The sequence below is a fragment of the Myodes glareolus genome, chromosome 6 (genome assembly GCF_982192425.1).
Source record: "Myodes glareolus chromosome 6, mMyoGla1.1, whole genome shotgun sequence".
Lineage (NCBI taxonomy): Eukaryota > Metazoa > Chordata > Mammalia > Rodentia > Cricetidae > Myodes > Myodes glareolus.
In genome coordinates this window covers 104,158,950-104,303,128 of record NC_142031.1, presented here as the reverse complement: position 1 = coordinate 104,303,128, position 144,179 = coordinate 104,158,950, and the positions used below count along the sequence as shown (strand labels likewise).

General features: G+C 40.8%; 3 protein-coding genes and 1 non-coding gene across 8 annotated transcripts; 1 reads left to right on the top strand and 3 right to left on the bottom strand.

Annotated features, from left to right (window-relative positions):
- Positions 1-26,652: 26,652 nt before the first annotated feature.
- On the bottom strand, positions 26,653-29,611 carry Lsm5 (LSM5 homolog, U6 small nuclear RNA and mRNA degradation associated). Its single transcript, XM_048440414.3, has 5 exons — positions 29,477-29,611; positions 28,453-28,548; positions 28,143-28,170; positions 27,225-27,297; positions 26,653-26,873 (listed from the first exon to the last, which is right to left on the bottom strand). The coding sequence occupies exons 1-5, from the start codon at positions 29,520-29,522 to the stop codon at positions 26,841-26,843; spliced, it is 276 nt and encodes a 91-aa protein (XP_048296371.3). The 5' UTR covers positions 29,523-29,611; the 3' UTR covers positions 26,653-26,840.
- Positions 29,612-37,313: 7,702 nt separating this feature from the next.
- Positions 37,314-96,077, top strand: Avl9 (AVL9 cell migration associated). Of its 3 annotated transcripts, XM_048440416.3 has the most exons (17): positions 37,316-37,620; positions 44,740-44,860; positions 45,966-46,051; positions 47,171-47,242; positions 50,677-50,766; positions 51,701-51,767; positions 52,814-52,854; positions 53,755-53,793; positions 58,440-58,509; positions 60,296-60,831; positions 71,547-71,681; positions 73,492-73,711; positions 77,696-77,813; positions 80,397-80,450; positions 80,886-80,974; positions 85,313-85,462; positions 95,265-96,077. In XM_048440416.3, the coding sequence occupies exons 1-16, from the start codon at positions 37,528-37,530 to the stop codon at positions 85,426-85,428; spliced, it is 1,947 nt and encodes a 648-aa protein (XP_048296373.3). In that variant the 5' UTR covers positions 37,316-37,527; the 3' UTR covers positions 85,429-85,462; positions 95,265-96,077. The 3 variants fall into 3 exon arrangements, with proteins under 3 accessions (XP_048296374.3, XP_048296373.3, XP_048296372.3); XM_048440415.3 differs by lacking the exon at positions 95,265-96,077 and having other exon boundaries at positions 85,313-90,050; XM_048440417.3 differs by lacking the exons at positions 71,547-71,681; positions 95,265-96,077 and having other exon boundaries at positions 37,314-37,620; positions 85,313-90,050.
- On the bottom strand, positions 57,302-57,408 carry LOC125404497 (U6 spliceosomal RNA). The gene has a single exon (XR_007233296.1). It is a non-coding gene; the product is annotated as a U6 spliceosomal RNA (small nuclear RNA).
- Positions 96,078-113,465: 17,388 nt separating the features above from the next.
- On the bottom strand, positions 113,466-138,793 carry Kbtbd2 (kelch repeat and BTB domain containing 2). Of its 3 annotated transcripts, none has more exons than XM_085691042.2 (4): positions 138,656-138,793; positions 126,166-126,648; positions 118,036-118,201; positions 113,466-116,151 (listed from the first exon to the last, which is right to left on the bottom strand). In XM_085691042.2, the coding sequence occupies exons 2-4, from the start codon at positions 126,333-126,335 to the stop codon at positions 114,616-114,618; spliced, it is 1,872 nt and encodes a 623-aa protein (XP_085547168.1). In that variant the 5' UTR covers positions 126,336-126,648; positions 138,656-138,793; the 3' UTR covers positions 113,466-114,615. The 3 variants fall into 3 exon arrangements, with proteins under 3 accessions (XP_085547168.1, XP_085547167.1, XP_048296375.1); XM_085691041.2 differs by having other exon boundaries at positions 138,632-138,762; XM_048440418.3 differs by lacking the exon at positions 138,656-138,793 and adding an exon at positions 137,906-138,073.
- Positions 138,794-144,179: the final 5,386 nt, after the last annotated feature.

Below are 144,179 nucleotides of genomic sequence, written 5' to 3'. Positions count from 1 at the left end.
ATCATATTTTAATAAAACGCTGATTGGCCAGGCAGGCAGTATAGGCGGGAAAGCCAGACAGGAAGTAGAGGTGGAGCAAAGAGACTGGGAGTATTCTGGGAAGCAGGAAGCTCCCTCCCCAGTTCTGCCCAGACCACCAGAGAGGAAAGATGTAAGCTGCCCTGCTGGAAAAGGTACTGAGCCATGTGCTAATGTAGATAAGGATAATGGGGTAACATAAGTTATAAGAGCTAATAAGTAGCCTGACCTAATGGGCCAATCAGTTTATAACCAAATGTAGACTCTGTTATTTCTTTGGGACTTGCCAGCTGTGGGGTACCAGGTGGGACAGAAACCCCAACAAGCCGGCCCTCATGTTACAATAGGGACCTTGGGGGAGGGTTGAAGCGGGGAGGGGAGAGGCAGGGAGGGGAGTAGAGAAAAATGTAGAGCTCAATAAAAATCAATTTAAAAAAAAGAAAAAAAGATTACTAAAACAACAACAACAACAAAAAAAAACAACATTGTGCTGTCTTAAAATCCCCTCAGTCAAGTTAACCTATCACTTTTCAATCCAGCCTCATGCAAATTTTTTATAGCATGCACAAAATGTAGCCTCTGTCTATAGACCAATTCAGATTTCCTCTGTAACTTCACGAGCACAGTTTTTACTGTCCATCTTTCTATCAGACTTCTTGGTTTGGGAAGTTCTCCAAGAACAGTCCGTTCAGTTCTGCTTACTCGGTCTAGGGTTTATCTTGCCTGTTGCTCCAAACTCTTCCATAGCCCTTTGACACAGCAGTTATCTTCTGTGTGTACATACTTTCTGGGACCACTTAGAATGAACTGACAGCCCAAAGGTAAAATTATTTTTCAGGGCATTCTACGAAAAATTAAGTGTTACTTTAACATTACTTTTATCATTTTTTGCTGATGCTCTTTCACTGGGCCTTTCTGGATATAGAAATGTGGGTATATAGTCCTGCAAGTGCGCTATCTTACCTCGTTCCCATGAGACCCTAAAGTGCACATCATCAGCCCACTTTACAGACAAGGATATTAAGGCATAGAAATATTAAATAATTTCCAAAGTCACAGCACTGATAAGAGAAAGAGTAAGAAGTGAAAGTCAGAGGCACACTCCAGCCCTTCCTTCCTAGGCCCTCTTTTCTCTAGCATTCTATCCAAGCTAACCTCTCCTCCTGCTCCCCCTCCCCATACATTTTGGCTTCAATGCATCAACTTTCCTTCAAGGCCAGGAGCTTATATCTGGAAAAGCCATCACTCCAAGGAGAGATGCACCAGCTGAGAAGAGATGGCTTTTCAGAATAGACTGTAAGTGCATCTCCATAGAGAAGAATAATTGCTCCAAGACACAAGTGGATTCAGTCAATTGCTGGAAACGAAGAGATCATTTTCTCCAGGGCCACTACCAATCATATGGCCATTACCAGGAGATGCTCTCCAGACTGCTCAACCATAGAGACAGTGTCACAGAGAAGGTTCCAATGACTTCCTCAATGGTCCAGTACAACCCATGAATTCCTTCAGTAAGTCAAAGGCCGCTCCCTGGGCTCTCGTCCCTAAAGCAAGACACTGGATTTCAAGCTGTGGTGGGATCCCTTCTACTCACCACACCTTTCTCTTTGCTCCAGAAGCCATAGATCCCATGTGTTGTGCTTGGTCCTGGCCGTCAACCAGTTTAAAAGACATCTAGCAATGGTGGGACATAGGTTCAGTGTGTCTGTGAGGACACTGCAAGAAAGACTTGTCTGTGGGACAGCAAAAGGGGAGTAGGGACCCACTCTGACAGTGGGTGCCTCTTTCACCAGGCTGACCAGCCAATGAAAAGACATGAAAGCAAAGTAGCCTGAACATTCCTGAAAGCCACTCTCTCTTCTCAGTGAGTGTGTCTGTCACTGTGCCATCCTTCAGGGATGCCAAACACTAGCTTCTTCGGTCTTTCAGCATGCTCTCAATATTGTCGATTCTCTGGGGAACCTCCAGGTCTACATGGAGTGCTGGAGCAGGACTGTTGAGGAATTCACCTTCTTGGAGTTGGCAGTTATCTGGCTCTTTGTTTCACCAGCATACAGACAGCCGTTGTTAGATTACCTAACTCCTATTATGTAAGCAAATCTGGCAAATGCTTTTTAATAATACACTCATATGTTCTATTGGTTCTGTGATTCTAGATAACCCAGAACAAATGGCATAATCCTCAGGCCCTACTCACCAGAATACCAAACACCAGGCTTCTGTGAGCAAGGTCCTCTCAGGACTTACCAACTTCCCCGGTTGTTGTGGGATATTTTGATTGTGTTCTGACAATCAAAGCTTGCTTGGAGTCAGAGGGTAGAGCTAGTCACTACCTGGTCAAAATTAACCATAGAGGTTTGGAGGACTGTAGACAGGAGACAGGAAGTAGTAAGGCGGGACTGAGAGGGCATCTCATCCCTTTTGGAGGAAGGAAGCAAAGAGGTAGGAGGTGACTGGTGGCTACTCCCCTGCTTCTCTTATCTTCCAGGCTCTTACCCTAGTATCTGACTCCCCAACTTTTTACTGATAAAGAATAATTAGTTAAAGCTTCACCAGCTATCAAGTGTACAGAAGAAAGTGTATGTCTCTGGGGGCTTTCTTCACAGCGGAGCCCCCTTCTGCTTCTATAGGCACTACCTTGATAATGTGCACAGTCATTCTGGGTCTACAAGATACCTAGCCAAACTATATTGTTGAGCCCTTTCGCACTCTGTTGGTGACACAGGATGCCTCTTGCCTGACTCAACGTTCTCTTCTAATTAAATATCACACTTCCAACTGCAATTACCAAGAGAAACTCTCCAGGCAGTTCTCTAGAAGAATAAATAAGGCCCTTCCCATTTCTCACTGCCCTCATGAGATGCTGACCGCGAAGCTAGTTAAAACCAATGACAAATCACGGTGTTTTTAAAAGGAAGCATTAATGAGCCTGTGAAATCCAGATTGGCCCTGGATTCATTATGTAGCTCAGGCTGGTCTGAACTCTGATGATACTCCCACTACGAGTATGACAGAAATGAAGATATTCTAAAGAGACGCTCATGTCTCTCAACCAGACTATTAGAGCAATGGACCTCTCACAAATGGGAATTTCCATGGGAATCTCATGCTGGAAGAAGGAAAGGGTACAAGCCAGAGAGAGAACTTGTCTCCATGAAAGACATTTCCCACGTGTCTAACAACTTAGCAGACTGCCTCATAGGATAAAACTGAAGCTCAAACAACGATGGGTCAACAGTTCGAGGACCACAGCTTGGCTGAGACTGCATATATATCTGTGTGTGTGTGTGTGTGTGTGTGTGTGTGTGTGTCCTTGACACTCTATTTAAACTTTGATCTTACCTCAGGATAGACTTGGGGGCGGGGGGGGGTCCTCTACATCTATTTGTCCCTCTTTTCCATGTGGCCACATCGAATAAATGCTCTTTCAGCTTTTAATTTGGTTCTTTAAATTGGCTTGTTGAACTACCCCTGTCCCTGCAGAGATACACAGGTGACCTGAATGTGTCACTGCCTCAGGGAGGGCCTCTGTTTCTCAGGAACTGAAAGGCACAGAGTGCCCCAGCAGGCAGGGACGCTAAGCTGAAAAACCTAAGATGCAGTCCTCACCTCTGGAGACAGCGAGACCAGGCCAGTCCCATGATCCCCTGCAGGTAGCTATGCTGACCTTCCCATCAGGACCATCCCAGACCCTAACTTGCCGGTTGGTATGTCAACTTTTCTCACCTGACGTTTTTGCCATTAGCCATTTAGCCATGATATTAGGCCAAGGTGTTGCAGTTATAATGAGGTAGCCCCAGCTTCAAGATCTATCCTGACACTATTCCCCACAAACACCACCCCCTCCTTGGGCTTTCCCCACTGCCAGGACTTCACCTACTCTTCCTCATTTTCTTCCTTCTCCGCATTCCTGCTAACTTTGTTCCACACCCACTGACTGCCATTCTGGTCACATAGATCATCTTACCTTTCCTGCTCTCACGGGCTTCCTTTTCATTTACTGAGATAGTTCCATCCCTAAGAATATGGTCTGTAGTAGCATTTCATTTGTACTTTAATAAATAAAGCTTGCCTGAAAAAAAAAGTACGACAGCCACACTGACTAGGCAGCAATGACATACATCTTTAATCCCAATAGCCACACTAGTTAGCCATAGAAACCAGGCGGTAGTGGTGCACACCCTTAATCCCAGAACTAGAAAGGATTATAAAATGGTGGGTGGTGGGGGTGGGGAGGAGGATGCAACTGTCTCATTCTGGGGTTTCCTAGAGGCAGGATTGCCATTTCGGACTGAGGTCATGGTAAGAGTCAGTGGCTGGCTGCTTTGCTTTTCTAGGCTTCAGGTTGAACCCCAATTTCTGTCTCTGAGTTTTTATTAATTGTGCTTCGATGGATATTTTTCTACCAAGTAATAAGGTACAATAATCTTCCCATTAGCATTTTAAATCCAGAATACAGTATAGAAAGTGACAGGAACAGTTAATATAATCTCTCTCTCTCTCTCTCTCTCTCTCTCTCTCTCTCTCTCTCTCTTTCTTACAAAACCTAACAGGACCTTTTTATAGTCTCTAAGGAGAGATTCCTCTTTCTACTAAAGTAAAAAGAAAAGAGTTTCAGAGATGCCCATAGTATGGTCTCGTATTCCAGTGTTGCCAGACTTGGTCCCCAGAGAGACAGCACAAGCAATTAGCTCAAACCTAGAAGGGTTAAGATCTCGTTTCAGTGTTTCTAATACTCCTTCCTATAGATGACAATTGGTTCACCAAGGACATCTGAGTGTGACAGAATTTGGAGAATCCCACACCTGTAAGGTCTTTTTGAGGACTCTGTACATGGACAAGAGGTACACCTCCCTGCCTCAGAGATCCTCCATGCCTCATCTTTCTCCCAGGAAATTCAGTTCCCTCGGGCTCTCTACGACAATGCAACAAGAATGTGAATAAATTTTATCCAGACTAAAGAATGGCTGACATGTTACTATGACGCTGTCTGGCTCTAATACAGACTTGATGAAGACAACTTTGGCCACGGGATGGAAGGATTCACACTTGGCCCTACTTCTTACCCCTGTAAGAAGAAACAGGGACTTTTGGAGAAAGCTAGATCTATAGTTGAACTTTTTCCCCAAAATACTATTGGTGGTCCAACTGGATCACTGCTTGGAATTATGACATCCCACCAAGAGCCCATAGATAGGGGCTGGTGGCAGAGAGCCACTTAACAGAGATGGAAAACCTATATGAAGAAACCTGTTAATTATAGCATCAAAGAGGTTACTTAAATCCTGCTTTATTTCTCAGAAAATCATAGGAAGTCTTTAGAAAATTAAGGTTCTCTCAGCTGATCTCCCTCTACTGTTTCTCTTAAACAGAAAAAGCCATCGCCTTAAATCAAGCAATATTTTTTTAACCTTTCTAGGTCTTTGAGATTGAAGTATTCTACTTTGCCTTTTTTTTTCTTTCTCTCTCTCTTTCCTTTTTAAAATAGAATCTCAAGTAACTCAAGTCAGCCTCAAACTTTCTATGTAGCCAAGGATGACCTGATCCTCCTGTCTTTACATCCAGAATGCTGTAAGTACAGGTGCATACCCACCACACACAGTTTTGATTTTAAGTGTGTGTGTGTGTGTGTGTGTGTGTGTGTGTGTGTGTGTGTGTGTGTTGGTGTGTTGGCATAAGCATGTCATGGTGCACGTGTACAGGTCAAAGGACAGCTTTCAGTTTTCACCTTCCACCTTGTCAAGGCAGGTTCTCTTTTTCTGCTGCTGTGCAGCATGTTCCAAACTAGCTGTCCGCTGAGCTTCTCCTTTATCCACTTGGCATCTTGCTTTAAGAGTACTTAGATTACATGTATATCCCTTCTCATCAGGGTTTTTATATGAGCCTTAGGGATCAAACTCAGGTTGTCAGGTTTTCCGAGCAGCCATTCTTCCAAAGTGAGCCATGTATCTGGCTTATGCTCAGCTTTAAACAGTGCTGTTTTCTCTTCCCAGATGGCCCTATCTTTTGTTGAGTTGATAAAAGACTAACCATTTCAGTTTCTCTTTGTCAGTTTGATACACAAACACATTGCTATTAAACTATAATCTTTCTTTTCTTATTTGTCCCCAAGATTTGTCCCCAAGATATTAATGTCACAATATTAAACAGTGTAGCATTAAAAGTTCCATATTCTTTTTTAAAAGGCAAACATTTTAAAATTCGGTCTACTAATAATATCCAACATCTTTTAAAAGCTCAACTGTGGGTTCTTAAGAAATTAAAGATAAGTTGTAAAATTTGTTGAGATAAAGTCTCAGTGTGTAGCCCTGGCTGGCCTGGAACTCACTATTAGAACAAACCAGTCTCAAACTCATAGAGATCCTCCTGCCTCTGTCACCTGAGTGGTGGAATTAGCCATGTACAGTACCATGTCCAACAGGTTGCATACTTCTAATTTCAAGAAGGAAGAGACAGAGTATAGCTATAATCAGGTCAAAGCAAAATAAACACCTAACAGTGTAAATCAAACTATGTATCTCAGTGTCTGAGCTCTGGGACTCATCAGGAGCTCTTCTGAGCTCCAATGGGCTTGGGCAGTTTCATATCTCATGTTCTGATAGCTACAGCACACATAACTTGTCTCGTAGACTCAGGCCAGACCCACCCCACATCTATCACTGTCCTAGGTGGTCATCCCTGGTACTGGCATCTCCTTTATGCTGGAGTATTCACTGCAACTGAGACTACACTCTCACTAACAGCCTCTGGGTCTTTGTATTCAGGGACTCTAACCCTGCCACAAAGGGCCAAGCCTCAGCTTCTATGATCCCTTAGGTCTGGGGTTTCCACTGAAACTGAGGCTGAACATTCACACCTTCAGAATCCATACCACCTGGGAGACTCTTATACATTGCCAAGTTCAGCCGCTAGCACAACGTACAGCCTTGCCCCTCTCTGGACCACAGCTTCTGCATGCTGACACTGTGAAATCATTTCCCAGGAGATTTTGCCTCCATGATGCTGGTTTCTTTTCTCATCACAGCTGATTTTTCAGCCCCAGCTAACTAGCATCGATTGCTTCAGTGAAACCAAGATTTCACTTCAGTAGCATTGGCTTCATTACTCACAGCTGATTCTTCAGTCATAGACAACGAGAAACCACAAAAATTCAAGTATATCACATGAGCATCACTGATAGAGTCTGTAGTTCCCACTGAAACTGTTTCTATCATCCGCATTTTTCTCAGCACTTATTTTCCAAGCTTCCACAGAACACCACATTAAGCTTGAAGCATTCAGTGATGTTTTCAGCCCATGTTTCAAATATTTCCACAATCTTCCCCAAAACAACACAATCTCCTCCACAAAACTCTCTGGCAACAATTTCTGTATTAATTGGGTTTCTATTGTTTTGATAAATACCATGACCAAAAGCAAGTTGGAGAAAAAAACGATTTATTTGGCTTACAGTTACAATACATCATCGAGGGAAGTTGGGGAAGAAAACCAAGGCAGGAACCTGGTGGTAGGAACTTAAGCAGAGTTGTCCAAAATAATCAATAATAAAACAAATAATCTTGCAGTACACGCCAAGTCTCTAGAAAAAAAGAAACCCAATCCAAATGCATGGGATGGCAAGAAATTAAAGATTAGGGAGAAACTGATGAAACAGGCATCAAAATATATAAAACCACCAATTACTAAGTGGGTAATGAACTGAACAATCAGTCTAAAAATGTTTATTTTTTATAAATTTTTAATGCTTAACACCTGTAACTATCATGAAAATGTAAATTGAAAGTACTTTGGCTCAACCAGGAGCAGTAGCTGGAGTGGAAAGAAGACAGTCAAGAGCCGAGGAGAGGCACCACCACTTCAAAGAACAAATATTGAGGGAGAGGTAGGAAAGAAGGAAAAACAGAGTGACTTGTGCTTGTGGAAAGATGTGGGACTGGAGACCTGCTGGCGATGGCAGGTGAGGGACAGCTGAGATCTACCGGCTGGTGGTGTGGTGTGGTGTGGTGTGGTGTGGTGTGGTGTGGTGTGGTGTGGTGTGGGATGGTGTGGGATGGTGTGGGATGGTGTGGTGTGGTGTGGTGTGGTGTGGGATGGTGTGGTGTGGTGTGGTGTGGTGTGGTGTGGTGTGGTGTGGTGTGGTGTGGTGTGGGATGGTGTGGGATGGTGTGCAATAGCCTGGAGCTTAAGCAGACACAGACTCTCCCCCAAACCTGCCACCTGACCACAGGATGCCCCTGGCTCTGTGTAACATGAGGGCTGGCTTGTTGGGGTATCTGTCCCGCCCGGTACCCCACAACCGGCATATCCCAAAGAAAAATCACACACAGGACTCCATAAGGTTATAAACTGATTGGCCCATTAGGTCAGGCTACTTATTAGCTCTTATAACTTAATGTTACCCCACTATCCTTATCTACATTAGCACATGACTCCGTACCTTTCTCAGCTGGGCAAGTTACAATGCTGCCTCTTCAGTGGTCTGCACAGGAGTGCCGAGGGAGCTTCCTGTTTTCCCAGAATACTCCCAGTCTCTTTGCTCCACCTCTACTTCCTGTCTGGCTTTCCTGCCTATACTGCCTGCCTGGCCAATCAGCGTTTTATTAAAATACAATTGACAGATTACAGACAATTCTCCCGCACCAGCTCTGGGCAACGACAGAGGCCGCCAATGGGGAAAGGTTCGTTTCTGGATTGGGCCTCCTTGGGGACCACTGTGGCCCTTGCAGGTGCCACCAGAGACCACGCTGGTAACAGTAGTCCATGCTGTTGCTTCAGGCTGTGATGAAACCTGAGAGTCATGTGGACGTAGCGCAGTCTGTTCTGCTGCCTTGGTGTTGTCCTTGGGCTGCTTGCTGCCTCAGGGTGCCATGCTGAAGTGAGTGACATGTGTCACTGAGGCCATGTCCAGGTTGTGGCCCTTGGAGCCCCTGAGGGTCATGAGTAGGTCAGTTGTCCTGAGACAACCAAGGGCAGTGTTGATGTCTACGACCCGTGCTTTCACCAAAGCCTGTGATCTGGACTGCTGCCTGAAGTCATGTTAATGTCAGTGTGTGCAGGACAGCTGGACCTGTCCCTTGAGGAAGAGATGCCCCGCCTCTCAGTGGCAGTTCAGGGCAGTGACCGACAGTGGACAGTGCCAAGGGTGCAGAGCCCGCCTGCCACTCAGCTACCCACAGCATGGTGGAGGTGACTCAGGCTGTGGCTCGGGTGCGGAAGAGCTGCCTCTGGCCACCACACTGCTCTCAGTGTTGATGACTTCAGGCAGAGAAAGACTCATCCTCCCTTAGGGGACTGGCCACTAGGAATCTGATCATGCTCCAGTAAATATATGAACAACACAAAATTAATTGTTTTTTCCTTGGTGGGAGGTTACGGGAAGTGGGGGCAGATGTGGGAAGACTGGGAGGTTAACACAATCGGGGTGCATGATGTGAGATTCCTAAATAATCAATTAAAAAATTTAAAAAAAAACACTTTGAGGGGTTGGGAGATGGCTCAGAGGGTAAGAGCACTTGTTGAGCAAACAACGAAGACCTAAGCCCAAATCCCCTACATCCATACAGAAAGTCAAACTTAAGCATGTGTGCCTGTAACTCCAACACTAAGTAGGTAAAAGCTGAAGGACTGCTGGGACTTGGGGCCACCAGCCTAGCTTCAGGATCAGAGAGAGACCCTGCCATAAAGGGAGATGGAAAATGGTACAGCAGGACACCTGACAGTCTCTTCTGGCTTCCTACACACACACACACACACACACACACACACGCACGCACGCACGCGCACACACACACTAGATAGATAGATAGATAGATAGATAGATAGATAGATAGATAGATAGATAGATAGACAGACAGACAGACAGATGCTGCTGAGGTTGTGGGGATTGAGGAAGCCTTACCTAATCCCTGCTGGTAAGTGTTAATTGGTGTGGCCACTATGCAAATCAGTGAGGAGATTTTTCAAGAAAACTATAAATAGAATTGTCATATTACCCACCTACACCATTTCTGGATGTGCACCTAAAGGACTCTGCATCCTCCCAGAGACACTTGCTCATCCGTGTTTATTGCTGCCCTACACAATACCAAGTTGAAGGGATTGGCCTACATGTCCTCAGAATGGAAATGTGGCATGTATACACACCGGAATTATTTTCACCCATAAGGAAAAAGGAGATCTGTAGGGAAATGGATGCCGGTGGAAATTATTAATAGCTATCAAAGGTACAGGAAACCAGGTGCTGCATGTCTTCTCTCACAGGCAGATCTGAGCTTCTAGTTTCTCTACATGTGGTGGCTCAGCCAGTGAAGGCGCTTGCCCTTCACTAAGCCTGACCACCCGAGTTCTATCCCGGGGACTGGGCAGGCTGGAAGGAATTGACTCCTACCTGCCCACACACACAAATAAATACCGGAACACATGCATTTATGTGAGAATGAGTGTGGGCAGAGGTCACAAAACCAGAAAAGGACCCATGAAAAGGGGAAAGGAGGCTTTAAAGGAGCCAGTGGAGAGGGCAATAGAACGCATGTTGTTATAGATCACTCGAGAAGGTTATAGACTACCATGCTTATTAAACCAATTAGGGAGGTAGAGGGTCCTTTGTTCAGAAAAGCTGGTGACTGGGAGCAGGCTTCTGCCACAAAGAACGCTTGGCCACTAAACCAGGCAGGGGAGGGCTTTAAAGACAAAGGCTGTACTCATATCACACCAGGTGCAGTCGGGGAGAGGGGGTTAATCACATAGTCAAATTTATTTCAAGGCCTATGGAAACATTCAGACTAATCAAATTAGTACTATACTTGTTTGCAATACATTGGCAATGCAGTTTTTGAACTCTAAGCAATTAACTAATCCCTAAACCCACACAACATGTATTTATAAAAGCAATGACTGTTTAACAAAATGTCTGAGCTTTCATACATTTAATGACAACATAGTTAACAGCAAGCTATCCCACTGAACAAACACAAATTTATTTTTGTACTTGGCATTTTTTTTAAGTTGCTTTATAAATCCACCGATATTTAAGACTTCTTTGAAGTCTGGGACTTCCAACACCAAAAAAATATATTATCAAGACTAGGAATGTAGCTCAGAGGTGTTGTACAGAGCTGCCTGTTCACGTCTGGATGCCCAGACCTGAAATAACCACAGAGAAAATGTATTAATTAAATCACTGCTTGACCTATTAGCACTAGCTTCTTATTGGCTCGGTCTTACATTCTCATCTAGCCCATCTCCATTAATCTGTTTATCACCGTGTGGCTGTGGCTTACCGGGTAAAGTTCCATCCCCAACGTCTGTCTCCAGTGGGGCTACATGGCATCTCTTTGACTCCGCCTTCTCTCTCTCTCTCTCTCTCTCTCTCTCTCTCTCTCTCTCTTTCTCTCTCTCTCTCTCTCTCTCTTCCTCTTTCTCGACATACAACTGACAACTGACAAAGGTTAAGACAGGAGACCTGGCTGGGCATGGTGGTACATGCCTTTAATCCCAGCACTCAGGAGGCAGAGGCAGAGGCAGGTGGATCTCTGTGAGTTCAAGGCCAGCCTGGTCTACAAAGAGAGTTCCAGGGTAGACAGGGATACTAACTCAGAGAAACCCTGCCTCAAAAAAAAAAAAAAGAAAGAAAGAAAGAAAGAAAGAAAGAAAGAAACTGAGTGACCTGGGTGAGCAGAGCCTACAGCTCGTGTTTATATTCACATTACTTTCAGGCTAGAGCAGGGGCATGGATTGAAAGTTCAAGATTATCTTGGGATACAAAGTGAGTTCAAGGCCAACCTATATAACTTAGTGATATCTTGCCCCTAAATTTAAAAACATGAAATATAATTCAGTGGTAGAGCACTTACCTAGCAGACATGAGGCATAGTCCTGGTAAAACACACAATTCTACAGAAAATATAAATACACGAATGAAAAATGGATTTCCTTTTTATAAAAAAGTGTGTTCAGGACACAGTGGTGAGTGCTTTTAACGCCATAACCCCGGAAGACAGAACTCTTTCAGTTCAAAGTCAACCTGGTCTACATAGTAAGTTCCAGGTCAGTTAGGGCTACATAGAGAGGCCCTGTCCAGAAAAAAGTGTGAAACAACAGCATGAGTTAAAACTTTCACTGACCTTGTTTTGTGGTCCTGTAGTAAGTACTGCAGAGTGGGTACCGGGAAATCCAGTTTCGGCTCCAAAACCTAACAATCTAGTCCCACAGTGCCCTCTGGTGTTCACTTGGTATCATGACTGGTTTTGTTTCGTATTGTTTTGACTTTTGAGATATTCGCTCACCCCAGGCTGCCCTGGAACTCACTGTGTAAAATTCACACAGTCTTGTCTTAATCTTCTTAGTGCTGGAATAGAGGTAGGAGTCACCATCGCTGTGCTTGGCTTCGTAAATTTTTCTTAAATTTGAAAACAAAGTTTTGATAATCAGATTCAGTCGGTTTCACCCTTGTTTAAGTAGATTTCATCTGCTCTCCAACCATCTTGTTCCAACAAATGTTGGCTGCTCCCACAGACTGGGTTCACAAGGTATGAGCTGGGGCATCAGGCTGCCCTGAGATCACTAGTTAGAGACATCAAGTGTTGTCTTCCTAAAGGGGGATCCACAGAGCACAGGGTTCCTCCAAGCTTCGTTCTCTGAACTCCTGAACTTCAATTCATCCCAGAAGCATAATCCTGATAAAAGGGCCTCACTGGACTGGCGGTCAGTCAACCATGCCAGCAAGCTTGCAAGTACTGGTGATGTTAAAAGCATCTTAAACTCTGATTTCTTTCTTTCTTTCTTTCTTTCTTTCTTTCTTTCTTTCTTTCTTTCTTTCTCTCTCTCTCTCTCTCTCTCTCTCTCTCTCTCTCTCTCTCTCTTTCTTTCTTGACTCTGGGGACATCAGTTTGGAGTTTGGATTTCTTTTTTTTATTGATTTTATTGAGCTATACATTTTCTCTGCTCCCCTCCCTTCCTCTCCCCTCCCCTTCAACCTCTCCCATGGTCCCAATGCTCCCAATTTACTCAGGATATTTTGTCTTTTTCTACTTCCCATGTAAATTAGATCCATGTATGTCTCTCTTCAGGTCCTCATTGTTGTCTAGGTTCTCTGGGATTATGATTTGTAGTCTGGTTTTCTTTGCTTTATGTCTAAAAGCCACTTATGAGTGAGTACATATGATATTTGTCTTTCTGGGACTGGGTTATCTCACTCAAAGTGATGTTTTCTAGATCCATCCATTTGCCTGCAAATTTCAAGATATCATTATCTTTTTCTGCTGTGTAGTACTTCACTGTGTAAATGTACCACGTTTTATTTATCCATTCTTCAGTCGAGGGGCTAAATTCTGATATCTAACCTGCTATCTCCCTTGAAACCAGAATGTTGCATGGCATGCACGGTGAATGCTACTTTTCCAGCAGTGAACGGCCATACAAGATTGAGAAAGCCTTTAAAGTCTCTATGACCCATTCATAGGCAGGGCTGGTAGGGGATCTTGAAGGACTTCCTGGAGGAGGGAATGCTATAGCCAGTTATAAATAGAACAAGACCATTCCCCCAGAGGCTCAACATGCATTTAAGTCAAAATCCAAATCTGGGGAACAAGCCAGGGAGCACTGTTAATATGTCCACAGGTCCTGAAATCCTGTTTTGAAGGATTTGAAAGCCAAAGTTACATGCCTGTGCTCTGCGTTTTGGACAAATCACTCACGTGGCTGAGGGCTATGGAAGACATGTATGTGATAAGGTAAAGAAACAGCCAGGAGCTAGAGAAGGCTGTTGTACCAACGGAGCAGATGGGGACTATCAGAGTCTTAAGGGAGCACATAGGCTTGCTGGCTTCCATCTTGTGATTAACATCTTCATATAAAATTACTCAGATTTGCCCAATCTCATATTTCTTGTATAGAAGCAGATAGCCATAAAACAGCAAAAAGCAGAGCAGAATCCATATCCCTCCAGCAACTCAATCCCAGGGGGAAATGAAGTAAGTCCGTATTTAGTTAAATTCATCTCTGAAAGCAGAGAACCCAGGTGTGTCAACTAATCTTCCAGCACACAAAAGAAAACAGGAGAAGTGGCAAAGCCACGTTCCTCCCTGACGCTCTCGGTCTTTTTGTTCTTTTGACCTGCTGGGCTTAACCACTAACGATACACAGGACAGAGTGCAATCTGCCATGAATCACTCCGGAATACCAGCTACTGTTCACTGAGTTTTCAAGGGGGATCCCTGGAAGAAGTACAGATTTTGTCTCCAGGAGCTTTAAAAGTGCTCAAAATAATACAAGAATTAAAATAACGTTCAGGCTTCCATAATCCCAAGCTAAAATTTCACTTCATTTCCCATCGTGGGTTATGCCCAGCTAGCAACATGATCTAAATTGGCACATCTGAGGATTCAGACCCATTAATATGCCCAACCTAGAAAATATTCTCTCAAAATCAAGTTCATAGGGAGAAATTTCAAAACTGAATCTTGAAAAGCAAAATCCAAAAAATGTTAAATTTAACAGAATTAAAAATCTAAGTGATATTCCCTTTTCTTTCTTTTTCTATTTTTTATTTTTATTTTTATTATTTAGTTATTTATTTTTGGTTTTTCAAGACAGAGTTTCTCTCTGTAGCTTTGAAGCCTGTCCTGGAACTAGCTCTTGTAGACCAGGCTGGCCTCTAACTCACAGAGATCCACCTGCCTCAACCTCCCGAGTGCTGGGATAAAAGGTGTGTGCCACCACCGCCCGGCTTTTCTTTTCCTTTCTTTTTTCTTTTTTTATTTTTTGACATTCTCTTTTCTTAATGAGTTAAAAGTCCAACATTCTCCTTGGTGTGGTGGCTTGTGACTGTAATCCTCTAGAGGTAACAGAAGACAGATCTCTATGGTTCGAGGCTATTGTCTACGTAGAAAATTCCAGGGTCAAATAGTGAGGCCCTATCCATTTCCACCTCACGAAAAAGCCCAACATTCTTAGGCTAATGACCAAAACCAATATTCCATGAATTCTTATTCTGTTCCAGCTTAATCGGAAGGGGCCTTTATAAACTATTTACTTGTTTGTTCATGTGCCTAATCAGTTATTGTGTACATGGGTTAGAATGTGTAGGACAGAGGACAACTTATTAAAGTTGGTTTTTCCTTCTCACGACGGAAATCAAACGCAGCTAAGGCTTGGCAGCCAGTGCCTTTACCCACTGAGCCATCTTGCCTAGGGACTTTGATATTCAGAAAAAAAGTCAGGCTCCTTGCAATCGCGAAAAAAAATTATTTTAAGGTATCATGAAGTCAAAGATTTCACACCTTCCCTGAGTTTCAAAGCTGAGATATGATTTGCATATCAAAATCACCTGAATACAGTGAGTTTTCATGTATTTGCCAAATTCAGTAGCGTCACCAGATACTCCACATTTGCACTACCCAAAAACACGGCCCCTTTTAACAGTCACTTTCCTTTCCTCTACCTGGCCTTGGAGACCAACTGCTATGCTCCTGCTATGGGTTTGCGAGCTCTGGAAACTTCATACGGGTGCAATCAGCTTCTCAGGATGAGTAGTTGCATGGCACTCCTTCATTTTCACAGTTGATGCTGGTATGAGTGTTGTTCAAACTTGGGGTTTTTTTTTAATAATTAGTGCTGCTTTGGACATCTGTGGAGCTGTCTTGTCAGTTCTGGTGAATGTGTAGCCTGGCAGTGGGACTCTATGCCATGTACTCACTGTTTAACTCCATTGACTTGTCCAATTGTTTTCCGCAGTGGCTGCCTCGTTTTACCTTAGCAATGTACTAGAGGCCCGTTTCTTTCGTTCCTCAGTAATACAGGTTTCTGCTTTTCTGTTTTATTATAGCATGTGCAAAGTAGTAGTATCTCATGTGGCTTCAATCCACATTTCTGTAAGGGCAACACTGACAAACATTGTTTTGTTTATTGGTCACGTGGTGTGCTGCCTTGTTTTATGTCAATTTGTCATAAACTAGAGTCCTTTGGAAAAAGGAAACCTCAATTGAGAAAATGTCCCAAAAGATTTCCCTGTGGACAATTCTATGGTGTGTTTTTTAAATCAGTAATTTATATAGAAGTACCTATCCTATTGTGGGTGATACTACCCATAGGCAATTGGTTCTAGGTTCTTTTTTTTTTCACTTTTTTTTTCACTTTTTTTTAATTGATATATATTGAGCTCTACATTTTTCTCTGCTCCCCTCCCTGCCTCTCCTCTTCCCCTTTCAATCCTCCCCCAAGGTCCCCATGCTCCCAATTTATTCAGGAGATCTTATCTTTTTTCTACTTTCTACTTCCCATGTAGATTATATTTATGTAAGTCTCTCTTAGTGTCCGCATTGTTGTCTAAGTTCTCTGGGATTGTGGTTCATAAGCTGGCTTTCTTTGCTTTATGTTTAAAAACCACCTATGAGTGAGTACAAGTAATAAATGTCTTTCTGTGTCTGGGTTACCTCACTCAAAATAATGTTTTCTAGCTCCATCCATTTTCCTGCAAAATTCAAGCCGTTGTTATTTTTTTTCTGCTGTGTAGTACTCCATTGTGTAAATGTGCCACATTTTCCTTATCCATTCTTCAGTCAAGGGGCACTTAGGTTGTTTCCAGGTTCTGGCTTTGACAAACAGTGCTGCTATGAATATAGCTGAGCACATGTCCTTGTGGCACAATTGAGCATCCTTTGGATATATACCCAAAAGTAGTATTATTGGGTCTTGTGGAAGGTTGTTTCCTAATTTTCTGAGAAATTGCCACATTGACATCCAAAGGGATTGTACAAGTTTACATTCCCACCAGCAATGCAGAAGTGTTCCCTTTACCCCACAGCCTCTCCAGCATAAGTTTTCATCAGTGTTTTTGATCTTGGCCATTCTTACAGGAGTAAGATGGAATCTCAGGGTTGTTTTGATTTACATTTCTCTGATGACTAAGGATGTTGAACATTTTCTTAAGTGTCTTTCAGCCATTTTAGATTTCTCTGTTGAGAGTTTAGGTCTGTACTCCAATTTTTTATTGGATTATGTGTTCTTTTGGTGACCAATTTCTTGAGTTCTTTGTATATTTTGGAGATCAGACAACTGTCTGATGTGGGGTTAATGAAGAACTTTGTCCATTCCATAAGCTGTCATTTTGTCTTGTTGACCGTGTTCTTTGTTTTACAGAAGCTTTTCAGTTTCAGGAGGCCTCATTTATTAATTGTTTCTCTCAGTGTCTGTTCTGTTGGGATTATATTTAGGAAGTGGTTCCCCGTGCCAATGCGTTCAAGTATACTTCCCACTTTCTCTTCTATAAGGTTCAGTGTGGCTGGCTTTATGTTGAGGTCTTTGATCCATTTGAACTTGAGTTTTATACATAGTGATAGATATGGGTCTATTTTCATTCTTCTATATGTTGATATCCAGTTATACCAGAACCACTTGTTAAATATGCTTTCTTTTTTCCATTTGATTTTTTTTCTTCTTTATCAAAGATCAGGTGTTCGAAGATGTGTGGATTGATATCTGGGTCTTCTATTTGGTTCCATTGGTCCTCCTGTCTGTTCTTATGCCAATACCAGGCTGTTTTCAGTATTGTAGCTCTGCAGTAGAGTTTGAAGTCAGGGATCTGGATGATGCCTCCAGAAATTCTTTTATTGTACAAGATTGTTTTGGCTCTCATGGGTTTTTTGCTTTTCCATATGAAGTTTAGTACCATTCTTTCAAGGTCTTTGAAGAGTTTTTCTGGGATTTTGATGGGCATTGCATTGAATCTGTAGATTGTTTTTGGTAAGATTGCCATTTTTACTATATTACCAAGAGCATGGGATATTTTTCCACTTTCTGGTGTCTTCTTCAATTTCTTTCTTCAAGGATTTAAAGTTCTTGGCATACAAGTCTTCCACTTGTTTGGTTAGAGTTCCTCTGAGATATTTTGTGCTATTTGTGGCTATTGTGAATGATGTTGATTATGTGATTTCTTCCCCAGCCTTATTATCATCTGTATCCAGGAGGGCTACTGGTTTTTTTTAGTTAATCTTGTATCCTGCTACATTGCTGAAAGTGTTTATGAGTTGTAGAAGTTCCTTGGTAGAATTTTTGGGATCACTAATGTAAACTATCATATCATCAGCAAACAGTGAGAGTTTGACTTCTTCTTTTCCAATTTGTATCCCCTTGATCTCCCTTTGGTGTCTTATTGCTCTAGCTAGGACCTCAAGAACTATATTGAATATATTGAATGGAGAGAGTGGACAACCTTGTCTTGTTCCTGATTTCAGTGGAATCTCTGGGAGTTTCTCTCTATTTTGTTTGTTGCTGACTGTTGGCTTGATGTATATTGCCTTAATAAGGTTTATTTATGTTTCTTGTATCCCTGCTCTCTCCAAGACCTTTATAATAAAGGGATGTTGTACTTTTTAAATGTTTTTTCAGCATATAATGAGATGATCATGTGGTTTTTATTTTTCAGCTTGTTTATATGGTGGATTACGTTGACAGATTTCCACATGTTGAACCACCCTGCATCTGTGAGATGAAGCTGACTTGGTCATGGTGGATGATGGTTCTGATGTGTTCTTGGATTCGATTTGCCAGTATGTTATTTAGTAATTTTGCATTATTGTTCATGAGTGAGATTGGTCTGTAACTGTCTTTCTGTGGTTTGGGTATCAGGGTAATCGTAGCCTCATAAAAAGAGTTTGGCAATGTTCCTTCTGTTTCTATTGTGTGGAATAATTTGAGGAGTATTGGTATTAGTTTTTCTGAGCTGAAACCATCTCGTCCTGGGCTTCTTTTTTTTTTTTTTTTTTTTGGTTGGGAGACTTTTGATGACTGTTTCTATTTCTTCAGCAGTTATGGGTCTGTTTAATTTGCTTATCTGGTCTTGATTTAATTTTGGTAAGTGATATTTATCCAGAAAAATGTCCATTTCCTTTAAGTTTTCCAATTTTGTAGAGTACAGGTTTTTATAATATGACCTGATGATCCTTTGTATTTACTCAGTGTCTGTTGCTATGTCCCCCTTTTCATTTCTGATTTTGTTAATTTGGATATTCTCTCTCTGCCTTTTGGTTAGTTTGGATAAAGGTTTGTCTATTTTTGTTGATTTTTCGAAGAACCAACTCTTTGCATCATTGATTCTTTGTATTGTTTTCTTTGTTTCTATTTTGTGGATTTCAGCTCTCAATTTGATTATTTCCTGCCCACCTGCCGACTAGTTCTTTTAGATGAGTTTGCTTCTTTTAGTTCTAAAGTTTTCAAATGTTTTGTTAATTCACTAGTGTGAGATTTTTCCAGCTTCTTTATATAAGCGTTTAGTGCTATGAACTTGCCTCTTAACACTGCTTCTATTTTGTCCCATAAATTTGGGTATGTTGCATGGTCATTTTCATTGAATTTTAGGAAGTCTTTAATTTCCCCCTTTATTTCTTCCTTGACCCATTAATGATTCAGGTGAGCATTGTTTAAATCCCATGTGTTGGTGGATTTTCTGGAATTAGTATTGCTGTTGGTTTCTAGTTTTAAACTATGGTGATCTGATAAGGTACGTTGGGTTATTCCAATTTTTTTGTATGTGTTGAGGTTTGTTTTGTTACTGAGTATGTGGTCGGTTTTTGAGAAGGTTCCATGAGGTGCTGAGAAGAAGGTACATTCTTTTCTGTCTGGATGGAATATTCTGTAGAAGTCTGCTAGTCCATTTGAGTCATAACATCTGTTAGTTTCCTTATTTCTCTGTTCATTTTTTGTCTGGCTGACCTTTAGTGGTGAGAGGGGAGTGCTGAAGTCTCTCACTATTAGTGTGTGGGGTTTAACGTTTGACTTAAACTTTACAAGTGTTTCTTTTACACATGGGGGTGCCCTTGTATTTGGAGCATAGATATTCAGTATTGAAATTTCCTCTTGATGGATTTTTCCTGTGACTAATAAGAAATGACCTTCTTCGTCTCTATTGACTGATTTTAGTTTATAGTCTATTTTGTTAGATATTAGGATAGCTACACCCGTTTGTTTCTTAGGTCCATTTGATTGGTATTTTTTCCCCAACCATTTACTCTGAGACGATGTCTGTCTTTGAGGTTGAGATGCATTTCTTGTATGCAGAAGAAGATAGATTCTGTTTTCGTGTACAGTCTATTAGCCTGTGCCATTTTGTAGGTGAGTTGAGTCCATATTAAAGACCAGTGGTTTCTATCTCCTGTTAATTTAGTTTTCATCAATGGTGATGTTAATTTGTGCATATTTTTGTCTTCTTTGGGATTTGCTGTAATGAGATCATCAATTGTTTTTGTTGGTATAGTCATCTTCCTTGGGTTGGAGTTTTCCTACTAGTACTTTGTGTAGGACTGGGTTTGTGGCTAGGTATTAGTGAAATCTAGATTTATTATGGAATATCTTGTTTTGTTTTTCTATGGTGATTGACAGTTTTGGTGGGTATAGTAGTCTGGGCTGGCATCCATGGTCTCTTAATGTCTGCATAATGCTTGACCATGATCTTCTGGCTTTCATTGTCTCCAATGTGAAGTCAGGTGTAATTCTGATAGGTCTACCCTTATATGTTACTTGGCCTTTTTTCTTTGCAGCTCTTAATATTCGTCCTTTACTTTGTATGTTTAGTGTCTTAATTATTTTGTGGTGAGATGACCTTTTTTGGATCCAGTCTATTTGGTGATCTGTAAGCTTCTTGTATCTTCATAGGCATATCTTTCTTTAGGTAGGGAAAGTTTTCTTCTATGATTTTGTTAAATAAATTTTCTGTGCCTTTGAGTTGAACTTCTTCTTTTATGCCTATTATTCTAAGATTTGGTCTTCTCATGGTGTCCCATATTTCCTGGATATTTTGGGTTAAGCTTTTGTTAGAGTTAATGTTTTCTTTAACTGATGAGTCTATTTCCTCTATTGTATCTTCAGCACTTGAGATTCTCTCTTCCGTTTCTTGTATTCTGCTGTTCATTCTTGCATTTGTGGTTCCTGATCTTTTTCTCATGATTTCTGTTTCTACAATTCCTTTGGCTTGTGTTTTCTTTATTGTTTCTATTACAGTTTTCAAGTCCTGGATAGTTTCTTTTATATGTTTGATTTCTTTTTCTTGGTTTTCTTTAAGTGATTTGCTGATATCTTCCAATTTTTTGTTTTTTTCCTCCATTTCTTTAAGGGAATTTCTCATTTCATTTTTAAGAATTTCAAACATTATCTTGAGGTTATTTTTTAGATCATTTTCTTCTGGTTCATCCATATTTGGTTGTTCAGGTCTTGCTGTTGTAGGGTCTTTAGGTTTTACTGGTATTGTGTTGCTCTTTGTGGTGTAGCGTGTGATCTTACCTTTTCTACTCATCTTTTCCTCTAATAGGTGTGGTTGTGGATGTCTGAGATTCTGTTGAATAATCTTCTAGGCACCACTGAATCCAAAGCTCACATGGTTGATTCATGGTACAGTCAGTGTCACAGTTCTAGTTACCCCAGTGGTTATTCCTGTTTCTGGAGTTAGCTCAGTGCTCCTGTGCTTTGCTCTGCTCCCTTGGAGTTTGCTGTCTCAGGCCTACTTTGGACTAGGCTGCTGGATTTTGGCTCTAGGTTCTATAAGAAAGCAAGAACAAGCCTTGGAGAGCAAGTCAGAACAGAGTTGTTCCATTCCTCTAGGGCCATGACTGATATATAAGACTACATATTTTGATATTGATACCACAAGTAGAGTACGGTGGTTTGAATGAGAATAACCCTCATAGGTTTATATTATTTGATTGCTTGGTTCCCAGTTGGGGAGGATTAGGAGGTGTGGTCTTGTTAGAGTAGGTGTGGCCTTGTTGGACAAAGTGTATCACTGAAGGTGGGCTTTGAGATCTCAAAAGCCCATACAGGCCCAGTGTCACTCTCTCTGCCCGCCCGCCTGCCTGCCTGCCTGCCTGCCTGCCTGACAGCCTGTGGATCAAGATGTAAGCTCTTAGCCCCATGCCTGCCCACTGCCTGCTGCCATGCTTTCTGTCATGATGACAATGGACTAACCCTCTGAAACTGTAAGCAAGCCACCCCTCCCCCCAAATTAAATGCTTTGCTTTTCTAAGAGTTGTCTAAGTCATGGTATCTCTTCACAGAACAATGAAGGCATGAGGTATTGCTGTGTCAGACCTGATCATGTTGTTTTGAGGAGGCTCATGGAGTCACTTTGGAACCTTAGGCTTGAAAAGTCATTGCATATCCGAAGCTGGGTGGGTTTTTTGTGGGAGCTTGGAAAAGAAAAGTGCTGAGGAAAATGCAGATAATGACTTGTGAAGTTCCAGAGGGAAGTTTGAGCACCACTTAAAGCCTCTCTTGGGGCTGTTGCTTATTTTGAATAAGAATCTGTGGTTCTGGTTAGCTGAGGCTTAAGAATCAGCTGTGGTTAACAAGAGACCAGAATCACTACAGTGAAAGCTTTGCTTTGCCGGGATAAATGATGCTGGTTAGTGGAAGCTGAGAAATTAGCAGTGATTAAGAAGAGACCAACATCGTTGAAGTAAAATCTTCTGGAAGGTGTTTCCTCAATGTTAAGACACACAAATTGTGTTCCAGAAGTGCCCAAGATTGTACCTCATGCTGGCAACTGAACTTGATAGTCTAAGTCACCTGGGTGGCGCTGGTTTTGAAGCTACAAAGGGGTCATGAAAAAGTTGAAGCTTGGCACTGTGTGACAAGACTGGAGTCGCTAAAGAGAGCCTAAGTGAGGCTATTGGTGAAAGAGCGGCCCTGTTGCAGCAAAAGACCTCAGCATTTTGGAGATTCCAGAACCATGGAGAGGAAGCAGACTGACCTTAGGAGACAATCTGACTACAGAATATGGAGCTGGAGCAGTGACTCAGGCCCTTCAGAGGAGGCCAGGAGACCATGAGCGGATCCCCGACACTGGATACTGAGTTGTTTACACTGCTGGAATTTGACTTTGCTTTGCTCAGATTGTTACTGTGCCCTGGTTCTTCCCTCGTGACATAAAGTGTTTAATGTTTATTTTACAGAGCCCACAATTGAGTTTATGTAGACTTTGGATTAAAAAAAAAAAACCACTGAATACTTTAAGATAATGTCTTTTTGTGTGGGTTTTTTGTTTGTTTGTTTGTTGACTTTTCAAGACAGGGTTTCTCTGGAACTCGCTCTGTAGATCAGGCTGGCCTTGAACTCATAGAGATCCTCCTGCCTCTGCCTCCCAAGTGCTGGGATTGATAATAAATTTTTTTAAGTGTTTGAACTTTCAAAGACTGTGAAACTTTCACATTGTGGAGTGTTTACATTCTAAGTGAGGTAATCCAGACCCAGAAAGACAAACACAGTATGTATGTACTCAATTGTAAGTGGATATTAGACATAAAGCAAAGGATAACTGGTCTACAATTCACAACTCAGAAAAGGTAGGTAAAAAAGAGGACCCTAAAAGGGACAAACAAATGGAGGGTCCCAGGAAGGGAAAATAGTTAAAAAAATCTCCTGGATAAACTGGGGGGGGGGGGGGTAAAAAGGGAGAGAAATGGAATTGAGGTCAATTTGGGGGAGGGACAGAGGGAGAGCAATGAAAGAGACATCTTGATAGAGAGAGCCATTGTGGGGTTAGGGGGAAACCTAGTGCTAGAGAAATTCCCAGGAATCCACATGGATGACCCCAGCTAAGACTCCTAGCAATAATGGAGAGCGTTTCTGAACCAGCCTTCCCCTTTAACCAGATGAGTGACTACCCTAATTGTCATAGAAACCTCATCCAGTAACTGATGGAAGCAGATGCAGTGATCCACAGCCAAGCACTGGGCTGAGCTCCTGGAGTTTAGTTGAAGAAAGGGAAGAGGGATAATATGGATAAGGGGGTTCAAACTAGAGACAGCTGACTCTAGATCAACAGCTGGGGAACCTACATGGGACCAAACTATATCATCTGAATGTGGGTGACAGTTATGTGACTTGAGCTGTTGGGAGATGAGGACCAGTACCTAACTTGGTTGCTTGAACTGACTTTTGGGAGCCCATTCCCTATGGTGGGATACCTTGCTCAGCTTTGATATGGGGGGAGGGGCTTGGTCCTGCCTCAATTTGGTATGCCAGAATTTGTTGACTCCCCAAGGAAGGCCTTACTCCCACTGAAGTGGATAGGGGGTGGGAAGGGGCGAGGTGAGGAGGGAATGGGAAGAGGAGAGGGAGGGGAAATGGGGTTGGTATGTAAAAGGAAAGAAAATTTTAAATAAAAAAAAACAAAACAGTGATCGCAGTCTTTTATATTAATATATTTATTTTATATTTTAACGTTTATATTACAATGTTGATATTAATGAATGCTCATGGGAATGAACAAGAAAGGAAAGATTATGGCTTAACAGTGATATATCTGTGTTTTTTATCAACTTGACATAGGTTAGTCATTTGACAGGGAACGTCAGTTGAGAAAATGCTTTCATAAGATCAGGCTGTAGGCAGGCCTGTGGGCATTTTCTTAGTGATTGATGAGGGACCCAGCCCATTAAGGATGGTGCCACTCTTGGGCTTGTGCTACTGAAATCTATAAGTAGGCTCAGCAAGCCATCAGAACCACTCCTACCCCCATGACCTCTGCATCAGCTCCTGCCTCAGGTTCCCACACAGATTCTGAGCTCCTGCCTTGGCTTTCCTCAATGGACTGTGAGTTGAGATTTAAGACAAACAAACCCTGTCTTTCCCGTGTTGCGTTTGTTATGGTGTTTAGTTACAGCGACAGCAACCCTGAGTAAGACATGGAGTGAGAAAGCATTTAACTTGTTTTTCATTTTACAGGAGTCCACAGTGAAGAAACCAGAATTTATGGAAGTTTTAGAATTCCTAGAGAAACTTTGGATATTTTAGAGAAAGTCTGAAAGACTTTGAATGTTTTAGAAAGACTGAACTTTTGGAGTGTTTGAACTTTTAGGAAATGTAGAACTTCATTTCGGCCCAATGGATTTGATGACAATGATTCACCAGAAAGCTGTGGGCCAACTGGAGGATTATTTAATACAGATGGCAGACTCGTATTTTGACACTGAGAGAATTGAAAATGTATCTGGTCACAAAATGTCCAGTACTGTGGCTATTAAAATGCCAGGCTATAGCCAATAGCATAACTATTTTTAATTTTTTTTCATTAGACCCGGATACTTTAAGAAAACACACACTTCGTGTTTTTATTTTCTTGAAATACAAAATACATCATGAAAAAAAAAACCTACCTCTTAAACTTCCATATGTATTTATGGTTAGACGTGCTTGACCAAAAGTGCTGAGAGGAAAAAAAAGTGTACCTAAAAAGTGTAACTAAGCTGCATTAAATTTGATAGAAGACTTAAATGGTGCATTTTCAGTTTTATTGAACAAAAATAATCCATTTAGTATTCTTTATAACAGAATTGATGTGCACGCCTTTAATTCCAGCACTTGGAAAACAGGAGCAAGTGGATCTCTGTAAGTGTGAGGCCAGCCTGGTCTACAGAGCAAGTTCCAGAACAGCCAAGGCTACATAGAGAAACCCTGTCTTGCAAAACGAAAAAAAGGGGGGGGAGAAATGTGGAACTTTTAAAGTTATTGGTTTTGTATTGTAAAATTAACATATCTTGAGTATGAACAAAAAACGAAAAGTTAAGGTTTAACAGTAATGTGTTTGTATGTCAAGTTAATAAGAAGTCAGTTGTGCTGTTAGCTTTGTCAACCTGCCACAAGCTAGTCATCCGAAAAGAGAACTTCAGGTGGGAAAATGTCCCCATTAAAATTGGCCAGTGACCAGAAAGCCTGTGGTGCATTCTCTTAGTGATTGATGTGGGAAAGACCAGCCAATCTGACCACAATTCATGTTCCCTGGGGGCAGGTGCCCTATGGAGCAAGCCAGCAAGCAGCACTCCTCCATGGCCTCTTCATCAATTACCTGCCCTGACTTCCCTGGATAACAGACTACAAACTGTAAGATTAAATAAACCCTTTCTTCATCAAATTGTTTTTGGTCATGATATATTATCACAGCAACAGAACCCCTAAGACTCTTGTGTTATCTTTTGATAATCTACCCATTTTCTAGCTGTCTTATTATTGAGTTCAGTTCTTAATACAGTTTACATATAAGTCTCTCATAAGCAATTTGACTCACAAATAATTTTTACTCTGTGGTTTATCTTTTCACTTCTTGAGTTGTTTGAAACAAAAAAGCTGTTTGGTTTGTCTCATAGCCCAGGCTGGCCTTGTCCTTCCTCACTACCTTTACGAGCAGCAAACTTTCTGCTACGGCACAAGTGTTAAGATTACAGATACATACCATTACTCCTAAACATCCAATTAATTTGTTATTGCTTGTATTTGCTTCATTTTATTTTTATAGATTATTTTTATCTACACACGAGTGTCTGTGATGTGTGCGTAGTTGTTAATGGAGAGCAAAAGAGAACTCATACCTCGAAGATGGAGTTACAGGAAGTTGAGTTACCTGCTGTGGATGCCGGGAACCAAAGTAGGGTCTTCCGAAAGAGCAGCAAATGCTTTTAATTGCTGAGCCATACATCGGCTCAGATAGACCCCTTCCACCCTTCCCCACCCTCAAGTCTCTGAATAAAATGGCTTGCCCAACCCAAATCAAATAAAGGAGGAAGAAAATAAACAGAAATCAATATGAAACCAAGTATAAAAATTACTATATTTGTTACACTAGATATTTCAACATAATAAATAAAATCGCAATTAACCAAAAACATTTTTATTTTTTTAAGTCTTTAAAAAAACAAAACTATTCCTTTCCCAAAATAACCATGATTAGTTTAGAAAAATGGGTGTATATCTTCAAAGTATTTCCTTTCAACGGAAACTTCATTTTATAGAATCTAAACAATAAAGGTTTTTAAAAGCCAGAATAAGTCAAGGAAATCCACTCATACTTCAGGCCCTTCTCCTCCAGGAACCAGCTGCATTAGAGAAAAGGAGTTTATTAATAACACCATCATACCACCTAAAAACCCCCACGTGTTCCTCATGGACCAAAGTCACCTTTGTCTCTCCCCATCCTTCAGTTTCCATTTTCTCCCAGTCACCAATATCTGTTAGTAATCCCAACATTAACTCATGTTTAAGAGGTTCAAAAATGATTCCTGATGAACTAAAATATTAGGCCAATAAATCTTAAGAACCAATGCTCTTTCAATAGCTGCTTCGGGGCACCCACAGCTCCCTTCCCATCCTCAGCAGTTAGTCTGTTCTGCAAACCCTGCTCCATAAGAGTACACTGATTTCAAAATAAAACAGTTTTAAAGTCTTACCATCGTTATATTATTTCCATTTAGTAAAATCTGATCTAATTTTGTAATCCTTCTTCCTTCTGGTGTAATTTCACTAAATAAACAGAATAGAGTCAGGATAAACGAGTATTCAAAGGCAACTTTTTTGGAAACACTTTCCCTCCCTGGAAATTATTCTTGGGGTAAGGAGAACAGCTTGGTGGCAGGCACACCTGGGTGGCCAAGCAGAAGGCCCTGGGTTCAACCCTTAGCACCAAAACTGTTATTCTTACATATGAACGAATGCGAAATCATACAATTACAATTAATTTTCAGAAATACAGTCTGCCCACTGAATAATGGTAATGTAACTATAGTTCACTATAAAGCTTGTTCACATGAATTTCTTAGAAATTCAGGAAAAACATTAAGATAATAATCCTCTGACCCAACCTCACAAACACCAGTAAATAAAGCTTCAGTATTAAAATAATTCCAACAGGTAATACTTTTTATAAATCATACTAATCCTGCTACGGTATTGAAATGAACGTGGCCTCCACAGGTTCATATGTTTGAAAAACTTGGTCCTCCGTTGGTAGAAATTGGGAATGATTAGGAGGTACGGTCTTATTAGAGGTGTGTCACTGGGGGTGGGTTTTATGATTGTTCAAAAGAATAAGTCATACCCGTTCATACCCGTCTCGTGGTTATCTCAGCATATAACTCAGCTACCACCCCTGCTCCACACCTGCCTGCCTGTTGCCCCACTCCCTGCCATGAAAGTCGTGGACCCTAACCCAGAAACTGTGAGCAAGCCCACAGTAAATGCTTTCTTTTATAAGCTGCCTTGGTAATTCTGTTTCTTCACAGCAACAGAAAAGCAACTAAGAGGCCTGCCTTGAATTTAAAAAGATTTCCTCCCCAAGTTCCCATTCTTTAATTTTTAATACTACTCACAACTCTGTGACATCTTCCAACACCATATCTGAAATTTGTTGTTAAGAAAATAAACACGGTTGGATTTATTCTGCTTTATGTTTTGATTTGATTCCAAATACGTTCAACACAATGGTGCAAATTCAAAAGGTTTGTTGTTGCCAAGAAAGCTATCTTCCCTCGGCAAGCATACCCCTTAAAATGCTACCAAGTTCCTAGAAAATAAAATGATTTTTAATGTTATAACAGAAATACATCACCTGCCTAGGGCTCTTATATGAATACAACTTTAAAAACCTGTATGTACCATCACCACTTTTTGAAAGGATACTGACAAAGTCATCAAATCCTAGAAGTGTCCCGACTATTTCTTTATCACTCTTCATCACGATATGAATTCTTGACCCTATACACTTGTCCACAAGCTCTGGAGAAGGAAAAGGACTGTTTTACCCACTTATTAGTCCAACAAACATTTGAGTGCTTACTTTATTATTTTCGTATCATTAAACAAAATGCAGTCATTCAATTACTACATCTTATACAAATCTTTGTTCGACCATTGGCACAAATGTTTGCCTTACCTCTTTTTTTGCGTTTGCCTTACCTCTTTTTTTGCTGCAATGAATATGACTGCGAGTTTACTTAGATTATTTGGTTAATACATGAAAACGCACACACCAAAAGGTTGAGAAACTCTATAGATTTCCTCGTCAGTGTTTCTATGGATAAACAGTATCTAACACATACTGGAGTGGACACTGCGAAAACTTCCGACCACAGTCACATTTACTAACTTCATCAGCGCCTCAACATACCAGGGAAGAGGGATTACGGACATCAGCTTCCTGTCACTTTTCTCACCTCGCCTTTACCTCTGTGCTTGGAGACCCACCCGAGCATCTCTGCAGCCAACTTAGCACTGCTCGGTACCATGGTTTTCAGTGTGCTATCCGAAAGCAAGGGCTGTAATTTAAGCTCGTTATTCAACAGTCCCCTGGCACAGTGACGGGACTCCTTGATGAATTCATGAATAACGGGGCTCATTTCCAGATTTCTCTTTTAAGATTCATTGTAGACAGTGGCGCCCTCCTTACACAACCAGACACTGCACAGGGTCTACCAAACCTGGAGACCGAAAACGCCAAACCGCGACTTGGGACGGCTACCCACGACATCTTAACTGGCGAGCTCACAAAGAAGGCCGAGGGCGTCCTTCACTAAGTGGGACCCTCGCCGACCACAGGTAAAACGGTCTGTCTTTCCGGCGACGCCAAAGGCGGGGCGGCCGGGCCCGCCTCGGCCTCCGGCGCGGAACTGCAACAACCCGCCCGCTCCCCAGGCAAGACTTTTACCTAGTGGCAAGAGTTGGGACGGGTTCGTGGTCGCGTTAGCCGCCATGGCCACGCCGGAAGTGGCCTAAGGCCCCCGGCGCAGACTTTAAAAGAGCGCGCTTCCGCCCTTTTCCGCAGCCGGATCAGACAAAACTAATCGGATGTCGATCTTGAGATCGGGCGCGTCAAAATGGATCGCCGAGAGATTCGATAGAACAGTTCGGACCTCAAGCGGTGCCACAATTCCGACAGGCGTCTGTGGTGCCCCAGAAGTTTTGCTAAACTTTAGAGATAGCTTGCCTCCTCTATTCCGGAAGACCACAACATACGAGATCTCTGACTTGGGTAGTTTTCCTCTAGAAGGTTGCATCTCAAGCCGGGATCTTTCTTCAAGAGCAGTAAAAGTAATTCAGATTTCATATCTGTGTTCTCAACAACTACCCATTTTCTTAAGGAAGCCTGGAGGACTGAAAACCCATACGAAGCATTTTTTTTTAATATTCGATACCGGGCTTTCACAAGTTTTGTTTGTTTTTGTTTTGTTCACTACTTAATTTCCTATCATTCATGAGGTGCAAGGCTTGGACCCACTTTAAAAAAAAATAGAAAGCAGATAAATTTCTTTACCTTCGTCTGTCTCATTTTTATCTGAGGAACTTAAAGCTAAACAGTCTAAACATGAGAGAGCATAATGAACTGCATTCATTTTTACACTGTTTGGTAGGCACCCTTCTTTCCTTTGTTGAGCAAACAAAAATCTGTCGACTACTGTTTGACTAGCAGTTTGCTGGATATACAAACCAATATACAGCAAAGTCTTTTACCGAAATGTGTGGGAAGAGGGACAAATAATAAATTTTATGTATATAGCTCCATGAAATTTAATATATAAAACAATGCCTCTAGGGATCCTGGGAAACTCAACTCCATTCTCAATTTCAAGCCACCCCCATTCCTTAAATCTTGTGTACTTACTAGGTGCCAGAACAATTACAAATATACTTTTTACAGCCATCCTTTGAGGCAAGAATCATGATTAGGGCTGGAGAGATGGCTCAGCGGTTAAGAGCACTGGCTGCTCTTTCAGAGGTTCTGAGTTCAATTCCCAGCAACCACATGGTGGCTCACAACCATCTGTAATGGGATCTGGTGCCCTCTTTTGGCCTGCAGGCATACACACAGATAGAATATTGTATACATAATAAATAAATAATTTTTTTTTAAAAAAAGAGCCATGACTAAGTTCCTTGTGCTTAAAGAAGTTAAGTACTGTCTCATGGCTAAACATTATCAACTTGAAAAGCTTCACAGAGGAATTGACAGGAATCTAATGTTACAAAGGCAGCATTCCAAGTGCAGGGGACATTATGTGCAGTTGGTATGTGTCACTTCCAATCTTCTCTTACAGATTTTGACTTTAAACCATACACATTTCTCTTGTATTTAGCATAACACACTTAACTGCCTTCTCAAATATATTTCCTTAACAACCCCAATCTTCACCATTTTTTCTTATTTAACTTTATGATATTACTCCATGTCCTGGTAAAGATGTTGCTCATGTTTCAACACCCTTCTCAGAGATGATCACCTATTCTAATTTGTGTGGTCTTGTTGTTATCTATCACTGGCTGGCAGCAGTGTTAATAGTTCTCAGAGTTATCGTGGTGTATTTTTACATAATTATTTAACAAAGCTACCTCCCATTAAAAGACTGAGTTCCTCAAGACTAAGAATTGAGACATAGCATTGAGATTAAATCTATTGGTTCTGAATTTAATGATTTTTATACTAATTCAACCTTCACAATTTTTGAAAGCTTTAAAAATGTTTTAAAGATTACATTTGTGTGCACCATGCGAGCGAACATATCCGTGTGTGTGTGTGTGTGTGTGTGTGTGTGTGTGTGTGTGCCACACCAACTCCAGTGTCGTGTGTGTGACATGACATATGTTATTATGACAGACGGAAGCTATGTGTCCTATGGGACTAGACTTACTGGAGGTCAACGGCAGATGGCCCGGTATTGGCGGCCCTTGAGGCATAGACAGGTTTCTCGATTAGCTGGCTATGCGGGATATGGGCTTTGCACAATCCCTTTCATAATAACGATAGTCTTTATATATACAAGACAAGGATTATTTCTTCAGGAACAGCTCTGGGATAGGGAAGCACAGTATGGGAATAAAGACTACAGCAGAACCTTTGTCATACACAGGGTGTATGATGAGCAAGGGAATAGATGGGTTAATGTTGGTGGACAAAGAGTGTTATACTTTGAACTTTATGGATAGGCTTGCTAGATCCCAACCCCCATAGTGTCTGCAGCATTAGAAGGTACTAAAAAGTATATTTCAGCAGGTGCAGAGAACTGATTAAGTATATTTGGTCACTAGATGAAATAAAGAAAGGGTTAGAAAGAGGAAGGGCCATGATAGCAATAATAAGACAGAAACTTTCTATTCATAAGATGAAACCGCTTGTCTGAGGTTTACGTTCCCAAGGACAAGATTTCCTCTTCTAAGGATGCTTTATGTCTAACACCTGTCCCTGATAATATGCTTTTCTTATAATATTGCTGATGTGACTAAAAGAAGCTTTCATACTCTGCCAACCAATAATACATGACATTCTGATTTGTTCTTTGTTTGAATACTATATAATGAAAACATGAATTCAGTAAAATCCAGCAGATTCCAACCACTCTCTTCTGTGTTGTGTCTGTCTGTCACTCACCGAACTTGTGCCATCCTGTGTGTACTAAGACCCTGCTTCTCCCACGGTCTGAGTGGCTTCCCTGAGCCAGTCCGTGGCATGTGTGTAACAGGACAATTTGAAAGAATATGTTCTTTCCTCTTGCATCTGGGTTCTAGGGCTCAAACTCAGGTAACCAGCCTTGCACTTTGACTTACTGAGCCATCTCATTAACCCACCACAATTTCTGCTAATTATTTGATTTATGGGTGTATTACTTAAGCTTTTTAAATCTCAATTTATCTACTAGAAACAGTGGTGTTAGTGGCAAGTAATATATTTCATTATTTATTTACATACTTGTGTTTATGGGTGTTTTGTTTGTTGTTTGCCTCTCTTAATCACTGCTATGAAGAAACACCATGACCAAGACAACACTTATAAAAGAACGTAATTAATTGGGAGCTTGCTTACAGTTTCAGAGGTTTAGTTCATTATTATCCCAGTGGGGAAACTTGGCAGCACTCATGACACTGGAGTAGGAGCTGAGAGCTACATTCTGATCTACAGGCCAAGAGAAAGAGACTGGGCCTGGCATGACTTTTGAAAACCTCAAAGCCCATCCCCAGTGATATACTTCCTCCAAGGCCACACCTACTGCAATGAGGTCACACCTCCTAATCCTTGCAGTCCTTTCAAACAGTTCCACTCCCTGGCAGCTAAGCATTCAAATCTATGAGCCTACATGGTCCATTCTTATTCAAACAAGCGCAATGTCTGTGTACCACATTTGTGCCTGGTGTCCATGGAGGCCAGAGAAGGCATCAGATCCCCCGGGACTTAAGTTACAGTCAGTTGTGAATCACCATGTAGGTGTTGGGAATCAAACCCAGGCTTCCTGGAAAAGGTGTCAGCGCTCTTACCCACAGAATCATCTCTCTTGCCCACTGGAAAGATAATTTTAATTATTAAATAAACTATGAAAATTGGTCAGGACGCGATCTAGTGCATAACAAACTAATATATAGTTGATGTATTGTTACTTATTGATCTTTGTTTCTTAATACTAACATGATATTTGGCTTAGGGTAGGGACTACATACAATAGCATTATTAATTGCTTGTTAATTAACCTGGTGAAATGGCTCAATTGGTAAAGCTGCATTTTGCCAAGCTGGATGACCTGAGCTCAATACCTGGAGCTCAGTAGGAAGAAGAAGTAAAACAACTCCCAAAAGCTGTCCTCCCTCTCCAACCTATGCATGCCCATAAACAAAATAAATGTAAAAGAAGATTTTTTATAGCCATAAACTGCATGAAGGTAACAATGTATCTTGCTTGGTGCACTAAAGCTACCACATGCCTAGATTTGGTCTAAACAATGTTCTTTGAATTTACTCTTATTTATGCCCATTGGCAGACTCCTTAATCTTTGTAGGGTTCTAAATACAGAGTAAGTACCAACTCATTTATGAAGACTCTTTCTTTTCTAGTTCTTCTTTTCTATCTTTATTCCTGTTTAATTTTCATCAGGAAAAGAATAATACATTCAGTGCTTTAAGTCTCCCATGATATGAACAGGAAGAACACTAGCAATTTTCTTTTTGCAGTGCTGGGGATGAAAGCAGAGACCTCATACATACTGGGAAAGTCCTACCAGTGAGCTCATTGAATGTTATGCTCCTAACCTGTTTTGGTGTGTGTGTGTGTGTGTGTGTGTGTGTGTGTGTGAGAGAGAGAGAGAGAGAGAGAGAGAGAGAGAGAGAGAGAGAGAGAGAGAGAGACAGACAGACAGAGAGAGACAGAGAGAGAGACAGAGACAGAGAGAGACAGAGAGAATGTACGCTTGCGTGCTTCTGAACACGTGTTTTGTTTTTGTTTTGTTTTTTAGACAGGCATCTCACTAAGCTACTCAGGCTGGCCTTATACTCACTTTGTAGTTCAGACAGCCCTTGAACTTTTTCCTCTACTGTTGCAGTCTCCCAAGTAGCTGGAATTAAAGGCCTGCAAAATTGGGCTCAGCGACATTAGCAATGTTTAATGCCACAGAAGAGAAAAAAACAGTCTGAAAAGTGAGCTTATAGCATTTACACAGTGGAATGAACAAGATTACTGGATGGGAACAGTTCTGCGCCATCGTGATCTTTCCTGAGGCAAGGAACAGCCCGCTGATTCCAGCTACAATTCCAGTGAGTTGGAAATCACGCCAGAGCTCCTGTCTCAGAGCGCACTCCCCACCGTGGTTCCTTACAGAGCAGGTATAAATGGAATTTATGAATCATCACAAAGTATTGGCTTCTAGGAAAAGCTTTTCAAGATGTTATATATTAAGAAAACCATTTTAAATCCCCCCGACATTACATGCCATTATATAAACACAATCAAAATTTCCTGTCAAAGCAAAGTAGGGAAACATACTTGGTTTTTGCTAACTAGCATTTCCTTCCAGACTTGGAATCCTCTCCCTAATACTTTTGATAATAGGAGAAATTGTTTCTCTTACTAAGGCTTTTGTCCGTGGGAATAATATCCTGGTCATGAATTTATTCTACAGTAATGCAATTCACTTAAAAACTAATGCAGAGTCTGGAAAAAAATGGCTTAGTTGGTAAAGTGTCTACCACCAAGCAGCAGGATCTGAGTTCATCACCTCGCACCTATGTAAGAAAATCTGGGAATAGTGACTCACATCTGTAATTCCAGTGCTGGGGAGGCAGAGACAGATTTCTAAGGCTTGCTGGTCCGTTCAGCAAATGGGTGAACTCCAGCTTCAGTGAAAGACCTTGCCAACAAATAAAGTGGAGAAGCAACTGAGGAAAGATGTTTGACATTGACCTCTGACCTCCACACACATGTGCACACATGCACAAACATGAACATATAAATACACACACATAAAACCTAATATAAGGGAGATGCCTTTCTAAACTGTTACATGAACCAGTTTGAAGTCCATGAAGTCTTTTGTCTCTTGCTTCTTTGGTGTACTGTATCTTCTCAAACCCTGAACTGAAATAAATCCTGTCTTCTTTAAGTCACTTATGGTCAGCATTTGGTCAGATAGTAACTAAATACAGCATGACTTTAAATGATATGTTCTTAGGATGTTTAAGCATAATAGTTATAAATAGATGATTTAATCTCACAAGACCACTCTAGGAAGCAAAATGACACATATTTCTGAAGGCATAATTATGTCTCCTGAACAGTGAATTAAATATTGATGTTTATTGTAGACAGAAATCTATCCACACATTTCAAACAAAAATGTGAAATCAGACTTAACTTTAGCTATGCTAACTGTGGAAAATAGTAACACAGTTTACAACAAGAAAATAGTAAATACAGGGACTGGAGAGACGGTCAAACAGTTAAGAGCACTGACAACTCTTCTAGAGGACCGGGTTCAATTCCCAGTACCCACATGGATGCTCACAACTGTCTGTAACTCCAAATCTAACATCGTCACAACATGAATGCAGACAAAACACCAATACATATAAAATAAAAATCGTTTTTGTAAAAAGGAACTAAAATAATAAAAATCAAGTAGTTAACATAAAAGGGTAACATACATGTTGACGTACTCTGTATGCTGGGATTAGTATATTTTTATGAAGTCATGATGAGCACTGTCAAAAGTTTTGTAATATAAAAAGGATATAAATAGTAACATATTGAAAAACGTTGAATAGTTTTAGTAGCATTTAAACAATATGCTTTTTGAAATTGTAGCTCATTCAGCAAAGCATTTAAAAACCCTTGGAACAACCGACCTATTTTATGCCAGTTATAGTAAATAAGCAATGAAAATTGGACACACACACACATTTTTTAATCATGGTACTAGAATAATCATTTTAAATGTAAATCCTTTGTCAAAGATATTATGATTCGAGGCTGAAAGTGCTTCCAAACTCTTACATGTCATTTATGTATTTATTTTTGCAGCTCTGTTTGCCTAGACTAACCTTAAACTCTCCATTGCCTTTTCTTCCGAACAGGTTCTTGGCCTCAGGTCCTGTAGCCAGGTGTACTGGGTTTAAACACTGCCCACTCTGCTCTGCCTTTGTTCTCCTTTTCTGATCACTTTCTAAATTAGCAGATCAGGAGTAGACTGTGAACTCAAACTTCAGGCTAAGGAGGAAGAGCTAAGCCCCCACCATACATACCACCACCACCTGGCCTTAGGGATGGAAGGCTGAGGCCATCCTGATCCGTGCTTGTTCCTATGATTTTTGGATTATGACTCTACAGATTTGAAATTATTGTTATTAATTATTGTTGTTGTTGTTTTACGAGACAGCATATTTCTGTGCAATCTTGGCCATTCTGGAACTGGCTCTGGACTCTGTAGACCCTGCTGGCCTCATCCTCAGAAATTCTCCTGCCTTTCTGCCTCTGGAGGGATGGGATTAAAGTGTGTGCCACCAAGTCCGGCCTGATCTGAAGTTACAAAGTGTTGCTGGGTCACTAAAGTTGGAGTTGTAATCTTTTACCTGGTGAGCACACTTCTAACACTATGTAGCCCAAGCTAGCTTAAAACTTGCAACCTTCCTACCTCAGTCCCTCAAATTCTGGCATTATCCATGATGCCACTACATGGGACTACACATAAAAATTAAATGGAAAAAAACTCTAGGGCGAAACCAAAGAAAACATTGAGTAAGCAAGCAACCTAATTTAGACGTTGAATACACAAGATACCAAACCTCATAAATACGCCTCCTTGTTAAATATTTAAAACTCAAGGTTGAGAGATTTCACAAAAGATTTATAGAGTGAAAACACGTTTGTAAAGAAGTCAAGCTGAGGGAGGAGGAAGGAGATTTCAAGAAAAAAATAGATTTTAGAAGCAAGTGAATTGACAAAGTACATAGAAAGAAAGGAGCAGGTGTAACCCCCAACCACACGCAACCCCTAGACTTCTCCACTAACTACTGCAAAAGAGCCCCTGAGGGTCAGCATCCACCCCGCCCAGCGGCGCCTTCGCCAGGGAGGCCCCGCCCCTCCGGCCATACAGCCCCGCCCCGCCCCACCTCCTTTCCCTCTGGTCCCGCCCATGCCGCCTCAGACCCCGCCCGGACGGAGGCGTGTGGGTCCCGCCCCCATCCGGGCTCGGCCCATGCCGCCTCAGACCCCGCCCGAACTGAGGCGACCGTAGCGTCAGGTGACAGCCCGGAAGCTGCGGAAGCGGTTGAAGCAGAGCGGTGGTGGCCCCGTGGGGCTGCGCGGAGGTGAGGGAGCTGGTCTGCAGCCTCCGAGCCCGAGGCTCGGCGCACATGCGGCGCTCGGGCTGACATCTGAAGGCCGCCGCTCTGGGTCGTGCGGGCCGGCCTCGGCGTTGGAGTCGCGGTGCGGGCCTGCGGCGGACGCCCATGGAGAAGGTTGGCCGTGAGGGCGACGGCGCCCCCTGCGGGCCCGTCCTGCACATCGTGGTGGTCGGCTTTCACCACAAGAAGGGCTGCCAGGTGAGGACCGGCCCCGCGCCCTGCTCGGCGCCCGCGGCCTGCCGCGCGGTCTTCTCCCGAGAATTGTACGACGAGCAGTGGGGGTTCGGGCTGAGAGAAAGCGTGACGGTCGCGCCTCCGGTGATCTGTCAGTCCTCACCGACCTACCGGGTGTCTACCCATAAAGGAAGTCTTGAAGAGCAACTCGGCGATTGAACGCCGGGAGGTGGTGAGCTGTGGGTTTCCACGCGAATGCTCAAGTAGGCTGACGCGCTTGCAGGCGCCGCGCAGGAGAATCAGCTTCTTTTGTTTATCTCTTGCCAGCCTTAGACTCTGTAGTTTAGGGTTGGCGATCGGCCCCGCCCCCTTCTCTTCTGCCATTTAAGATTTGATCCTGCCCAGAGCTATTCTTTTGGTTAGGTTGACGCTCCGTGTAAATTGCGGTAAATAAAAATGTAGTTTGCCAAGCAGTAAGTGCAAATGGGCTGGTACTAGCTTCTTAGCTGGCTCTTCAACCCACTGTGGGAAAAGAGCATTTGCTTTGTGTTGACCGCAGAGGAGAAAAATGGAACAAGGTTGTTCAGTCAGAACAAACACCTTCGGGAAGGCAGTGATGTCATAATGTGCTAGTGGCTGTAGATTGAATACTTAAGGTACCGAAAAAAAACAATTACTACTAGTAGATAAGGAAGCATTTGGTTTCTCTCTTTTCACAGAGAATGTAACATTAAAAGACCTACTGACAAAAGTTCAGTTCGTTAGAAGATAATAATAGTGAAGGGAGTAAAGAGGTGATAGTGGGCGTGTGTGTGTGTGTGTGTTGTGGGTGTGTGCATGCTATTAACTTCAAGCCCAGTGTGGTGGCGAATGGCACCATCCCCCCCAAATGGAAGACAGAGGTAAGAGGATTCTGTTAGTTGGACAGAGTTCTTAGGCCCTTCAAAAAAGAGACTGTTAACTTGAAGATATTATATTCCTCTATCCTCAAATTAGAAAGACAGAATGACACTAACGAGAAAGTAGCATTATTGCATGTGATGTTAAGAGTGTTTAGTACTGGCCGGACAGTGGTGGCACAGCCTTTAATCCCAGCACTCAGGAGGCAGAAGCAGGCGGATTTCTGTGAGTTTGAGACCAGCCTGGTTTACAAGATCTAGTTCCAGGACAGGCTCCAAAGCTACAGAGAAACCCTGTCTCAGAAAAACAAAAAACAAGGCTATTTAGTACTTGAGGACTACAGCGGTTGAACTAACTAGTTGCTTTATAAGATAGGAGTAAAATGACAGAACAAAGATCTTACTGGAAAAATTGCTGAGATCATACTAAAAAACAGCCCTGGACAGGTGGATCTCAGTGAGTTCGAGGCCAGCCTAGTCTGCAAAGCAAGTTCCAGGATAACCAGGACTGTTACAAAGAGACTCTGTCTCAAAAAAAAAAAACAAAAAACAAAAAAACAAAACAAAAGCCAAAACACCTAGCCCTGGAGTCAGAATGCTTTCTGTGCCATGTGTGTTCATTGTGTGTGCCAGTGGAGTCTTTCTAGGTAAAGAATGATGTGGAAGCTTGCTTCAGAGCTACACAGTGGAGCTCTGAAAAGGAAGAAAACATCAATATTGATAGAGATAGGATAGAGTCTCCTAATTCTTGCTGTCATTTGAAAGTCTAGATTTTCTTATGTTTTCTGCCTGACTCACTGGTTTTATTGGTAAGCTATATTTCCGTAGAGGAAACCGTATGTGGTGCTGCATGAAGATGAGAGAGCAGAAGAGGGAAGGCACAGTAGCACCCTGCATCCTGGGTCATGTCTTTGCCTTTGGGTTTTGGTTTCAGCTCAGGTAAAAGTGACTGCTTCTATAAACGGAGTTCTATGCAGAAGTATAGCACTACTCCAAAATCAACAAATGCAAATAGCTCCCAAATTTTCCCTTCTCCATTTTTTTTGCCAGATAATTTATAATAATTGAATGAATTCATTCAATGAAAAAGAAAAATTCTAGTTGAGTTTTTCCCCAACTGATGCTCAAAGTAGCTTGTTTTATTATTCACCTTCGTAAAATTGTTTTGTAGAAACAAAGCACCAAGAACCTAATCCTGGGCTGGAGGAATGTAGCTCAGTGCTAGAGTGCTTGCTTAGTGAACACAAGGTTCTGGGTTTTGGGTGGATCTCTGTGAGTTCAAGGCCAGCCTGGAACTCAGTGAGTTCTAGATAGCTGTGGCTACATTGTAGAGAGATCTCAAAACAAACAAATAAAAATATTTCTCAGCATGTCATGTTCTTTTTTTAATGTCATACATGAGTACTTATTTACATAATTCTACACATCCTGTTGCTCTTGCAATTCCTTCTTATGCCCCTCCTCTTCTAATTCATGTTTCATCTTTGTTACTGTTACACATGTTTGCAAGCCTGTGTCCATGCTCACACATATACACACACACACACACACACACACACACACACACACACACACAAATTTAACCTGCTGAGTTCATTTTACCCTGCGTATATATGTGTTTAGGGTGGAGTGCTTTGAATAGATAACCTACCAGGAACTAGTCCCCGGAGAAGACTTGAGTCTCCACCTCTCAGCTCAGTTGCCCATAGCATCTAGGGGTGGGTCTTGTGAGATTTCCCCCATCTGCTTTGGCATTGTCATTGTACAGATCTTGCTTAGGCAACCATGTTACTGAGATTTCGTGTGTGCAGCTTCCCTATAAAGATACTGTCTCACAGCAGATGTCCATGTCCTCTGACTTTTTTGTTGTTGTTGTTGTTTTCAAGACTGTTTCTCTGTGTAGCCCTGACTGTCCCAGAACTCTATCTGTAGAACAGGCTGACCTCGAACTGTAGAGTTCTGCCTGCCTCTGCCTCACGACTGCTGGGATTAAAGGTGTGTGCCACCACTGCCCAGCTCTTAGAATGTTTCCACTCCTCTTCCACCATGTTCCCTGACTATTAGATGTAGGGACTGTGTGGTAGATCTGTCACCTGGGGTTGGGGACCTCATGGTCAGTTCTCTACATTCTGACCTGTTGTGGATTTTTGTAAAGATGCAAAAAAAGAAGGGGCACTTCTCTGAGGAGTGAGAGCTATACTTACCAGGCTGGGCCAGTCCACAAATCAGATTGCCATAATCTTCTGTTAAATAATCAAGTATGTATCATGCAAACTCTTTGATTTTGTTCGTAGTTTTAAATTTTTAAACATTCAGTTGAGAGCATTTATTTTCCAAACCTTAAAATTACTTTAGTGTCATATTTTCTTTGGGCTGTCAGCTCATAGATAACAATACAGGGATTTATTATTAAGTAGAAAAGCTTGGGCTTGTCCTACTAGCTCTTATAATTTAAGTTAGCCCATTTATATTAATATACACTCTGCCACATGGCATTACATCATCCCTGAACTACCCATCCTGCTTCCTCCAATTCTAGCTGGTGACTCCACCTTTCTTGTTTTTAGAGTTCTCTGTCTGCCCAGAACTCCCATCTAAACCTCCTGTCTGTCTATTTGCCATCCAGCTCTTTATTAAACCAATAAGAAGGTGCTTTGGGCAGAGACACATCTTTACAATATACACAAATATTCTGCAATACTTTGTTACTGTGTATACAGTGTTCATGGAAGGGGGCATGATCCGTGTGTTGAAGTGAAAAGACAACTTGTGGTGTCAGTTCTCTCCTTCAGCATTTACATAGGTTGCAGAGATGGAATCTGGGTCTTTATGCTCGCACTGTCAGGCTGCAGGCATCTTTACCCACTAGGTCATCTGACCACCCTAGATTTTTATTTTTGACCTCTTTTCTGGTAGAATTTCTGGTATGTATACATAGCTAGCAACTTTTTATTTATTTATTTATTGTTTGTTTGTTTTTCAAGACAAGGTTTCTCTGTGTAGCTTTGACTGTTCTGGAATTCTGTAGGTAGGCTGGCTTTAAACTCAGAGATCCTCCTGCCTCTGCCTCCTGAGTGCTGGGCTTAAAGGCATGTGCCATCACCTCCCAGCTCAGCTTCAACTCTTGAATGCTTTTACCAAACTGTATTTTTTTCTTGCTTTATTCTTTGACAGCATCACGTAGTATTTAAAGTCTTTAGGTCATTTTCATCCATTATTCTTTTTCATGCCCTCCACTCCTACTGAACCCTTTCTTCTCAACAAGTCTTCCTTCATGATTTGTTTGTTGTTTTGTGTGTGTGTGACCCACTGCACAAGCATGGATGGGGAAATAATTCACTGAAACTTGGGCAGCTTATGGCTATACTGCTAAAGAAAATGATCCCTTCCCATTCCACAGGAACTATAACTGCCAGTAGCTCCTCAGAGATGAGTGGGGCCTCAGAGATGACCCTCTCCTCAAGACTTTCTTTTTTTCCCCCAAGATTTATATATTTATGTTGTGTGTAGATGTATGTGCCTGATAGTATATATGTTCATAAGCATGCAGGTGCCTGTGGAATCCAGAAGAGGGTGTTAGATTTCCTGGAGCTGGAGTAACAGACACTTGTGGGCTGCTTGATGTGGGTGTTGGAAATCAAACCTGAGCTCTGGACGAGCAGCAAGTACTCTAACCTCTTAGCTAGCTCTCTAGCCCCACTCTATTTCCGGGGGAAGAAAAAGCAGAATTGCAAAACAGTTGGAACTTTACCAGGGAAATTGAGGTTTCCTTTTGTGGGTTTTTAGTCTTTTAATAAAACAATTTAGAAACTGACTCAGAAGGAAGTTTAAGGACCATTTCTTTAGAGTTTGAAAAAAAAAAAAAAAACAAAACAGGAATGGTTTTAAATGGGACACACGCCTTTAATCCCAGCACTCAGAAGGCAGAGGCAGGCAAATCTCGGAGTTCTAGGTCAGCCTGGTCTACAGAGCCAGTTTAGGATAGCCAGGGCTACACAGAGAAACCCTGTCTCAAAGGAAAAAAAAAAAGAAAGAAAGAAAAGAACCGAAAGAAAGGAAAAGGAAAGAAACAAACAAGATCAACAAGCTATAAAATTTGGCTGCTGCCAAGGAAGGGACATGGAAAAGAGGGAGAGAGAGTCCTGCCTTGTTTTGTTTTGTTTTGTTTTAAAAAATACATTTTAATTTTATTTTGTATGTTCATGGAGGTTTTACTTTCCTTTTATTATGAAGAGCTACAGGCGGTTAATGGGTGCTTAGAGAGGGAGAATCAGTCTTCTCCAGGGACAAGTTCCTAATAGGCTTCCCATTCCCAGGACTCAGCCCTAAACACATATACATAACAGCAACACTAAATAGACTCAGCCAGTTATATTTATATGTACATTTGCATGAAGACATGCACACCCATAACATTAATAAAGTAACATTAATAAAGACAAAATCATAAGGAGTGGGAAGGACATGGAAGGAGTTGGAATGGAGAGTGAGAGAGGGTGGAAATTATGTAAATACAGTACTCATGAAGTGACTTTTTAAAAAATATTTATTTATTATGTATACAGTATTCTATCTGTGTGTATGCCTGCAGGCCAGAAGAGGGCACCAGACCTCATTACAGATGGTTGTGAGCCACCATGTGGTTGCTGGGAATTGAACTCAGTACCTTTGGAAGAGCAGGCAATGCTCTTTACCGCTGAGCCAGAGCTGGGCATAGTGGCCCTTGACTTTAATTCCAGCATTTGGGAGGCAGAGGCAGGTGAATCTCTGAGTTCAAGGCCAGTCTGATCTACGTAGTAAGACTGATTAAAAAATAAATAAATAATAGTTAAAATAAAGCAATGGCAATCTGTCAATTATAGTTTATGTACTAGAACAAATAAAAGTCTAGACTATAACTAGCAAATTAACTGTAGAAACACATAATTTCTTGCTAAATAGTCTAATTTCAGGCAACTTCTAAAGGAAACAACTTGGAAACAGTTCTCTCCTTCCTCCCTAGGGGTCCTGGAAATTAAACTCCAGTCTTTAGACTTGATGCCATTAACCTTCTGAGCCATACCTTTTGAATTAGAGTCCAAGAAACCAGGAGGGTTGAGCCATGGAAGTTAGCAAGCAGCTATAAATGGGGGTGGAGGAGTCTTCATAAAAAGTAAAAAGGCCAGAGAGTCTGCAGCATTTGGACTGTATCCAAAGAAGAACTAGGTAGAAAAGGGAAAGTTATACTGGTTGAGTCAGAAATGCTTTCAGACTTAGTAGTGCTACATAATGGAAGGGCAGTAAGCAACTTTTTGGGAGTGTGGCTTCTGGGAGATAGTACATGATCTCCTTAAAAGGATCATTTTTCCCATCGCCACAGCATGCCTTCAGGTAAACCAGCTTTCCTAAGGATCAGTCTTCTGGCAAGGTGATTGACAGACTAGGCACACAACTTGGGGAGCCAGTTCTCTCCTTCCAGTAGTACATGGATTTCAGGGATTGAATTTAAGTTTTTAGTTTTGGTTAAAATTGCTGAGTCATTTTATTGGCCCTGGAGTATATAATGTTCTCATCTTTGAAGCACATCTCCCACCACAGGCATAATTCAGAGTCTATTATTTTGACCCAGAGAAAGTAGCTTTCCTTTAATGGGCCTCAACATAGCCTTCGCTGTTTTTCTATATTATATTAAACACTAAAGAGTGGCAGTCTTGATGTTTCCTATCAGATAGCTAGATAGGAAATAACAGGCTTGGAGGCAGTTGAGGATAGGGCCTTCCTTCCCTCAGACTCAGCTTGGGACCCCCACCTCCTGTTTCCTTGGTAACCACTAGAAAAGGGCACCCATATGGTATACTTACATACATGTAGGTAAAATACCTGTACACATAAAACGAGAAAGAAAAAATTTTTCCTTGTGATTTAGAGTATCATTATTGTTTCTGCTTTTTAGAAGTCAGTCATTGTTGTCATCTTTCTTCCTGTTATCACTTCAGAATAAATGTGTGAAATAACTGGAATCAGGGTAGGTCTGGCATCATGGATTGGTTATTTAAGAGAGCTACTTGAAGTTCTCTTGGCTTAGCTTTATACTTTTAGACAGCATTTTGAGTTACAACTAGACACTTTAAGTAAGCAGGAAATAGTCTATAAATTCCTGTGCTTGGGTTTGCATGGCATCTTTCAGGGTTCAAGAGCATTATTGTTTGTTAGTATAAAATTCTTCCTTTGGTCTCTGTTTGGCTAAGGTTTTTTTCCAATTTAGGTTGAATTCTCTTACCCACCACTGATTCCAGGAGATGGACATGACAGTCACACTCTACCTGAAGAATGGAAGTATTTGCCTTTCCTCGCCTTACCAGATGGTGCACATAACTATCAGGAAGGTATGCCATTAGATAGTAGACCAATTACTAGGTGCAGTTTTGGAAAGTTTTTCCATAACAGTCTTGAATTCTTTGGTAAATGAAAGCCTTTGAGCCTATTGTGATTATTTATAAAATGTGTATGTGTTGTTTGGAGGTGAGGTGTGTGCCAGAGAAACTTCAGAGAGTGGTGGGGCCGTGGACAGAGACCCTTGGTTCTCCTGCCCAGAGCACTCAGGGATAGCCAGAGTGGGACAGCTGCTAATGGGTCTGTGCCTACAGTTATATCATGCTTCAGACTCCACTCAGTGGCAGAAATGGAGACTTACCTGCACTAACTACACATGGCCTGGAGAGCTCTAGTTTCAGACTTACCAGGCTGTTCTCGCATGTCCACCTGAATACAGCTGAAGTTGTTTCTTTCACTCATTGCTCAACCCTGTGCTTTAAAAGTCACTTGCTTACATGAGGAGAGTGTTTGTGTCCTCAAAGAAGAGTGTAATGACACTTTCACTGAGTCTTCTACACCTATATGAGAGTGCTTTGCCAGACCTAATGAAGTACTATTTTACTTTGATTAAACCAAATTCAATGTAATTTGACTACTTGTTTTCCTATTGCAATATTTAATATTTCCCTTATAAAATAAATCAAAAGTCATTTGGAATAATGACAGACACTCGACTTCTAAATACTTTAGTACATGCACCCCCTAAGGATATAATCATTCCCTAGCATTCAGATGTATTATCATAGCTAAAAGATCTAACAATAATCCCAAGATATCATCTCACATCCAGTCTGTGCTCAAATTTCCCCAGTTTTCCCAGAATTTCTTGTATCCACTCAAGATTCACATGCTGCCATCAGTTTTTATGACCTGACTTTCCTTTAGTCTGGAACAGTTCCTGCATATATTTTCTATAATTGTATAGTCGATTTGACCTGTTACCTCTTAGGTTTGTGACAGACATGTATTTATAAAGATTGGGGGAAATTTTGTGATGTTAGAAGTATCACCTGGTTGTGTCATTTGTGTGTTAATGACTGCATTAAAACTTCACATTTGATTGTTCAGTAATGAGTAATTAACATTACTATTTACATTTTTCTGTGTATCTCTTAGATACTGTGTTTTTTCACTTACCACCCAGAAATGGAAATGGAGCCACAGTATATGGTATCTCTTGCTATCGACAAATTGAAGCCAAGGTATGATAATTGGTGGTGAGCAGCAGCAGGAAAAAAGTGCCTCCAACCGTTGTTCACCTGTTGGTTGTTTGGGGAATCACAGTTTTTACTTTCAATGTAGTACATCTGTGCAAGTACCTGAAGAGGCTGGAAGAGGTAGAGTCCTATAGAGCTGGAGTGATAGGTAGTTGTGAGCCACCTGACATGGGTTCTGGGACAGAACTGGGGTCCTCTGCCAGAGCAATGTACACTCCTAACTGTTGAGCCAGTGTTCCAGCTCCCAATTTTTAGGTTTTTGAGTAACCTCCGTACTGATTTCTATGGCTATAATAATTTGCCTCCTGACTAGCAGTGAGCGAGATTTCTCTTTCTCCACATAGGTACAAGCATTTGTTATGATTTGTTTGTGTGGATTTTTTGTGATGCATTATTTTTATGAGCATATTTAAATTTACATAATGAGAACTAATGAAAAATGAAAGGCTTCAAAATCACATTAAAAATTAAATTCCGTGGAAGTGTTTAAATGTATAGAAATGTACAAAAAGAAAATATCACAGCATTTTCAATAGCCTTACTAATGAAAAGAGGAAGTGCATCTGGAAGTAAATTTGAGTATCAGTTCCTAACAACATATTTGTGGTATGGTGGCCTTTATCACTCTTGACTAGTTTTGAAGTCTACTTTCACAGCTATGAATTTAGCAAGATTTGCTTTTTGAAGGCTCCCATTTGCTTGGTAGGTTAATTTCCATCCTGTGACTCTCAATTTTTGGATTTCTGATAGGTATGTTTTTGAGAGATAACAAATCTTTTTTTTAATCCAGTCCATTTTTATGGGTTGGTTCTCATTGAATGGTTGGTCTGGTGTGTGACTTGTACATAAAGCAGTATCCATCTGCCTCTAAGTTCCAGGACAGTGGGGATTGTCCGTTTACTGTTCCACCCAGTGCCTAGCTACTGACATTCAGTGCAAGGCTAGCAGGTACGTTCAACTAACATATCTGAGATTTACTGTGAAGTTCTTTAATTTAACTGAATGTAAGATTTTTTTTCTATTTAATTATTAGGTTCATATCGAAACTGTTTTGTAAATGCTGCTATGAAGTATTTCTAATAAATAACTGTTTACTTATAATAGGCATTAAAAGTAAGGCAAGCCGACATCACCAGAGAGACTGTTCAGAAAAGTGTCTGTGTTTTGAGCAAGCTGGTAAGAGATCTCCTAACTTTCTTACATATAAAAATTCAAAGCAGAGCTTGTGTTTTTAGCGTAAGATATATGAGAATAAGGACTTGCTAAAACTAGTTGAGTGCTTGCCCATGTGCTCCTGGGTCCTCTGCTTCCTGCAGTTTGCTCTTATTTGTATTCCTCTGGGCAAATTGACATTGAATCCAAATGGAGCAGCGTTATATTTCATTTATCTATTTTTGTTTGTCTCCAAGATTTTGGATAAATGCTGTTTAAATAACTTTACAAATATCATAATTGCTCTAATTTTATTTGTAATATAGAAGTTCATGACTATTGTAGGGAAGACATTTAACTTTAATATATACTTTAAATTTCAGAGTGTTTGAGAAAAGCCAATGACATGGTAAAACTATACATACTATAACTATTTCAGAGCTGTGTTTCTTCTACATGCATTTTTTCAAGTTGACATTAACAATTAACACACTTAAACATGTAATTTATTTTTTAAATTGTACTGCTAGTGTGGGGGAGGAGTGCACACCACAGTGCACATGTGAAGGTCAGAGGACAACTTCGTGGAGTCACTTCTCTCCCTCTGCCTTTATGAAGGCTCCAGGGATCAAATCTGGGTCATCACGGTTGTATCATCAGGTTGCAAATACCTGTATCAGTTGGGCCAATGCCATTGCCCTGTTTTAACATCATTTTGTTTTTAAGACAGAGTCTCATGGCCCAGCTTGACCTGTAACTCTTTATATAGCTAAGACCTTTAATTCCTTATCCTTCTATCTCCACTTCTAGAATTATGTGTGTGTATGATCACACTCAGCTTATTTTTATTTTTTAAAGAAAATAAGTAGCTGGGGTGTTTATCTATTATTCAAGTTCTAGTTTTGATCCTCATCACCACAAAAGAAGAGTTGGGGGAAAGGGTCAGAGAAAGGAAGGAAGGAAATACAAATTCAGTGACATTTTTGGTTTTCATAGTCCTCAGTTGAATAATTTACACTATTTAGTGTCTATTATGACGAATAAGATGACAACACCTTTGCATCAAATGCTTAATTCTATAGTAAAATTTAGTTTTCCTCCTCCCCCCAAAAATCTCCATTGTAGGCAAGAGATCTATATTATGTTAATTATCTATATTTTATGGTTACTATCGTAGCCTTTCTGCAGTCACTCCAAACCAAGATTGAAAATGATTTATTGACCAAATTACCAGATATATGTAGGTTTTGTCTGATTATTTCTTGGGTTCTTATCTAATTTCCTTATCCACAGGCAGTTAAATACTCTTTGTATAGCCTGTGATGGTGGCACACTTTTAGTCTTAGTACTTGAAACAGGTAAACAGATCTCTGAGAGTTTTAAGGCCTGCCTGGTCTGTGTAGTGAGTCAGTCAACCAGAAGTACATAATGAGATTCTGTCTCAAAACAAAGAAAAAGTTTTAGCTTGGTGATGGTGATGGTGTCACACACCTTTAATCCCAGCACTCAGAAAGCAGATACAGGTGGGTCTCTGAGTTCAAGGCCAACTTGGTCTACAGGCAAATTCCAGGTCAGTCAGCAGTCAGGCTACACCCCCCCCCAAAAAAAATCTTGTCTCAAAACTCCAAATAAAGAGTTTTTAATAATGTAAATCCAGGTTTGCAAGATAGGACTTATTTGGGATTTATTACTATCTGAAGAGGAAAAGGAGATGGAGAAGTGGGTGAAGAGAAACTATGAATAATAATAATTTACAATATATAATACACTTTTTTTTTCCCTTGCAGGAGCAAACAGGATCTCACTAGTTTATGCCTAGTTAGCCTTGATCTCACAGACCTCCATCCATCTGCCACTGCCTCTGCCTCTGCCTCTGCCTCTGCCTCATGAATACTGGGATTAAAGATGTGTACCAGCATGCCATGCCATATCATGATAACTCTAATCATAATTTATAATAATAGTACACAGTTTCTAGAAGGATAGCCTGAAAAATACACCTCAGTTAATTTGTATACAGAGCCAGTTAACCAGAACATTGGCTATCTTATGTGAAAGTAGATACATATGGGAAGGCTTCCCAAGTAGTCACCTTCAAAGGACAATTTGGATAACAGAAACCACCAAGTGTCTATCTGTGTCAGGTGTTAGTTCTTACCAGACGTTTCATATAACACTGCCTTTTTTACTTTCCTGACAATCTTGAGATATCGTTGCTATAGTCTCATTTTATAAACAAACATATTTTAGAGTAATGATATCTAATTCTCATATGTAAGATTACTAAGTATAAAAATAGGGTAAAAATCCAGTTTTGTCTGTCTCTAAAAGAAACATAAGAAATGAGAACAGCTTAGTTAATCAGAAAGGTTCACTTGTTCATAGTGCATTGTAATAGTATGAAATGTAATGGTATCATACTTAATAATAATACTCATATTTACAGGGATGGGGACTGTAATGAGTCTTTCTTTGTCCCACCAGCCAGTTCCAAAATAGCAGCACAGACACTTACTATTAATTATGAATGCTTGGCCTTTTGCTTAGGCTTGTCTCAACTAGCTCTTATAATTTAAATTAATCCATTTATATTAATCTGCATTCTGCCACATGGCATTACCTCTTTTCCATCTTGCACCTCCTGAAGTCTGACTGGCATCTCCACTTTTCTTCTTTCCAGAGTCCCCTCTGTCCCTGGAAATTTCTAATCTCTTCTGCATAGATAGCTACTGGCCATTCAGCTCTTTATTAAACCCAATCAGAAGGCGCCTTGGCAAAGATGCGTCTTCACAGATGCAACAGGGGACTAGTTCAGTATTACTTGCATTCTGAAGGAGGCACATAAATGAGAAAATGTCTCAAGAATCTTAAATGAAAGGTGGATATGATCCATTTTGAGTAGAAAAAAATGACAATTGAAGAATAACTTTGTTCAGGTGTACAAAGTAATATGGTAGACGACATATCTAGGTGATCTCACATTTCACAAATGACAAAAAACAAAAGATGTGAGCTTAAATCAAATCAACTCTGTGTAAGAAGCAAACCCCTGGAGGATGATTAGATAGTACCACAACAGAATGAATGCAATAACTATTGACATTCTTGGTATGCGCCAGACTCTGCTGAGTGCTTTATCTATTATTTAATCCTGTAGAAGTTACACCTTTTTGTGTACAGGGTCAGCTTGCTGAGGAGGTATGGAAAGGTTAAGGGCCCTTAATTAAGCAGACAAAAGATGGAGCCAAGGCCGAGTCTGAGCCTGACTCACCACCTTGCCAAGATAGTTTTCATCTGCTGCCAAAGAGTGAGACTCTGTAATATCACAGCTTCCAGCTATGTATGTGGGCCCTCAGTTGGTGTTACTAACTTTCCTCCCTGATTAAAAGATGACAGGGATTTGTTTTTTCCTGTTGTTTACTATGATCAACCTAATGATGGTTTCTCTTTTTCTTTAGCCTCTTTATGGCTTACTTCAAGCAAAACTTCAACTCATTACACATGCATATTTTGAAGAGAAAGATTTCTCCCAAATTTCTATTCTAAAGGTAACTAATTTCCCTACAAATGTGTTTGTTGAAAAGAAGCTTAATGAATCAAGTAGCTCTTATAGTAGTACTGTGCAGGATAATCCTGGTGGCTTAAGAAAACCATGGTGTGAAAATCCATTTGCTTGGACTCCAGGTCCAGTGCTTAAGAGCACTTGTTGCTCTTGCAGAGGAACCAGGTTTGGTTCCCAGCACCCACATTAAATGTCTCATAAGCACCTAGGGATCTGATGTCTTCCTCTTTGGCTTCCTCAGGGACACACATACACATTAAGAAAAATGTTAAGATTTATCTTTAAAATATAATAAATAAATAATAAATATATTATTAAATATATAAATAAAATATGATAAAAATAAATATTTAAAATATATTTGCATAAAACCTTGATATTATAGCGAGAGCTGCCCAAATACTAAACTCAAAATGTCCTTGAGGAAACAGTGACTAAACAACTAGTATCAATGTCTCTTGCAAGGGTTTTGCTATGGCATAGTGTCTATAAATTTGAGTATCTGGTTTCTAGTTCCTGTATTTTATTGAAGAAGAGTAGTATATTTTTCTCAAAACTGGCATCAGTATACAGTTCTAGATCTGTCTTGGACTCTGGGGAGAGTTGGGGCAGTTAGGAATTTAGTGTGGAAGCAGAGGGAAGGTATTTTATGTCACTGTTAAAGCTCTGAAATGGCTCAGAACAAAAGACTGTCCTGAGTAGCTTTTTGTTCTTTTTGCTCAGCTACTCTCCTGATACTGTTCATGTTTACAAGAAGAAATGAGTTGAGTGCTGAAAACTAGTAGGTTACAGAGACCATGGTTGCTTAACTTAGTAGGTGGCAGAATGACCTATACATTTCTCTTCTGATCATCGTGTTTCTAGGAGCTTAGTCTCTAAAGTGACAGTGTAAGGTTCTAAACTCAGTCTGCATTCCACAGGAACTCTACGAACATATGAACAGTTCCTTAGGAGGGGCCTCATTAGAAGGATCTCAAGTGTATCTTGGTAAGTAACTTACAGGTCAGAAGCTATGTCCTCAAAGTTGTCTGTGGCCAAACTTGGTTACGTGTAGCTCTTCATGATCAGTACTGTTAAGCATATGTGTATTTCATTAAATATTATACAAATAATTCGATATTTATACAATCTTTGTATGGGATCTAAGTTCTTAAATTTGCTTCTTCCTTAAATACCCTCTTAGACACCTTATGAGATTGATCATTATCTTTTACTGGTAGTGACAGTTATGGGCATTGCACAGGTGAATTTCAATGTTTTAGAACGTACTGGACTTCTTTCTGTTAATGCTGACATGTGTAATTACCAGGATGGGGGTGGGGTACTGCTTAGTTCTTGACTGAGATTCTTCAACTTGGGGATTTGTTAAATGTACACAATTTTGACAGCTCAAAAAAATCCATTGTTGCCTGAGATAGTCATTAAATATTCTTTCGTAGTAAAGGTTGTAATACTATGGTGATGTGTGCATCCTCAGTTTCCATTTCAATGTGAACTAGCCAGTACTAGTGTAGTCATATGCAGAAAGTCAGCCTGATAGTCCTGTTCTAAGAATGTGTTTATAAATTGTTTTCTCTTTTACTGTGGTGTTTGAAATGAATGATTGGGAAGCAATGTGATTCAGAAATAATACTATATGTAATACATTGACCAGAAGTCCCGTTTAAATGACTGGCTGCCACTGTGGTGTAAGCTTCATGATTTTTAAATTTCTGTGGTTTATTTTTGTAGACTGTAAGTGTTAGACTCAATGTCTAAAGCAGTATTCACTAATAATGTATAGATAAAACTGTATTTATATTACAGTTAATAAAATTTAAAGGCCACATTTGAAGTCCTCAGTGGCTAATGTGTCTGACAGGGCATATTTTAAACATTTTCATCCTTGAGGAAAATTCTTTAAGACAAAACTCTTTCTGAGTATATATGTATTTCACCAAGTATTACATAAATGTTTAAATATTTGCATGTTCTCATTTTCTTTTTTAGATATTCTCTTCCTTTCACATTTAGCTTTCCTGTTTACATTGTAGGTCTGTCTCCTCGAGATCTTGTCCTTCATTTTCGACACAAGGTGTGATAGATATCCTGCAACTTGCAATGTACTGAAATGGGAAAGTCTGTTCTTGGGTTCCTTTCCTGTGAACTCAGGGCAGCATTACAATCAGCTGACGGCATAATTGTGGTTTTGCTCTTCTAAGACAGCTTCTTAACCATACAGAGCTGGAGGCCTCAGGAATATTTGTGTGGTAAAAGTCTGGGATTACCTCTTGCTGGATAGGGTTTGCTTTTGATTCCTTTGTTCTGCAGTCTTTGCATTTTCACTTAGTGTGGGTGGGGAAAAAGTTGTTCCCTAAAAGTGGAATATTTTTCCATGCAAATTATTGTTTTCTTTTGTTGTGGTTTTTGGTGCCAGACATATAATCTTTATTGTTAAAGTATATGTTTTCTAGGACATATACACATTAATCATTTATTTACCAAACCTTTATTGAATATTCATGTAAATGCTATGTATCCCAGACTAGCCCTGAACTCACTGTGTAGTTAAGGATAACCATGAATTTCTGATCTTCCTGCCTCCTCCTCTTGATTGCTGAAATTACGAGTGTGCACCACCATACATAGCTTCAATGGTTCTGGGAATCTGAACACAGGGCTGTCATACATAGTCAGCATACACATTACCAACTGAGCTACTCCCCAGCCTCAAATATATGCCTTTTCAGAAGCTTGAAATTTTTCAAACAGAGATGGCACTGCTCCTTCCAAAAAAACTATTTCAATTAAAGGTTAAATGATTCTCATGTTTCTAGAGGACATAGGTAATACTTAATTTTTCACTTCAAGTTTATAATTTCTCATGTATCTTAAATTATTTAATATTATATAACATGATTATGTTTTAATAAAGAAAATGGTAAATCACTAGTAATAGACCTGAGTAACATAGCATTTCTTTTTCTTTCTGCAGGTCTTGATCCTGTTTAAGCTAATTCTTCTTGAAAAAAAGGTGAGATATAGAAAGATGAAAGAAAGAACAGAGAGATGTTTTATCTTTTATTGACATTGCTTATATATTATATAACATGGGAATTAATTAAGAGTTAAGACATATTTTGTCTATCAAATGAAACACAAAATTCTTTATTGTCGTAAACATACAAATTTGCGTGCTCTTTTTGTTGGCAGTTTGATAGTGTATTCAATTATACTGTCACCGTAAGATGTTTAAACTAACTTAAATAGAAAAGGAAATGTGTTGATTCAGTTAGACTTGGTGCTTCCATGGTATCACGACTTTGTGCTTTCTCTTTGTCCTACAGTTCAGTTAATTTTACTCAGAGCTGATCTCTCTTGTGTACACGAAATTGCCAACAGTAATTTACCTGTTTGCTTTTTCAGACGTAAACCACTTTCCAAACCATTGGATATGAATTTGTCCCTTCAGATTGTTTGGGCACATCAGGCAGCATGCCCACCACAAAATTCAGAACTGTTACCAAAAGCCTGCCTACACTAATTGGCTTAAACTTGGGTGCCAGACAGCTCTGTTCTACAAAGAGACAGAATTTGGGATTGTAGACCTCAGGTCTATGATCTGGGCCTCATAGCCAATTCTAGCTTACCACTTACTTTTATAGAAATTGTTGTTTTTAAGACTTATTTTTATTTGTATTTATATATATGTGTATTTATGTTTATGTGTGTGTCTTGTGTGTTGGTATGTGCACGTGTATATAGGTACCTGTGGAAGTCACAAACAGGACATCAGATACTCTAGCTATAGTTACAGGGTTTCTAAAATGTGAGTGCTAGGAATTGAACTCAGGTCTTTTGCAAGAGCAGTAGTTGTTCTTAACTACTGAGCTATGATAAGAGTTTTATTGGTAAACAGGAATACCTAATATTTGCTTATTTGTAGCTATTTATACCCAGTAGGAGCAGAGTTGAGTAGTTGTGAGAGATCATATGGCCCACAAAGCAAATGTGTCTGATCCTTAATGGAAAAAGTTTTCCTAAATTCTGGTGTAAGCTAATCAATCAGAATTTAGTCCTGTAATACAACCAGTTTTAAAACCCATATTAAGTGCATTCAATGCAAATAAGGTAGAGAGGTTGTTGAGGGATCAGCCATGCACTATGCTTATACGGCTCATTACCTTAAGCCAATTATTCCTTTGCCCCAATAATTCTCCTATTAGGGATTTCTTTTCCAGAATTAATCTGAATTCCATGCAAAATTACCTGAAAGAGTTCATCACAGAATCACTTAAAATAAGTAGCAAGTTGTTTTTGTGTTGCATGTAACTCCAAATAATAAAAATCCCCAAATACTTTTTATTGTCAAGATGTTTCAAGGCACAGTAGGTTAAAAGCTATCCAACCATAAGACAGTGATCCAGTTTATGAGTGTGAGTGTTTTGCCTGTATGTGAGTATGTGCAATACGTGTGTGCCTGGTGCTCACAGGGGTTCTCTGGAACTGGAGTTACAGATGATTATGAGCTGCCATATGGGTGCCGCCAACTGAACCTGGTTTATGGCAAAAGCAGCGAGTGTTCTTAATCACTGAGCTATTTCTCCAGCCCCTGTGATCCTAATTTTATAAACAGATATAGATTCATTGAACCAACAAGGCTGGAGAATATAATATACAGACTTTTTAAGTTTTCCTACATGTAATGTCCTTTTCCCTTTTTTTTTTCTTCGAACAGGGTCTCTAATGTAGCCCAGGCTATTTAAAAACTCATAATACCCCTACCCCTAACCTCTGAATCCTGGAATTAGAAGCATACATTACTACTCCTAACTATAATAATGTCCCTAAAAGCTGATTTCTTCTTTTAATTTTTTACAACTTTAATTAAATTTGTCCAGAAATAATGTAATTATAATATATTATGAAATAGAGAAATTGTCACTAGAATGGTTAAATGTCATTATGGGAACTTTGGAGTGTGAATTTCTATTCTGCTTTGATTCCCCAGCATCCATCTGAAAAACTGGCACAGTAATACGCGCCTGTTACCTCTGTGCTGGAGAAGAGGAGATGGAAGGGTCTCTGGCTTATTGGCTAGCTCATCAAGTCAGTCCTGCGTTACAGATTCAGTGAGAGACTTTGTCTCAAAGCATAACAAGATAGAGAAGCAACTGGAAAAGATACTTGTTGTGTTCCATCCTCCACACACATTTAGACGTACTTGAGCAGCTATAAATATGAACACAAAATAAAGTTTAGAAACCCAGGCATAGGGACTGGAGTTAGATGACTCAGCAGTTAAGAGCACTGGCTATTCTTCCAAAGTCACCAGGTTTGATTTCCAATACCCAAATGGTGGCTCATGACCATCTATAACTCCAGTACAGGGGACCTGATGTCCTCTTCTGGCCTTTCAGCAGGCACCAGGCACGCTCATTGTTCACAGACATACAGGCAAGCAAAATACACATAAAATAAAATTTAATTTTTAAAAATTCTGGTGATCTTAAAGAGAGAGAGACAGAGAGAGACAGTATCACATGCTTGTAATCTCAGCCTTTGGGAGACCAGCCTGGACTACATAATAACTACCTGAGAATTCACATTCTAAATGTTGTTTCTGTTGCACTTTAGCCTTTGCATTTATTTCTCTGATATCTCTGGCCTATCCCATCAGTCTTTTAGTAGTTTATCGTCTGTAAAAATTGCAGTTTAAAGAATGGTAAGGAGCAGAGTTTTCAGTGTGTTTGTAAAGATAATAAATAACTGAGGGAACCTTTATTAACTTATAAAATGTATAGACGATTGTTCTTTTTCATCTAGAAAACAGTCAGGGATCCTCTATTACCTTTTCTAGCTCCCCTTAACCTCAAATTGTTCTGTTAGGAGACCTCATGACTCAATGGTAGCATCTCTAACTCCAAATCTAATTGTTTCATCACCCTCATACTCTTTTGTTTATTCATTTCTTTTTTTTTTTAGATCCATTTCATTTATAACCGTGTATATATGTGGACATGTGTCTAAATGTATGAGTGCAGGTACACTCACACAGTTCAGGAGAGAGCTTTGGATCCCCTGGAACTGGAATAATAGGCATTCGTGAACCACCTGATGTGGGTGCTGGGAACCTAACTCGGGCCCTCTGCTAAACTAATGTACTTTCTTAACCACTGGGCCATCTCATCTCCCCAGTCCTGCCTCTCCCTCCCCCTTCTTTGAATTTCATGACATTGGCACTTTTTAATTGACTGTATATATCTGTCTGTGTGGGTAAATGTACAATTATGAGCACCTGCTCCTGCATACTGAGGATAACAGAGGGTATTGGATATCCTCATCAATCAATCAACCTATTCATTCTGAGTCAGGATCTCTGTTAACCTGGGGCTTGTATTTCTTTAGCTATACAGGAAGCCAGCAATCCTCAGCAGTCCCCTAGGCTCTGCCTGCCTCAGAGCTAGTATTACAGCACACAAAGGGTGCTGCCAAGCTTGTTACATGGACCCTGGAACCTGAACTCTAGTCCTCATGATTTTTGAAATATGGAATGCTTCATGAATTTGCGTATCATCTTTGCACAGGGGCCATGTTTATCTTCTCTGTATAGTTTTAGTCTTAGTATCTGTGCTGCTGAAGTGAGTTCAATTGGCGCTTTTTAAAAGAATCTAGTGAGCAGTGGTAGCAAACTCCTTTAATCCTAGCCCTTCGGGGGCAGAGGCAGGCGGATCTCTGTGAATTTGAGGCCAGCCTGGTCTACATAGCTAGTTCCAGGACAGCCAGGGCTGTCAGATAAAGAAATCTTGTCTGAAAAAAATGAAAATAAAACAAAAAAAAAACAAAGAAAAAACCCCAAAATAAAAGAATCTAGTTATTCTAGTCAAGTATTACAGAACTAAATGTGTGATTGTTTGATTGTTTTCTTGTGGTTAGTTTCAGATTAAACATTTAAGCATTTTTAGTAAGATGCTAGATCAGTGATAACATTACTTCTGAATATGACACAACTGTTCTGTTCTTGGTAAGATGAAATTTTATCATTTGATTAAGGTGACAGATAATTTAATCAAAATTTGTGGGACTGTAAATCTAACATATCGTGAATATTTTGTTGTCCAACAGTCTACAATGGTCATTTCAGTGTCTGCTGGCAGTATTTTCATAATTATATTTATTTTTTACTTTTTAAAACCTTATTATAAAGAATGTAAAATTTTTTTTGAAAATAAGAAGTTAACTAGATCCAAAATCTAGTTAACTCATTGTGTCTGTCTGTCTGTGTGTATGTGTCTGTGTGTGTGTGTGTCTGTGTGTATGTATGTATGTGTGTGTGAGTGGTTTATGTTTGTGTGCACACAGTTATTGTACCATATGTATAAAGGTCAAAGGATAACTTTTGGAGGTAGTTTTGCTCTTTTACTGTATAGGACACACAGACTAAACTAAGGTCGTCCAACTTGCCAGATGCTTTTATCCTTTGAATCATCAACAGACGTCAAATTTTGCCTGAATTGTGGGTAGGAAAGCTGGTTTTGTTGTAGTAGTTGTTGTTTTTAATCATGACTCATAGTTTCTTTTGTTTTGTTTTTAATTATTTATTCATATTGCAAAGAATCCTTTCTATATTATTACAGTCTTGTGAATGTTCTAATTTAATTTTATTTGAATTCATTTCAGGTTCTTTTTTACATTTCTCCAGTGAATAAATTGGTGGGTGCACTAATGACCGTGCTATCCCTTTTTCCAGGTAAGAGAATAGCTACTTTTGTTTAATGTTATTGTAATTTAGATTTTTTTAGTAGTATACAAAGATAAACTGATTAAGGGTAACATTTCTGTTTAATTTTCTTTTGACAATAGCTTTATTTATTTATTTATTTATTTATTGGCTAATATAGCACGTCTTTTTTTGGACCTCCAAATCCTGAATAATGACACAGAATGTAACAAGGTGGGCCGGCTTGTTGGGGTATCTGTCCCGCCCAGTACCCCGCAGCCGGCAAGCCCCGAAGAAAATTACACACAGAACTCTCTAAGTTTATAAACTGATTGACCCATTAGCTCAGTCTTCTTATTAACTAATTCTTACATCTTACGGTAACCCATAATTCTTGTCTGTGTTAATCATGTGGCTCAGTACCTTTTCCAGCAGGGCAGGTTACCTCTTGCTTCTCTGTGGTCTGGGCAGGAATGGAGGAATGGGCTTCCTCCTTCCTAGCCTTCTCCTGTTCTCATTGCCCCGCCTCTACTTCCTATCTGGTTGACCCACCTATACTTCCTGCCTGGCCAATCAGTGTTTTATTAAAATACATGATTGACAAAATACAGATAATTTTCCCGCACCAACAGACTTATTAATTATGCAAGTTTGACCTTAGCTTAGGCTTGTTTCCAGCTAGCTCTTAAAACCTAAATGAACCTGTTTATATTAATCTACATCTGCCACATGGCTTGTTACCTCTCCTCAGTATAGTATATCCAACTTCCTCCACATCTCACTGGCAAATCCCCAGCTTCTCAGTTTCTTAGAGTTCCTGTCTCTACCCGGAAGTCCCACCTGTCCTTCCTGCCTAGCTATTGACCATTCAGCTCTTTATTAAACCAATCAGAAGGTGTCTTAGACAGGTGAGGTAAAACAGTGACACATCTTCACACAGTGTAATCAAATATCCCGCAATAAGCCTATGTTGGTTTTTTTTTAATTTTATTATTTAGTGTTTATCAGAGGGAGGGGGATGTTTATAAACCATGGCCTGCTGGTGGTCAGAGGACAACTGGTGAAGGTCTTCCCTTCTTCCATTGTGTATGTGTTGTGGTATTGAATCTGGGTATTCAGACTTAGCAGCAAGCATCCTTAATCTTGGCACTCATCTTAACCTCTTTTTTTGTTTGTTTGTTTGTTTTTTCCCCAAGATAGAATTTCTCTTTGTAGCTGGGCGGTGGTGGTGCACACCTTTAATCCCAGCACTCGGGAGGCAGAGGCAGGTGGATCCCTGTGAGTTTGAGGCCAGCCTGGTCTACAAGAGCTAGTTCCAGGACAGGCACCAAAAACTACGGAGAAACCCTGTCTCGAAAATAAATAAATAAAAGAATTTCTCTTTGTAGTCCTGGCTGTCTTGGAATCCATTTTGTAGGTCAGGCCAGCCTCAAACTCAGAGATCTGCCTGCCTCTGCCTATCAAATGGTGGGATTAATTCATATACTACCACACCCAGCTTTCCTTTGGTAATAGAAATTTCCATTAAAACGGGGGCAGTACAACTTTTGAAAAAATTGTATAGATTTCCACTCTATAAAATATAATATAGCCAGGCGGTGGTGGCGCACACCTTTAATCCCAGCACTCGGGAGGCAGAGGCTGGCGGATCCCTGTGAGTTCAAGGCCAGCCTGGTCTACAAGAGCTAGTTTCAGGACAGCCACCAAAGCTACAGAGAAACCTTGTCTCGGGAAAAAATAATAATAATAATATATACCTCTTACTTTCTTCTATATTACTAGAATCCAAGCTGTTCTTCAATATTTTATATTTTAGGAATGATTGAACATGGACTCAGTGACTGTTCGCAGTATAGACCCCGAAAAAGTATGTCTGAAGATGTTGGGCTTCAGGAAAGTAATCACCCTGCAGATGATTTTATTTCTGAGTCCACTTCTGATATTTCAAATACCAGCATGGGAACTGTCAGAAAAACCATTTCAGGAAAGCATGGAGGAGACACTGTCCTTCATACGGAGCAGCCTTGCTTCCAAGTAGAAGACAACAACAACAAAGAGCAGGAACCCAATGACGCTGGCCGCTATCTGAGACTCCCACCTCGTCCATCTCCAGAGTCCTCAGAAAGTGACTGGGAAACTTTGGATCCTAGTGTTTTAGAGGACTCTTTGAAAGAAAAGGAACAGATGGCGTCAGACCAGACAAACTTATTTCAGAAAGACTCTGTGCCCTCAGACAGTGCTCCAATTACTGTGCAACCTCAAGCTAACACCAGGCAGGTAGTCCTGATCCCAGGACTCATTTCTGGTTTGGAAGAGGATCAGTATGGTATGCCTCTGGCCATCTTTACAAAGGTAAAATGCAGTCTCTTTTATTGAGGACATTAATTGTAACTTTAACTGTTTGAACACATTTTTTGGGTCTAAAAATTATCCTTAAAAACTAAAAAATATATACTGACTATATAGTGCTGTTAGAGCTGTGACCATATTTAAAACTATGGGGAAGTAACTCAGAGGGAAAGAGTTTTGAAGCCAGTGGGTAATGAGGCCAGCAGTCATTGCATTAGGTCTATTCTTGATTATTCAGACTTCTCCTTGAAAACAAAGAATGAACTGAATGAAGTCTATGAACAAGAAGTCTGCACAATCCTGGCTGAACTTTAAGTTTGTTTTAAAATACTTTGCTTATAGCCTGTAGCCCTAGCTATGAAGGAGGCTAAGCAGAAAACCACTTAAACCTAGAAGTTTAAGGCCAACTTAGACAGTATAGAGAGACAATCTTAGAAAAAAAGAAATAATATAATTCTAAAAGCCTCCATTTTAGAACAAAAAATACCTAAATGTCTAATTTATATTAACTATACATACTTATACTTATTAAAATATATTTTATTTATTTCATTTTGCTATGTATGTAATTATATCCCAAAACTATTTAATCGTTTTATGAAAAATCATTCATTCCAAGTATCATGATGTATATTTGTAATATTAGCAGTTGGGAAGATCCCAAGTTGTAGGTCAGCTTGGGGTACATAGCAAGATCCTATCTCAAAAAACAAAGAAAAGAAAAAGAAAAAAAAATCCATAGTGTATCTTTGAAATAAATTGTGTCTTTGATTCAGGATCTTATAGCATAGTATATCATTTTTTAATATCAGAACCACATCAAAGATAATACAAACCAGTAACGATGCCAAGATATACTCTGGGTCTGCTTCATTTGAAATGGTTTTGTTTTTCAAATTATTCAGGAAACTTTTTTCCATTGCTATTTGTGGATTATTTTTCAAAATGGAACAGAAAAAAAAATCCATTCCATTTTTTACTCTATGCATATTTATTATCCTGTATGCTAGGTATCATAAATTCTTGCCATCCTCAAAAGATAAATATGCCTTCCAGGTAATTAGAGCAAAGTCTGGTTTTTCTGTATACATTACTCATCTTTTATTCATGAAGTAAAACTTTATATAGAAAACAAGGTAAATGGGTGTAGTGGTTGAATGAAAATTGTCCTTAAGATTCTCAGGTATTTTAACATTTGGTCTCCACTTGGCAGTTCTGTTTGAGTAAGTTTAGGTGGTGCAGCTTTGCTGGAGAAAGTGTGCAACTGGGGTGGGCTTTTGAGATTAAAAGCCTTGTATCATTTCCAGCTTTCTCTCTGCTTCCTACTTGCCATGGAACATGTGAGCTCTCAGTTTCTTATCCCTGCTACCTGCTTTAATCATGGTGTTTTATCACAACAGAAAAGTTGTCCTAATAACTTGCGTGGATCTAAATTTAAAGTTATGGACTAATTTCTTTGACAATTTCAAGACAATGTAATATTGAATCTGGCATTGTTGTTATTGATAACTTTAAAAAAAATTTTGCAAGTAAGAAGAATTATCTATTTTTTTATTGATATTTATTGAGCTCTACATTTTTCTCTGCTCCCCTCCCTGCCTCTCCCCTTCCCTTTTCAACCCTTACCCAAAGTACCCATGCTCCCAATTTATTCAGGAGATCTTGTCTTTTTCTACTTTCTACTTCCCATGTAGATTATATCTTTGTAAGTCTCTCTTAGTGTTCGCATTGTTATCTAAGTTCTCTGGGATTGTGGTTCGTAGGCTGGCTTTCTTTGCTTTATGTTTAAAAACCACCTATAAGTGAGTACATGTGATAATTGTCTTTCTGTGTCTGGGTTACCTCACTCAAAATAATGTTTTCTAGCTCCATCCATTTTCCTGCAAAATTCAAGCTGTCATTATTTTTCTCAGCTGTGTAGTACTCCATTGTGTAAATGTACCACATTTTTCTTATCCATTCTTCAATCAAGGGACATTTCGGTTGTTTCCAGGTTCTGGCTATGACTAACAAAGCTGCTATGAACATAGTTGAGCACGTGTCCTTGTGGCACAATTGAGCATCCTTTGGATATATACCCAAAAATGGTATTATTGGGTCTTGAGGAAGGTTGTTCCCTAATTTTCTGAGAAATCGCCACACTGACATCCAAAGGGGTTGTACCAGCTTGCATTCCCACCAGCAATACAGAGAAGTGTTCCCTTTTCCCCACAACCTCTCCAGCATAAGTTGTCATCAGTGTTTTTGATCTTGGCCGTTCTTAGAGGTGTAAGATGGAATCTCAGAGTTGTTTTGATTTACATTTCTCTAATGACTAAGGATGTTGAACATTTCCTTAAGTGTCTTTCAGCCATTTTAGATTCCTCCTGTTGAGAGTTCTCTATTTAGGTCTGTACTCTATTTTTTTATTGGATCATTTGTTGTTTTGATGTCCAATTTCTTGAGCTCTTTGTATATTTTGGAGATGAGACCTCTGTCTGATGTGGGGTTAGTGAAGAATTTTCCCATTCTGTAGGCTGTCGTTTTGTCTTGTTGACCGTGTCCTTTGCTTTACAGAAGCTTTTCAGTTTCAGTCCCATTTATTAATTGTTTCTCTCAGTGTCTGTGCTGCTGGAGTTATATTTAGGAAGTGGTCTCCTGTGCCAATGCGTTCAAGTATACTTCCCACTTTCTCTTCTATAAGGTTCAGTGTGGTTGGCTTTATGTTGAGGTCTTTGATCCATTTGGACTTGATGTTGATAACACTTATGCAGGTCTACGATTAACATCAGCAAGCAGAGCAGAAATAAATACAAAATGTACAGTTTAAAGTAAACCAAAAAATTTAATGATGCAGCCAAAGTTTGTGTTGAAAGAGTTAAGGAGATGCCAACTCTGCCCTATAATAAAGGGAAGGGTGCCCTCGGGCAAGACTCTACTCAGCTAAGCTTCAGACTTGTGAAAGAGGACCTAAGGTCTTTTCTGCTTTTAAAAAAGTCTGCTACTTAATATAATTAAGGGGACCAGGGCCCATCCCAAACTGGCAGCCAAACTTGGCAGTGATGTCCACGGGGTGCTTGCTTTAGAGGCATGAAGGTTGTAAGAGTAAAGAATCATGGGTTCTCCCTCCCTGGCTTTAGAGAGCGTCTAAGGCCAGGCAGCTTGTGGTCTGCATGAAGCTGAGAAAGTGAAGTCTGATTTGAGTGGAAACCTCAAGCTGTTAGAGATGCCATAGCCATAGGGCATCTGCTAGGGAGAGCTGCATACAGGGAGTAGAACCGTCCTAAACAGAAAGATGTTGCAGGCTGCAAAGCTGGAAGGGCAGAGCCATCTAAGCCTTTGAAATTAAAGTTGATAACATCAGACATAGAACTAAAGGATTTGACATTTTCCCTGCTGGGGTTCAGTCTTGTTTTAGTCCAGTATTTCCTAACTATGCCTTTTTTCTTCTTTTTGGGATGGAAATGTATATTCTGTGCCAATGCATATCAAAAACATATAATTTATGTTTTGATTTTACAAGAGGTTACAATTAAGAGAGTTCCTTGAGATTTTATAAGAGAGCTTAGACTTTTAAATAATGTTGAAACATTGAAAGTCTATGCTGACTTAAAATTGGACTAAATGCATTTTTACATTATGGTATAACTGTGAGTCCATAGGGGACAGGGAGTGGTGGTTTGAACAAGGAATGCGCCCCGTAGCCTCAGGTATTTGAGCACTTGGTCCCAGGTGGTGGTGCTGCTTGGGGGAAGAAAATACTTCACTTGGGGAAGGTTTTTAGAGTCTCGCACCCTTTCCAGTTTGTTCTCTCTGCTTCCTGCTTGTCATTAAAGATGTAAGCTCTCAGCTTCCTGCTCCTACCACCAGGCCTGCCATATAATGTCACTCCTCCCCACCATAATGAACACTCATCCATTCAGAACCATAAGCCAAACATTGTATATCTTTTATGCTATATATTTCCTGGAAAATGCTGAGTTACTCAGCTTCCTAAAAGTGGTTCTTTTGAATCAGTATTGAAGAGTTATCAGAGAATGCTCTCTTTACTTATTCTTTGGCCTTTCTGGGATTCTGAAATTATTCTAATTATTTTCTTGATTAAACTAAAATAGTTCTTAAAGCTGAAATCTGAGAATCTTTGGAGAAAACTCACACCTCACGAATAACTAAGTTCAGTAAGTAGTCACAAATTGTGCTTTGTTTTTTCTTTTGAATTTTTGAGAGAGAGAGAGAGAGAGAGAGAGAGAGAGAGAGAGAGAGAGAGAATAGATCCGAGGATGGCTGTAGAAATGTTTGTCTTTTACAATGTGGTTCCCAGAATCAGACTTAGCTCATTAAACTAAGTAGTAGATACCTTTAACAGATGAGCCATTTCTCCAGCCCCTCAAATCATAACTTTAATTTTGTATGAGTATTTTGCCTGCATGTACTAGTTGGTTGCTTTTTGTTTTGTTTTGTTGCCAGCTTGTGGAAAACCTAGATGTATCTAGGACAAGGGAATCTTAACTGAAAAGTAAGGTTGGCCTGTAGGGAAGACTGAAGAGCATTTTCTTATAAATGATTGTGACCAACCTACTTGAGATGCTATCACTGGGCAAGTGACCAGGATTGTATAAGAAAGTAGACTGGACAAGCCATGAGGAACAAAGCAATAAGCAACATTCTTGATGGCTCCTGCTTCAGTTCCTGCTCCCAGGTTCTTGCCCTGATTTCCCTCAGTGATGGTTTGTGACCCAAGAGTTGTAAGGTGAAGTGAACCCTTTTCTTTCTGAGTTGCTATCGAAACCCTAATTAATACAGAAATTGATATGAGGTTCATGGGATTTTGCTCTGACAGACCTGACCATGTTTTGGGAAGGATAATAGAAAAACTTTGTAACTTAGGGCTAGAAAAGCTGTTGAGTGTTCAGAAGTTAATAAGCTGTTGTGGGAGCTTAGAAATTAAGAGCAATGTGGACAGTGGAGGACTGGCTGGTGAAGTTTCAGAGGGAAATTTAAGTGACTCTTCAAAGACTGTCAGGTCCATCTGTTATTTTGAGTTAAGAAATGTAGATCTGGTCATCTGGGATAAAGAATCTACTACAAGAGATTCTACTAACAAGAGGCCAGAACCACTAAAGTGAAACCTTTATTTGCTGGGACAGTTGATAGTAGTCAGCTGGAGCCAAAGAGTTAGTTGTGTTTAGAAGACCAACATCGAGCTTGGCATAGTGGCACATGCCTTTAATCCCAGCTCTCGGGAGGCGGAGCCCTCGGATGTCTGAATTTAGAGCAAGTTCCAGGACAGCCAGGGCTGTTACACAGAGAAAAACTGTCTCAAACAAACAAAAAATTGAAAGAGACCGACATCATCAAGGCAAATTCTGGAAAGTGTTTCCTCTGGGTCAGCACACAAGCTGTGGTCCAGAGGGGGACAAGGCTATTGTGCTGGCCACTAACCTTGGTAATGTGTAAGAGTCTCCCAGATGGTACTGGTTGTCAAAACATGAAGGGGACATGGAGAGTAGCTGGGGATTAGACAGTAAAAGGCTAGGAGAGACCACTAGTGTGTATGCAGTCTCAGGTAAAGAAGCCCAAGACTGAAGAGGTTGTGGGGAGAGTTGATATTTAGCATAACATGATGGGGTTAGAGTCCCAGAAAAGAGCTGGAGAGAGACCATTGGTGAAGGTGCAGTCCATTTGTGACAGAAACACCAAAATTTTGGAGATTCCAGTAATGTGATGAGCATGAAAGACAGCTGTGGAGAGGCAGTCGCGGGCCTGTGAAACATACTGTGTATGCTTTGAATGGTAGAACCAGAGAAGTGATGCTCAAGCCCTTTGGAGCCCAGAAGATTGAGTCCCAGTTGTCTGTCTCTGAGCTTTATACTGTGGGACTTTGGTTTTCCTTTGTTTAGATTGTGACTGTACCTTTGTTCTTCTCTTGAAATAAGAAAGTACTTATTTTGCCTTATTTATTTATTTATTTATTTTGAGACAGGGTTTTCCAGTAGCTATGGAGCCAGTCCTGGAACTCACTCACTATGTAGACCAGGCTGTCTCGAACTCACAGAGATCCTCCTGCCTCTGCCTCCTTCGTGCTGGGATTAAAGGTGTGCACCACTACTGCTCAGCGAGACTGAACTTTTAAAAACATGTTGGGTTTTTAAAGAAAACCTGGACTTTTAGAGTATCGAAATGTTTTAAAGACTGAAGAACTTTTTTAAATATTCTGTTTATATTGTGATACTAATAGATCTTGGGGATGAACAAGAAAAGAAAGGTTATGATTAATAAGTGATGTATTTGTGTCAAGTTGACAAAGGGTCAAATGTCCTGATTAGGTTTTGTCAACTTGACACAAATCTAGACATATGTGAGAAGAAGAAATCTTGAGAAAACAACTCTGTAAGATAGGCCTGTGCACAAGTGTGTAGGGCATTTTCTTGATTAAATATTGATGTGGGAGAGCTCAGGTGATTATGGGTGACTTCGTCCCTGGGCAGGTGGCTCTAGGTTGTATGAGAGCAAGCTGAGCAAGCCATGGGGACAAATCAATAGTAGCATTCTTCCAGGTTTCTGCTTCTGTTTGTGCCTCCAGGGTCCTGCCCTAACTTCACTCAGTAAGAACCTGAGAGTTGTAAGGTGAGATAAACCCTTTTCTCTCCAACTTACTTTTGGGCATGGTGTGTTATCACAACAATAGAACCCCAAACTTAGAAAGTATATGTATATGTGCCATGTGGTCCTGATATCCCAGGAGTGCCAGATCCCTGGAAAGTGGAGCGATAGACAGACAGAGAATGTGTACTGGGAACCAAACCCAGGTGCTCTGCACAGCATCCAGTGCTAACTGCTGAGTCAGCTCTCCAGTCCCAGATTGGGATTTTTTTTTTAAACTGTCATTATTTCCTGCATCTTTCAGAGCACTTTTTATCAGGAGGCAAATGCACTGAAAAAAAATTTTGGTTTTGAGGGTCAAGTTACTGCATTAAAGTGATGTGAATCTTGTCAGTAAACCATGTTTAGCTGATAGATTTATGTGCTTTTTTCCAGGACTGAATATGTGATAGGCTCACCACTTTACTGTGATAGTAAACAAATTTTTTCTTGATTTTTTTATCTTTTATTGTATATTGAGTAAAACCCAATTTGTTGCTTAATCTTAAGCACTCCTAACTACAAATACTGAACCTTTTTGTCAGTAACTTTGGAAGATGAAATATTCTTAAAACCAGATTGCCTTTAAGCTATTTTTCTTCTGGAGTTCTTTTTCTTTTAGATTTATTTTTCTACGTATAAGATTTTGCCTGTGTGTGTGTGTGTGTGTGTATACACATGGGTACATGCAGTACCTGCTCAGGCCAGAAGAGGGAGTCAGATACACTAGAGCTTGTGTGACAGGATTATCAGCCACCATATAGAACCTGCTAATAGCCTGGGCTCTGTTGTTGTTATTTTTGGTTTTTTGAGAGAGGATTTTCCTGTGTAGCCCTGACCATCCTGGAACTCAATTTGTAGATCAGGCTGTCCTTGAACTTAAGAGATTCGCCTGCCTATGCCTCCCAAGTGCTGGGAATCACTGGGCTGTAGCCGTGCTAAGCCAGTTCCCCAATTTATAGTATTTGAACTTGGATAAAGATGATGCCATGTCAGCTTTACAGATAAGTTTTATTATGTAGACAGTAGCAGTAATAGATTGCCAAATGTTTTTTACCTTTTCCTGAGAGCTGATTTAAGAAATATGCAAAAGTAACTGAGGGGCTGAGGAAATGATGAGTCTAGAAGCAGCTATCAAGCAGGGTACCCATGGAGTGATAGGAAGTGAATTGTAGATACCAAGAATGGTAGAAAAAAAATTTAAATCATTACCGTGAACTTATGTTCTGCTGCTATGCACTTTAATGAGCAGAGAAACACTGGGGCGGGAGAGGGTGAGAGGAGACAGAAATATTTTAGGGTGTGAAAATTCAGTACTAGGTCTTTCATTTCCCCTGATTTTGTACTGGAATTGGACACGTTCTGCCATAGTTAGTGTTGAGCTGGCTAGAAAGGACTGGGATTCCTTTTTGTTTAATTTCACGTGTCAGCTTTTTTTTTCATTTACAAGTCATTTAGTTAAATCAGTTGAGGTTCCATAGAAACTATGATTAGAAGTTACTTTGTTATAATTGCTATTTATCAATTTAAAACAAAAAATTTTAAATAATAAAATTTAATTATCTCAGCCATGTTTGGTGGCACATAACTATGACCCAGCTGGTAGTTGAGTCAGGAGAATCCTGCTTTTAAGACCAGCCCAAAATAAATAGTAGGATTCTGTCTTAGAAAATAAAAAATAAAGTCACTTAACTTCCCAATTTACAACTAAATATATAGAGTATTTTTTTTTAGTATTTGGATAGTTGAAGAAGAGATTAATAATATTTGATTATATTATTCTACCCTACTCTTTATTTTTCACTTATCCATTGGTAGATACTTTCATTGCCTCCACTTCTTGACCATTATGAATACTTCTGAGAATATGGATGTGCATATATTATATCTCAGTGTTGTTTGCTTGGGATATTTATTTGTTGTAATTTGTGTATTAGTGTATATTAATCATACATGATAATTGTTCTGTGTTTTTGTCTTGTTTATCAATAGAGTGTCATTTCAAATACAGATATTAAGTTGTTCTAGATAATAGGAAGCCAGGAGTGGATTAAGGTGTGGAATCTGCTTTTTGGAAAAAGACCTATATTCTTCTGCAACTGTATTCCAATACCTCCCAAAAAGTTTAGCTAAATTGAACATCATGAAATGAAAAATAATGACACCATATTAAACTCTTTTGAACAGTACTATCAGTATGTAATATTTCCATGTAGTAATAATAAAAAGGTCCAAAGCACCTGTAATAAAACTTTCTGAGAATATAGAATGCATCCTTGCAATACACACAGCCCTGGATTCGACCTCTAGAACCAAAAAGAAATGTTTCCTAATCCATCCTTTTCTACCCATCTGCCTTCTATAATGGCTGTTAACATTATCGATGTCTTATTTCCTTCTGTTGATATTTTATGGCATAAGGAAATGCATAGAGTTTTTGTGATTCTGCTTCTTCCTCCATATTGCTGGTGCATTGGTCCATGAGGGAGCAGAAGCAGGGAGCAGGGTTTGAGCGGCTGTGGGAAGATGGAGACAGCCCTCTGAAAGACAACTTTGGTGAATCTGCTCAGCTTTATTCCAGAGTATAGGAAATATATAGGATTGGGGAGCCTGGGGGCAAATTCTAATTTGCATTAGGTGACATGGTCCTGTCATAAGGCTGTGTACATGGCAGCAGGGTCCTATAGCAAAGCTCCTGGCACAAGTCTTAGTTACCTGTGTGCAGCAGAGGAGGCTTCTAGCAGGAAACTGTGTCAAGGGTAACCCTAGAGATAAACAGGCCTGCAAGCTGAGAGACAGCTTTCAGATAAGGTTCAGGGGCGCTCTGGGCCCAGGGACATTCTCCAGATAAGGGCAAGTAGAGAACAAGAAGTCTTGCTGGGGAAAGGGGTGGGAGTCCTGCTGTCCCTGAGTTTTGGAAAAAAAGCTGCCAGACCATGATAAAATGCAGCCTTTGACCAGTAAGGCCTTCCCACAGATTTTCCCCACCCCTTTTACACAAATAATGGCAGTCTGTGCCCATCCTTTTCAACCCCTTAATCACTTTTACATTACATTTCTGGGACTTGAACTCTATCAATTTTGATGATTTAAGAATGTTATATGACTAGAAGTTTACTCCACTCTTCATGACGTTATAGTGCTATATTAAATAACTTAAAAATATATCAGCAGATGAACAGGTATGTCTGCAAAATAAATTTAGGTAAACTACTGGTCAGAAGAATTGTGTGTGGGTGTGTGGGTGTATGTGTGTGTGTGTGTGTGTTTTCAAGGCAAGTAATCCAGTTGAAGTAGTCACAAAAAGGGAAATAGAACCTGTTGCTAAAAGATTCTGAATTAGAATAGGTTTTCAGTAAACGTTATAATTTATGTTCTAAAAATAAAATTGAACAGTTCTGCCCTGCCTTCATGCACAAATCATTACCACTGACCTCAGCTTTAACTCAGGATTGTGTAGGGTTGGGCTGGCTTTTGCTTGGTTGGTTTTCAAACTTAAATGCCTGCTGAGGGTTAGTAATTTAACTGTAATTTTAAGGAAGTGCTATTTCAAAAGGAAATTAAACACAGATACTGTCAGTGTAACTTGTGCTTTAACTAGTTTGTACAAATATTCTGACATATTTTTGCAACTGGACAATAAATGGGATGCTTTGCTATTCTCGTTACACCTTGGTGGCTGTGTACAGAGATATGTGTTAAAATTCTTAACTGTTTCCTATTAAACAACATACTTTTTAATTGATGTAATACTTTTAATTTTCTAAATTTAAAAAGTCAGAAAGAAAAAGTCAACTTTATTTAAGTTGAACTAAAAATAAAGTGATCAAATAAGTCAGCCTAGCCAGGGGTTTAACAGTTTGTGAAGCAAATTACCGAATCAGTAGCTGGACTTACTGCAGTCAAGGCAAGACATTCCTCTGTGAATATTTAGTGAGTCAAAAATGAACTAGACAGGCAGGGGAAAATGGACATTTTTTTTTACTCTTTGCTCTTCTGCTTTTAGCTTGAAAAGAGAAGTAGCTGAGTTTTGGTTTTTTGTTTTTTGGTTTTTTTTTTTTGACTTGTCTATTTCCTGTTGCTCTTGTAATCCATAGGGATATCTGTGTTTGCCTTACATGGCATTGCAGCAGCATCATCTTCTCTCTGATGTCACTGTTCGGGGATTTGTGGCTGGAGCTACTAACATCCTTTTTCGACAACAGAAGCACCTCAGTGACGCCATTGTGGAAGTATGTTTATGTCTGAGTGTATGTACTTGGCTTGCTGACTCACTTACTTCTTTCCTAAATATAATTATGAAGCTGTAGTAACAGCACTAATAAAGAAAATAGTGTTTGCTGTATTACAGTAATTTTAATTACATATTTTTGTTTGTTTTGAGTTTATTTTTTGTTTTGTTTTGAAACAGGGTCTCTGTGTAGTCCTGGCTGGCCTGGAACTCAGAGATCTGCCTGCCTCTGCCTCCCAAATGTTGGGATTAAAGGTGAACCTCATTGTGCCTCCTTACTTTATATATATTAACTGATCTGACTTCCCTAATAGCCCTATAAGATATGTATTGTCTATATTTTGCACATACAAAAGCTAAGTCACACAAGTTAAGTGATTTTTTTTTTCCCATTCTCAAACACTGGTAAATGCTTGAGCAAGGATTCCAGCCTGAGTTAACCAGATCTATCATGGTCTCAGTGCCTTATTAAAATGTGAAATCTTTTCAAAATAATTTAAACACATATTCTACTTAATATGTTCCTGATGTTAAGGAAGTTCAGAGTAGATATTTGATACCTTATCAGTATATCTAAATTTTTTGTCGTTTTTCAAAACAGAGTTTCTCTGTGTATCTTTGAAGCCTCTCCTGTAGACCAGGCTGACCTCAAAGTCCCACAGAGATCCACCTACCTCTGCCTCCCAAGTACTAGGATTAAAGTTGTGCATCACCATTGCCTGGCTATACTTAAATTTTTAATTATTTATTTAATTTTACAATTTTAAAATGTTGGGATTTTTAACTGCATTAAGATTTTTATAATTACTGACAGAAGTTTCATACTTTATGGGGAAATGGTTGAAATATAACTGTTGAAAAATCCAGCTTTCAAAATTATATTATTATCCCAAATTTGAGTGAGGGGAAAACATTATAGACCAGATAGGAGGGTACAGGTGAGAGAACCACAGAGTGCTTTAACATTCAGAAGTCATTAGATAGATATTTTATTATTTCATTCAAAATTAACCATTTGAGTGTTGGTATATTGGTATAGCAGTTGCTAAGTATGCCTAAGGTCCTCAGTTTAATCACCAGCAGCTAAAGAACAAAGCAAAACCTCGCAAGTACATAAAATGTTACAGTATTTAAAATATTCTAAAGTATCCAAGCCCTCAAAGTGGAAAAGTTTAAAGGACTTACAACTAAGCTTTTTTTTTTCTGTGTTATTGTAAGGGCAAGTTTCATTGTGTATATATCTATATTTCCTCAAATATTTATACTACCATAGATCTTTAAAGGCATGAATTACTTTTATAGTTCAAAGGCATGTTCTTATTTGCACTTGTATTTTCTTTTCTGAAGTCACTCTCTTTTAAAGACTTATTTGTATGTGCTTATTTTGCTTGCATATATGTATACATTTGTACCGTGTGCACACCTTGTGCCTGTGGAGGTCAGAAGTGAGTGTCAGATACCCTGGAACTGGAGTTACCCATGAATGTAAGCCACCATGTAGGTGCTGTCAAACAAGCCCAGATCCTCTCCATGAGCAGCAAGTGCTCTGAGTCAACTGTCCTCCGCTATCCATATTTTCTAAAAATAAGAAGGCACTTTTTATAAAAATAGAGAAAGTATATAGAAACTTCAGTGTAAAAACTGGCTCTTTCTTAGACTTATCTTTGAGAATAGATTATTTATTTATTTATTTATTTATTTATTTATTTATTTTTATTTCCAACTCCATTTCCCCAGTGTTTTCTTTTTAAGATGACATGAATGTCCATGTGAGTATCCCAGCTCTTACTTGTACCTGGGTACTCTTCTAGGTAGAAGAAGCACTGATCCAGATCCATGATCCAGAACTTAGGAAGCTGCTTAACCCAACCACTGCAGACCTGAGGTTCGCAGATTACCTAGTGAGGCATGTGACTGAGAACCGAGATGATGTCTTCCTGGATGGCACAGGCTGGGAGGGAGGTGACGAATGGATCCGGGCCCAGTTTGCAGTCTATATCCATGCTCTGCTGGCGGCTACACTGCAGTTAGGTAAGCAACACACAGCCACATTTCTTCCTATAAATTTTCATGTTCTGATGCTTATGGATGTTTTGAGTTGCATAAAAAAGAGATATTCATTATAGAAAATCACCTGTTACTCACACAGATGTGACAACTTTGGCATTTTGAGTACTTGATCTACCAAACCCTTTTCTTTGCATTTGTTTGGACTTTGGTTTTATGGTAGTCTTTACAAAGATGAGTCTATTTAAGCATGTTCTCTGACCATTCTTCTTTATGATTATTAACTTTTACTCCTCTTGGGAGAGGGGTTTTAAGACAGGGTTTCTCTATGTATCTCTCTGGCTGTCCTGGAACTCACTCTGTAGACCAGGCTGACCTCAAACTCAGAGAGATCCACCTGCCTCTGCCTCCCTGAGTGCTGGGATTAAAGGCGTGTGTGCACCACCACCGCCCGGTAGTTTTACTCTTTTTTTATGATAGAAACGTGAACATGTATTAAGTCAATATTAATTGTTTTCACTCCAACTCGACTGCTTGTAACAAGAGGGCTCGTTGGGGTATCTGTCCCGCCCAGTACCCCACAGCCGGCAAGCCCCAAAGAAAATCACACAGAGGTCTCCATAAGATTATAAACTGATTGGCCCATTAGCTCAGGCTACTTATTAGCTCTTGTAGCTTATAGTAACCCATTATTCTTACCTATGTTAGCCACATGGCTCAGTACCTTTCTCAGCAGGACAACTCACATCTTGGCTCTTCGATGGTCTGGGCAGAACTGCGGAGGGAGCTTCCTGCTTCCCAGAATACTCCTGTTCTCATTGCCCCGCCTCTACTTCCTGTCTGGTTGACCCACCTATACTTCCTGCCTGGCCAGTCAGCGTTTATTTAAAACATGATTGACAGAATATATACAATTCTCTCGCACCAACTGCTGACTATTTTGTATCAAGGAAAATGGTGGCATTTGGCAGATGTTTATAAACTGCTTACACATTTTCAGGTTCTGAAGAAATATTTTTAAAGAAAATATTACAAATCATATTCTGAATGGCTAAACCTTCAAAGTTTTAACCCATTCTAAAAATACATTATTTTTCCTGCCTGGGTGAAACTACTTCATTTTACTTAGAAAATAATATGAACTAAAAGTGGAACTTTGCAGTGAGTGCTTCTACCCTAGAACTCTGGCAAATACTTGTAGCAAAAGTAGACTTCAATGTATCATGAAGGCGGGGCTTGTTGGGGTTTCTGTCCTGCCCAGTTCCCACAACCGGTAAGCCCCCAAAGAAAATCACACAGAGAGACTACATTAGGTTATAAACTGATTGGCGTATTAGCTCAAGCTTCGTATTAGCTCTTATAACTTATATTAGCCCATTATTCTAGTATATGTTAGCCACATGGTTCGGTACCTTTTTCAGCAGGGCAGGTCACATATTTCTACTTCTGTGGTCTGGGCAGGACTGGGGAAAGAGCTTCCTTCTTCCCAGCATGCTCCTGTTCTCATTGCCCCACCTTTACTTCCTGTCTGGTTGTCCCACCTATACTTCCTGCCTGGCCAATCAGCGTTTATTTAAAATATGATTAACAGAATACAGGCAATTCTCCCGCACCACTTCAAAATATTTTTCCTTTGTCATTACTGAAAAATGATATTACTTTTTTAAAAAACTAGCAATGAAATATATGCAGCATCAAGTTTACCTTTTCGTAATATCTTGTGAAAGTGCATGACAACAGTGTCGTGTTATTTGTGGTGTTGTCACGCCCACCTGCCAGGGTGGTTTTTAATCCAGGTTTCAGTGCTGTCCTTCAGTATAAAGCAAAACTAATGATCAATTTCTCATTTATAGTTGAATATTTTTAAGTGTTTGTCACCTCTATAAATATAGGAGCAGAGGCATCAAAATTAAATCTTGTAACTTAAATTTACTTCCTAATCAAAAAAAGAAATCCAGATAGCCACCAGGTTTTTTACTTCATGAATAATCAACTGAAAAAATATATTAATACTTGTAAGGTCTGTTCTAAACACTTTATAGCTAATTTTATAGCTAATATTCTTTTTTTTTTAATGGTTTCTCTATGTATCCCTGATAGTCCTGGAACTCACTCTGTAGACCAGGCTGACCTCAAAATCAGAGATCTACCTGCCTCTGCTTCACACATTTCTGGGATTAAAGGCGTGCACTACCACTGCCCAGCTCATTTTGTAGCTAGTAATTAGTTTTTACCTTAACAATAATCTTAGACATTGCAATTTAAAGCCCTGCCTTGCTCATCCATCTGGTTGAGAGGCTTCTGTTGCCTGGCTCAAGTCCATTCTCAAGCACAATCAGGAGTGGAGTGTGAGCTGCAGAAATATTTTGTGGAAGCATACGTTTATGCTGTAGATGGAACTGTGTCAGTCCTTTCCTAGTAACAAAAGCTACTTGCATTTCATCTTCAAAGCAAAAACACACGCGCCTCAGATATCACCTGCCTGGACAGAAGAAATCTGAGACCAGAAGAGTCCCAAGAGTTTGAGGCCAGCCTGAGTACACAGCAAGACTTTGTCTCAAAAATAAAATAGCAAACCTGCATGCCTGTGATAAATGTGAGGCAAGAGCTAACTGGATCAGTTCTCCAGACCTTTTCTGTCCCTCCAAGCAGAAATGCTCTGTGTTGACACTTCCCTATGGTATCAAAAAAGGCAAGAGCTACTTAGTATTAATGTGAAAATCCTGTGTTAAGGGCTTTTGATAGTACAATGCCTAGATACTCAAAAATGAAGCACCAAATAGTGAGACAAAGTCCAAACAAAGAAAACATGGATAAAGAAGCAGTTTATGTGCTTGTTCTTAACTCCTTAGACATTTGTGAAGAGATTCTAAGTGCCTCACCATATACTTATGCCAGTATACCTGCTCAATGTCAAGTCCGTAGTTTTTCTTTAATAAGTAATATGATCCTTGTAACGGTAAAGAAAACATGAAAACATTTTGGCATTGTAGAGAGCCTTGGGAAGTGGTTGGCTCAGTCCTCGTATTTTCTAGTTAAGAAATTGAAGCTGAACTGGGACTGAACGAGCATGTGATCAAACCGGATTCTCTGAATGTGGCTGACATGGGGGATGACTGAGAAGCCATTGACAATGGCACTGGGTCTTGTTTCGTCTGCATGGACTGGCTTTTTGGGATCCTGGCCTGTTTGGATGCTCACCTTCCTGGACCTGGAGGGAGGGGGGGAGGAACTTGGATTTCCCACAGGGCAGGAAACCCTGACTGCTCTTGGGAATGGTGAGAGAGGAGGAGAGGGAGTGGGGGGAGCGGGAGGGTATTGGGAGGAGGGGAGGAAGTGGAAATTCTTTAAATAAATAAATAAATAAGGAACAAAAAAAAGAAAACAAAAAAATTAGAAGGTCTAAATCGTCTATATTATGTAGAAGATGCAAAGGCCAACATTAGACTAATGAGTGGATCAGCAAGAGACAAACAAAGCAACCTATTAGTATTGAGAAACTCCTTGAGGGAGTCTCTTGCAGTATCCCAGCTCAAACAAAGTTTGGTCATTCCCAGTCACTGTGGGAGTCATTCCCAGACACACCTCTCCATGAAAATGAGAAAATCTAGTGCTTGTTATAAAAATCATACTGCTTGGGATGATGGAATAAACATAGAAAATTAATTTAAAAAATTCCAGTAGAAAATGGGAAATGTATATTTTGAGACTGCTATAAATGATCAAAGACCAAAGCTGAGTATGCAAATATCATTGTAATTAAAGTATTATTAGACAAAAAAAAAGAAAAGAAATGAAGTTCTCAGTGATGAAATGACTTGTTGAAGACTACACAGCTCCTTAAGAGGATTTCTGGAACTAGACTCAAATTTGCTGACACTTGTAGGCTGTGGCCCCATAATGTGGGCATGGGATTTCAAACTATTCTTTCACCTTTTATGGTTACTAATCTTCATGTGCAGATTGCTGTGGTCCAGCTCAACTTCTTTTCAACTATTTACTTGGCAGATAATGAAAAGATGTTATCAGACTATGGGACAACTTTTGTTACCGCCTGGAAGAATACTCACAACTACAGGGTATGGAACAGCAATAAGCACCCAGCACTTTCAGAGATAAACCCAAAGTAAGCACATCCTCTAGACTCATGGGATGGAAAGTGATTGCTTTACCAAGTCTTTCTGTTATTGAGACAGTCTTACTATGTAGCCCTGCCTAAACTGGAACTCACTGTGTAGACCAGGTTTGCCTCAAACTTAGAACCACTTGCGTCTGCCTTCCCAGTGCTTGGATTTAACGTGTTTACCACCACTCCTAACTGAAATACTATTTTTAATGATACAAGCATTCATTGACTATTTTCATTGTATTTTGAGCTTTATTTCTTGGTAAGAAATGGACAAAAATCAACTTTGTATTAAAAAGAGATACAAAATCAAATTTGTATTTGGTGCTATAGTTTATTGTTTTTACCTAAAGTGGAAATATGATTAACTGATGATAGAAAGGATAAACACACACACACGCACACTTTCCAACATACAGATTAAACAGTATCAACTTCTAGATGCAACTGCATAGGGAGATAGTTTCAGAACAATTGATGAACACACTATTATCTTTATATTATCTCTCAAAGAAAATGAATAGGTTCAACCCTAACTTTGGTGATTTTTCTTTTTTGGCTTGAGCACAACCTATATTGTCATCTGACTATATTAAAAAGTTTAAAAGCAGGTATCAATTTAGTGCCATTAAATGAAGGAACTAAGAGTTCAATGTAGTCTTCTTGCTAACTACAAGGTCTATCTTCTGAGCTATGTGAAGGGAAACGTGAGCTGGTTTGCAAGGGACACTTGAGGTGACTCTGCTTATAAGGTGGGTCAAGCTAATTGTCAGCTTCACAGTGTGTGCTCCATCTCCATCATTGGATCTGATGCTATTAACCTGAACCAGCTCTACAGATCTTAATGCTAGTGCATAGACTTAGCTAGAATGGGCTTTAAAGAACTATAAAGTGATACCCAGACTAAATGTATAAAGAAACTAAAGTTGTGGAAGTTGAAAAGCAGACTGAAGTGTAGCTCTGCATTGTAGCACATGCTTGTAATCCCACACTCAAGAGGTTAAAGTAGGAGAATTGTAGGTTGGCTATATGACAAGGCTTGTCTTCAAAACCAAAAAAAACAAGGATGATGTCAATAGAGATGCTAACACAAAAGGAGGAAGTCTCCTGGATCTTCAAACCCAGACCAAGACTACAGACAACTAAGGAATGATAAGAACAGAAGAAGTCTCTCTAGGGAAGATCCCCTAAACCTGAAACCATATACATATAGTTAACATTGTACAGACTAAGGTGTGTGTGTGTGTGTGTGTGTGTGTGTGTACACAATTAAAGAAATAGAGGACATGAATTTGAAAGAGCAAGGCCAGTTACATTGGAAATGTTGGAGGGAGGAAAGGAAAGAGGAAAAACATGTAATTATGTTTTAATTTTAAAAAGTAGGTATTTTTAAGAACTACATATCGAAAACAACAAAAATACTTTGTTCTTATATTTTTAAAAGAAAAAGGAGAGAAGATTGAGGACAAAGAGGCCTGTTTGGGTAGTAATTAGGCAGTCATGATAGTAGATTTTAAACATTTTCATCGGATTAAAAGTAGGAAGTGGTAGTCTTCATTATCAGGAAGTGTAATTTGAAACATTCCAAATACTGTTCTTTGAGATCTGTGACACTTTTTTCAGCTCCTAAAAAGGAATCCTCTAAATTACCAAGCATCAGACACATGCCATCCCTGAAATCAAGCCTTTCTGAAACAGGGAAAAAGACTGATTGGGGATGCTTTTGTGATTTTGCACTGTTTGGTATTGAATCAGGGCTTTGAATATGTTAGACAAGTGATATACCAGCTACAACTACAGCGTGTTTATGTGACTTGCTAGATTAGTCCTGAGATCTGTAAAAGGAAGACCTGTTCTATGTGCTCACTTTGACCCACAACTCTTTGCTGTCATTTGAATAAAACTATAGCATTTTTTAAGTAGCTTTTGTAAGAAAATGAATATCACTTTCTTCATAGCACTGGAAGAGGAACCCGAGTGTAAGACAAGAACTGTCTATTGACCTCGCTCTTCCAGTCTTTATAGGGTGACTAGGATCAAGGTACAGTCATCACTGTGGCCTAAGTCAGTTATACACCTGATTTCCTGGTGTGTTTTTAATCTGAATTAAGACTTGGACCCCAGGCCTGGAGAGATTGCTCAGTGATTAAGAGCACTGCCTGCTCTTCCAGAGGTCCTGAGTTCAATTCCCAGCAACCACATGGTGGCTCACAGCCATCTGTAATGATATCTGGTTCCCTCTTCAGGCCTACAGCTAGACACACAGACAGAATATTGTATACATAATAGATAAATATTTTTTTAAAAAAAAAAAGATTTGGACCCCACCGCAGATGAAGTAAAGGGTGTTGTTAGTACTGTGCTGGGGTAGTGTTAGCACCTCCATCCCCAGGCACACATGCCTACCTCTAACCACGTTTATCATTACACAAGGAAAGAAGATAGAGCTCAAAACTGTTGAGTCACATCTTCTAACACTCATATTAGGAATGATGCATGGGACCCCATTGTTGGTTTCAGTTCTGTGACTGCTCTTTGCCCCTCTGTGATGCTCATAATCTAAACTTAAGCTTTGTTTTACAGCCATCCTTTTCAAGGCCAGTACTCGGTGTCAGACATGAAACTCAGATTCTCACAGTGAGTACTCACAGAAAGTAAGGGGAAATTATTCTGTCTGAGTATATGCCATGTGTTTCATTGCCAGCTGGGAAGTTTATCTTCTTGATGGACTTGTGTTTCAAATAATAGCCCAATGAGTATAACATTCTATAGTTTAACAGCGCGCATTTTAAAATGAAAATACTCTGTCCATACACAGTGGTATGAAAAAAATGGCAGGATATAGCCATTCTTACTTTGATGCCTTGTTCTGAGCAAACCATGTCTATCAAGGACATACATCTTTATGTCCTCACCTCTTAGCTCATTTCTGTGTTCTTTTAGTATATTCTGTATTTGCTTATAATATTGTTGCTTTTTGTTTTTCCAATATTAATTTGAGATGATGATAAAGTGGTTTGATTGTGGGTGTTCACAAATGTTTGAGATTTTTAAAATTGTTTCTTTTCTTAGTTCTGTTCAGAACAGTGAACGTGGCAAAAAATTTGGTAATGTCATGGTCACAACCAGCCGGAATGTGGTACAAACAGGAAAGGCTGTCGGTAAGGCACACCCTCAGCAGGAGCTGCTGTCATATGTATCCATTTTCTGTTTTCAGTGTATAGGTTGTTAAAATAAAGTTATACATATTTGTGGATCATATAATGATACAAAGGGGCTTTTTAATTTTCAGTCTTAAAATTAAAGAAGGCATTTATGTTTTCTAAGTAGACGGGTAAAAGAGACACTGGAGTTGTGACACCACTGGGGACTCACAGCAACTGAAAGGACAAAGGAAGCTGGAGAGTAATTTTGTCAACAGACTTGACAATATAGGTGGACAGATTCCTTGAAAGGCAGAAACTAATAAGGAATTTTTTAAAATTTTTTAATGTTTTTTTTACTAATAAGGAATTTAAAAATGAAAATAGCTCTGAATCTGCTGAAGAAATTAAAACTTGGTGCAAGGTTTCTAATTTAAACACATCCATGTTAGCTTCACTTTTTCTTTCTTTCTTCTTCCTCCTTCCTTCCTCTCTCTCTCCCTCCTGCCCTCCTCTTTCTCTTACTCGACCCCTTCTTGTTTGTCAAGACAGGGTCTCACTTTGTAGGCCAGATTAGCCTCAAACTCTGGATCCTCCTAACTCAGCATCCTAGGTGCTGAGAGAACAAGCTTCTCTTTAAAATTCTGTTAGACATTTAAGAAATAACATAAATTGTATACAAAACCTTTCAGAAAGTCATGAATGAGCTAATACTTTCCACCTCATTTTATGAGGCCAGTATCAACCAGATACCCAAAGCTAGATAAGTCATAGCATATTATGTATATATCCTTCTCCGTCTAGCTTTTTTTATCCACTTAAAATGTTTGAAGATTATTCCTTGTTGAATCTGAATAAAAAAAATAACTTCTTTATTTCCTCTTCTCCCTTTTTTTTTGTTTGTTTGTCTTTTTGTTGTTTTGGTTGGTGTTTTTGTTTTGAGATGTGGTCTCACCATGTAGCCCTGGCTAACTTGGAACTTGTTATGTAGACTAGGCTGACCTTGAACTCAAAGAGATCTTCTTGCCTCTGCCTTCCAAATACTGGGATTGACAGTGTGCACCACCATACCCAGCCCCTCTTTTCTATATTTTTAACTTGTTATTTTGTTCCAGTTGCAAACCTAGAAACCATAGTAGTTATTTTTCTCACCACTTTGACCATACCCTACAGAAGCAACTCAAGGGAGAAGTTTGCTTTGACTTAAGGTACAGTTCATCAGGTCAGCAAAGTCATAACAATGGAATTGTTATGGAATTCATAACAATGTGAGCATATGGCTGTGCCTTACATCCTAGTGAATCAGGAAACAGAGAGCTATAAGTAGATACAATCTCCAAAGCCCACCTAAGAACTCACTTCTGCTAAACTACAGATTCCAAAGTCCTATATCCTCTCTAAAACAGCTCCACTATGCAGAGATAAAACATTCAAATCTATGAGCCTGTTGGAATACTTTATATTTATAAAAGCATAACAGAGATAACTTTTATTGAACTATGTATCTATTTAGCTAACCTTTATTGAACACAACTCAGAAGTCCCATATGAAAATGCCTTGTAGTGGTCTTGGTAGCTAACAGTCCTTACACCTGTAGAAAGATGGTGAGAGGACTCTGTGGACTCATTTTAAAAGGCACAGAACACATAGCTTTACTACATTCCAGAGGAATGGAATTTTATATATAAGAACTCATTTCTGGATGGGTGGTTATATATTTGATTTATTTTGAATTCTTATTGTACCATGCTTTTTATTTAAGGCCAACAACCAGCTCCCAAATTATGACATGGAGACTTGTTATTAGTTATGAACGCTTGGCCTTAGCTTAGGCTTGTTTCTTACTAGCTCTTACATCTTTACATAATTAAACAAATGTAAAACAGCTTTACATCAATAGTTAACAAAGGCAATAAAACAGTGTAACACATCTTTGCCTAGGTAAAATAATACTGGGGGGGGCACCCCTTTAATCCCAGCACTTGGGAGGCAGACGGATCTCTGTGAGTTTTAGGCCAGCCTGGTCTAAAAGAGCTAGTTCCAGGGCATGCTCCAAAGCTACAGAGAAACCCTGTCTCGAAAAACCCAAAATAAAATAACCCCCCCAAATAATAATACTGTACAAACCAAGTTTCAGGACAGCCAGGACTGTTACACAAAGAAATCCTTTCTAGGGGGGAAGGAAACTAAAATAATATACCACAACACTTACTTTTAATAGAAAAGTTGAGCTTCATTGTAGACATATGAATCATTATAGTAGTGTTCCCCCATCCAAAGGAGATCTATTCCAAGAATCCCAGAGAATACTCAAAACTGTGGACCTGCCATGTTTTTCCTTACACATATAACCTGTGATGAAATATTAGCTTGTAAATTAGCCAAGTCAGGGATTAACGGCAATAATAGGAGGAGATAGTTAGAACAGTTTATTTTAGTAAAAGTTATACAAATATATTTTGTCGCTCAATTACTTTCACCTTTTCATATAAAGAGAACGCCTTATAGCTCTTCTTTGGCGTGTTCAGATTGCCAGGTCCATTGCCCTTGCTCTTAGGGTTACTGGAGCACAGACACTGTGATATTGGGTATCTTACTTAGGGTTCTGCTGATATGATAATCATGACCAAAAGCAATGTGCGGAGGATGGGGTTTGCTTGACTTACATGTCCTGGGACCTGGTCCATTAAGAGAAGCCAGGATAGGAGGTGAAACCTCCTATGAAAAAACACTGCTTACTGGCTTGCTCAGTGCCTTGCTCAGCCTGCTTTCTTAAACCACCAGGACCACTTGCCCAGGAGTGGTACTTCCCACAGTGGGCTGGGCCCTCCTACATCATTAATCAAGAAAATGCCCTACAAATTTGCCTACAGAATAATCTGTTAGGAGCATTTTCTCATTTAAGACTCCCTCTTTCCATGGTGGTAGCACACACCTTTTATCCCAACATCAGGAGGCAGAGGCAGGCAGATTGCTGTAAGTTTGACCAGGCTAGTCTACAGAGCTAGTTCCAAGATAGCTAGAGCTACACAGAGAAACCCTGTCTCAGGGAAAGAAAAAAATCCTCATTCCAGACATGTCTAGGTTTGTGTCAAGTTGATAAAAAGCATCCAGCACACCATGGGAGTCAGGTGACTGGTAGGCAGGAGGGTGGGCATGTGTACATTAGAGGAAAGGGGACATGAGCGGGGACAGAGCTAGTGTGATGGGCCATCACCACTTAGAACAGCCTGAAGTTTCAAATTTACTAATGATTTATTTCTAAAATATTCCATTGAACATTTATGTACCTGCATGTTATTGTCCAAAGATTCAGATGACAGGGAACTCAAATGCATGAACTGAAGCCACAGATGGGGAGGACAGCTACATTTGGTTTGAATTCAGTGTTGCTGCTAATTAAATCGCATTGCAAGTTTCTTCTACGCCCTCTTCTCTAATAGCAGTAACTCAAATAATTTCACATTCACAGCAGAATTTGGAGAGAATAGTCATTAGAACAAAAAAGAGTTGGGGCCTAGAAGACTGCATCTCTTTGTTTGATGTAGCAGTTTTAGATTCTCTTCCAGTATAAGTAAATAAACTCAGCGTTTAAGGTACAGAGAACATATGCTCTCCTCTCTCTCTCTCTCTCTCTCTCTCTCTCTCTCTCTCTCTCTCTATCTCTATCTCTATCTCTATCTCCTATCTATCTATCTATCTATCTATCTATCTATCTATCTATCTATCTATCTATCTATCTATCTCCTCTCTCTTTCTATCTCCTTTTTCTTTTGTCTGTCTGTCTTTCTGCATATGTATGAGTATGTGCAGGTATGTGTATGTGTGTGTGTCGTGGAGGCCAGAAGCATTGGATTCCTGGGAGCTGGAATTAAAGGTTTCCTGATATGGATGCTAGGAACTGCACCAGGTCCTCTGGAAGAACAGGAAATGATCTTAACTCCTGAGGCATCTCTCCAGCCTCGTGTTTGACTTTTTAAGTTCTCCAGCTAATTCTGATTCACAGAGTTGCTAGTGCTATGGCTATAAAATTTTATTAACCCCTACAAAGTGCCTAGTGTGGCTCCTGTGGTAAGAAATTACTCAGTTTTCTTTAAGACATTTCCATGGAAAGATTATTTTGAACTAAAAATTTAAGTGGTTTTTTAGTAGCTGTATTATTTTATTGTGTTTCAGTGAGTTAACCTTATTCATGTTTGTTGAGTTTTCATTGTCTTAACAAAATAAGTAAGTATAGGCTGGAGGTTTGGTTCGGTATTAGAGAATTCCCTGAGTTCCATTCCCAGGATGCAAGAAAGTTAAACCTTTTTATTAAGTTCATATGTTTTTATCTTTTGTTTTTATTTTTCACACAGGCCAGTCAGTGGGAGGAGCTTTTTCCAGTGCAAAGACAGCTATGTCTTCATGGCTGTCTACTTTCACCACGTCCACCCCTCAGAGTCTTCCTGAACCACCCAATGGGAAACCCTGAAGCCAACAGCAGAAGTTACTGTGTTCTCTAAAGGGTAATGTCCCTCCTCATCTGCTGCTCCCAGAGTCTCCTCTGTCTCCGAGTCCCTACCCAGGGAGCAAGATAACAAACTGTTTACATGGACGGTTGCACTCTGTCTAAATGAATGTTACAGGATGCTGAACAGATGAAATCACAACCATAGCAGGAATGGCTTTCCAGGTTGGGGGTGAAATTGACTACTTTTACTTCATTCTGAGCCTAATTAATGCACACAATGAACCTTCTAGTGAATTTTAAGTTCTGGGATTGTACATTTGTTTAGAATTTTTGCATATGTATATTTTGTTCTATTTTGCCGTTTAAATATTTAGATGGTCATTGTAATTTATATTGACTAAAATTAAGTTATATTACTTTCTCTGAAGTTAGCCCTAAAATGTACTTGTAAACTGTAGGGAATGTGCATTCCCACCTATATTACTTTGCTGAGTTCTAGGGTGAAGTTTTGTGGAGGTGGGGCATGGAGGGGGCCTTCTACCCACTCAACACATTCACCAGCTCATTTCTTCCCAGAGCTGTGAAAGTCAACAGGGAAAAACTTTTGGGGATAAGATGTCATTTCAGATGAATTTCTTTCTGACAAAGTTGATGTGAGGCAGTAAAGATGCCACACTGTGTCCCTCCTCCTGGCGGTGACTGTGTGGGCAGTGGTGGCTCAGCAGCACTGAAGGGTTGGCACATGGCTGTAGGGCAGTAGTTTAAGGACTCACTTGCTAGCATGATGAGCCCCAGTTATGCTGCAGTCTTAATCAGCAGCACTTTGTTATCTAAAATGTGTGCCTTGTTTCTTGTGAATGGTTGTCCATTGGATCTGGACAGATCTGCAGGCCTTCTCTTAGTCTTACTCTGCACTGGACCTTTCAGAGATACTTGACTCTCCTACTTCCCTGCCTGAAAAGCCTCCTTTAGTCAGTTCTACCACCTTCAAAAGAAAAAGTGACCGATAAAGGTAAATTGTAAACCACGGCTTAGCTCACATTTAGAAAACCAAGAAGTGGGCCAAGGAAATGATTTAGGGAGTAAAAGTGCTGAGTGTGCAAGCCTGACAACCTGAGTTCAGATCCCTGGAGCCCACATGAAAGGCCACATCTATAATCCAGTGTTCCTATGGTGAGAGGGCAGGCTCACAAGCCCACTGGCCTGGAGTGTGCAATGAATTGGCAGAAGCAAGAGAGACCCTACCTCAAAACAAGGTGGAAGGCGAGACCCAACTCTTGAAGATGGTCCTCTGACCTCCATGTGGGCAGTGTGTCGTGTACATGCTTAGACAAACACACGCGCGCGCACACACACACACACACACACACACACACACACACACATCTCAAATGATAGAAATGTAAGAAGCAAGAGAATGAGCCCATACCCATGCCATGAGTCACTTTTTGGTAAAGTTTATATTACTGCAGGCATGAATTGGCCAACCTCTCACGATTTGTACATAGCTGGAGCCCATGTGTGTGTCATTTATGACTGTCATTTGCTTTTCAGGGGATTTTTTATGGGAGTTCTCAGGGACTACTTATGGGGAGCAGTCTGCCTTTAGTAACAGAAGATATGTGGAATAACCATTATATCTACATTTGATTTAACAAGCAGTGGGAAAATAAGGGGCCTAATTAAGGACACTGATTATATTTCATCCATTCCTTATAAGGTGCCCTATAGACTATGAAAAGAACACAGGGCATAATCTAGTATCTCTAAAACTTTGCAATTTGAACTGAACTTCACACAAAATACAAACTACTTCCAGTTGAGCATAATAACTCTAAAGAATCCAGTGACAGTTGATTAATGGGAGATAAATAAATTGATTAATGAGAGAACGCCATTTGTTTGCTTCAGCCAGGGAATATTTGAAAAGAGAAGAAGCAAAGCCACACTCAACTGAAAGGCTCTTTCATCAGTGTTGTGCGGAGACTGTTGGGATTCTTAGATGTTCTTCATGTGGCTGCAGCATGATGATGTCCTGTGTAGTTGTTATTCTAGGAGCCCCGCCTGGTTAGCCAGGAAGGTGATAATTCTTTAGTTTGCACAAGGTTTATATGACTGGGTAAGTGATTGCTGTCACTTAAACAAAAACAATGCAACACTCACCTTGAAATACGCTTGAGGAAAAAATTAAATGAAATTTAATGCTGCTTTTGTATCACATTTCCATTTGAGTGTATGTATGGGTCCCCCACATAGGATCTCACAGTCTTACTACACAGGTCTCTAAAATTGCCATCCTCCTGCCTCTGTCTCCCAAATAACTGGAATTATAGGATCTTACCATTCTGTCAGGCTTAAGTGTATATTTTAATTTAATCTTAATGTAAATTAAAACTTAACTCTTAAAATGATCACTTAACTGGCTTTCAGCATATAATAATAACTGGGAATATAAAACATCTGAGAATGGTCAAAAGACCATATCCCTACTTCCTTCAGGTTCAGGGAAACATTGACTTTTCAAGGGCCGTGGACCATTTTGTTGTTGGCACAGGCACTGCTGTAGCCAGTGTTGTGGGGAACAGGAGATACGGCCCTAGTCCAGGGAGCCCCACACACCAGTGAGAGAGACTAACTTATGAGTAATCTCCAAACCCTGGCATGGGAGACCTGGAACCAGCTGCAGGCCTTTTGACTCTTGCCCCCAGAGATGTTTCTGTTGGAGCCCACACTTTCTCTGGTGATCAACAGTGCTTTTGTGTTTAAGAATTGAGTGTTTGTAACTAGGGCCTGAGGGAGCAAAAGTCAACCAACGTTTTTCAGGTTTACAGGATGCAGTCATTGGCGGTAGCTGCACTGCTGTCCAGGTGGTTTTAAGGAAGCCATTACATTCCTAGCATAATGGCATTGATAAGGGAGAGAACTAAAGCCGTGAGTCTGTGGACTAGATGAGTAGAAATTCTGAAGCTGTATGTAACAGATGGAGAGCAATTTTATATGTACATTTGATTCATAACCAATGTGAACTGTCCAACCCCAAATCCATTCACTAGCTCCCAAGCTTAAGAGCAATTCTCCTCTCCTTTTGAATGAAGAGGAGCTTTCTTGAACACAAGAAGGGCTTCCTCAATCCTGTTGCTTTCCAGGTTTTGCACTAAGCAGTTACTGTTTTTTAGAATAGCTTTCCTTAGAAATTTAAGAAGAAAGCAAATTAGGAAAACAAAAATGGGGTATTACAAAAATGGGGGGCTGGAGAACAGGGCACTTAAAGTTTGAATGAGAGTATTTTGACATCAGTATTTAACCTGCTTAAGGTATGAGTTCTTTTGAGAGAAGTTAGAATTATAATCAGCTGTTTACATTTCTAAATGAAGTTGTAACATTCTTTTTCTGGTAGGCAGGTTTTATTGAAGCTATATATTCTATAGAGGCCCCTTTCCCTCCCGTGTTGGTAAGTTTGGAAGCCCTGCAGGTCAGCATCCTGATCTATACCCACAGGCAGATGTCTGTGCAGCCTCCACAGAGGGCAGCCTGCTAGGGCAGAAGCTGTTGGCTCTGGTCTGTGGTGCTAACTGCACCAGCCTGTTAGTGTATTGGGACATTGCTTGAGATTCCTGAGTGGCAACATTTACACACTCGGGTTCTTTGATGAAAAATAGCCCAGCATTCATGGATTTCCATGCCATCTCTTGGTAGCCTTTAGCTATGACAAAAATACTCCTCAAAACACTTAATGATGATTATCATTCCTCATAACATAATGTGCCGCTAAGACTTTGTCATTCCAAGTCTTTAGACTTAATTGCTTTGAAATTGCTTTTCCATAATTTCTAACATTCCACAAACTTTTTTCAGAGACAGAAAAGGAATGTGTGTCTTTATTTTTTCATATAAAATAGCTTCATAAAAATGACTTTCTACATTACGAAGAAGAAACTGGTTCCCGTGTATGGTATAACACTCTAAAATTAAAAGGTTATGCATGTCTAAGGGGTTGGATATATTTTGTAAAGCTCTAAATGCATTTGTATTTCTGTGCTGTTCAGAAATTTACCTTTTTACTTAAACTGATTAAAGATATAGAAAACTATATATTTAAATCATGTAAATGGAACACAATTTAAAGGGGTTTCCAATCTTGTTTCTCATCAGCTTCTCATGCACATAGTTTGCTGCTCAAGTTTCTGTTGTGTGCAATAAAAACATTTGAACATTTCAAGTCAGGTACTGAGCCAGAAAAGGTCATTGAAGTTTTCAGAAAACTGTACTTAGAAAATATTTTATTTTCTTGAAATACTGTTCTTTTATAGATGGAAAAAACCAAGCTTAAGCATTATGTGTTTCAGTCCACTTGATCATCAGTGTCTAAATATAGGAAGCATTTGATTAATGCCTTGGTGAAGGTACTTAGTGGTTGGGAAGTAGTTTCTAAGGAAGTTTAGCTATACCACATATTTTATCAGACAAATGGCTTCCCTTTCCTCTAGTAATTTTGTAGTTTGTGCTGGTTCATTTCTGTTGTTGTTTGTTTCTTAAATAATATTCTAGTTATAATCATGTCTAATCATGCTGAACTGTAGAGATTCTATTGTACCATTATTTTAAGCAAAACCTGATAATAAAATTATCCTGTTTCTCTTGCACACTTGCTATTGATCTAGACTTATCTGTGTGTTTTCTGTGTGATTTGTGGCCTTCACACCTAGGCAACAGTGCAGCCTTCATTTGTCAAGAAAGCAGCACATAGGTGAACTCAAGGACTCACCGCCCTCTTAACCTCCTCCTGACATTACTTATGGTGGAACGTCAGCTTTCTAGCTGTGATCTCTGCAGGAAGAGCTCTACAGCATCTGTGGAACTCTGCAGGCATGATGCTGCACAAGTACTAAGGAGCTTGGTCATGAAATGACCTCATGAACAAGGCCAGGGAAGTAGCACACTGCACTAAGGCAGCCCATTTCTCCACTTGGACTCTTAAGGTTCAAAATATTACACTGAGGGTTCCATACACATTTTCTGTGCACCCTGGTTTCATTGCAACTGTTGTATATAGCAAGAATGTTGTGATACATTTCATGGAATAAACAGATGATATATTTTCCCTGGGTTCATGTGAGTGATGGTACAGGGCTAAGTGTTCCTTCATATTATTTGTGAGGGTTTTTGAGATGACTGCTACCATCTCCTGGTGACCTACTCAATCTGAGTCCCTGTCCCCACCCAGGTAAGAGCCACCTAGTCTTCACTCTGACAGGACAGTAGGAGTTACAGTTACTGAATTTGTTAGCGTCTGGAACAGACATGACCTTGGAGTCAGGTCTTTATGAAAGATAATCTAAAACATTGTACACAAGGTTGTGGAAACACACTGATCTAGTTTCTCCATCACCAATTTCTTCATCCAGCACGCATTTGTGCTTTCATGATCATGGAGTCAGGAGACAGAGTAGCCTTAGCAAGAAGTCAGAAAGCTGTACTCTTGTCTCTTGACCCTGTGAACAGCTGCCAGGAGCCACTGACATTCCAACATATAAAGTAGGATTCAAATGATTGATGTTAGAACAAGGTCTTGCTATGTAGCCCTTGCTGGCATGTTGATCTCAATGCCACAAATTCAGCAATTCTGCCTCAGCCTTGTGGGTACTGGAATAACAGACATGCATCACTGCCCTGGGCTATAGGACTCAAGGGTTTTTTGTTTAGTTGTTGTAGATGTTATGTATTATGTATGTGTGCCACATGTGTATCTGGTGCCTGCACAGACCAGAAGAAGGTATGGATCCTCTGAAACTAGAGTTATAGATGGCTGTAAGTCACCATATAAGTGTTGGGAACCAAACTCAGGTCTTCTGGATGAGCAGATAGTGCTGTTCATCACTAGCCATCTCTCTAACTCCTTTTATCTTGGTTTTCAAAGGTCAGAGTCTCATCTCTTTCTGATACTGTTCTGCCACTGTTCATACAGCCAGCTGTAAACTTGGAGTTGTTTCCAGGTGGGACCTGCAGTGCACAGCAGTGCTGCTCTGTGTGGTCTCTGCCTGTATACTTCTCTAGGGCATGAATGTGCAAGGATCCCAGGGTCCTGAAAAGACTCATGTCTTCATCTTCAGCTGGTGCCATCTTGTTTTCCCACCTCCAGAGTGTTTGGATTCCCATTATTTTGTATTGTTACCAATACTGGTGCTACCAGACTTAAACTTTTGCCAGTCTGGTGGGTGTTTCTAGACTTAAATATGTGTTTCACTGAATGTGGGTAAAGTTGGGAGCCATTTCACTCATTTCTACTTCTGAAAAATGCCTATTGACACATAGTTTTAATCCCAGCACTAGGGAGACAGAGGCAGGCAGATCTCTGCTGTGAAAAATGCTTTGTACACTATAAAGATTTCTCACTCTTATTGTTTCAATAAAATGCTGGTTGGTCAGTAGTCAAGCAGGAAATATAGGTAGAGCAACCAGTCTAGAATTCTGGGAAGAGGAAAGGCAGAGATGCAGTAGTAGAAGAACCAGAGATCCAGAAGTAGAGGAACCAAGATAAGACTGCCTTACTAAGAAGAGGTACCAAGCCACATGGCTAAATATAGACAAGAATTATGGGCTAATTTAAGTTGTAAGAGGTAGTTAGTAATAAGCCTGAACAATAACCCAAATAGTTTATAATTAATATAAGCCTCTGTGTGTTTCTTTGGGACTGAACAACTGCGTGACCAAGTGGGACAGACATTTCGTCTACAGACCTCTGAGTTCAAGGCCAGCCTGTTCTACAGAGTGAGTTCCAGTACAGCCAGGGTTACACAGAGAAGTCCTGTCTCGCAAAACCAAAAGAGAAAAATGCCCATTGTCTTACATTCTCTCATGCACGCACACATACACATGCATGCATGCACGCACACACACACACACACACACACACGCTCTGTCTTAGACTGTGTTGCTATAACAAAATACCCAAAATAGTAAATTTGAAGAAAAGGAAGTTATTTCTCATCACCCTAGATGGCAGAATCCAAGATTAAGTTGTCACTAGGCTCATTGTCTTGAGAGCCACTTCCAAGATAATTTTTTTCTTAGTTAAAGTTTCTCTTGCTGTCCTTGAACTCTGACAGCCTGTACCTTCTGAGTGCTGGGATTAAATGTGTGTGCCACCACTCCCATCCCTATGTTTTTAAATTCCTTTAAACTTTCCTTTAATTCCTTTTCCTATGTTGGAAGCTTAGCTGGGTGGGGCCTTGCTCTGAGGTCACCACTCCGTTTATTCCACTAAGCATCAGACTTCTTTGATCTGTTTACACTCCCTGTCCTGTGCTGTATGTTCGTTTTGTATTTTTCCTTGCTCAGCTTGCTCTTTTTTCATTATAGATCTGCAGGGGCTGGTCACCAATAACCACACAGCACTCAATGCTAGGTTGTTTGGAACTATCCTCTGCCAAAGCTGTTAATCCGTGATGCCAGTTTATCCTCAGGCAGATTTTTTTAAGAAAGGGGCACATTCTCCAAAATATCAGAACTATCTTTAGGCCACATATTAATATTCTTCTCAAGTGTGAGGTTGGCTCCCACAGTTCAAATCACCCTCAAGATCACTGTCTTCCATCTTCCTATAGTATGGCCCATTATGCCCAAGACTTTAAACATTCAACTGCTTTTCTAATCCAAAATCCTAATGTGATCCATATTCCTCCAAACAAAAGCATAGTCTAACCTATCAGAGCAATACCCCAGTCCCTGGTACCAAATTCTGTTTTAATTAGGGTTCCTATTGCTGTGAAGAAACTTTGGCCATGACAACTCTTATAATGGAAAACTTTTAACTGAGGTGGCTTATAGTTTAGAGATCTAGTCCTTTGTCATCATGGTAGGAAGCATGGCAGCATAGAGGCAGACACGATGCCGAAGAGGTTAACTGAGAGTTCTCTATCTGGATTGGCAGGTCACAGAAAGAATGACACTGGGCCTGTCTTGAGCATCTGAAACTTCAAAGCCCACCCCAAATGACACACTTCTTCCAACAAATCACAGTCCCAGAGAACCTAGACAGCAATGAGAACCCTAAGAGAAACTTACATGGATCTAATCTACATGGGAAATAGAAAAAGACAAGATCTGAGTAAATGGGGATCATGGGAAAGGGTAGAAGGGGAGGGAGAGGAAGGGAAGGAAGTGGAGAAAATATATAGCTCAATAAAAAGAAATTTAAAAATCCAGCCATATTCATCCGACGATGGATGGCGATACAGACGGAGAGCCACATTGGAGCACCGGACTGAGTCCCCAGAGGTCCAAATGAGGAGCAGAAGGAGGAAGAACATGAAAAAGGAAATCAGGACCGCGAGGGGTGCGATCACCCACTGATACAAGGGGACTGATCTAATGAGAGTTCACCAAGGCCAGTTGTCTGGGACTGAGCGAGCATGTGATCCAGCCAGATTCTCTGAATGAGGCCGGATTCTCTGAATGTGGCTGGCCCGAGTCTTTCTGGAAAGCCATTGACAATGACACTGGGACTTGTTTCCTCTGCATATACTGGATTTTTGGGATCCAGTCTGTTTGGATGCTCACCTTCCTGGACCTGGAGGGAGGGGGGAGGAGCTTGAACTACCCACAGGGCGGGAGACCCTGACTGCTCTTGGGGATGGAGAGGGAGGAGGGGAGAGAGTGGGGGGAGTGGGAGGGTGTTGGGAGGAGGGGCGGAAATGGAGACTTTTGTATTTTAATAAACTTTGAGGGAAAAAAAAATCCAGCCATATTGAGCCTAATAGAACAGAAAATGGAAAGTAGCCTTGAGTACATGGGCATAAGAGACCATTTCCTAAATATAAGACCAGTAGCACAGACACTGAGAGCAACAATAAATAAATGGGACCTTCTGAAACTGAGAAGCTTCTGCAAGGCAAACAACACAGAAGACAAAAAGGCAGCTTACTGAATGGGAAAAGATCTTTCCCAACCTCACATCAGAGGACTGGTCTCCAAAATTTGTAAAGAACTCAAGAAACTAGACATCAAAATACTAAATCCAATTTTAAAGAGGAGAAGGGGTACAGAGCTAAACAGAGAATTCTCAGCAGAAGAATCTCAAGTGGCCAAAAGATCCTTAAGGAGATTAACTTCCAACATGAATGTTAAAGGGTACAAAGTCTTTCAAACTGGGGCACATATGGGTGTATATGTTTTGCATACAATTTCTTTGTCATTTTGTGTTTTGCAAATATCTCCTATGATTCATTCTTCATGATGCCTTGGTGCCTAGACTTATTTTTCTATTTTTAGTTATGTGGATATTGAGGGGCAGGTGTTCAGAGTGCCATGCCATGTGGAGTCTAGAAGAGGGAATCCAACCCATCAGAGCTGAAGTTGCAGGTGGTTGTGAGCCACCTGAAATGGATGCTAAGAACTGAACTCTGATCCTCTGCAAGAGTAGTGTGCACTCCTAACCCCTTCACTCCAGCTCATGAATAGAGTCCTTACTATAGTTAAATTCACCTAGTTATATTAAGAGATTTTGTATTCTATTTAAGAAACCCTTTACCCCCAAGATCATGAAGACACTCTGCAATGTTGTTGAAGTTATTTAGTCTTGCCTTTCACATTTAGGACTACATGTACTTTTTTCTTTAGAGATGTGTAAAGTCAAGATGTCTGACAAGGATAGCATGTCTTGCTGTTTCTTATTTATCCAAGTAAGATCTCTTGTGAAGCTAACTTCTCATCACTGTGCATTCATGCAAAAACATTAGAGGAATGTAGGATTCCAGTAAGAGTAAAAGAGAACCAATTTATGATAATAATTAAATATTAGGTGGGCTAATATTTGATTCTCATTTAATGTATCCATATTTTTGTCACTTTTGTTTCAGGTCTTGGAAAAGTGTTCCCTCAGCAGCACCACTTCATACAGACGGATGAAGGGACCTTGTTCTGGTGCTCTGATTGGCTGGTGTCCTCAAAGTCAAATAACCACACAAATGTCCAGTGTTGCCAAACTGTTCTCAGCAGCCACAAACCTTGAGGACCTTTTAACTGTAGCAGAGACTTAATTTCCCCCAGGAATCTGAAGTTTAAAGTCTGTGGCCACTTGAAAGTCCTGAGTTAACGTAACCTGAGTGTTGGTTGGGTTTCTGTCCTCCTACCAGGTCCCACAGCCATTTAGCCTTGAAGAAATTACACAGAGGTCTACATTAACTTAAACTGATTGGCCCATTAGCTCAGACTTCTTAACACTTATAACTTACATTAGCCCATTATTCTTATCTGTGTTAACCACATGACTCAGTACCTTTTTCAGTGGCATAGTCACATCTTGCTTCTTTGGTGTCTGGACAGGACTACAGAGGGAGCTTCCCTCTTCCCAGAATTTTCCTGTTCTCATTGAACCACCTCTACTTCCTGTCTGGTTGTCCCGCCTATACTTCCTACATGGCTACAGGCTGATTAGCGTTTATTTAAAACATAATTGACAGAATATAGAAAATTGATAGGGGAGTTCAGCCAATTATATTCTGTTTTCGGGGCGTGCCGCCCTCAGGCAAAAGCCTGCCTATAAACCTTGCAAACGCGCTCCGCTAGCCCTCTTTTCGCCTGGCTCCTGTGTCTGGACGGATCGGTTGGATTCTGGTGTAAGCTGTTGTAAGTCTTACTTCTGTTTATTAAAGCTATATATTTTGTATCAAGATAGTCTGGGGACTTTTCTTTACCAATCGCTCTGCAGCTTCAGAAAATTGTCCCACACCACCTGAGTCCCTGCTGCATATTGAGCTCTACCTTCTCTGAAGTGTTTGAATATCTGCTGTATTGTGCATATTGCATGGTAACATGCACTATCCCTAGCTGACTATAGCTTGCTGCCAGAGGTGGGCAGTCACCAGAGGGTAGAGCGTACTTGAGTTGTGAGCCAGGATACTGAGGCAACATGCCTTCTGAGTGACAACTGTTTGTCAGAAACAATTAGGTGTCTTCCCCTGTGAGCCTAAGTCAAGACCTAAAGGTTGAGCGTTTTAGCATGGGTGCAGTTGAAGACGAACTTGTAAGACACTAAGGAGCTATGAGAATGGCACAAAGTAAGACTAGGCAGCAGCATGGCTTGGAAAAACCAAATGTTCAGGGTGGCAACAAGGGTCAGAACAGCGATGAAACTCGGGACCAGGAGAGCCCCAGGAGCCTATTGAACACAATGATTAGAGAGAGAAGTGGTAGGGCTTCCTGGGGCAGGCTGTTTCAGGAACTGTTTCTGGAGCTGGTCGGCACAGCCTCTGCTTTCACTGAGCTATATGGTTTCGTTGGTGTTTCTCAGTTGGCCTTCTCTAAATTCATCCATTACCCCTGGCCTTTCTCACTGGCATAACCTCAGCTTCCCACCCACCAAATCAAATTGCATGTGTCCCTCTGGAGAAATTCCACAGGAATCCACAGGGATGGCCCCAGCTAAGATCCTAAGCAATAGAGGAGAGGGGGCCCAAACTGGCTTTGCCCTGTAGTCAGACTGATGAACATCTTAAATGTCACCATAGAACCTTCATCCAGCAACGGATAGAAACAGAGGCGGAGACCTGCATTAGAACACTGGACTGAGCTCCCAAAGTCCAGTTGAAGAGTGGGAGGAGTGAGAATGTGAGCAAAGAGGTCAAGATCATGATGGGTTCACCCACTGAAATAGTTTATCTGAGCTAATGGGAGCTCACCAACTCCAGTCATACAGGGAAGGAAACAGCATAGGACCAAACCAGTCCCTCTGAATGTGGGTGACAGTTGTATGGCTGGGGCAGACTGTGGGGCCACTGGCAGTGGCACCAAGACTTATCCCTACTGCTTGTACTGGCTTTTGGGAAACCTATTCTCTTTGGATAGATACCTTGCTCAGCCTAGATATAGTAGGGAGTGTCTTGCCCTCTCTGAGGAGTGGATGGGGGGTGAGCTGGATGAGAAGGGAAGGGGAGGAAGGGACGGAGTGGAAACTGGGATTGGTACGTAAAATGAAAAAAGATTGTTTTCTCTTTCAAATTAATTAATTAATTAATTTTTAAAAAATTGTATATGCCCTGAACACAATAAACCCGAGAACAAAATTCCCATGATTGTGTTCTCAGTCAAAATCCATCACTGTGAGAACATTGCTACTCAGAGTTTACCAGAGGTTAGATCAGCGCCTCTCCACCTTCCTAATGCCTCGACCCTTTGACATATTTCCTTGTGTTATGGTGACCACCAACCATAAAAGTTTTTTCATTGCTACTTCATAACTGTAATTTTGCTACTGTTATTAATTGTAAATATATCTGATATGCAGAACATTGATGTGTGACCCCTGTGAAAGGGTCACCCAACCCCCTAAACGGTCACGACCCCCAGGCTGAGAGCCACTGGGTTAAAGAGTAAGATGAATGATGAAGCAACATTGTAAGCCATTATAGGTACATGGGGGAGGCCATACTGAGAGCGTGCGTGTCTGGTCCAGCTACTGGAGACACGGCTTTACCACATACTGATATGCTCAAGCAGAGAAACCTACTCCGTGTGCTTTCTACCCAGGGTAATTTGCATGAATGAAAACTCCATCTGTAGCTAACATCTGGATTCTTCTATCCAACCTAACCCATGAGTCTGTTTTCAGCAGGAATTGGTACTTGCTCTGGGGAATAAAGAGAGGAGCAGACAAAGGACAGCAGCCTTCCTACCTGCCTGGGCCAGTCCTGCCCCAGACAGCATTCACTGAGCACTCACTCTGTGGACCCCCAGGCAAGTTCTGCCGTCCTGGTCTCAACTGCTCGGGCCTGAATTGGCTCTTTGTGCAGCAGCCACCATCCAGCAGCCACCATCCATATACAAACCGAGGCCTCTGACCTTGACAACTCATCCACTTTCACCACGTGCCTGTGAGATGGAAATTCCCAGGTAGACTTTCTGTTACTAAATTCACAAGGCTAAAGCCAGGTGTGGTTAGTGGTACAAACCCATAACCCCAGCATGGCAAAGTCAAGAAAATAATAGTTCAAGGCCAGTTTGGGCTGCATGATGAGACATTATCTCACAAAAGAAAAACCGCAGGATTAATAGGACTGGATTTTTTAACTGTGTGTGTTTTCAACCTTTAAAGTGCATTGTTTTTCAAAAAATGTGAATCACATGCAGATGTGTAACATAAACCAATTATGTTTTAAGGGGGTATTTATTTTGGGGGGTAAAACTTACATACACCATAAACCGTCAGGAAGGGAGCCTAGTCGCTGGAGCGGGAGCCGGGAGCAGGAGCCGGAACCAAGCGCCGAAGCCAAGAGGCCCGAGCCGAGACCCGCAGCTCTTTTAAAAAGAGAACTATACCACGCCCCAGTGGGCTGGTATTTCAGCGGCTATTGGCTGACAGAGCGGAAGGTACTCACGCAGCAGAGCATAAGCATTCCTTAGTGTTCAGCAGTGGGGATGCTGTGGTGTGGGTATCGCTTGAGTGTGGCCTAGGGTACATGAACCTTGTCCCCAGCGTAGCAAGGGTGAGCAGTGAAACTTTTCAGAAGTGGGCCTGGTGGGGATGTTAGGTCACTGGGAACACTGTCCTTCCCACTCTTGCCCCTCTGACGTGTGACCCCACATATGTCCAGCCATTGTGATAACACCTGTAGTAAGGACCTCAGCACGCTGAAACTGATGTCGGTGCCGTGTTCAAGTGTCTTTTTAAAATTAATAATAAATCCCTCACTTTTATACTTCAACACTGAAAACACTTTTTAGTTCAATTAATTCCATCCTCTTGAGCATCTAGCCTTAATCCAGGACAACCAGTGATACATATACCCTATCTCAAAAAGGAAAATACATAAATAAGCTAGTCAGTAACTACTGTGTACAAAGTTCCTGTCCAATCCATGGTGCCAGGCAGTAGAACGATGGTTGCCAGGGCCCTGAGGGAAAGGGTGTGGAGAGTTAGGGCACAATGGTACAGAGCTTCAGATGAGGAAGACAGAAGGATTCTAGAGATGGATAGTGAGGGCTACAAAAGAGGGTGCATTTGTGAATCCTGCTAATCAGCATCATAAAGTCGTTAACAAATTAAAGAAAAAATAGTCAAGGTTCAATTCCACAGGGCTTTTGTTCAATTCAAAAAAGTTCCTAATTTTCTGTCTTCTACTTTTACTGTGTGTATCCTACAGTTACATGTTAATTTTGAGCATATAAAGGGGTTTGTTATATCCCATTAAAAAGACTGTTTGTCAGTACACAAAGACATATAAAATAGATATATAAATAAACACTGATAAGAAATCATAAACTTATTTTACAATTCCTTGGTATATGTCTCAGTTTGCTTTCTAGAATCATAGTAAAACACCATGACCAAAACATCTTGGGGAGGAAAGAGTTTATTTCAGGTCAGTATATGGCCTGGTATAGAGAGAATCAGGACAGAAATTCAAGAAGGAACCTGGAGGTCATGGAGGGATGCTGCTCACTGGCTGGCTCTCTATGACTTGCGCGGTTTATTCTAACCAAGACTGTCTGCCCAGAAGTGGTACCACCCACAGTGAACTGGGCCCTCAAGAACCATTAATGAAGAAAATGCCCCTATAGGCCATTCTGATGGAGGCATTTTCTCCTTTGAAGTTTTCTCTTCCCTGATGAACTTAGCTTGTTTCAAGTTGACAAAAAAAGAATAAATGAAGCATATAATTGTTCCTTAGTATATAATTATAATTTAATTGTACCACTAATTAAACATGAAACAAACTTACATACTAATAAGAAGGGTATGCATTCTTTTAAATAAAGAATTAAATCTTGGCTGAATATTTGACAGTATAAGACATGGAACATCTTCCGTGTTTTTCAGAGTTGATTGATGGGAATACACACACACACACACACACATACGCACACACACATTTACTTTTATTTATGTGTGCCATGCATGTGTGTGCACATGTGAGTGCAGGAGAGGGTGTCTGATCTTGAACTAGAGTTACAGGTGGTTCACCACAACCCGATGTAGGTGTTGGGAGCCAGACTCAGGTTCTCGGGAAGAATAGCAAATGCTCCTCACTGTTGATCCATCTATTCAGCCCCTTATTTAATGATTCTTTTTCTTTGTTTTGTTTTTTGTTTGTTTGCAATTGAAAGTCAGAGACTCCAATAGAATTTTCCATCACTTTTGAGGACATCTGTGTGAAGGTGGAACCCGACTTCTAAGGAGTCAGTTCTCTCTGCTGTGGTCTTAAAACAAAACAACAAAACTGTGTGTGTGTGTGTGTGTGTGTGTGTGTGTGTGAGAGAGAGAGAGAGAGAGAGAGAGAGAGAGAGAGAGAGAGAGAGAGAGAGAATGCATGTGGAGGTCAGAGGGCAAACTGCAAGGATTAGTTTTCCCCTTCTACCATGTGAGTTTCCACCCAGGGGTCGTCAGGTTTGACAGCAAGTGCTTTTACCTGCTGAGTCACCGTGCTGTCTCTCAAATATCAATTTTTAAGAATCAAACATTCTGAGCTGAGGATATACTTCAGTTGCTAGAGTTCTTGCCTAGTGAAGTCCTGGATTTGATCCCCAAAAACATGAAAAACATAGAGGTGTGGTGGCAGACACTTCATTTCCCAGCCCTTGGGACATGGGAACAGGAGAAAGCCTCACAAGACCCTGTTTTTTAAAAACCAGGACCAGCAAGATAGCCAATCCTGATGCCCTGAGCTCAGTCTTCAGAACCCACATGGTGAAGGCTAGAACTGACCCCTACATGGCATGACATAAGCGTGTGAGTGTACATGCACACACTAAAATGAAATTAGGAATATAATCTGAAAACAATAAAATAACCCACATTCTAACACAACACAGTGCAAGTCTAATAGTTTGATACTTATATGCTGAGGCATTGTGGTGGTTTGAAAGAAAATGTCCCGCAAAGGGAGTGGCTCTGTTGGGAGGTGTGACTTTGCTGAAGTAGGTGTGGGCTTGTTAGAGGAGGTGTGTCACTGTGGGAGTGGGTTTTGAGGTCTCCTAGGCTCAGGCTCCTCCCAGTGTCAGAGACCATTTTCCTATTTCCTGCAAGATGTAGGACTCTCAGTTGCTTCTCCAGCACCATGTCTGCCTGCATGCTGCCATGCTCCCCACCATGATGATAACAGACTAAACCTCTTAAACTCTAAGAGAGCCATCCCAATTAAATATTTTCTTTTATAAGAGTTGCCATGGTCATGGTGCCTCTTCACAGCGATAGAAACCCTAAGACAGGCATGAAGGTAGAAAGTATTTAGAGTGTTTGTCTTTTATAATGAAACTACCATTTTTCTATATGAGCAGAACAATCTTTGCATGGACAGGAAATCACTGCAATTTATAACACACAGTAGTCCCCAAACTAGCCAAAGTGTTTTAGGCAGTATAAGGATAAGTAAGAATTAAGTTTTCAGGAATAATAAACGACGAGATTTAGATGACTTCAAACCACTGTGACAGATTTTATTTAATGTCAGAGAAATGGAATCTCTAGCTCTGATCACACCATGATCGGGGCACATGACCCAGACACTCAATGACCAGAGTTCAGGAAAGCACATACTGCTTGCTGTGGAATTTTGTAACTAAGGATGCAGAAGGGGGTTCACTAGGGGTAAAACTGGTTGACTGCCGGGTCTATTATCTCTTTCTGCAGTCACCAAGTGCCTGGGATGTGGAGCGACAGTTGCTTTGCTTCTCCTGGCCCAAATAGCTGGTTCCTGGGATTCTGAGCTCAGTTTCACAGCTGTGACATTGGATGGGTCTGGAATCACTGCTGTGAGGATCAGCCTCTAGCTGCTCAGGGTTTACAGGGGAGTCACTGAGTTGGCAGAATATCACTCAACTTGACTTTTCTATCTGAGGGAATAAAATTTAATTCTCTGGGGTCAGCAAGGCAGGCTAACTTAACTCTTGGGACAGTGAAAAAGGGAAAACACACACACACACGCACGCACACACACACACACACACGCGTGCGCGCACACACACACACACACACACACACATCTCCAACATACCAGGATCTCACCTCGGGTGCTGATGAATGCAAGCCTTCAGCAGGTCAGAGAAACTGAATAGGAGACATAGAGTCGGCAAATTACTGGACAGACAGACACACAAGGACTTTTCTGAGGGTCAAAGCTTAGTTCTTCGTTTTATTATTCTTACTGTTGATTGTTCTACTCTATTCTGTTTTTCTACCCTGATGTTTCCCTTCTAAGTACCTTTATTTTTTCCCTTACAACTTATCTACCTAACAAAATCTCTCAAGCAGTATAAAAATTACAAGGTGGTTACATTCTATTTTCCAAGTGAATGATTACGATGAACACAAGTAAAAGAATAGCATGTTTTTCATATTCCTTACATGATTGAACATTTTACATATTCTAGGTGAAAAATTAATTATCCCAAGAACCCACATACTTCATGTCCAAGCAGCTTGTTAGAGCTTAGTAGAGAGTGAGCAAGCAAGATAGTTTTTTCACCTAGTTCTTTTACTGGCAGGCTGCATTTTGCAGTTACCAAGGAAGGATCAATTATTTTATTTATGTTAAAGGAATCACAAACCTAAAGTTTTATATTTGAAAAAGAAGCAGTCAGCTCTACTTTAAATCTTTAGGGTACATACATACCCACTCATTCATAGTTTTTTTTTTTATATCAGGAAGCTGAGGCAGAAATAGGTACAAGGAACTAATCATCATCTTCGATCACCAACCAATCCTAACAAGAAAGCCACACCAGCTAGTGTTAATTGGGTTGCTTTGTTCTTGTTCCCTGACCTTAATGAATCCCTCAGACAACTATGTGCCTTTCGAAACTTTAGTTTCCCAAGGTTTTTCACCTCAAAGCTATTAACAAAAGCATCTTCCTCTGACCTTAAGTCATATTTTAAAGCTTTATTTCAGCTGTAATGCACATCGAAACCTGTGTACACATCTCTAGATACTAAGATTAAAGGAACTTGAGCTAACGGCTTCTGGGACTCAATCATTTTTCTTAATCATTAACCTAGGTTCAAGAGAAACCAGCTGCGTGACACTTCCATTATTTTTCTGTCCTCAGCTGCCTCTGCTTCATCAGGGGAGGGGGATAGCCCTGGATCTTGCTTTTACCTATATAAGTTTTCCCACCAAGCTAACAACCTCTACCATAATTCCTTACTACTTCTATTAAAAACCCTCAATCCTCAAAATTCTATTTAAACGAACACTATTGATGTGTAAAATCATTGTTTCAGTTAACCAGCACAGCTTTGGAGGGAATCGTCTTCCTAGTAATCCATGGGATGTTTCCATGAGATGCTCACACCACATTAAAGGCAGTGGGGAATCTCCCCATACTGGTTCATACCATGCCAGATACCAGAGAAAAATGGCAGCAGCAAACATGTAAAGACCCAGAAATAGCAAAAGACATTCTGGGGTTGAAGCTCCTGGGGCCTTGCCTATCCAAGATTCACCTCACTCATCAGTGCCTTGCGTGCTGGTGGGCCACTCCTCTGGAGTGAATTGTCACCTGCTATTCCTCTGAGATGGCCACTGGCAGCCTGGTGTGTTTATTTTTTGAGACAGGGTTTCATGTAGTCCATCATGGTCTCCAATTTATTCCTGTTTCCATGTTCCAAGTGCTGAGATTGCAGGTGTATGCCACTACACCAAGATACAGTTAGGCCGTGAGATGGGACTTGAACCAGGGTTCTCTGGTAGAGCCATCTCCCTTGCACCAAAGATGAATATGGTGGTTTGAATCGGTGTGGCCTGCCTAGACTCATGTGATCAAATGCTTGACCCACAGAGAAAGGCACTATTAGGAGGTGTGGTCTTGTTGGAGGAAGTGTGCCACTGTGGAGGTGGGTTTTGAGGTCTCATATGCTCAAGCTATATGCAGTGCAGTACACAGTTCACTTCCTGTTGTCTGGATCAAGATGTAGATCTCTCAGCTCCTTCTCCAGCATGATATTCACTTGCACACTGCCATGATGATAATGGATTAAACCTCTGAAACTGTAAGCCAACACAATTAAATGTTTTCTTTTATGAGAGTGGTTGTGGTCAGGGTGTCTCTTCACATCACTAGGACCCTCACTAATACAACAAAGAGGTTTCTGTTTGTTTGTTTGTTTTGATTTTTGTTGTATCCGGTGTCTGTGGAGAAAACAGATTCACTCTAGCATGAGTTTTGGCTTTTGCTGCCACAGGGGAGTCAGTTTCTGGTGAACTGACTGACTGAAGCTTCACAAAACGCTTTTTTATTGTTATACAATTTATACCTTAGCAAGTCAATTTCCACATACCCAAACCTCTAAAGCTTCCAAAAGAGACAAATGACAAAGCAATTCTCAGTCTTGTGGCATCTTGGCGTTTCAAGTTTCCTCCCAACTAAGTTGTGCAGAGGCTTTGAACCCTTCAGGAAGAATTCAGAGAAGATGTACATACTTGAAACAAAAGGCAGCAAACGCAAAAGGTAACACTTCACAGAAGGCGCATCAAAGGCCCGGGCTCAGCTGCAAAGCAAGGTGGACTCTCTTGTTACAATTTTAAAGGATTTATTTAAGAGTGTTCTATCTGCATGTACACCTACAGGCCAGAAGAGGGCATCAGATCCGTTATAAACGGTTGTGATCCACCATGTGATTTCTGAGAATTGAACTCAAGAAAAGCAGCCAGTGCGCTTCACCGCTGAGCCATCTCTCCAGCCCCACAATGAAGGTGTTTTAAAAATGTCTTTACATCTCAAAATGAAAATTTCTGAGTATTATGAAGCAGCAAAGCAGCAATATTCTGCTAGTCTTATAATGCCATGTTTTATTGCCATATAATTTGCATGCCGTAAAATGTACGTTATATAACACAGACCCTTTAAAAATAGTTTACAGGAGCGATGACTCGGCAGGAAGGTGCTCCGGCTTGACCATCTAAGTCGGACCTCAGACCCGAGTGACAGAGAAGCAGAGAACCTTACTCCGCAAAGCTGTCCTCTGGACCCCACACTCACCCCAAAATAAGTAAACACAATGTGAAAAATGGAAATAGTTTCTAGGATAGCCACAAAAATGTACGACTATCACTGCTATCTGCTTCTGCCACTCCAAAAGGAAACTGTGTCCACTAGCAGTCCGCCGCCCAGCAGTCCCTGCCGGCCGCCGGGGCTGGCTAGTCTGCGGACTGCCCAGTCCGGACACTGCCTTTCACTCGGGTAAATAATACTGTTGCAGCTTGAATCTGGACTGTCCCCTAACAATCGTTCCCAGCTGATAATGCTGTTTTGGCAGCCGGCAGAAATAACTACTTCAGGGGTTGTGGGTCCGAGATGACGAAGGCTCCTAAGGGAGGGACCTGTGAAGACCATGGCCTGGCCCCAGTTCCTTTGTTACACTCTGGGCCCAGGGCGCGCCCACCACAGGCTCCATCAGCTGTGCCTTCCCTGAAGTGAGGGACAGAGACTCTTGGGAAGCTGAGACAAAGCAATTCTTATCGGCCGGATCCTGTGGCCACAGTGAGTGGATATAAAAAACAAACAAACAAACAAACAAATAACATTTTCTGGTAGTTTATTTTTAGATTTTTAAAGTACTTTTGAAAGGTTTGTCTTATGTGGTTGTTCCCCCAATACAAGTTTTGCCAACTAAAAGCATCTGTGATTATTAGGGATGGGGATATACTCTGAAAATGACTCTCTCTTTTTTTTTATTTACTGTGTGTACAATATTCTGTGTGTATGTCTGCAGGCCAGAACTTCGTTACAGATGGCTGTGAGCCACCATGTGGTTGCCGGAATTGAACTCAGGACCTTTGGAAGAGCAGGCAATGCTCTTAACCACTGAGCCATCTCTCCAGCCCTGAAAAATGACTCTTAATCAGAGAGTGTTTATATTAACCAGCAGAGCACAGCCTACTACGCTCCCAGTGTGTGTAGCCACATTGCCATGCTCTTTGTTTGGTTGAGTGAGGTACTTTGTAGCCCAGGGTGACCCTAAACCTTATCCTCCCCCCCCACCCCGTTTCAGCCTCCAGAGTGCTAGACTTAGCTGGTTCTCTGCTGCATTGTCATGACTGACAGTGAGACAGGCTTGCAAACATGCCATGTCATACGACAGCATCACTATGACTCCAGCGTTCCTTGCACAGAAGTCATTTGATTTCAGTGCTGTTTTCTGTTTGGGGGCTGGTACTCACATATGATCCAACACACACGTGGAGGACAAGTCCTGAGAGTGGGATCCAGGAGTTGAACTCAGGTTGGCATCCCTGTATGCAAGTACCTCTACCTGCTGAGCCATCTTGATGGGCCTCCTTTTCAACTTTTTCTTTTCTTTCTTTCTTCTCTCCTTACTGAAGCATGATTAATTAAAAACTCAGGGTCAGAAATATGGGTTCAACCTGAAGATCTGAACCGTCAGCCACCAGCTTTTACCTTGACTTCAGTCTGTAAATGGTGAGTCTGCCTCCTGGAATCTCAGAAGAATACTGTGTGTTGAGAGCTGTTTCTTCTCATTTTATAATCCTCTCTAGGGCTGGGATTAAAAGCGTTCACCACTGTCATTAAAGGCACACACCGCCCACTTTCTATGGCAACTAGTGGCTACTGGGATTAAAGATGTGTGTTACCACAATCCGGTCTGTAAAGATGACCAGTGGGGCTGTTTTACTCTTAGAACTTCAAGCAGTCTTTATTTATTAAAATACAATTGAAACGCCACTACACCTTCCTTTCTTTCTTCATTTCTGTTTTTTCAGGTCAAGGTTTCTCTATGTAGCCCTGGCCGTCCTGAAACTCCCTCTGCAGACTTGGTCTGCCTTGAATGCAGAGATCCACCTGCCTCGGACACCCGAGTGCCGGGATTTCACCTTTTTATTAGCATATATTACTTGTATGTATTTGTGGGACTGTACATATTCCCGCACATGTGTACAGCATGAACTGAGGGCATCCAGCTATTGATCCTGTTTCATCCTTGCCCCATGTCCCAAGCCCATCATCATGATTTTACTTTCAGGTTCATTTTTTAAAATTCTCCTTCACATATGAGAAAACATGTAATATTTGTCTTTCTGAGTCTGACTTGCTTTACTCAGTACAGCATCTTCCAATATATGCATTTGGCTGCAAGTCATGGGATTTTTGTTCTAGAGAGGCAAATAATATATCTATATCTATATCCATGTCTCTGTCTCTGTCTATCTATCTATCTCACTATCTATCTATGTGGAATATTTTCTTTAGTTACTTACCTGTTCACTTGTGATTTTTCTACACAGATTCCTGAGCACAGGCACTCCAGGTCTGAACCACCAAGCTCTGCTTCTATTACCTTTGATTAATTTATTCCTTGTCTCTCACTTATATGATGTTAAGAGCTGTTTGGTCAGTTAAAAGTGCAGCTCTTCTGCTGGCTTTAGGAGTCCATTGCTATTTTCCTGTGATATTATCTTCCATCCTTTCTAATTATGTGCTTTCAATACAGAATTGCATTTCTTATAGGAAACATACTGTTGAGTCTTGACAGCTTCTTGTTTGTTTTATGGTTTCTTTGAGACAGTATTTCAGGCTGCCCTTGAACTCACAGCAACCCTCTTCTCAAGTGCTGAGGTTACAGGTGTTTGCTTTTGAAGTACAGGAGGTTGAACCCATGCTGCCAAGGTAAACACTCCGCTAACTGAGCTACCTCCTGCGCTGTGTTTGCTTTTAATCCACTCAGACTATCTGTATCTTTTATTCGGAGAATTTAACTCAGTTATTGGAGGGCACTAGCTTAGTTACAGTTCTATTGTTTTGAAGAGATACCATGACCAAGCAATGTTTATAAATGAAAACATTTGCTTGGGGGCTTGCTTACAGTTTCAGAGGGTTAGTCCATCATGATCACGATGGGGAGATTGACAGCAGGCAGCGGTCCTGGTGCTGGAGAAGTAGCTGAGAGTTCACATCTGATTCTAAAGTTGCAGGCAGAAAAAGCGGAGTTGATGGACTACCGTGGGCTTGTTTTCTTTTCTTTCTCTTTTCTTTTTTTTTAAAAAAATTTTTCGAGGAAGGGTTTCTCAGTAGATTTGGAGCCTGTCCAGCTCTTGTAGACCAAGTTGGCCTCGATTTCAGAGGTCTGCCTCTGCTTCCTCAGTGCTGGGATTAAAGGCTTGTACCACCACTGCCTGGCCGTGATGGGGGCTTTCTCGGGTAATGTTACCCAAAAAGCCAGCACAAGGGAATGTCTATGTGGGTTCTAACCGGCAAAGCAGTCCAAATTTGGACAACAGGTTCCTTCTCAAGATGGCTCTGTACTAAAGTATACTCCCTGGTGATTGGTACTGGGGTTGGGAGGGGATCCTTTCCTGAAAGAGGGCTCTTAGCCAACCTCAAGCCTGCTGATCTACTTTGATGGATTGGATGCCTTGTGACCACTTTCTAGAATTACCAACATCTTAACTGTCAGAGCTTATAGCAACTCTCACCTTCACCCTGAGTTCCAGGAGACTTGTTTCTTACCATTATGTTACCTCTGTTCTAAGATTTACAATTTTCTGCTATTTCCTGCTATTTATTTGATCACCTCCAAATAAATCTTAGGACCAGAGAGATGGCTGAGCAGTTGCTGGTCTTGCAGAGGATCCATGTCCAGTGCTGAGCATCCACCTCCTGTAATCCAGAGGATCTGACACCCTCTGGCTGCAGGCAACTGCATATGTGAACAAATTCTCACATAGATACACACAAATATGCATACATTAAAATATTTTCCTCTTAGAGGATTCCTGTAGTAAGGAGGCCGCTTGTTTGTTTCCTGGCTGCCCAGACTCCCAAAATAACCACACAGAAACTGTATTAATTAAATCACTGCTTGGCCAATTACTTAAGCATATTGCTAGCTAGCTCTTACACCTTGAATTAATCCATCTCTATTACTTTAAATTTTACCATGAGGTTTGTGGCCTACTGGCAAGGTTTCAACATGTCCATCTCTGGCTGCGGCTCCATGGCTTCTCTTCATGCCACGTCCTCTCTTCTAGCATTCAGTTTAGTTTTCCCTGCCTACCTAAGTTCTACCCTATAAACGGCCAAGGCAGTTTCTTTATTCACCAATAATATTCACAGTATACAGAGGAGAATTCCACATCAGACTCCTTCTAAACTAGTGGTTCTCAATCTTCCTAATGCTGTGATCCTTTAATACAGTTCCTCATGTTATGATTAACCCCAATCATAAAATTATTTTTGTTCATTATAACTTTGTTATTGTTATAAATCATAAATATCTATGATCTGTGTGCCCCATAGTCTTAGGCAACCCCTGTTAAAGGGCCATTTGACACCTTTCCAAACTCTCTCTCTCTCTCCCTCTGCTGTGAACATAATTGGGCACATGTCCTTATGGTATGGTTGACCATCTTTTGTGTCTGAGTTTTAAGGTAGATTGTTGCCTAATTTTCTAAGAAATCACTATACTAGGATCCAAAGTAGCTGTGCCAGTTTGCACTTCCACCAGTGGTGCGGGACAGTTCTGTATTCTGTCAATTATGTTTTAAATAAATGCTGATTGGTCAGTAGCCAGGCAGGAAGTATAGGCGGGACAACCAGACAGGAAATAGAGGCGGGGCAATGAGAACAGGAGTATTCTGGGAAGAAGGAAGCTTTTTCCCCAGTCCCGCTCAGATATGGAAAAAGGAAGATGTGACCTGCCCTGCGGAAAAAGGTACCAAGCCATGTGGCTAACATAGATAAGAATAATGGGTTAATGTAAGGTACAAGAATTAATAAGAAGCCTGAGCTAATAGGCCAATCAGTTTATAACTAATGTAACTTCTGTGTGATTCTTTGGGACCTAACAGCTGTGGGAACTGGAAACCCCAACAAGCAGGCCCTCATGTTATATACCAGCAGTGGCGGAGTTTTTTCTTTACCCCACATTCTCTTCAGCATAAATTGTCATACTTATTTTTAATCTTGGTCATTTTTACAGCGATAAGATAAATCTCAGAGTTTTAAATTTGTATTTCTCTAATGGTTAAGGATGTTATGTTTGAGCATTTTTTGAGTATCTTTCAGACATTTTAAGTTCATCTATTGAGAGTTTTAAGTTTAGGTCTGTAACATATATTTTTATTGGATTATTTGTTCTTTTGATGACTAATTTCCTGAGTTCTTCATATGTTTTTGGAGTGGATTAGTGATAAGATCTTTTCCCTTTCTATAGGCTGATATTATGTCTTGTTGACTATGTCCTTTGCTATACAGAAGCTTCTCAGTTCAGATCTCATTTATTGTTTCTCTCGATGTCTGTGCCACTGGGGCTGTAATTCAGATGTGCCAAAGTGTTCTTCTAATTTTTCTTCTGTGAGGTTCAATGTGGTTGGTTTTATGTTGAGGTCTTTGATTCATTTAAACTTGAGTTTTGTGCATAGGGATGAATATGTATCTATTTTCATTCTACATGTTGATGTCTAATTAGGCCAGCATCATTAGTTGAATATGGTTTCTTTTTTCCATTTTCCTATCAGCTAGGCAGACTTGCAACTTATGAGGATAGTTTACAAACCTTATTAATTAGATATACAATGGTTAAAGCCTTAGTCATAATATTCTTATGGGAGATCTTGAGATACAAAGTAAAATTCTTAAAGGAAGCAATGAGCCAGTTTCCAATAGAGAGCTTATAGAAGCTGCCAGACAGGTACTCAAGCAGGCAGAGTATAGATCAACAGGTAGAGTATATAATAATCAGCATGTACAGTATATTATGATTCAGCTATAGCGTGTGTACATTAAGTACAAAATTTATTCTATAGCAGTTTTATGAAAAAAACAATGCTTTTTATGGCTGCACCTTCCCATTTTTGCCAGTTAAGATATTAAATTCTTAACTTAAAGCAGTAGCTTGTCTAATGCGAAAGAACAGAATGAAATCTAGGAGATAGTTTTGCAAACAATCGACTATGATCAATGTTTCTTATTTTAAGCAATTAATTGATAACTTTAAGAGAGTGATTCTTGGACAATTGTGTTTGCTTAATTCAAAGACTAGAGTAATAATCTTTTTTCCAGATGATCGCTGCTGCAATTCACAGAACTATATTTTGCTAATGTTATAGCTAAAAATCCCTTAAAGGATGTTATGTTGAATTTTACAAATGGCTTTTCCAATGGAAGGACTGCAGATCTGGTTAATAATGAAAAGGAATTGTGGAGTGTGTCATGGCTCCTTAAAAACAACTTAAAAGGATAAAAATTGCAGACAGATCTGCAGCAGAGAGATCTGACATGATGGCATCAAGGTGACCTTTGCTAAAGCAAGTAGAAAAGCCCTTGCAATGAATTATGAAAAGACCCGACCTACATTAATTTGGGGTCGAGGATGTTTGTTTTTTTCCACAGAAAGAAAATAAAGCTGGATGAGATGACTGCATATGACTCCACTGAAGGAGTGGCAGACCTGATGACATCGTAGTTACAAACGTCCCCATAGAGGAGTTGGAGAGGAATCTTTGTACCTGAGGTGGTCATGCAGCCTTCCAGACAGGTTGTTGCTACACTAACAAAGGGTCAGGGTGTTGCTCTGCTCCTTCTTTTGTGATCTGGAGGATGCCTGGGATAGAGACACTAAATGGATGAAGTCTTAGATGCCCTTCCGAGATGACTGTGTGAACTGTGTCTCGTTATTTCTCGCGCCTCTGTACAGGTCCAGTTAGGGAAAATAGTTTCTATGTTGGGGCATATGGGCCCTGACATAAGCTAATTCCCACCTAGGTGACAGAGCTGGCATACAGAGCAGGAAGATAGGGAGAGGAGACAAAATGGGCATAGAAAGGTGTGGTCAAAGGTATAGACTTGACTAAAGCCATTCACCTGGTTACCTAGGACACAGAATGCTAATGAATTTCCCCCTCAGTTTATGTTTTGGTATAAAGGCTGTTTGGAGAACAAACACAGGAATTTTCAGGATGTGAACTCAGGATTTCATGAGCGATCACTGAGGATCTCCCTCCTGATAAAGCCATGTGAGTTGTGTCTTAATTCCCACGCCTCCACACCGGTCCAGAGAGATAGTTTATGTTGGGGTTTGGACCCCAACACTGTTAACATGACGAATGATGTCCTCCACATTGTCTGATCATCTTCCAAAGCGGTACATAAGGTCTGAACCAACAACACTCAAGTAGAGTACTTCAACTTTGTCATGAGGTGTGACTAAGACCCAAGTAACCTTGCCCTGCTCATCTCAAGCTTTTACAACACCTCCAGATGATTCTAATAGTTCTCTTATCTGCAGACATATCCTAAGACCCCTATACCTTAAGCTGGTCATAGTATCAAATCCTACATATACTGATTTTACATGGCTTTATTACATACACCTTTACTATAAAAGCTTATTTTATAAATTAGAAACCAGATCAGTAATTGTTAAGTTACTTAAATGTGGTCCCTTCATGCCACAGAGAATTGATTCCCCTCTGTATGCTGTGAATACCATTGGTAAATAAAGAAACTGCCTTGGCCGGTTGATAAGGCAGAACTTAGGTAGGCAAGGAAAACTAAACTGAATGCTAGGAGAAAGGGGACAGAGTCAGGGAGACGCCATGGAGCCACCGATGGAGACAAACATACTGAAACTTTAGCCGGTAAGCCACAGCCATGTGGCAAAACTCAAATTACCGGAAATGGGATAAATTAAGATGTAAAAGATAGCCAATAAGAAGTTAGAGCTAATGGGCCAAGCAGTGTTTCAAATAATATAGTTTCTGTGTGATTACTTCAGAGCTGATGGGCGGCGCTGGGAAACAAACAAGCTGCTGCCTCCATACCATAGTGAACCTAACTGAGTTGGTTACTAAGCGGCTATCAGTTATGTAGCTTATTCAATTCAAACCTGCAGATTAATTTGCTTCAAGTTCATTTCTACAATTCTCTTCTTAGTATTTTCAAACCAAAAACTATGTTGGATAAGAGGACTGCAGAAAGGGATATGTTTCTGTGTGTGTGTATCTAACAGATTTAAGAAATCATTCACAAGTGCCTAAGCTGGCCCAGCAAAACCTCAACTGAAAGCACAACAGAGCATTCCCATCACAAAGAAAAAAACTCAAATCAGATACTGATTATATACAATTTATTTAATAAATTAATGTCATTCAAAATACAGTGCTAGAGCATTATGCAGTTGAACATGCCAGCAATGTTTGTCACGAGGCACCCGTGCTCAAGTTGCATTGGTGGCGCCCCACAGCTGCTAGTGGTTCCTGGGATTAATGCCTGAGCAGTGCTAGTGTCTGCTCTCCTGCATACTCAGTGCAGACAATTCCTGCACAGCTCACCTTCCAACCCCCACCCCCCAAACATACACACATCAGGTTAAAAAACACACCTAAGAGATACCTACACACAATCATTCTACAGTAATGCTCGTTATTAAATTAAGATGTAATGACCTGGTTAATCCATTCTAAATCTTTTTAAGATGGAGAACTACATCAGCAGCAGGTGGTTATATGCATGAGCCAACGTTAATGTAATATGGAAAGTGGAGACATTTACTGACTAAAGCTCCACAATGACCCGCACAATGAGGGACTAGCAATTCATTTGCAAGCCCAGCAACTTAAGTCCGCACCTGGTAAGTGACCAGCTGACTGGACAACCTGTATTCTATAGACAAGTATAGTCAGTGGGAAGGGAATACATGCACCTAGTAGAAGAGTGAGACTGGTCCTGCAGTCACAGCTTTCCCTGTGTGATACCATAGACATAGAGGAGATCTTCCTCAGCAACAGTATAGGATTTGAAAGACGTTTCTAGACTGACATCAACATTAGTGTTAAGTGCAGCTGAATTATGCTAGAAAAACTATATTCCAGGACTTTAGAAGTACAGGAATTCAATACATATACTAAAATAATCTCAGCACAATTTTGGTATACCACACTAGGAACAGGAAATTACTTTTAAAAGTGAAGTTCTGGACTGTACATACACAGGGCTACCAATGTTAGATAATTCAGACTCTTATGCTCACATGATACACATCAAAGTCTCTCAATTATCAAATAACCTATTTCATATTACAGAAGCATATCTTCCTGTATGACACACTGATATATATATTATACTGATGCAAATATTAAGTAGGCCATAAAAATAAAATGTATCAAAGATAGATTTTTATGTACTCATACTTAGTCCTTTTATATCCTCTGGTTTAACAAAGGATATCACTAGTCCAGCATGTGCACCCCTTCAACTCCCCTATACAGGGGGAAGTGCAACCATTTCTCCATCCAGTTCAAACTCCTCTGTTCCATCTGGTGAAAAAAGGTAAGTTGGTGGCTTCCATGGAGATTCTTCAAGACAGGATGGATAAAGCTTCCCCACAGTGCATCGAAAATCTCTCCCTAGGTCCCACAGTACACGTTCAGATATGTGCTGCCGCAGAGACCACCGATCAAGTTCCAAATCATACTGGTAGGTGACGTATTTAGCTCGTTCATTTAAGTGAGTTTCTCGCATAAACACACAAAGAGAATTTGAGATCACAACAGCTCTAACACAGGGATCAGAGTACCTTTTAGCAGGGATGTTGGCTGCCATTTTCCATTCGTTTTTATTCACATCATAAATTTCCACAGTTACTGAAGACCCATCTACAGTGCCAGAGGGGAGTCTTATGCCAGAATTGGTAGCAATATGTAACCCTCCAATATAGAAAATTTTATCGCCAAAAGCTGCAGCTGAAGCAAAAGATCTGCTAGTCTGCCTCATGGCCATCTCTACCCATGAGTCAGATCTCGGAAAGTAACAGTACATGAGGTTCAATGTCATCACATAAATGCAGTCATGAACCACAACAGCTGCACTCCACTGCCAAGCACAGGGTAAGGGGCTCACCATTGTCCACTCATCCTTCTCAGTGTCGTATCTTTCTACAGTCCTCCGATTAAGTTCTCCACCAACACTGTCTCCTCCAATCGCATAGATATAGCCTTCACAGCAAACCAAGGAGGGCTTCACGCGGACGAAGAGCATCGGCGTCTTTGGAAACCAGGTATTTTGTTGTGCATCAAACCAGTAAAAGCAATTCACAGTCCTGAAGGCGGTCTGCAGTTTGCTTGTCTTACTGTGATTTGTTTTTGTGTTTTTCAGGGGCACCTGGCCCCCTGCTATGTAAATATCATTATCAGGGGTTACAACGGTCCCAACCTTATGCAAATCAGCTGGTGGGCTACATAACTTGTAAACTTTCTCTGCCTGGGGGCTATAACAGACAGAAGAGTAAAGACTACAAGGGTTTTCTGATGATGCTTCAATGAAAATCATCATCTCCTCCTTAGTCATCCCAAGTCTTGGTTTGAAAAACTTGGGCATAGACTTATAAAGACCTTGAACCACAACAGACTTATCATTGGGCGGGAGCCCCTGGAACCAAGCTCTCTGTGTGACTTCTGAAAGTGCATCAATTCTGATTTGGCTAAGAACCGAAGACAAATACTGGGATCGTGATTCTGTGTTGTACTCTAGCCACAGCATCGCAGCTTCTCGAACTGTTTCTTCCTTTTCGACATTTAGGTTGTCACTGCTGAGAATGTCTATCAGCAGGTCGTGGGACAGCTGCATGAAGGCTTCCTGGTGGTACACAGCAGTGAACTTGTGCTCCACCATTCTTTTAGCACTCTGCTTCAACTCTTCACAGCTGAAGAGATCAGCAAAACTCAACAACCGAACACAGTTCTCTGCATTAATTTTTTTAATCAAATATTCTCGACAACGCTGTAATACATCTTCTACCTAAAATAAGGGGGATAAAGGATGATAAATAAAAAATAATATAAAAAATGCTGAGAATCTAAATCTAATACCCTACATTGAGAGCTACTCCCATCCCTCTACTTTTTTTAATCAATTAATTTATTATTTTTTGTTTATTGAGACAGGGTTTCTCTGTGGCTTTGGAGCTTAACCTAGAACCAGCTCTTGTAGACCAGGCTAGCCCTAAACTCAGAGATCTGCCTGCCTCTGCCTCCCAAGTGCTGGGATTAAAGATGTGTGCCACCACTGTCTAGCTCCCGCCAGTTTATTTTTATGTAAGATATAGGTTTCCCATAGCAGACTCCCTTATACTGTCAATTTTGACGTATGTATGTATGTATGTATGTATGTATGTATGTATGTATGTGTATATTTGGGCAGGAGACAGTTTCCTGCAATAATAAAATTAGACTTCAAGACTAGGCAATCTCCATTTCTTCCTCCTTACCCAACGACCTATTTACCGCTCCTATTCAGGCTGCTGTGAGTGACCCATATAGCAACCTCAGATTTAAGGAGCTATTTAAATGATCTAAATGCCTATTTAAGGCTGGTCTCTGAGCTCTAAAAGTTCTCCCTTGGTAGAAACTTTGTTTGTTTTGTTTTTGCAGACAGGGGCTTACTACATGTAGCTGGTGTTGCCCTCAACCAGCCCTTCTCTTCTGTCTTCCAGCTGCTGGGAGTACAGCATGGTGCCATGCCATCATGCCTGGCTGCAAACAGCAGTTTTCAAAGTACAAGGTGTTATTCAAAAGCAGAGAAAGAGAAGATGGGAACAGCCATATTCCTATAAAATCTGGAGGGAGTCTAAGCAATACAGAACAGCTAATCATACTAAAATACATCAACATCAATTTTAGTTAACTACTTAATAGCTCAATATAGTCCACAACCATTACTAGCATCAAATCTTCCGTAACAATCTAAATGTGTTTGTGAGAGTTCTAGCAAACATAATGAATTTAAAGCTTTAAACACTGTAAACACTCTTAACTCAACCAATAACTTGAAGTCTAAATTCTGAAGAGCATTAGGCAAGATATGAAACCAGAGCCAGCTGGTTGTGGCATATGTCTTTAATTCCAGCACTTGGGAGGTAGAGGCATGAGGATCTGGTCTACAAAGTGAGTTTCAGGACAGGCAGGACTGTTACACAGAGAAACCCTGTCTCAAAATAAAAAAGATAAGAAAATATGAAACCAGTATGAAAGTGACTCTGTCTCTCTTTCAAGACAGGCCTCACTGTGTGTGCAAAGCTCTGAGTGCCCTGGAACCTGTGATTTCCCAGCACTGATTACAGGTGTGCACCACCATACTCAGCTCACTTTCAGTTCACAGAATCTGTATTCAAATCCACACAGATAAGACCTTGTGTTTAACAGTGTTACCCCTGAACAAATGGGAAAATAAACTTAGTATTTCTAAACCAATACGGCTCTTATATTGTCACTCGCTTACCTGTTTTATAACATTTCTGCCACAAAATTATTTACCAACTGAGAAAAGTCCTGTTTTTTTCTTCATTTCACATTTTATAACCAGAAAATGACTCATATAAAATTAACATTAAAACTGTACAGATAAAGATATACCTATCATGAATGCGGGCCTGGAAAGATGACTCTGGCTATGAGCACTGGCTGCTCTTTTAGAGGACCAGATTTAATTCCCAGCACCCACATGGCAGCTCACAGCTGTCTGTAACTCCAGGGGATCTCACCCTCACAAAGACATATATGCACACAGGCAAAACACCAATGCACATAAAAGTAAATAAATCTTTTTAAAAAGCTATCACCAGTAAAGTACTGTTTGCTGACAAAACAAGCTCCACTTCACTAGCAGGTTAGAAGCCTGCTTTACCTGCAGGAAACAAGCTGTTTCGTAGAGCTGTTCTACGGTGCTGTCATTCACTGCCAGGTTCCCTGTGTATGCATAGGCTATTATCATCTGCAGGGCCGCAGCATCCACATTCCTCAGGTGCACATGCGTCTGCTTGCTTTCACTTAGTCCACTCATGAACATGGCCCTAGGGGGGGACACAGAAAGCAAGCTTAACAAAACAAGCTGGGTAACACAGGATGTTTATTCAGAGTATCTATTTTAGAGAAGACCTTCAGAGACAACAAGAAAATCATATATAATCCAGGGCTGAAGACAAGGCAGACAGTAACCACTACGCCATTTTGAGGGGGGGGGACATCAAAATTAATTTACTCTTCATAGTCACACAATGGGATACTATTCAGCAATAAAACAGAAGTGTTGCTAAATAAATGAACTTCAAAAACACTCTGATCAGTAAAGAAGCCAGATACAAAAGACACAAGTTTATTTACATGAAATGTCCCAAAACTGCCAACTATATAGAGACAGAAAGTTACCCAGAGCTGTGGGAGGACTGTGAACTGACTATATAAAGATGAGCAAAAGGGGACAGAAATGCTGTAAGTCAGACACTGTGGAGACCACAGCACAGTTCTGTCACCCACAGAATCCAAGTAAAATGGCTCCTGGATACCCTCAGCACACGAAAACAAAGATACTAAGTCCCCCTTTAAAACAAGGCATATTAGTCTAAAACACACATCCATCTTTTTAGCTTTATTTATATATTTAGTACCTACCAATCCGCCTGTCTAGGCTGGTCTTGCTTCTGATTCTCCTGCGTCTCTTCAGTGCTGAGAATATTGACATGTACTATCATACCTGGTTCATGTAGTCTGGAGATCAAATCCAGGGTACTTCATGGATGAAGGCACGCACTACACTCACTGGACTACAGCCTCATCCAGCCTTCCATAGGCTACTTGTACTACCACAAACAATGTAACAATGTAAACACACAAATAGCTGCTAGACTGGAAAGAGAATACTCTTTCTTAGAGTATTTCTATTTGCAGTTGAAGATGTGGTAAAAGCTGCAGAGAGCTGACTGCAGACTTAAAACTGGGTGGACTTATGCTATATAAATTCTACTTTAAAAAGCTTACAGCGACTAAAGAATTTCCTAAACATGCAGCTCTATTACAAAAAATATGCAGGAAACTATGCTGGAAAGACTATTGACACTGTGGGAAAACAGACCCCAACTCTTTTGAGACAGAATATCACTGTTGTATCACTGTTCCTCCGGCTGCCCTGGAACTCACTACTAGACTAGACTGCTGAACTCAGAAACATATGCCTACCTCTGCCTCTTTGAGTGCTGGGATTAAAGGCTGTGGACCACCACACCAGGTTCATATTGAAACTTTTAAAAGCCTACTTTAAAAGAATTGTTATATTTATTTATTGTGCAAGTCTACTGTGCGTTGTAGGATAGGGCTTAGGCCACAGCTCATTGTGGAGGTCAGAGAACAGCTTCTGAGAGTCGGTCCTGTCCCTCCACCCTTGGAACGGTAGAGTCTAACTCAACTTGTCAGGCTTAATGGTAAGCGCTGGCCACCTTGCCGGCTTGCCTGCTAGAATATTTAACTGGATACACAAGCTGCATGCACAAGAGAAAAAAACCTCTGCATGCAGTGGTTTAAAAGAATAAGTTCCAAAATAGTCACTAGCTTGGGTCCCTCAAAGAGATGAGGAAGGCAGTCAATGTGGATAACACAGTATGGGACACAGCTGCTCAGAGCTATAGCTCGATAGGGTTCACGCAGTAGAACAGAGCATGAAGTCAAAAGATGAGCGGCAGGTCACGGGCTTTTACATGGGCAGGGCTGGGAGGGAGCTCCGTTGTAGAGCACTATGTGTAACACACATGAGGCCTCAGGCTCAATTTTAGTCCCATGCTGCCTCAGAGTCATCTGAGAAACTCATCTGACAGCGAAGGAGACTGTTGTGAGCTTAGATTAACCACGGTGAATTCGTCCCTAAAATGAATACTCTACACACAGACAGAGCTCAAGAGCTAAAGGTTGAAATCCAGAGAAGTGGCTATGAAACTAGAGCAAGCACCTAGCTAGAGATAGAGCATGCCAGGAATAAATACAAAAGCATTACAAAAGGCTGATAAAGCCTAGCTATTTTCTGAACACAGAACAGGATACAGCAGAAAGCAGATAAGAGTCAAAGCTATTTGTTTACTTTCAACAAAATACCTCGAAAAAATGTTAATCAGTAACAAATTGTAAGGCCAAGAAAGTTCATCATTGCAAAAAGGTGAGTTAAACTGCATATGTGAAGACCAGCTGAGTCAAAAGGAAATGATATAATCGCCAAAGTAAAGAATGCAATAGCAGAGGAAAACTGAAGGTTAGGCACTAATACAGTAGCCATGACTCAGCTACAAACTGACCAGTTACAAAAGGAAGACCACTCCTGCCCCCAAATCAAGAAAACTGTACTTAAGAACTCCAGTTTAGAAAACACACACATGCCAGGCGGTGGTGGCGCATGCCTTTAATCCCAGCACTCGGGAGGCAGAGGCAGGCAGATATCTGTGAGTTCCAAGCCAGCCTGCCTGGGCTACAAGAGCTAGTTCCAGGACAGGCTCCAAAGCTATAGAGAAACCCTGCCTTGAAAAACAAAACAAAAAAAAAAAACAAAAAAAAGAAAGAAAGAAAGAAAGAAAGAAAGAAAGAAAGAAAGGAAGAAAGAAAACACACACAACACATACACAACTCAGTTTGTGGGATTGAGGAGAGCTTGAACCACAGACACATGCAACAGGAGTCAGCACAAGAGGAGTGTGCCTTTCAAACTAGGGAGGCAGCTACCTGGGAGACTGAGACTAAAGTCAGAGAACTACAAGTTCAAAGCCAGCCTAAACACAAAATTTTTAAAAGGACCAGTGTATCTCAGTGAGAAAATTCCCATCTTGTCTATGTGATACCCTGGGCTTAATCTTCAGTAACTATAAAATACAAAAAAATACTAACAACAATAATAAATACATCTGTGGCTAGCACAATAGTTTACATCTGTACTCCCAGCACTTGGAGGCTGAAGCAAGAGGATCACTGTGGGCTCAAAGCTGGGCTACCTAAGTTCTAAGAAACAAGCGACAGCTATGAAGTTAAGAGAAAGCCTGACTTGGCCTCTGCTTCAGTTTCTTTCTCCAAGTCCCTTATCTTGGCCTCCCTTCACGATGGACTGTGGCCTATAAGCTGAAATTATATTTCCCTGCCCCGTCCTCAAAAAAGAGATACACTGCAAAAGAAACTGAGGTTCCTAGTGATCCCTAATATCACACAAAATGAGCAACGCAGACATATGCAAAAATCCAGGCAAACAAGGAGGGAACACAGGTCCCAGAAATCCTATCGAAGCTAAAGGACGAACACAAACACGACTGAGTCGGGACAGTGTTCTTAGAAAAGACACCCAGCAACGTCTATTGCTACCAGCTTCACTTGTGTGAGAGAGAGAACCTCAAACCTGAAAAAGAACTGCAAGAACTCTTAACAGCAGTGCAAGGTACGTGTAAAGACCACTTATCTTTCTCTTATCATTCCCACCAGCAGGGCCTAATGCAAGGAACAACTGACGGGTACAGATGACAGTGAGAATCGTTACCTGTAAAGCGACTGCTTCCTAAACACCAAAAATAGCAGAAGTCTGGCCAATGTGACCATGGACACTTAAAAAATGAAATATTATTGACCGACTGTGTGGGTATGTGCCATGGTGAGCATATGTAGGTTAAGACAACTTGTGGGCCAGTCTTCTTTCACCATGTGGGTTCTGGAGAATCTAACTCAGGTGTTAGGCTTGGTGGCAAATACCCTACTCACTAAGCCCTATTAATTGTTTTTTTTTTTTAAAAAAAGGAAAAAACAAATGACAAATTACATAATTATGTAATGAGCTCAAGAGCCATAGAATGCTGAGTAATTCTCAAGTAGTAACTCAATCATTTTGAGTTTAAAATAATCAACAAGTCAATGTTACCAAGATACAATTACTATTTGAGTAACAAACTACAAAGGAAAAACACAACTTACCTTAAAGGCAGAAATTTGAGACTGGGGAAACAGCTAGTGGATAAAATGCTTGCTGCCCAAATACTGAGGATTTCAGTTCAAATTCCCAGAATCAACTAAAGGCAGGCCCAGTTATATCTGTAATCTCAATCTTCTACAATGAGATGGAGAATCCCCAACAAGGCTGGCTTATTAGTGCCAAACAAGGAGACACTGTCTCAAACAAAACGGGAGGCTAAGTCTGACACCGAGGTTTGTGCTCCGACCCATACACACACAGCGGCACACATACTCCCAGGCATACAATAAACACACACCACACACAGGAAGATAAAAAGAATAAAAAGCAGAATTAGCTGTGTATGTAACAATCCTGAATTTTGAAGGCAGACTCCAGCTATGAATACTTAAGATATATTATTAAGGCATACACCATCATCTGTTCGGTACATAAGGGAAAAAATTTTGTGGCTAAAAAACTAGTCCAAAAATAAGATCTTAATGATATGAAGCATTAATTATACACACGTACCCGACTATTCTATGTACTCAATAAATATAAGTGGTTGCTTTAGGAAAATCATGTTTTCCCACAAAATCATGGAAGCTAAAGAAGGGAACTACATGGTGGAAAGAAGGCTCATTAGTTAAGAACACTGGCTGCTCTTCTGGAGGACCTGGGTTCAATTCTCAGCATTCTTAGGTGGCACACAACCATGTACAATCCAAGTTCCAGGGAATCCAACACCCTCTTCTGGCCTCCATGGGCACTGAATGTAGACAAACATACACATAAAATCTAAACTTGTAAAGGGTGGCTTGAGGGCTGGAGAGATGACCCGATGGTTGAGAGTTCTTCCAGGGGCCCCAGGTTCAATTCCCAACACCCATATCGTAGCTCACAGCTGTCTGTAACTCATGCATGTAGTGTAGACATGTGCAGGTAGAGCAGCAACACACATTAAACAAACAAAAAGGCAGCTTGAGTGACAGCTATAACGGACTGGTTGGTCTTCCAGGACCTGGGTTCAATTACCAGTGCTGACATGGTGGCTCACAACCATCTACAACTCCAGTTCCAGGCGATCTAAAACCCTTCTCTAGCCTTTATGAGAAGCAAAGATACATGTTTTGAACTTACATGTAGGCAAAACACCTGCACACACAAGATAAATAAATGAAAGGAATTAGCTACTATACATAATGAAAGCCTTGAAAATACTGTTGCCTGTACTGGGTGGTGGTGGTGCATGCTTTTAATCCTAGCAGCACTTGGCAGGGGGATCTCAGTGAGTTCAAGGTCAGTCTGGTCTACAAAGTGAGTTCCAGGACAGTCAGGACTGTTACATGGAGAAGCCCTGTCTCGAGAAACCAAAAAAAAAAAAAAAACAAAAAAAAAAACAAAACAAAACAAAAAACCTGCTGCCTTTAAAATTGTAGTATTACAGTATTAATGAAAGATTAAAGCTGCTTTGTTTTCAAAAATATTAATTCAGGTAAATAACTTGATAAACAACATTGAAAATACCAGAAAGATGACTTGGCAGATAAAGAACCTTGTTCTCCAAGCCTAATGACCTGAGTTCAATCCCTGGGAACCCCAAAATGAAGAGAGAACCAACCCCTCCAGGCTGTACTCTGAACTTTTGCACACAATAAACAAATGCAATTAAAATTTACATAACAAAACAACATGCTTTTGCTACAACCACAAACTTAATGAAGAAGAAAAAATGAAGCCGTAACAAAAAATAAACTGAATTTCTCTTGCATAGTTTTTGTTGGGGGGGGCGTATGCATGTTTCTCTGTGTAACCCACAGATTCACCTGCCTCTGCCTCCCAAGTGCTGGGATTAAAGGCATTGCATAGTTTTGGTACCATATCAGATGACTTCAAAAGTTAACACTAAATAACCTACTCGCTTATTAATAATGCTGAAGCAGGAGACTCATACAAGTTCACACAATGGAGACCAGCTTGGACAACAAAAACAGCAGCTCTATGACTATGCAGATGTCAATCTATAACAAAAGCATAGAGCTCTTCCCAACAATGGCTAACCAGTTTGTGATTAAGTCATTAAGAGAGAGCTTATGAACTCAGATATCCATTCGCTGAAACTAAAACCCTGAATTTTTACCCCAGCCAAGACAGTGGGTGTGGAAAACAAAAGTGATGAGCTCTGTTCAGTTTATAAACAGCCATGTTTCTAAATGCATTATTAAAAAAAATAAGAGCAAATGAAAACTATGCAAGACAAATGCTATTAACATTTTCTGTGTTATGTCTTCCTTTTTTTCTTCATTAATTTTGTGACTGTCAAAACAACATGCTGTGTGCGTTTGCAAGTTGATGTGTAGAAGCCAGCACACAACTGGAAGGGCTGGTTCTGTCCTCTCACTTTGTGGGTTCCAGGGACTGAACTCGGGTTCTTAGGCTTAACAAGCAAGGGTCTTTACCTGCCGAGTTATTTTGCTAGTCCACATAGTGAGTTCAAGAACCGTCAAAGCTACACAATCTTAAGACTGTCGTAAGAAACGAAAATGAAAACTTCAGCATTTAAAAGAATTCCTACTGATAGAAGACCATCGTTCCAGCAAGATGGCTCCATGGGGTCAGGTGCTGTTGGATGAATCTGATGATTTGCGTTCCAGTCTCAGAATGCATATTCACAGTCACGTGCAAAGCTCTTTAATGCATAGCTTCTAAGTCTGCACTTGAGAAACACCAAAAATTCAGTAACCTCCATTTTTAAAACTGTACCTGATTATTGTAAACAGGCTTTGTAACAGAGAAGAAAAGCAGTGTCTGAAACTGCATGAAAACCCACACCGTAAACTGAAACCAAAGTAGCTGGCACTGCACAGCCAACTGGCATTGAGGCCCTGGCTTGGCCCTCAAGCCAGGGCTGAGGAATGTGCCATCTCTTCACTTGTAGGTAAATCAATCTTCAAAGTCCATTTAGTCTGCCTTGCTACAGCTGCCACAAATAGGCAGCAGAAACAATTTTTCTGTAGCAGAAATACACTTAGTCCACATTTAATTTATCTTATTCATCCTGCCTACTTTCAAACACTGAGCAAAACTCACCTTAAAAGTCAGAGAGCAAAAATCAATTTTTTTTTTTACCTTAGTTGCTATTCTCAAGAACTTTAAAACTGAAAGTTCTAATTTTTATTAATTGTCTACAATGGATTGTAACCCGGAACTGTGAGCTAAAATAAACCCTGCTCCTCGAAAAAAGGAAAAATGTTTATTATTTCTAAAGAGCACAACTATATAAACTTCCAGGTTCTGAGACACAGAGAGCACCAACACTGTCATCGGCACTGCATGGGGTCTGGTAAGGCTGAGGGGGTCAAAAGCATAATTATCCAAGCTTATCCAAGCTATTTTCCTTAAGGTGATATTTCTGTTGTGATTGTTGCTTATGCTAGTACCTAAACAGCATCAATTATTCCCTAAAAACTGAGTCCGTTACATAACTCTTCAGTTTATAAACAATCACGATTTTCTAAATGCAGTATTTAAAAAAAATAAGAGTAAATCTCATTTGTTTTTCTTTTCAAGAAAAAAAACAACAACAGTATATTGAATTTTATAGTACCCCAAAGTAAAACTATAGTCAATTTCAACAATTTTCACATATTTAATACTTTTGTAAAAACTTCATCTGTTCCTTAAACACATAAGGAAATGCTTTGACAAGTACCGAGTAAAAACACTCGGGAGGCAGAGGCAGGCAGATCTCTGTGAGGCCAATTTGGTCCACACAGTGAGCTTAATGATAGCCAAAGCTACACAGCATGACTTTGTCTTAAAAAAACAAAACCAAAAACTTTGAAAAGAATTTCTATTGACATAGGGTTAGGTGGTTTTTGGGCAGGCCTGGTGACCTGATATGCCTTCTCAGAATCTACATAAAGGAGGAAGGAGAGAACCAAATCTGGCAAGGGTGTTATCCTCTGATCTCCACCACTGCTCTGGCATACCTGCCCACATCCATGCCCACATAGTGCAATAAACTGAAATAAGACTGTTACCACAAGCTAAGAAAGACCAACTACTCACCTGAAATAGGAGCTACATGTTGCAAGAACCATCTTATGACAAGGGAACTCAGTGCCCTCAACAATTAACACTATGTCAGTAAACAAATGCTGTTCGTAAAATAGTTTCAACTGTTCCAACAAGGATACAGCATACTCGGTATTGATCTGCCTTTCCTCTTGAGTGGACATGACTGCATTCCATTAATATCTCCCAGAACAGATCAGAAAAGTCCGCCTTGATGGAAGGTCAAAGGAATACTTCCGAAATAAAGGAGGGTGTCCGCTTGCTGTTATCTGTAGCACTCAACCAGAACTGACGCAATCCCAGAGTATCCTGTTAGAGGCTTACAGTCTTTGCTAGGTCATCCTGCGCTAGAGTTTTTCAACAGAGTCTCCAGACATCCTGCTCAGATCTGCAACTGCGCAGCTCATGAATAAAAGGGAAGAATACAGGAGGTAGATCTTGTTGCAACATCTTATGTTCAGTAGGCTTTCTGCAGAACTAAAAAGAAAAGAGTTCAGTTAGAATATGTAGATCAAGCTCTTAGAATACAATGTTTAAATCAACAGCCTTTGATATACTTTACATTTATGTGAAGTTTCAATCAATTTTAGATACTAGCATAAAAACAAAACAGAAGAAAAACGAATTGTTCAAGTCTGTAACATTTAAAATAACTAGGCTGCAGAAAATCAACAGCTGTACTTTAAACTTTTTGCCTTCCACACAAGAAATAAACATTGGAGAAAATAAGCACATAATAAACAGCTGACTTTAAGGTTCTTTAGAGAATTTAAATTGCAGAAGCCAGCAACACATGACTGCAATTTAAGGGAGAAACAATACTCAAACAGATGTCCTCTTCTGCAGTGGTTGTCACTCTCCAGACATATTTATACAAAGACTACATAGCAATGAGATTAAAAATTATTAATTTCTAAATTTTAAGAAATTCTAATGTGTACACGTGTCTGTTTATTTAGGTGTCAAGCATGTAGTTTGTTTTGAGGAGCTGGGGTAGAACCCAGAGCCTTACAACATGCCATCGAGCACTCACCCACTCAGTCACATCTCCTTCTCTCAACTACACACTGCAAGTCTGTCTAATTTAGCTCTTTGCCATGTGCTTTCTTTTAGAAACGCTTATGAGTGAGAATAACATTGCTACACAGAAAAACACCAATACTATACAAATTACAATGTTTTCCCGTAGTGATGAGGCAAGCAGGCCTGCTTTTTATCTCACCCGGCTCCCGCACAGCTAGCTTTACACCTGAAATAACAACACACAAATTGTATTCATTTAAACACTGTCTGGCCCATTATCTCCATTCCCTTATTGGCTAATTCTCACATCTTGATTAACCCATTTCTAATAATCTGTGTGTCACCACAAAGTGGTGGCTTACCGGGAAGATTCTAACCTACGTCTATCTTGGGCCAGAGCTCTAAGGCAACGGCCTGATTCTGTTTTCTTCGTCCCAGAATTCTGTTCTGTCTTTCCCGCCTACCTATGTTCTTGACCTATGTCAAGCAGTTTTCTTTATTAACTAACCAATGAAAGCAACAGATAAATAGAAGACACTCCTACATCATTTTCCAATTTAATGTGTGAACTTAAATTGTCAGAATATTTGAATGAAGAAAGAATAAGTTTCTCCTGGAGACTCTATCACATTATGATGCATTACAAACCACCAATAAACCGAAGTACACATAAGAAATTAGACAAGATCAACATGGGATTTGAAATAAAACTGGCTAGACATGTGGTGGCGCCCCATGGCTTTAATCTCAGCACTTGGGAGGCAGAGGCTGGCAGTTCGGAGTTCGAGGTCAACCTGGTCTACAAAGTGCTACACAAAGAAACCCTGTCTTGAAAAACAAATCAAACAAACAAACAAGAAAAGGGGGACTACATTAATATTGGAATTGCTAGGCAATCATTAACGATGCCTAATCTTGATTGTCATCTTACAAGTTTTAGGACAATCATGAAAACAAATCTCTGGGTATGTTTGTGAAGGAATTTCTGGGTTAGTTAATGTGACCTATTGTAAAGGTCGATAGCACAAGCAACACTCTGGGATTCCCATACTGAATAGAAAGCAGGTCACTGGACAGCAGTGTTCAGTACTTGCTGCTCCCTGACTGTGGGGTGAAGTGACAACCGGTGGGAGACCCTGCTGGTCAGAGGTGGCAGTCTACCATGGCCTGGGAGCTTTCACCAAGCTCAGCAAAATGGAGGACTCCCTCCTCAGCCAAACTTCCTGCTATCTGTCCTTATTAGGAGGATGTCTCTAGGCCCGGATGCCTGACTCATCTCACAGATGACCCTTGACATAGTTCCCTGAAAACACTCTTCCCCTGATGCCCACATGGTAATCAAGTTAATGCTCTAGTCATTTTGATAGGGTCAAGCTCCCACTAATCCAGCTAGGAGTGTGCCACTTACTGCAAATTAGGGTTTGTACCCAGAAATAAAGTTGTCTCATTGAAGTCGCCTCCCAGAGGAGATGGAGGGCTATCCCTGTCATATTGACAGCCTTCTGAGCCCTGTTCCCCTTTGTGGACCTATGAACAATCCCTGAGGAAGAAGGACAACAGCTATCTCAACTCTTGCCCCATGGTCTGTACTCTAAAACCGTAAGCCAAAACAAACCCTTCCCTATGCTGCTTTTATCCATGCATTTTGTTATATCAAGAAATAGTAACACCACTCAATGGGGGAAAACCCATACCTATATTCTACTATATAACATTCCCTTAATAAAAGCCAAAAACTGGAGCTAGAGGGATGGCTTAGTGGTTAAGAACACTGAGGTCCTGAGTTTAATTCCCAGCAACCACATGGTGGCTCACAAACATTTGTAATGAGATCTGGTGCTCTCTTCTGGTGTGAAAGCATATATGTAGGCTAAACACTGTATACCTAATAAATAAATAAATCTAAAGAAAAAAAGAAAAAAAACCTGGCTGCTCTTCCAGGACCAGGGGTCAGCTCTTAGGTCTACAGAGCAGCTCACAACCTTCTGTAACTATTTCCAGGGGACTGGAGCACTCTTCTGGCCTCCTTCAGTACTGCATATACATGACACAACTCACACGCAGGCAAAACACCCATACATGCAAAACAAGCAATAATACAATTTATAAACAAGCAAAAATTCAAATTAATTAAAAGTTTAATTTAAAAAATGTTTGAAGTTAGAAACTTGATATTTCTAACACGTGGCGTCAAAGGAATTACAAAACAGAAAATGAAGAGGGAAATCCAAATAGGTGGCTACCTATAAATTAACCCCCAAACTACCTCAATTTTAAATTTCATAACCCTGAACTCCAAAATCAGAAAGGAAAGTAATTTTAACATAAAACCTCTATATGTATGATCATTGGAACCACTGATTTTCCTCAAAGTATCAATCATTCAGGGTGACAAAGAGCTTACAATGTATCTTCTGGCCAAACTACACAATTGCTGAAACTGCTAAAAATGCAGTCAGGTGTCTAGAAAGTTAATTGTGGAAGTAATAAAAACAGGTGTCAAGGGTGTGGAGGCCCAAAAATGTAAGTCTATTTCGACCTTGTCTGAAAGTCATAGTTTTAGCTTGTTCAAAGATGTTGACAACAAATGTGGCCACACCTAGGGTATGGTTACTTGGTGTTTTTTGACATTAAGATGGTTCATAAAGGTAGATCCATTCCACCCTGAACAATGGTCAGGATATTCTTTTTTTTTTTTTTAGTTATAAACTGATTGGCCCAGTATCTCAGGCTTCATAACTCTTACAACTTATATTAGCCCATTATTCTTATCTGTGTTAGCTACGTGGCTTGGTACCTTGTAGTATGAGGCAAGTGGGCTGCGTCCTGCTGCCCGGCTAGCTTATCCCCCAAAAGAATCACACAGAAATTGTATTAATTAAATTACTGCCTGGCCCATTAGCTCTAGCCTCTTATTGGCTAACTTTCACATCTTGACTAACCCATTTCTATTAAATCTGTGTATCACCATGTGACTGTGGCTTACTGGCAAGATTCTAACCTACATCCATTTCACGCTGGAGATTAATGGTGTCTGCCTGACTCTGCTCTTCCCAGAATTCTGTTCTGTCTTCCCCGCCTACCTGAGTTCCGTCCAATCAACTAGGCCAACACAGTTTCTTTAACAACCAATGAAAGCAACACAAATACAGAAGAACCTCCAACACTAGCACCTTATTCAGCAGGGCAGTCACATCTTGTTTCTTCTATGACTGGGACAGGACTGCAGACCAGGACTTCCTTCTTCCCAGAATTCTCCTGTCCTCATTGACCCTTCTACTTCCTGTCTGGTTATCCCGCCTATACTTCCTGCCTGGTCAGGATATTCAAGTGTACTTCTGCTCCTTCTTTTGAAATAGGAGGTTTGACCTTGGGAATAGCTGCCTGCCTTCAGGATTCTTGGTCTAGGATGGGTTCACTGCCTAAACAAGAGAATGCTAATGACTTCATGTCTCAAAGTATTGAAACAAGTAACTGTTCTAATTGTCCTTTGTATCATGTTAAAGCAGTCTTTTGTCTCCTTCCCCCTGTGGTATTGGGGTATAAAAGTGTACGGAAAATTAAACAGGTGAACTTCAGTATTCACTGAAACTTCCTCCCGGTAACAATATGATATATATTATATACTGTATTAAAACCCTCAAGCCAGGCGGTGGTGGCACAAGCCTTTAGTCCCAGCACTCGGGAGGCAGAGGCAGGAGGATCTCTGTGAGTTTGAGACCAGCCTGGAACAAGGACAGGCTCCAAAGTTAGAGAGAAACCCTGTCTCAAAAAACCAAAACCAAACAAACAAACAAAAACCCAAAACAAACAAAAAAACCCTCAAGAAATCTATGGCAGCATTCCATAACGGAATACATTATCTTTACTGATGGTGCTGTTGTGCTGTGACTCCCACCTGAGCTGTGTAGCTGTGAACATGCTAAGCTAAGGATGATTAGTAAACTGTGACGCCCACCAACACCAATATTTTCCGTAACAAAATTCCTTGCTCTAAAAAGGAAAACCTGAAAGACTCTAAATACTCTGAGTACTAGAGTGAGAATCACTTATATTAAGTAACTAAAGAGAAATGTTTGTCAGAGACAAGATCATTTCTGAACTAGAGGCTGGTTTACTCCACTGATAAATTCAAAATGTGAAGACTACTGGGAGCCGGTTGAACTGTGGAAGTGAGACCTGACTGAAGAACAGGTCATAGAGAAGGGGTATTACTGGGGGGACTATATCTTGCCCTAGCCCCTTCCTGTTATTGCTCTGCTACCACATCCTCCAGTCACGATGAACCAAACCTCTTCTTCAAGCTGTTCTCAAGCATTTGATCACAGCAGCAAGTCTCACACACTACCCTACACTATGCACCATGTAACAATTCACCCTTTTCTCTTTTCAGCAGCTGTTTTGCATACCATTCTATCTTATACCTAAAATTAAAGGGCTGATGATATAGCATAATCATAGAGTGCATACCTGGCATATTCAAGTCCATGGTCTCAATTCTCAGTACAGCAATAACAATAAATCACATATGCCTTATCAATAGAAGTTGGCATCCTTTACTGAACAATATTGAAGAAACTGTTTAGTTTCTTTGAAGATAAATTAATACTACACAAAATGAATCCAGCTATTGTTTTGTTGAGTATTTACCATGTGCCAATAATCAATTATACTTGAGGCACTGAGAAGAGTTGCCAATCACTAAAGCTCCCAAACACCAAGTACATTTACTGTCAACTACAAATCACAGCCAAAACTATAGCTGACTTTTAAAGTCTCTTAGAAAGCAGGGGAAGCGTCAGGGGCAGACAAAAGGGTGAACAGGTAACTAACTATAGGCCAAGCTGGTATAGAAATCATTTCCCCCAGCCGCAGCTTTTCTAAGGGAGATGGGAACAAACCTAAGGTCTTGCAACTACTACTAAAATGAGTTGCTGACACTCCAGCCCAGGCTGTTTTACAACCTGAGATAGGGTCAGCTTGAGCTCCAAATGTGGGCATTGGTTTGCTAGGGTTTTTGTGGGGTTGTTTGTTTTGTTTTGGAGAGATCTTTACCTATTGCCAGGACTGGCCACTAAGCTGAAATTCTTTTCCCTCAACTCCCTAGTAGTAGTGGGACTACAGGCCCGTGCCACTATGCCCTGCTCAAACTACAAATTATTGGCAGGCACAGAGAGCATTTTATTCTTTGCCTTAAGAAATTCTGCAGAGAAAGTAAAATGTGCAGACCCAGCAAGTACTTGTCCATCACTAAGAACAAACAGTTCACAGTGAGAAGGAAAAATTTATTATCTACTTAAATATTCTGGGTTTTGTTGACAAATGAAAGTTACCTAGCTTTAAAAAAACAGACTCTCAAAACATGTATTATTTTTCCTTCACATCTCCATCCCAAAGGCAGCATGTAACCGAGTGGGCTTAGTTTAATAGAATCCTATTCACAAAACTGACCACACCGCTGTTTTAACCTACTTTTGCTGTTAGTAGTGGTGTTTGTGTTCTTGTTGTTGCACTGGGATTAAAGGGGTGTGCCACATCTGGTTTATGGAAATACAGGGCTTCCTGTATACTAGGCAGGCACTCTAACACTTGAACTGGGGGGTGGGGTGGGAAGCTGGATCTCACTATGTGATTCAGGCTGGCCCAAGGGTACCCTTGCCTCTGATTCCTGATTGCTGTAAATACAGGAGCTACTGTGTCTTTACAGTATTTCAGGATTAACCGCTACCGACTAAAATGTTTTATTAGAACATTTTCTCTCTAGATAATAAAGACAAGTAAGTACAGCCTTAAATTATTGAAAATTGAACTAAATATGATTTTAGTTAACTTTATCTGTATATATTGATATATTAACTTATTTTCAAAATTGAAATACTTTGGTGGTTTTTTTTTTTTTTTGAGACAAGGTTTAAGTTGTCTGGAACTGAGTTCTGAATGGCTTCAAACTCATAGCAAACCTCCAGCCTCAAGTGAGTGCTGGGATATCGGACATGAGCCACCACACCTGGATTTCATCTAACACCTCTTAACTATTCAAACAGTGCTATTCCTGGTTCAGTGAGCTCTGAAAATAATTTTTCCCTTATATGAGTACTCTTCATTAAGGCTCCAAAAATGAAGCCCAAAAGTGCACGGAAGACACCCCTTCCTAGATATACACACATGTTGAGAATGGCAGTTAGAGATTCAAAAATACTTTAGGCACACATAAGCACTTGTTATCCCAGCCAACAGCCAAGGCAGGAAGAATGCCTGAGCCTAAGGGTTCAAGACACCATGTCCAAAAACACAACAAAAACCCAACCAACCGAACACCCAACTACGTGAGTGTGATGGTGCTCACTTGATTTCAGCTCTTGGGAGGCCAACCTGAGCTACACAGGAAGAGATTTTGTCTCAAAACCAGAAACACAAAGGCCAGATGTGGCTGGGGGTTCTGACTGGACACAAGAGAGGAGGGAAGCTGAGTACTAGCAATGTCTCTCTCTTGAATATGGATGCAATGTAACCAGCTCACTTAACACCTGCTGCTGTGGCCTCTCAGCCATGATGGACAATAACCGGGAAGCCTCCTGTGGCTTTGGTTGGGCCATCTGATCACAGCCAGAGAAGAGAAAGAATAGAAACCAATACAACGGGGCTACAGTGATACTGTCTCAAACAGCAAAAAAGTAAAAACTGCTAAGGGTAGACTTGAAATGTTTCTCTCTCTCCCACCCCAGGGAGTGGAGGTGATGAGCATATTAAAATAATTTGATTTAATTATTCAAAATGCATACAGTAAAACATTAAGCTGGGGCTGGAGAGATGGCTCAGAGGTTAAGGGTTTATGTGCTTTTATGAGGACCTAAGCAGAGTTCCCAGCACCAGCACCAATGTCAACAGCCTCTGGTATCTGTCAACTCTCACCTCCTAGAGCACCCACATACATGTGCACATAACCACATTCAGACGTACATACATAACTAAAAAACAAATCTCTAAGATTTACATTGTACCTCACAAATATATGTAATTATTTGCATGTCAAAAGTAAAACACCGGCTGCAGGTGCAGTTAAGTTCTGGCTGCAATCCCAACACTGAAAACATACACACGGAGGGAGGGAGGGACAGAGAGAGAAAAGGAGAGGCAGTGAGTGAGCTGGGTATGAAGCATATGCTCATCTCAGCTACTCAGGATAATAAAGCAGGAGGACAGCAAGTTCTTAGCCTGAGCACATACTAAGACACCATCTAAAATTTTCTCAAAGAAATGATACAATAATGAAGGTCTTTCTCTAGGGAGTGGGCTTCCATCTTCTAATAATGCAAGTGTCACACAGAAAGTTGAAAATTTGTTAAAAAGAATCCAAGACATTCTGGCTAACAAGTATTATATGGTGTATGTGTGTGCGTGCGCACACGAGTATGCAAAGACACAAACTCAAACTACTTTGGGAGGAAGCCCACTTCTGCAGCTCACTAGCTCTGCACCTCAGTTTGCTCATACATATAAATGGGAATAAAATGAACTCTTCCACAGCCTTTTCTGGGATTAGAGCATCATACTTGATCAATGCCGAAAGCACAGCACTGGACACATTGTGAACAACTTTTAGTGGCCCAATCACTGGTGAAACTTTGTAGCCCCTTCCCAAAGGCCAAATCTCCACACTGTATCAGCCCCAGAGATTCCAGTTACAAGGTCACAGTACCCCAAGTGCAGCTCCCTCTTTTTATCTTTGATAAAACTTGTGTGTTTCTAAAATAGTATCTCAGGCTGGGTCAGGCTGTCCTGGAGTACTCTATATAATCTAGGTTCTTCTTGATCTGATCTTCCGGCCTCAGCTTCTCTAATGCCAATAGCACACACATGAACCACCATGCTCAGTTCGAAATCATATTTTAGCTAAGAGAAATTAGTTTTTAAGTTGTACAGACTTGTCTGAATTTTCATAATTGTATGAATTATGAAATTTATCAGCCTAACCAGATTAATCTTGATATGGCTGATGTCAGTGCAGACAAATTAAAGCCAGAGGCACGATGTGAGCAAGCCTCTCTTTGAAAGAGGTCCCTCCTTTGGGAGGACTAAATGAGGTAGTCCTTTAAAGTTACTAAAACAACCAAAACTTGAGAATGTTTAGAAAAGATATCTCATCTTTTTGTTTTATTTTGTTATGCACTCCTGGCTGTGCTGGAAGAACTTGTTATGTAGACCAGGTTGGCCTCCAAGCCACAGAGATCCGCCTGCCTCTGCCTCCTGAGTGGTGAAGAGTGCCTGCCAGCATGCCCAGCTCACGACTTCATCTTTAATGACACATACTACACAAGGAAGTTTCTGGAGCTATGATAAGAAACAGGTGCAAAGGAGGAAAAGGCTGACATTTTTTTTAAAGATTTATCAAGTGATTGGCAAGATGGCTCAGTGGTTAGGAGTGTTGGCTGTTCTTCCAGAGGATGAGTCCCAGCACCTACACGGCAGCTCACAGCTATCTGTAACTCCTGTTCCTGGGGATCCCACACCCTCACACAGACATATATGCAGGCAGAACACCAATGTACATAAAATTCAAATAAAAACTAGTAAAAGAAATAATTTATCAAATTTGAGCCGGGAGCAGTGGTGCACACCTTTAACCCAGCACTTGGGAGGCAGAGGCAGGCAGAGCTCTTGTTCGGGGCCAGCCTGGTCTACAGAGTGAGTTCCAGGGCAGGTTCCAAAACTAAACAGAGAAACCCGGTCCCGAAAAAAAAAAATACAAAATTTAACAAATTTCAGCACTTTCCCCTATCCTAATAAAGCCTGAAGTCTGTTCCTAAGTGCCCCTTCCTCAAACTGAAGAGGAGTGCACAGCTCAATCAGGTTAGTGATCCGCACTTACGTAAATTCAAGCATAAGGACAAGTTCCTAAGCTATATCAGGATCAGGAAGTTACCAACAGAAGACGACTTAATGATTGAGCACAGGGTACCATTTTGGATTATCATCCCTTTACCTCCATTTTACTCAGTGTCTCAAGAAGGGGGAGGCAGGCTTGACTGACGCAAAGCTGACCCAAACTTTTCTAGCAACACTCCATTTTCTGAAATCAGTTTCTCCAGGAACAACAGAACACAGTTTCAGATAAGAGAACCAAGAACTGCTCTGTACATTAATAGTGCTTAAATCAACTGTCCTTCCTACTACCTCAAGTTATGTAAGTATCATCTTAGACAGATACTCAAGCACTCTTACATAGAGCTGTAAGGGGCAGAGCCCCTTAACATTGATTATAACTACTAAAATGTGTTTCCTTACAGAAAAACAAAACTAAAAACTTGATGCTGGGCATGCCCTCAACAGGCTGGGGAGTCCAGCTAGCTCCAGCTGGCCTTGAGCTACCCAGAAAGACCCTGTCACAAAAACCAAACCAAGGGCTAGGGCTAGAGTTCAGTAATAAGAAGTAGGGTATTTGTTTTGCATTCCCAATGTTCCAAAAAATAAACAAGTAAACCACAAGGGTAAAGTTCTTGGAAGCCCCTGCCTGCAGTGGAAGGCACTACTAGTCACTATTGTCACTGATATGAGTGGAGGAGAGACGAGATGTTCCCATTGAATACACTGTCTTCAAACCCACGACAATCTCTCCTTTTCACAAAAGAATCTAAGAACTCCAAATCCCTGACAAAGGCATCAGGAACACCCTTCATCACTTAAGACTGCTTGAAACCAATATGCTACCCCTAACACCCCAAGTTAGGTAAACATCTGTTTTATTCAAACTCTGCAAAACTGGGAAAGACTGGTATGTAACTGACTCTCTGATTTTTATTTGTTTTAGGGCAGCAAAACCAATCATTCTCTCAGCCCCAACAGTCTTAGGAATGTGGCTGGGAAGGTGGGCCGACTATTTTCTAAATAGCACGCATATCTGTGGAAAACCAGGTATCTTTTGGCTTTAAAGACTGCATTCAACATAGCACAATAGTGCTAGCCCGCAATCCCAGGTTTCAAGAGGCGGAAGCAGGATTCCAAGGCAAGCCTAGGTAACACTGTAATACAGTCTGCCTCAAGAGAGAACTCCAGTTTCTAGGAATTTAACAAACATCTGAAACACATTCGATATTGAAGATAGATATACTAAGAAATGCGCATTATGGTAGTCACACTAATCACCAGGACACCTCTTACTCCTCTCCTTACAGTCTCTGTAAATAAAGCTAGCAGCATTGCTCTTATGGATATAAAAGGGAGAAGTTCAGCACTTATCTGAAGAGGAAATAACACTGTGGAAACACACTGTCTACAAAGGACCATCGACGAAAACGCCATAGTTGCCAAGAGTTATATACTCTCTTTACGATTTCTGGCTCCGATCTAAAAAGACCTGAAAAAGCGCTAGACTAACAAAAGAGCAAAGCAATAAGGCAGAACGTTATCAGACAGACGGAAAGGACAGTAGCGTATTCCACATCACAGAGGCTGGGGAAAACAACCGACTTGACTTTTCAAATGGACCTTGGATTACAGAGGGCTTTACCCAAAGGCCGACTAAACCAAGACATTCTTTCAGCTATAAAAGATCGGGTCTATAGTACTCAGATTTGGAGAATTCACAACTCAAACGAGGAGAAAAACAACAAAACGTAAACAAACGTATTAAGTAGTTGCCTCACAGAAGAAAAATATAATTTCAGTCAGAGCACATTGCTGATTGGACTGTTGCTCAGTGAGCCAGACTTACAGATTCATGTATAAACAACACGTGACCAGGACGGTCTTTTCCCCCGTTTTCACAAAGCTGTTATAGTTGTTCACAAAGCAGTCTTTCAGTTTTATTATCTTAATTTCTTGTTTTAACTTAGAAGGGCCACCAAATAAATTCTAGCGATCTGCAGTCCGGAGAAGGAGTATTCCTTTTCCTTTAAGTAGCTATAAAAAGGAATCTTAAAACTAGTAGGCCAGGGGCTTGGGGGCCGGGGGAAGGGGGAGCGCACGGTAACTCAAACAACTGCACTACAGCAGATCAGGCTGTTCCCCGGTCGCCAGCGTCATCAGGAGAAGCTAAGAGTCGAGTTCAAATTCGCGACTTCCATCTAAAGCAAACAGGTTTCAGAGGGCAGCTTCCCCTTCCCACCGTGGGACACAAGCAGGCCGAGGGCAACAGGACCTCTGCTACCCCGGGTCTCTCCGGGCTACTGTCGATGCGCCAAGTTAAAAAAAAAAAAAAAAAAGCAAGGGCTCGATCGCACTCCGTCGGCCGCCGCGTTCCGAACGCGCGCCTCGCGCGGGGAAAAACAGTTCTGCCTCGGAAGGACGCCGCCCCGAGCCCCACGGCCCGCGCAGGCCGCGCCGGAAACACCGCGCGCTCGGCGGAAGCGCACGGGTTTGAAAGTCGCCGCCGCCGCCACCACCACCACCGCCCCGGCCCACAAAGGTCGCCCGCCGCCTCGCGTCCAGCCGGGCCCACCTAGGCTCCCGCAGTTCAGCTCACCGCGCCGCTCCGCCGGGCAGCACTCACGCGGCCGCACGCACGGCGGGGGCGTGGCGCTGCGGGGAACCTCGGGGCTGCTCGCTTCCGCCCCCGCTTCCGCGCGCCTCCCGGGTTGAGCCGTCACGGCCTTCCGCCCGCGTCTGCCGCGCCCTGGCCCGCTCCGGCGGCCGTTCGGCCGGCTCCCAGGTGCCCGCGGCCGGACCCCGCCTTCATAGGGCTCACCGCGCCCTTTTCCTTTGCCCCACCGGAAAGCCAAAACAATTGGAGCCGCGCAGGCGCGGGAAGGAAACGGAAAGCAGGAAGGGCGGAGGCGGCGCGAGGTGACGCTGGCGTCTGGGCCGGGGCTCCCCGGGCGACCGCCGGGATGCCAGGGCGCGTGCGCGGAGCGGGGTCGCCGTGCCACCCAGCTGCCGGGGCTCAGGCGTGGCCAGGGAAGAGCGGTGCAGAAAAGCTCTCTGCAGCGGCATCGGGAATTCTGTGCTATTGCAGTTGTTCCTCCTCGAGGTGTCTCGGTCAGGAGTGGGGACCAACGGGACTAAACAACACAATACCCCGGGGAGTTGAAGTTGGGGGAGGTGGATGGCTGACCGTTTGCTGGATGGGCTCTGTTTCCTTAGTCCCAGTTTCCAACGCCCTTAGCTTTTCAAAGCACGTTCAGTTTGCTAAGACCTGGGAAGTTATTGGCAGTCTCGCAGTTTGGGAGCGAATGGGTGCAGAGGACGTTCTCCCCAAGTGACGCCTCCCGCCAGTTTTTACTGCAATGCAGCGGCCACCCTTCGTGCCCCAAGTTTCAAAGTGTAGCTTGGAGCAGCAAGTATTTGTGGTCTGCGTCTGTTTTGTAACTTGTCATGACTTGTTAACAAGCAGAAGGTTGTAGATTTGTTTGAAGATACTTGTCACAGAAAAAAAAAAGACATTCCGAATTGCCTGCTTCCTAACTTCCATTGTTGAAACAAATCCAGTATGGGGAATAGAGATGACAACAAGATAAAAGCATTAGGCCAAATGGCAGACGCCCTCATCTGAGCTGGCAGGAGCCTGGAGACAGGAAAATCAGCAGTTCAAGTTCACCCTTGACTAAATAGTGAGTTCAAAGTTAACATAACCCACATGAAACTATTTAAAAGTACTGGATTTGTACAGAGAATTCACTGGACCCTCAGAATGCATTCCAGAGCTCATATACAATGTATCTATCTACTTCATTTGGCTTCCCTGTAATGATACAAAGACAATCTAGTTAGCTGAAGTCGTTGTGAACACCTAGCACAAGAAACTTCTTAGTAGTAATGGAACTGCTCTGCGCTTTCATTATGTGCTTATAGAATTCATAGGTCACAGGACTATGATGATACATTTTAAAAGATATGGAGTTTAATCTGGTCCTAGTGGTACAGGTCCGTAATCTCAGCATTTCGGAATCAGACAGGCAGATTTCTGTAAATTCAAGGCCATTGTGGTCTTATAATAGCTCAGTATAAGCCAGCCAGGAGTGCGTAATGAGACCCTGCCTCAAAAAACAAAACAGACCTGCAGTGGTGGTGCACGCACTCGGGAGGCAGAGGCAGGCAGACCTCTGTGAGAAACCTTTTCCAGGACAGCCAAGTCCACACAGAGAAACCCTGTCTCGAAAAAAAAAAAAAAACCAAAAGAAACAAGAAAATAAATGAGTTTATACAAAAGATGATGTATCCCAAATTGATGCGGGAGAATTGTCTGTATTCTGTCAATCATATTTTAAATAAATGTTGATTGACTGGTAGCCAGGCAGGAAATATAGGTGGGAAAACCAGACAGGAAGTAGAGGTGGGGCAATGAGAATAGGAGTATTCTGGGAAGAAGGAAGCTTCCTTTGCAGTCCTGTGCAAACACTGAAGAAGCAGGATATGACCTGCCCGCCCCCCCCCCGCTGAAAAAGGTACTGAGCCATGTGGCTAACATAGATAAGAATAATGTGTTAATATGTTATAAGAACTAATAAGAAGCCTGAGCTAATGGGCCTATCAGTTTATAACTTATGGAGACCTCTGTGTGATTTTCCTTGGGATTTAACAATGTGGGAACCGAGTAGGGCAGAAACCCCAACTAGCAGGCCCCCATGTTACACCAAATAAGGTTTGTAGTCCAGTTATTTGCTTTATGCCAATACCAGCTTCATAGTTTTGATATATAGTTTTGATACTATAGTTATCTAAGATGGGGAAGTCATATGAGGAGTTTTCAAGGAATGTGTTTTGATGTTTTCTCTCTCTCTCTCTGTGTGTGTGTGTGTGTGTGTGTGTGTGTGTGTGTGTAGGTCAGAAGACTGCTTTACAGACTTTGTTCTCTCCTTCCACTTTTCTGTGACTGCCAGGGTTGGCACTCAAGGTTTTTGAGGCTTGCATAGCAGGTTCCTTTCCTGCTGAGCCATCATGGGCTCATATTTTGCTACTTTTGAGTGTGTAGCTATGTCAAGATAAAAAGTTCTCTAAGATGTGGGGCTAGAGAGATGACTCCACAGTTAATAGTCCTCTGTTTTTCCAGTGGACTTGGGTTCAGTTTCCAGTACTCACATTATTGGGGGACACAAAGGTCCTTGTATATGCAGATAAGCACTAGGGAAACCAAGAATGTTAAACACACGAGGTCATTTCCTCAATGGAGGAAATAAAATACCATTCCACTCAAAAAGCTGAGAGTGGGGGTTGGAGAGATGGCTCAGTGGTTAAGAGTATTGCCTTGTCTTCCAAAGGTCCTGAGTTCAATTCCCAGCAACCACATGGTGGCTCACAACCATCTGTAATGGGGTCTGGTGCCCTCTTCTGGCCTGTACGCATACACGCAGACAGAATATTGTATACATAATAAATAAATAAATATTTTTTTTTAAAAAGCTGAGAGTGGGTGTTGTTAATGACCTGGGGACCTTTGCTATTTGTAGAGCCAGACCTCATCCAAATCCTCCAGAAAGATGATCTCAGACTCTCTCTTTCCCTAGACCTTCAGCTTTAGCACCAGTTGATAGAACCCAGCCTTAGGTGAGATCACCTGCTGACTTCCATGCTAGCTTAGTTAGATCACATCAGATTTTAGGTCCTTAAGCGAATACAGGTAGCTTCTCTCTAAACTCTCTTCTATCTTCTTGGAAGAAATGACATGTATTTTGTGTTGAGTTTTAATGTGGTTATATCTGTATTACACTAGGAAACTTTTTTCCCCAAATTACACTGTGTTTAAATATGCTAGCAATAAACCATCTGGCATCAGACTCTAGAAATTTGATCTAGCCTGGTTGACTAAGTCGGGCTGAACTAAGTTTTCATTCATACCTCTTCCAGGTTCTTTTCCCTGCATGTCATGCTGCTAACAGTGAACCCCACACCACATGGCAGCCCTATCTATATTTCAGTTCTGGGAGATCCAGCTCTTTCTTCTGACCTCTGAAGGTCACTAGGCATGCATATGTACCCAGACATACATGCATACAAAACATCCATACATGTAAAACTACATTTAAGTTTTTTCCAAGTTCTCAAAAAATGAACATCATGCGTTCAACAAATATTTAATACCCTTGGAATGAAACAAGAAAGTCTCATAGAGGAATGGAAGTGTTGGAAGGACAGATCCGAAAGACCAACAGTGAGACAAGTTCTTAGGAAGCAGCATGCACAGGGTGCAGCATCAGTCGGTCCGGGAAAGCTTTCCAAGATGTGTGTGGTGGCTCACATCTGTAATCCCAGGTTTTGCGAAGCTGAGGCAAGAAAACTGTCACAAACTCAAGATTCTGCTGAATTCTAGGCAACCCCCGGCTTCAGTGTGATAGTTCAGAAGTTCTCCATCAGGTTGAGTGGAGCATGCTGCTCTTCCATCTCCTCTGGAGCAGAAATTAGGAGGATAGCTTGAACTTCAAGCTTGTCCAGGAGCTTGAAGTCTGCCTGGGCAACAGAGACCATAAAGGAGAAGCAACAGAACACAACAGGAGTTATGGTACACACATGGTTTTGTTTGGGGGACAGGGGCTTGCTCTGAGTAGTGTGATATCCCTAGGCTGACCTTAAAATCTGCATCCATTGTTCTAGGCTCCCGAGTGTTGAAGTTTCAGGCATGTGCCATCAGTCCAGCTCACTGAAGAGGGTTGAGCGAGTTTGGCAAATTTGTTCCTGTCTTCATTTGTATTTGTTCCCCTTTCCATTGCCCCTATCGTGTTTCTGCAATGCAGATTCCCTGTCAGCAGAAACCACCATTTGGGGCCTGACTTTTCCAGGTCTGCATTGTACTATCTAGATGCTAATAAATATTTATTGAATGGATAAAGTCCATGTCTATTATGAGAAAGACAAAATTTTAGGGAAAAAGGATAGATGTAGATCACAAAAGGGTTTAATCTCTTAAATTTGGTCTCTGTTCTAAAGATAATAGAGAATCATCAGAGGACCATGATCAGCTTTGTGTTTTCTATGATAACTTGAAGAATAGCACAACAGAGACAAGAGTTGGCAATATCCTAAAAGATTTAAACTGAAGCTGAAAATGTGTGTTAGGGAAAGCAAGCCAGGCTGTCAGTATTGACGATTCTGCTTAAATTATGAGACATTTATCAGCCAGTCCCATGTTCTGGGACCTTATTTTACACAAATAATGACAGTCAGCCAAAGAGCTGGTATTATTATTCACAATTGAGATGACTGAGTGCCAAGAAGTTCAGTAACTCTTTGCAGGTTATATGAATAGATAGTTAGACCCACCCACCCAGTAGCCCTGCTGCCCAGACTGTGAGGCTTTGGAGTCTATGATCTTTGCACTCTGCATGTTTTACCCCTTCTTTCCTTCTCATCTGTTGCTTACCAGGCCTGCTTTCAATCCCAGGAACTACCATATTATCTCAGCAATGTGATGCAAGTGGTATAAATAGGAAGGAAAGGAGATTTCTTTTTCTTTATCAAGTAAGACAAATATTACCCAGAATTCTGAACAGAGTTTCCCTTATATCTTCCTAATAAGGGGAATGAGAATATTTCAGTTACTGTCTAGTCATCAATCACAGAAAAGAGATCCACTTTCTTGGTGCACATTGGTTTTATCTTTCAGGAAGCATCTTAGCACAAAGACCCTCAAACTGTGAGGCCAGGAGAGCCAATCATAGTTCACAAGTACTGGACTGAGTTCTGGCTAGCCTCCATAATCCTGGGGAGTCGATCTCTTTCACTCTGAGAGGTTAAAATCTATGCCTTATGATTGTATATGAATATTATATTATCAACATAAGAGTGTATTATCAACATAATGCAAACACAGCATTTAGCGCTTAGTAAATGACTTCTTAATATTTTTTCCCACTGGGTTGCCGTGTGATCCAAAAAAATCTGTTACAATTATCTGCTGGGATTCTCTTGCTCTAATTGTATAAAAGCCACAAGTAGGAAGAGAGAGACTTTTCTAGAACTGGGCCTTTGAATGCCAGAGGCCTAGAGATAGGGCTGACCCAGTAATGAGAGCAAAGGCCCTTTTGCTCTAGCTAGAGACTTAGGATTTTAGGAACTCA

Coding starts and splice junctions, on each gene's coding strand:
- Lsm5 (XM_048440414.3), bottom strand. CDS start 29,522: ATGGCGGCTAACGCGACCACGAACCCGTCCCAACTCTTGCCACTAG. Junction 28,549..29,476: donor GTCCCAACTCTTGCCACTAG/GTAAAAGTCTTG, acceptor TTCCTTCTCCAG/AGCTTGTGGACAAGTGTATA. Junction 27,298..28,142: donor TTGGAAGATGTCACAGAGTT/GTGAGTAGTATT, acceptor CTGTTTATTTAG/TGAAATTACACCAGAAGGAA.
- Avl9 (XM_048440416.3), top strand. CDS start 37,528: ATGGAGAAGGTTGGCCGTGAGGGCGACGGCGCCCCCTGCGGGCCCGTC. Junction 51,768..52,813: donor AGGATCTCAAGTGTATCTTG/GTAAGTAACTTA, acceptor TTTACATTGTAG/GTCTGTCTCCTCGAGATCTT. Junction 53,794..58,439: donor TAATTCTTCTTGAAAAAAAG/GTGAGATATAGA, acceptor AATTCATTTCAG/GTTCTTTTTTACATTTCTCC.
- Kbtbd2 (XM_085691042.2), bottom strand. CDS start 126,335: ATGTCCACTCAAGAGGAAAGGCAGATCAATACCGAGTATGCTGTATCC. Junction 118,202..126,165: donor ACATGTAGCTCCTATTTCAG/GTGAGTAGTTGG, acceptor GTCCCCCCCTAG/GGCCATGTTCATGAGTGGAC. Junction 116,152..118,035: donor AAACAGCTTGTTTCCTGCAG/GTAAAGCAGGCT, acceptor CCCTTATTTTAG/GTAGAAGATGTATTACAGCG.